This window comes from Protopterus annectens, chromosome 9.part0 (assembly GCF_019279795.1).
Source record: "Protopterus annectens isolate FY-2018-M chromosome 9.part0, PAN1.0, whole genome shotgun sequence".
Taxonomy (NCBI): Eukaryota; Metazoa; Chordata; order Ceratodontiformes; family Protopteridae; genus Protopterus; species Protopterus annectens.
In genome coordinates this window covers 730,894,887-731,039,065 of record NC_056743.1, presented here as the reverse complement: position 1 = coordinate 731,039,065, position 144,179 = coordinate 730,894,887, and positions in this window count along the sequence as shown.

The window sequence follows — 144,179 nt, the reverse complement described above, 5'->3', positions numbered from 1 at the left end:
GGTAAAGCCTGCAGAGATGACTGGAAGTCTCCAAGTGTAATGAGCTTCTTAAAATAATGTAATCCTGTCCTTTATTACAAATACTGTCATATGCATTTCAATACCCAAGGCTTATACATTATCTAGTTAAGTATTCTATACATGGCAACAACAGAAAGGCTTTCAATGTTGGCAGTTCTTTAACAATATGCTTATTAAAGCTTACTTGCATCTTACAATCTCAACCAAGCATACCTGATGGTCATTAAAGTATTGCTACTTAAACACAAAGCAACAGGCACTCTGAGTAATAAGCATAAATCCACAGTACAAAAAAAAATGACAGAAACCAGACCATTCTGCAAAACTCAAGGACAGATGAAAAGCCACTCTAGTACTTGTGTCTACCTTGGATGGGTGGATACCCTGCACATTTACACTGCATAACTACTCCTTGCCTTGCTTCAACACATCCAGAGTCACTACATGGGGGAGTGGGGTGCAACAAGTATGTCACAATTTGAAATGTCTCTGGCTGACTGTGATGACCCTGACACATTAGCCATACCTCTCAACCTCAGAGTAAGAAATCTGGACAAAGCCATACAAAGAAGTGGGACAAAGGCCCAAAATAAGGACAATTTTTAAAATATTGCTCTTATAAACTTAGATAATAGAATAGGTCTTGCATTAGCATGACTTTTCTGAATGGTATGAAACCTGAAACTCAAATGTCTGTCATTATTTTCTAACTTCAGTCTTTAATGATTTGCCAAAAAAACAACCATTTTATTAAAAATGGACCAAAAATGTGATGTAAAAATATAAAATAGCCACACAATACAGCTGGGAACCTGTCAAAGAAGGGACACTTTAATATTAGTACTGCTAACTTGAGCAGCTGACAAAATAAAATAATCTACATGCATTTCTGAAATAAAAGTTATCTATAACTCTAATTATTACAGTTATTTCTAAATTGTAAATCCTCCATGTTTTCTTCCGAAATTGCTATTTTGCGGAGGGATTATTATTTGAGCCAAAATCAGAGACAGTTAAGAGGTTTGGCTATGCCTAATTCGATAAAGCAATTTATTTGCATGTACCTCTCAACCTGTTAATGCAATAAATCTGGACAAGGCCAAATATATTGGGGGAACATATAAACAGTACTAAAAATTGCTCTTGTATAAACTTAGACAGTTGATAGAACAACAGGTCTTACTTTAGTATGCATTTTTCTGAAGGTTATGAAGTCTGAAACTCAGAGTGTCATTATTTAGTGACTTAATTCCAGAATGATTTACCAGAAAGCCACAAATTTTATGAGGAACAAACCAAAAATAAGCAAACATCTATTCATTCTTTGAAAATCTGGACAGTTGGGAGGTATAGTTCAGCTGGGGCTGTCTATGTTTGCTGCCCTTCCCCGTCAAAATCATGGTCAAATGGAGCCTCCCCCTGCAGCCATTCCAATGATCCATTACTTAACTATTTCACTCCATTTACCATAGACACTAATGTGCATACTGATTTACCTCTATGATGATTTGGACTTCATTTGAAAGTTTTATTTTTGCATTTTACAGCACAAACAGTAAGCCATCTGCTAAACAAACTTAGCAGTAAAACTTCTCTGCCCTTGAAACTCACATTCATTGAAACAGCATTGAAACCACATTCAAAGAAAATACATTTTACCAGTGGCAGATAAAGATTAATTCTGGGCTGTTTTCAAATTATAGGCCCCTTGCATATGAAACATACATGTGCTCTTTGATACACCTTCCTATTGTTTTGAACATTTTTCCAGTAAACAATGAAACAAAACACATGCACCAATAATGACAAAACTGCCCAATTCAGAACATTTCCATCATAAAAGTATACTCAAACTTCTGCAGTCCACCATTATCAGTAAATATGCACAATTCTACAGTCCACCATTATCAGTAAATACGCACAATCGCTGAAGTAAAAAAGCCATCTAAATAATTCCACATTAAATAAATCTGTAACTAATGAAGAGGTTGCTGCTAGCAAACACCTTTATATTTCATGGTTTCATCGAAAAATAAAGTGTCTGATGCCCCTGAGGAATAAATTGCGTACATTACATTAAACATGATAAGCTAGTAATGTTGCAATAGGAAATTGATGGCAAACTGATAACAGGCTCATAGTTAGTATCTTAACTTTTTCATTCACCCCTTGTGGGAGTAGAACCAACAACCTTCTGCATCAAAAGCAAGTATACAATTTGGCATAGTGGTATTGTTGACATCATAAGCAGCACTAAACTTCTCTTCACCTGCAGCTCTCAGCTCCTTGTAAAATCTACTCAATACTCAACTGCATCTCAACTTCGCAGCACAAGAAATATGGAAAAAGCCAAATTTATTGGGGGGTGGGTCAAAAGGCCAAAAACCAGGGACACGTTAAACATTGCTTGTATAATCTTGGAAAGTTGCTAGAATAAAATGCTGTGTCAGAGCAACATACAACTATGCCAAATCACCTGCTTTGTGAAAGAAGAATGCTGTGTTAACACCATACATTTTACTGCCAAGGTCCCTGTGCAAAACAGTCAGAGCAACGTACCCCTACACCAAATCAGCTGCATTGTGAAAGAGAGGAAGACTGAAACTTAATTGGCTATCATTTAATGAATTCAATTCATACAAAACACCTGGACAAACCCAGTAATGAGGGAATACAACCCTCAGACATATTTAGTGAATTCAGTTCTTGCCATAGTTGTCAACCTTAGCACAAAGAAACCTGGACAAAGCCAATAATGGGGTAATACAGTCCAAGAAATAAGGACACATTTCAAATATTCATCTTATAAACTTAGAAAATTGCTATTTCTGAAGAATATGAAGTATGAAATTCAAATGCCTGTCAATTTTACTTCTGATGGAATAAAAACAATTTTCAACAGAGGCCCAGGGAGAAATACTGCAGGCATATGTCTTTGTAAAATGACAGGACGCCAGAGCAAATCCACACAAACACAGGGATGAGATGCAGACTCCACACAGAAGGCACACCAGCCAAGAATCAAATCAAAAAACCTATAGCTGTGAGGCAACAATGCTACCACTGCACCATCAAATAAAATATGTAAGGAATTAAACATTCAGAAACCTGAAGTCTGAAATTCAAATGCCTGTCAATTCGATTTAACATTTGTTAATCAGGACAATCTGACTTGGAATAAAAAAACAATTTTCAGCAGAGGCCCAGGAAGAAATAATGCAGACATGTCTTTATAACATGGGAGGACACAAAAGCAAACCCACACAAACACAGAGAGAAGATGCAGACCCCACACAGAAGGCACCCCAGCCAAGAATCAAACCCAAGAACCTGCAGCTGTAAAGTAACAATGCTACCAGTGCACCATCAACTATCAAGCATCATGATATTTAGAAACCACAGATATTATGAGGTACAGATCAGATGAAATATGAGGCAAAAATCTGCAATTGTTTTATTTACAAATGGTGGTGGGTAGGGAATTCAGGTCCTTAACACCTGCATACAAGGTACAGGGTTCAAGCCTGAGCATCTCCACCCACCACCATCTGTTCTCTGGGGCATTAAACACACACAGACATTTTGTATACAGAATAATCTGCATCTTTCACTATCAAAGAACAGTTTGCTTACATGGCATAAGCTGACTTGAAATTTTCTAGTGTAAGAAAACAAACTACATTTCCACACAAAGAGAAACACAGTCAATACACTGTAAAGATATGCTATCTTTTCTCTGTCAATTTATATCCTGCTGTTTTTTTATATAACTGCTGTAACTTCCCAGGAGAAAAAAAGTGAGACTCCAGTGAGGATGTCATTGTTCTAGTCAGTGTCACCATCAGAAAAAACAGCTTTAGCAATTGTTGGGCCCAATTTGGACCATTTTGGTGGGGCCTCCAAACTGATCTCTCACGTACCATCCCAAACTAACACCTAAGCCCTTTCCACCTGCTGTCCTTCAAGATAATTATTTCAAATTGGGTAGCAATAATATATGCTATTATTGTGCACTAAAACAAAACAATATATTCATTAGATCAATATTTTGTCAAAACACATGTTGAAACATAAGTGGACTATTTACTTATTTTGGCAAGATAAGTGTTCCACACACACCACCTTCTTTGCCAGGTGCTGCAGACAACACCAAGCAGACCATCTTACCCTGCAGTAAGCTCATTTAAGACATGAAACCTGGCAAAACCTTCTGACACACACAGTTCTTAACTCTTGCCTCCCATGTTCAGTGTACATGGATGCCAGGAACAGCAGGACAAATGAATAACTGGGGATGGGCTTGATAGTTGCAAGGAAATTAAGAAGCAAAAAGAACACAGACATTTTCTAAATTCTTATTGTATAATCTTGACTTACTACTTTTTCATTTATGGACTTGCAGTCACTTTCTGCACCACTTTTGAATTGTGGGCATCCCTTGCCAAGTTAATTGTCTTACCTTGTTACAATCAACATGTTTCCACAAAACCTCATGCAACTGTTGATCTATCTCAGAATGCTTAAAAGCAATAAAAATAATTGTAGTAATAATGGTAATAATAATCCTCATAATCATCATCAGTGCTGGATGGCATTAGTCTCATACTAATTTGCAACAATTTTTGAAAGTTTATTTTTATTTATGAATTATTTGATGAACTGGGTAGGTGGACTACCATTGCAGCTCATTTATAGCCAAAGCCCAGGACTCAGTTGCAACAGTAAAGACTGCATATAGTAATAATTTAAAATAGCTACTAAGTACCATGTTTTAGGAGGTGAGAGGAAATCTGAATGGCTGTAGGGATAATATGCAAAAAAACATAATTTGATCAGCTTTCTACAATATACAGCTCCCCTCAAAATTCCTTCCTAGTCCAGTCCAACCATTTTCTATCTTTAACTTTTTTTGCCCCCCCCCCCCCATTTGGCAAGTGACTTTGAAACTATGGTACCTTTATGAGAAAAACTGCTTCTGTTTCTCCTCTATTAACCAAAGTGGATCATTTTTGTATTTACATTTGTCTTCCTGCACTGAACACATACAGACACGTGCGCGCGTGCACACACACACACACACACACACACACTATATATGCAAATAATAAGATTACATTTTTTTTAAATATTAAGCACATAATGATGGTACTATGAGATCTGCTCTAGCCTCTAAGTATTTCATGATTGCATGTAATCACACATTAAAACCACCACAAATAAATGAAGTGAACCAAGTAAGAAAGAGTCCCTCATAATTACTTACTTAATTCTGCAGCACCCTGTACTTTCTTCTTCTATCTTCTTCTTCTTTCTTTTGCTACAGGTGCTGTCCACTCCAAACGATAATCCACCCAAATAAAACGATTCCAAATACAAATGGGAAAAAAAAATGCAACTGATTATGATCACAATTCCCAAAAGAGAAAGCTTGATTCCTAACCCTAAATTAAACTGAACTGACTGATTCTCGCTCTCTTCCCAGCACATAAAGCCCGGGAAGAGAGCGACAACCAATCAGCAGCATTTAGGTTTTAACCCAGCAAGCACGTCATGACTGACGTGCCTGCGGACGTCGCAGTCCGAGCCCCTTCCAAGTCAATGCGGTTTAAAACTGCTGCCGCATAGACTTCTGGGCATCATAATGATGCCTTTATTGCTCCTCCGGGCTGCAATGAAAACAAAAAAAAAGCGCTGTTTACAACCGCGGTTAAGGTGCGCAATGCGCATTCGAAGTCGCGGACTCGAAATTTAAACTACAAAAAAAAAAGATTTCTTTTTTTTTTTACATTAAATTAAACATATACACACTACCAAAAACAACTGAGGGGGCTGCAGTCCGGCAGTCCGATGCCACGAGCCGCCCCTGCTGGTACCTCACTGGCTGTATCAGTAGTTTAGAAGAGATTCATAAGTAATGCTGAGGCTAACAACCCAACCATGCCCTTTTATTCTTAGCTGTGTGTCTACCAATGCATTACACAGATTGTATTAGTAGTAATGGAGGATGTACATGTAAATAAACTTGCTAGATTGTGGGGTATTTATTTCTCTTCTAGATGTCACATGTTCATTTGCAGTGTCAAAGGGAGTCTGAGCCTAATCCCTAGGCTCTGAATCCATTTTGGACACAGACTTGCTTACCTAGTCTGCTGTCAGTGTCACAAGCCCTAGTTAGGATCTAGTGATGTGTGCTTGTGCATGTGGTAACAATACATCAGAGATGAGTCATCTGACCCCTCCAAGCCAGGCAGAAATCCCTTTGCATTTGACTGTAGGCCATTCAGTGCAGAGGCATACCTTTCAGCCAATCAGCATCAGACTGGGTTTTCTATTCATGCCCTTAAGTATCCTGGCTAGAAACCTTTGTGATTCTATCAGTTAACAAGTATGTTTAAATGCATGCCAATGGCAGCCAGAGATAAATGAAAATTTTAATCAGAATAGGCCTGCAGTGGACTTAGACATACTATTCCCTAGTAAATGGGAGACGATGATTTTGATCTTCTGTTCATTACATCCTGGCCAAGTGCCACCAATGTTCACAGATCCCTTACAACAGTCTGTTTTTTAGGGATATATTTGCAGATTGACTCGTTCAAAAAGGAAATAAGGTTAATCCTTGCAGTAAGTTTTAGACCACAGACTCCTCTCCAATCATTTGTATTAAACACATTTGCTAGATGTTGGTGACTTGGGTGGCAACCCCAAAGAGCTACTAATTAACATTACTCTGCAAACTTGGTGAGAGAGCCCTTCTGCATTGTCCTTTACATCATTGAGCTGCTTGTCAAACCAGACCTGGTCAAAGCAGAGAACCATTAGATTCTCTGGTGATGGCAGATGTCTCAATACTTACATAGGAACAGGCCCTCTGTGAGACCTAGTCAGCAAACCAATCGTGCTGTGTGATTAGACATAGCTAAGACAGCTTGACAATGCCTGATGCAGGACAGTGTAGTGACTAGACTTGACCAGCTCAACATACATGGTATTCATGTTTTACTATCATCCATTGCCTTGGTGACCCTCTCAAGGAAGAATAACAGCTTTACTAGGCTTGACCTTCAGGTAACACAGACATAAAAGGTAGCATAAACTAAGTAGCCAAGAAAAGTATTTTCAAGGATAATTTGTTCTATCCCTGGTTGTATTACATGTAATGCCAGATGTGTCTGTAGTTCCTTGGTTGAAGTGATGCTCCAGCAGTGCTGGGGGACTGATGACAATTGTGTGTTCTCCACTGACTTGGAATGTAGTCTACCTTGAGTGGTACATGATCTGGGTGCTCAGGTTAATCTCAACCTGAAATGTGACCACCACTTACCCACCATAGTAACGACATCCTACTACATGGGACATCTGTTTTGTACATGCATCACATCTGCATCCAAGGATGTTAATTCCATTATACTCCATCCGCAGCAGACCACTACTTAGCACCTCAACAGCCACCTGTAAGAAATGCAGAGCCACGCAGAGGTTACTCACCACGAGATCACAAAAAACATAGAGTACACATCCACAGTCTGTTGTGGAAGTACTGAAAGTCCCATTACTGTATTCTGTGTAGAAATGTTTGATAAGGGATGACCAGTGCCTGGCTTACAGGGCACACCCTGCTATAATCAATGCACATTCATTATTCAAACACTCACACACTCAAATACTGTTTGCTGGGCAGACTTGGATTTTAATGTATTTTATTTTCATTTGCTTATTCAGAGAGTCTGACTTGGTAAGAGCCCGTTTTCAGCACAGCCCTATGCTGAACGGATGCAAAGTGTGAGGCAGAATTTTAAGAATAGTAATCGGGCACTATTAATCAAAACAGAATTGTAAAAACTTATACATCAAAGTAAAACACTAGGAAGACAAAAGCGAAATGGCAATGAAATACTAGTTAGAAAAATTATCAGCAGTATCCCTACAAATGAATGGTGAGTAGAAACAATAGAGACAGCATGTCAACTATGCAGTGTGATAAAAGGAGGCTTCTGGTACATTTGTAGAGAATGGCTGAGAGAAAGTAAGAGAATGATTGCAAGAGAGAAGATGGAGATGTAAAGCATTAATAGGTAGGTGTTCATCTAGTTCATTCAAGTGCTGCACAATAACTTTTTGTAAGGTCACTTTTGTTAATGTTTGTCACTTGTACTACATTAAAAATTGCCACAGTTCAATGAGTCTATCAAAGCTGAGGCTGGCAGCAATAGCAAAAAACCTCACTGGAATTTGTGCACACATTACAATTCCTGTAATACTGATTTAATATTAAGGAACACAACACAGCCAGGTCCAATTTTTTTTTTATGAAATGAAAGCACTGGTTACCATTTCTACATCAAGGTTTGTTCAAGTACAGTTTGCTATAATGATTGATTGCATTAGAATTAGCTGAAGAGACAATTTTGTGAGGTGAAAGAATTGAGTGATAGTGAAAGTTTTTATCCATGCCATTCCTAGCTTACTGTTAATATGACTGCAGTTTAACATAGGTTCATAAGAGATTCCTTGGCTAACAACACTATCCTGCCTTTATAATCCTTCCCAAGTCTCCGTAATTGCATAGCCCAGACTGGGATAATGTCTGCATTACAGACTGAGCATGTTAACTGGGACCCGCAGACCAATTTTCTTATTTTTCATCTTTACTGCGTCCAACTGCCACATCTTCCCAGTTACCTTAAAAATGCATATATGTTTATGGTCATATTGGCGATTGAGTAATTCACCTGAGTTGAAAGTTTAAAACAGGGTAGTAAAATCAGCACCTCATTACTTAGCATTTTAGGCCATGGCTTTGTCACCAAATAGTTTATATTAAGGCCATTTGTCAGATGGCAATTCAAAAACACTCAAAATTCAGATTTATCAGCAGGGTTGGTGAGCCAGAGGACTTCAGCATTAACCTTAACTACACAGAAGTAGATCACAACTGGAGCAGGCACCAAGCAGTCAGCCATAGGGTACTTTGATGGCATCTGCTGTCTTGTTACAGTAAGTCTCATGGACCTGGAATAAGTGTGTCCTGTGTGTGAGCCAGTCAGCATTCCTCTGACTTGCATAAGGAATTACCCCTGGTTCATACAGCTTGTCAGTAATGGAGTATGTCTGCGTATTGTTTGAATTAACATGCACAACATACTTACTATGAAATGTTTTACTGTCATCCATTGCCTGGTTGTCCCCCTCTAGGAAGTGACAGGTTATCTAGCCATGACCTTGGCACAAGAAAGACATACAAGGATGGTTCAAGGGTCTCTAGGTATCCAAAAAGCTTATTTTTATGAATATTTTGTTCCGTTACTTGGAATACTGTTTTCCATGACCAATGGGTCTGCAGTTCCCTGTTTGACTTGATGGTTCAGCCTTGTGTGGGTGGGTAGATGACAATTGTGCATCCTGCACGGACTTTGGAATAGCCTGCTTTGAGGTTGCAGTTGAGGGCCTCAAGGGCTTGGTTCAGTCAAATTAACTGTTAATGGAGTGAACAGTAAGGTCAGGATGCATAGTTGTAGTATGCTTTGCTTTAGCAAGGGCTGGCAGCCCGCAGTCCCAAGCAATAAATGGTTACAGAATATGATAAAGGAAAAAACATAAGCCAGATAAGTTGTGGTTATGATAGGTTCATAGGAGTGTACTAGGCTAATGGCCCTGGAGTTGACATAACACCCTTTAATGTGGGGATCGAGTGCTTTACCCACTTGAAAAATTACAATTATGGTAGTGCCTGGCAGTTTTGTGCACTTCTATAACCTAGTCTGCTTTTGACAGAAATACATTTCTACTTATTGGTGGAGATGGACCCAGAAGTGAGACAGAACACTGTTTATACTTTAGTCCTTGTACTTCACCTACATTAATTCTACCAATGTTTCTGAGAGTTTGAACAACCACAGTACTGCCCAACACAGCTTTCAAGGGACCTTGTCATCTGCTTTCTCCAAGTATATAGGAATGAGTAATATGGACTCTTTCCTCACGTCTCGCTTCTTCTAGTCTCTCAGCAAGTATCAGGTCAGTTATGCTGCATTTGGCTCTGAACATGAACTGTTAGTCTCCCACCTTACATTCTATGACACTGCGTATCCATTTAATAAACACCATCTCCATAACTTTTATGCAATGTGACAGGAGTTTGATGCAGCTCTCCTTCTCACAGTTGTGGATGTGCAGTTTTTGTCTTGCACATTGGCTGCAGTGTAATTATTGTCTAGTCACCTGTGATATGCCTTTCTTTCCACACTGCTATCAGTACCCTAAGGAGCCATTTCTCACCAATCTTACTCAGCAGCTTTATTATATCTGCTGTAAACCATGCAGCTTTCCCTGACTACTTGTCCGTAGTAATATTCTTACTTCCAGGGTGGTATTCTGTTCATCTCATATTGTTGCCAGGGTGACTACAGCATCTGTGGGTTATTGTCATTCCCAAGGTGTTCAAAATACTCCTTGTGTCGGCCTATGATATCCTGTGGACTAGTGAGCATGTTGCTGCTGGCATATTTATCTGTGTTGCTCTTGCAATCTGATGTAGTTTCTTTGGGCCACCTACTATCATTTTGTGGAGTGCCTCCAATGCCTTTTTGTTCTTCAACTCCTTTCTTATCTTCATGATTAGGTGACCAGTATTCTCTACTAGCCTGATTGGTCTTTTCTATCGCCCACTTTTTTTCTGCCCAGCATGTTTCTTTTGTGTAGTCCCTGGACTACTCAGTCTACCACTCGCTTTCCTTATGTACCTTAACATGCAGTGCTCAGCCCATGCCAGTTATGTGGTCACACATTGCTATTTAGAGTTGCTGCTATTCTTCAACTACACTGATTTCCATCCTCTTCTTGGAGTGCTGGAGCCCTGAGTAATTCCGTGAACTCTATTAGCTTCTCTAGTCAACTTCCAGGTCTTCAGCCTGTTCTCAGTTTACCTTAGTTTCCTCTCTGACCACTGCTTGCAGCTGATTGTGGAAACCAGTGGTTTATGTTGTTGGCTGCCTGTTTGGCTGGGCATGACTTTGCTATCACTCATTACACCCTCGTAGCCTTTCCTTACTAGGGGAAGTTTACTTAAGTTGCATATTGGCCACTACTGTATATCAACTTGAGATTCTTTCTCTTTCTGAACTATATGTTGGCTACTATCAAGCCATTTGCCAGACAGAAGTCTAGAAAGGCCCATCCCTAGTTTCTGGTGCCCACCTATATGGACCCAGGCAGTCCACATATCGTCTGGTATCTGTCCCGATTATATGCATTCAAGTCACCCATTAACAGCAATTCCTGCTGTCCTTGATTTATCAAGTAGGTCCTGCAATTGCTATTTGACTGTACTCTTTCCCCTCAGTATCACAACCTAACTGTGGAGCAAAGGATGAGATTATGAGTACTATCCAGACATTACTCTGGAATTTGATTGCCATGACTATCACTAACTCTGCTGCTATCCCTCACTGCCGAGTGCAACCTCTCTCTCCATGATTCCCACACCATTTCTAGCCTGTCCACCTCCTAAGTAGCAAACGCTGGGTTCCTAACCAAGTGAGTTGGCTGCACTGCCCTTCCATCTTCTCATGGACACATGGGATGTCCTGCCATCCTCCGTACCACCATGCCATCCTTTTCCAAGCTACATCCTATCAGTTAACCTACAGTGAGTAGCAATTCTCAGTTCATGTTTGGCAGGCTCATTGGTCTTGTATACAGCTTTCACTCACAGCTATCGATAGAAACCCAGGCTGGACACCTACACAAGAGCTGGCCAGTAGCTTACTGACCTATGGCTGCAGAACTTTATGGCAGGCATACAGCCAATAGGTGGCACATAGACACTTTATGAAGTATATTCAAACCTAACCATAACCTAGGTTTCTAGTAGTGGACGAAAGGTTAAAGGACTGAGCAGTAGAATTTCTATGCAACTCTAATTTCTTTGTTTCCAGAAAAAAAAAAAAAGAGGAAGCATGACAATATAATGGAAGAATTTTCTTGCAAATGTATGCTGAGTGCACAAGAAGTTGAAAATGTGCAGGGAGTGCTAGACACATGACCAAGTGTCACCTCATTTATCCAGAACATTACTTGGCAAACTGTTGGTAGTGATTAGACATCCTGATGCAAGGTTGATGCACATGAAATTGATGGTCCTACAGTGGTAATGCAGAAGTAATTCCCAGTTGTGCTTCATATGTTGTGAATTATGCATTGCAGGTGATCAGTAAAGCCTTAATACACAGCGGAGGCTTCACTAACATGTTCCATACAAGTCATGTATGTCTGTATTCATAATTCATCTTCAGGAAAATGAATTTCTAAGTGCTCATACCTGGTGGATTACATGGCATTTTAAACTATTGCTGGAACCAGAATGATGATGCTTTGCTGATCTGAAACAGAGTGTGGGGTATTTAGATGACTGCACTATAGTATTATTCACAGTTGTATATGAATACCACAATATGGTGTGAACAGTCAGTGTCACCCATAATGGCTGCCTTCTATTTGGTGACGTGCCTTTCTTTGATGGGACTTGCATAAGCAGGCTAAATGGTACCGATGTAAGCAAACCAGTAATTGATAGCCAGATGGTATAAAGGAATAGTGATTGCACAAATATGGAAGTATAGTTATTTTGAGCTACTTTCTGGTGTCCTGTCCAGACTTAGATGTCCCTGTTTGGTGACACTGGCACCACTCAATTTGTTTAAGTTTAATGACTGGTTTCCTATGTGACACTACTCACACCTTATCTGATGCTATGGTTAAAATTCCTGTGAGAATGCTAAGCCGTTGTCTGTGACTTAGGGTTCCCATGAATATCCATTCACACCTCCTTCACCTTCAGTCAACTGAAGTTGCACCAAGGAGCCGTGATGTCTGCATAATAAATTCATCTCCTCAGCATGATACCCGTTAGCTTAGCTTGGCCCTTCTTGTACTGAAAGCCAGATTCATTGTTATTCATCAGGCCTCACAATGTATGCACTTGTAGCTGCTAAGATACATGAAAGATATTTTATCTGCATAATTGTTTGATCTTTAGATATACAGTAACTCTCAAAATGTGTCTTTATGCTGTGTTGATGCCACATGCTTTTTCCACGATTGCAGGCTTCCTTATACTTGGATGTTACAGCTCAGCAGAGTAAAACCAAATCTTTACACCTTGCACCTTTGTATTTTTATACAGACATAGCCCATCCCTGTTAAACTTAGTTCATAGAAAGTTTGTTCATAGATTAGTACTAGACTAAGTGCCCTTGTGGGCCATTTTAAGCCTAGCCAATTGCCCCATGTGAGAATCAAACCCTGCACCTTGCGTCTGTAAGGTAAACAGCTTAACCATTATGCCAACCTCCCACCCCAATTTGACTGACATACGAGTCAAAGTTTGTTTAATCCCATTAAGTGTGGTCATCCCAATTTCTCTGATGTTCCTGTGCTGAATGGGCTGTGTGTGTGTACAGATATATATAAATATACATATGTATGTGTACATATACATATGCAGGTGTGCATAGGTATCTCTTTATACATGTGTGTGTCGGGGTGGCGTAATTGACCATGCCATGTGTAGATGTGAGCCAGGGCACTATGTCATATATTACTTGAACAATAACATTTCACTGATAATCAGTGTCAGACTAGCAAATAAGGCATCTGTATGCAGTTCTATAATAATTTTGTACAGTTAGTCTGAGATGCAAGTCATGAAAAACATTTAAATTGTGTAAAAGTAAAAAGAATACTCATTGATTACAACAGAATTTCCATATATTTTTTTATTTATTAATCATATATACAGCATCAAAAAGATACAATGAGTTAAACATGTACACACGCTTTACTTATTAGCAAGTATTGTTTCTTAAAAGCTCATATGAAGTAATACATCATAGGCACTTATGTATTAATTTAGACCCACACTATGTGCAACTTCCTTAGGTTTAGACTCATTGGTCCTTGGCTTCAAGGCAGCAGTGCTTAGTTATATAAAAAAACAAAAAAAACCTTTATTTGATGAGATTTACTACAGGGGGCGTACTACACATTTTAGGATTGAGACAATTGGTCGGCACTTTCTCTACCTATGCCCAAATAATGCCATCCATCTAATGGCTAACTACATAAAAATGTTAGCCGTCATTCAATGGCTGGTGTTGCCATGGTATGCACGAGAAAAAATCATGACAAAATCCTCAGATGCCAGCTACTAGGATTTGTGAGTGAGAGGTAAATACAGTTTGTCAGTCCAAATAACATTTGCACAAAGTCAATAAGAAATGGTTTGTTTTTTTTTTTTTTTTTTTAACTGTGTCCTCATTTTGAATGCTAAAGGATATAAAGGGTTTGCCCTGAAATAGATGACAGTCACCTCAAACCTATAGCTATGGAAAATGACAAAACTTGAGTAAGATAACTTCTGGGTAACATGATTTGTAACAAGGAAACTGCACCACTTCCATCTGCATCACCTCATTCTCCAGAAAGGCCATTGTGGGGTCTTTAATACCAATTAGTAATTTTTCTAGTGGTAGTGACTGGCATTTTGGGATGTTCTATAATTTACTTAGAATTACAGAGAAAAGCAGATCCACTTATGGGTGCATTGATGTCCCTGGATGCGAGACAGAACACTGTTTGTACTTGAGTCAGTGGGTCTGATGATTCTGTGGACTTTGAACCACCACCATTCTGCTCAAGGCAGCTTTCTTGGGATCTTATCTGCACTCCCAAAGCATAGGAATGAGGATTAGGACTTTTTCCTCATCTCTAGCTTCTTAGCAACGGTCTCACTGCAAACATCAGGTGAGTTGTGCTGCATCCTGATCTAAATATGAACTGGTCATCACCCTTATTAGTGTACTACCCTGAGTATCCATTTATGAGTCACCCTCTCCATAACTTTTATGTAAGGTGACAGCAGTATGATGCCTCTGTATGGTGCCTTTGTATGGATCACAGTTGTGGAGGTCCCAATTCTTCTTGTTAACTGTCATAGGTTTGATTCTTTGACACTCACCTGGGGTATGCCTTTCTCTCCACGATGCTACAAGTAAGCTTCAGTAGCCAGTTATGCCCTACCTCAGCCAAAATTTGCAAAATATCCACTGTGACCTCTGATGCTTTTCCTATTTCCCTTAGTGAAAGTCTTACTTCTTCTAGGGTGGTATCCTGTTTGTCTCTACTGCAGCTGGTTTCTGGGGAAGTACAGTATGGGTGGGGTTAACGTGACTGTTAAGCTACTGTAAAGTACACCCTCAGTCCGCCTTTTATGCCCTGTGGAATGGTGAGCTTGTTTTTGCCAGCACTTATGAAGTGTGTGCCAGTCTTCTTTATCTGGATATATTGGCTGTGCAGTCTGATGTAGCGTCTTTGTGACAACTACGGTCTCTCTCTGCAGTAGCCGGTAGAGTGCCTACAATGCCCTTTTCTGTGCTAATGCAACTAATTCCTTACCTTGTTAGTCAACCTCCATTCCTTCCAAGACTGGGTGGTCAATCCAATCTCTCACTCTTTCTGCACTCCATTTCTTTGTGGAGATCCTGGAACTGCTGCATTACACCACATGCTTTCCTTATGTACCTTACATGGACAGGCCACAACTGTGTTTGGTAGTCCTGACATATGCTGTTTTAAGGTGCTGCCTTTCTTCCTGTAGACCTATTTCCACCACTTCTTAGGGAGGTGGAGGCATGACTGAATACTTGAACTGTCAAAATTTATGTCAAGTCAACTGCCTGGAAGACCATGCAATATATGTTCATTAACCTGTATCGCTTCCTCACTAGGGGAACATTACCTGAGCTGGATATAGGCCACTCATGTACGTGAACTTGTGACTCTCAATGAATCATGTGTCTGCTACTATCAAGCCATTTGCAATACAGAAGTCTATAATGGCCCCTCCACTATTCCTGTTGCTCCACCCATGTGGAGCCAGGCAGTCCTGATTTCCTTTTCTGTCGCAATATGTGCATTCAAGTCACCCATTATCTAAACTGATTCATGATGTCCGGCTTTATCTAGTAAGTCTTGCAAACTGATGTCTGGCTGCATGCTTTGGCTCGCGGTCACAACTCGCCAGTGGGAAACAGTGCAGTGCCCATAATCTCATCCTATCATTACACTGGAGTCAGATTGGGATAAGTGTCACTTAGTCAAACAGTATCCCTCACTGCATTCTGAACCCTTTCTCTTACCACAATTCACAGAGCATTTCTAGCCTGGTCTACAGAGAAGTAGACTGTGGATCCCAAGCCAAGTGCCTTGGGTGCAGTGCCCTTCCATCTTGTCCCCTAAAAACACTGGATGTCCATCCTCTTCTGTTGCATCATGTTTATCATTTCTAAAATGCTCCCTCAGTGAACCTACAATGAGTAGCAACTGACAGGTCATTATTTGCAGGTTCGATGGTTATGCATCCAGCTGTAGCTCAGCACAGCTGCCAAAGGTAACCGGGAATGGGTAACTACAGACCAGCTGTCCATTACCTTACTGACACAAGGCTGCTGATTTTTATTTTTATTGACGCAGCCAATAGAGGGCACATACATGCTTTATGGAGTGCATTCAAACCTTACCATAATCTTTGTTTTTGGTAGTGGATAACAGGTAACAGGAGTAAGCAGTAAAATTCCTATTTAACACCCATCTTTGTTTGCACCAAAAAAAAAAAGCATGGTGATATCTTAAAAGGAAGAAATATCTTGAAAATATAAACTGAGGGGAGAAGACATTTAAATATGTAGTGAGAACTATACAGATGACCAAGGGTCATTTTTTTCTCCCTGTTACTGCCCAGCTGTCAGTGATTAGAGACAATGATGCCAGGTTGTTGCATGATTTGACGGACCTACAGTGATAGTGCAGAAGAAAGGGGTTTCCAGTGGTACTTCATACAATTTTAAGTAATGCATTATAGGTGGTCAGTGTACAGAAATACACAGCAGCACCTTCACTTCATCTAACATTCCAGATAAGGGGTGCATGTCTATGTATGGATTGTTGGGAAAAAGAATGTCTCACAAAGTGTGCACACCTGCCATTTGACACTGTGCTACAAACTATACCTGAAAGCCACTGTGACACTGCTATGTGGTATGATGCAGAGAGAAGGGGAGTTCTAATGACTGCACTTCAGTATATTGCTCAGTTGTGTAAAAGTGCCACAGTATGGTGTGAACAATGGTTAGTGTCACCCATAAAGTCTGGAATTCATTTGTTGACATGCCTTACTTTGTGATTTTCATAAACAGTATGGTATTCATGTAAGGAAACCAGTAATGTAAAGTCAGATGGTATAGTGGAATAGTAATTTCAGAAATATGACTGTCCATTTAATTGGTGCTACTTTCTAATGAGCTAAAATGCAACTGTTTGGTGACAGAAGAACTAGGTAATTAGTGTGTATTTTTTGTTTAAAAACCTGCTTCCTAAATTACTCTGCTCATACCTCATCTGATGCTGTTAAGATTCCTGTGAATATGCTAATCCACTGTCTGTAGCTTAGGATTCCCATGCATATGCATACAGTACAGTTGTGTACTTACCATAATAGAGTGCATTCACTGTTGCAGTCATTTCAATTGGGTTATCCTGCTGGCAGGCTACCCGCAGTTGGCCTGAAATCCAAAGTCTAGGTCCGGTGTTGGTTGCTGTCGCCTCCTCCCAAACGTCAGTGCGCCAGGGATATAAAAGGTGCAGCCGATGCCATTTTCTTCAGTTTTTCTTGCCCCAGATGTCAGGTGCCCCCAAAAGGGAAGGCTAAAAATGTCAATAAAGCATGCATGCACCAAGGTAAACTTTTCCTTCGTCTACAAATACACCACATAGGTTGTATAGAAAAGAGAAGTACAGATGAGTTCCAGCAAAGATAAGGGGGATGGTGGGAGGGTAACCTGGACTGCAACAGTGAATACCCTCGAAAATCTACATTTATGGTAAGTACACAACTGTACTATGTTAGTGTTTCACTGTTGCAGTCATTACAATTGGGTTGAATCCTAAAGCTAAGGTTGGGAGGCTGGAGCTAAATAGGATTAGGAGCTGCTATGAGGCCCTGCAGAACTGCAGTGGCAAAGCCTGCCCTGGATTTAGAGTAGAGTGGCAAGTGATCGTGCTTTGTAAAAGTGTGCACTGAACTCCAGGTTGCAGCCTCTAAAATATCTTTGGTTGGTACTCCTCTGAGGAAGGCTGCTGAAGTGGCTGCTGCTCTGGTTGAATGTGGCCTAATGCCCTTAGGCACTGATTTGGCATGTTGTGAACAGCAGAAACGAATGCAGTGGCCTATCCACTTTGAAATAGTCTGCTTTGAGATGGCCTTTCCTTGAGATCCTGCAGCATATGCCACTAGTAATTGCTCAGTCTTTCTGAAAGATTTGGTTCTGTCCAAGTAGAAGCGCAGCTGTGTATGTTCAAAGAATGCAGAAGTCTTTCACCCTTATTCTGTGGATTTGGGTAAAAAGTAGGCAAATGAATAGTTTGGTTAAGGGCCATACTGGACACTACCTTAGGCATAAATGTCGAGTTTGTCCTCAGAGAAACCCTATCTGGATGGAAAATGATAAAAGGTTCCACAGCCATGAGTGCCTGTAGCTCTGGGACTTATCTTGCAGAGGTTATTGCTAGGAGCAGAGCTGTTTTCCATGATAAAAATTTTATATCAGCTGAAGAGCTGGCTCAAAAGGAGGTAGGGTGAGTTTTTCCAAGACATAATTGAGGTCCCATGCAGGAATTGGTGATCTCCTTCGAGGCCTTAAGTTTTTGGCTTCTCTGAGGTACTGCCTTAATAAAGGATGAGAAAAAATAGGTGGCTCTGTATTGTAATGAGCTGAAATGGCAGAGGCATGAATCTTAATTGATGAAAAGGATAGGCCTTTGTCCAGCAGCTCAGTTAAATATTGCAAAATCTGAGGAATATTTGGTACAGTCGTGTCAATACCTTGTGCCTGGTTCCAAGCTCAGAATCTCTTCATTTTTCAGCATAAGATTTTCTGGTACTAGGCCTCCTGGTCTCCAAGATAACATCCATCACCGCTTTAGAGAGGGGTCTGTTTTGAATGACTACATTATCCGCCATGCTGCCAGATTTAAGGTCTTGAGTTGGTTGTGCAGGATCTGATTGTTGTGTTGGGACAGTAAGTGAGGAAGTTGAGGTAATGTCCAGGCTGGGTATTGAGACAAGTTCCTTAGGATTGGGTACCAGTGCTGGCGGGGCCAGTCTGGGGCAAATCAGTATCATGTTTGGCTTCTCTTGTCTGACTTTTAGGAGTACCTTGGGGAGGAGAGGCAGTGGAGGAAAGGCATAGACTAAATTTTTCCAGCTGAAAGATAGAGCATCCACTTTCCATGCTTGCTTGTGATAAAAATCCTTGTGCAGAATTTCTTCAGTTGGCAGTTGTGAGGGGAGGCAAATAGATCTATGTCCGGGCATCCCCAGTTCCTTGTTATGCTGAAGACTTGCAGATCCAATTTCCACTCGTGGGGATCCATGAGGTTTCTGCTTAGTTCGTCTGCCAGAGTATTTATCTTTCTTGGCAGGAATTGTGCCTGCAGATGTACTTGGTAAGTCAATGCTGTGTCCCACAAATTCATGGCTAGTCTGCATAAGGGGTAGGAATGAGTGCCTCCCTGCTTATGTACCACATGACTGTAGTCTTGTCCGTCTTTATCAGTAGTTGTCCCAGATGAAGTAGATCCTTGAAGGCTGTCAGGGCATTCTGAACAGCTAGCATCTCTTTTTGGTTGATATGTAGATGCATTTGGTTTGTGGACCATGTGCCCTGAATACATCTTCCTGCCATGTGGGCCCCCCAGGCATAATCTGATGCATCTGTTAATATCTGCCTGGCTGTGGGTAAAGCGAATGGCTGTCCCTTGTTGTGGTGACAGGCCTTTGCCCACCATCGAAACTCCTGTTGCAAGCAGGGAATGAGGGTAATTATTGTTTGCAGGCTGTGGCAATGTTGAGTCCAAACACTTTTTAGATACCATTGAAGCTTCTTCATATGCAGTCTTGCATATGGAATTAGCAAAATTCAGGATGCCATGAAGCCCAAAGCCTGCAGAATTTTTCTTGCAGATAACTGGGTCTTTGTTGCCAACATTTTGAAATAAGTAGTCAGTTGCCTTTGTTTGTCTGGCGTGAGATAAGCCATCTGGGCAGTTGTATTTAAGCTTGCATCCAGGAATATTATCTCTTGAGAGGGTACTAGTTTTGATTTCTTTTCATTTACTGTGTACCCTAGGCATGTTAGTCATTTTTACAAACACCAGATGCTGTAGTAGAATGTCCTTATTCGCTGCTTGAATAAGGCAGTCGTCCAAGTAAGGATATATTTGTATTCCTCTGTCTGCAAAATGCAATTACTGGAGCCAGGCATTTTGTGAAGACCCTGGGTGCAGTAGATAAGCCAAAGGGCAGTGTAGAGAATTGGTAGTGCATTGAACCAGCTATGAATCTGAGGTAACTTCTGCATGATTGTCTGATTGGGACATGCAGGTATGCCTCTTTTAGGTCTAAAGTCACAAGCCAAGCCTTCTTGCCCAGCAGTCTCAACATTTTGAATCTTGGAATATCCAGGTGTGTGTTTAGAAGAGATAAGTCCAGTATTGGTCTCCAGGCTTTGTCCTTTCTGCGCACCAAGAACAGTCTTAAGTAAAATCCTTGTGCCTGCTCTTGCTGTGGTACTTTGCTGAATGGCCCTCATGTCCATGAGGGATGACACTTGCTTTTGTGCCTCTGCCCATTGATTTTTTTAGCAGGTCTGGCAAACCGTTTGCTCTTGGCAGGGTGTGAAAGTGAAACCTGTAGCCTTGTGACACTATATCCAAGGCCCATTTGTCCTGGGTTATTACGTGCCAATTTTGAGAAATAAGTGCTAGTTTTCCCCCTAAAGGTGCTGCCAGAAGGTAAGTGCTTGGCACAGGCAGGGGGAAGTCATTGGGACTGTTTCCTGTATGGCTGTGATTTGTCTTCTCCGCTTTTGGAGGTAGAAGCACCCCATTGTTTAGACCTGTAGGAGCCTTGGGGCTGTGATCTGCCTCTAGGGCGTCTATATCTGCCTCTTTGTGGCCTGACACTGGACAGGACCAATTCTTTGTAGGCCAGTGCCTGCTAAATTTTGGAGCCTGTACCTGTAAGAAATCCTTGACTGTTTGCATAGATTTAGCTTTGTCCTCCATTTTCTTCAACACCTCTTCTGCTTTAACACCAGCAAGGTATCATGCTGTAATGGAGCATCTAATAATTTTGCTTTAACATGATCAGGCAGATTTTGTTCCTTTAACCAAGCATGCCTCTGAATGACAGAACCCGTAACAGCGGCCCTGCAGGAGGCCTCAAGAGAATCAAAACTACATTGCAAAGTATGCTTTCCCACTTGTTCCACTGCATGCAATAAATCCTGCATTTCTTTGTTTTCTGCACATTCAGAATTGATCAACATTTTGTTTAAACAGTGACATAATATATTGCTGATATTTAAGCATATGAAACTGACAATTTAAAGCCCTTATAGCCAAGGTAGCAGAAGTGTAAATCTTTTTTCCCCCATCTGTCTAGTGTCCTAGAATCCCTGTCAGAGGAGGTAGGGTTTTTTGCAGTGGAAGCCTTGACCCCTTTGGGACCTTGAGAGTTTCTGGGTCAGCAGCAGGGTTCTTAAGGAATTTATGTGATTAAGGAACCCTGTAGTATCTGTTTGGCTTAACAGGAGCTGGAGGTAAAGAGTCAGGGGTCAGACTGGACTCTGAAAATACATAGCAAGGGGCCTGTGCCGAGGTAGTAAAAGGAAGTCTCTGAGCCTTTTCTTAGATTCTGAATAATCTTGGCTCTCCCAGTGGAAATGCTCCCTCATGGTATGCAGAGTTCCCCCAAAAGAGTAATCCTCAGGAGAAGCTGAAGGGATAGATTCTTCAGCATCAGAATTCTCATAGAGAGGAAGAGAGTATCCCTGAACAGAAGAGGAATCAGAAGAAATGGAAACCGGATCTGAAGAGTCATATTCTGTCTCTCGCCTAGGCCTCTTTTCAGGAGGGGATGGGGACCCCTGATCAAAGTAATTAGGTCTTCGGCCATTTTGAGCATCTGTTTTTTAGGCATGGAGGCCTGGTCCAAGGGGCTGTTGTACTTGTTTTTTTGTTTTTAGAGATACTTTAGTCTTTGCCTTTGAAGCTGCAGCCGTTTTAGCATACAACTGTGTAGGCCTGAAAACACCCTCAGAAGCCGATGCCTGCTCAGCGGCTCCGGACCCATCTGAGGGAATAGTTTCTGAGGTTCCAATACCTTGAGTTTCCAGCAGCCTAGTCTGCTCCACGGTCTGTTGGCAGAGTACTAGGTGAGATTTATTTTCATTGATGGTGTACCGCAGTGAGGTTAGAAGTTTCTTTACGAATGCCAGTTGTTGTAATAGCAAGTCCTGGCTTTCTGTTTGAATCAGACAATCATCCAAGTATAGGTAAATCTGAATATTTCTCTGCCTGCAAAGTGCAATGGCTGGAGCTAGACACTTTGTGAATACCCTGGGTGCAGTAGATAAGCCAAAGGGAAGTGCAGAGAGCAGAGTGCATGGAGCCTGCCCTGAAGTATAGGTATTTCCTGCAAGATTCCCTTATTGGGACGTGCAGGTAAGCTTCCTTTAAGTTTACGGTTGCCAGCCAGGCATCCTTGGCTAGCATAGGAAGAAGCTGTTGAAGGGGTAACATTTTGAAAGTACCAGAAAGGTGTTGAGAATAGAGAGGTCCAGGATAGGATGCCAGTTGTCTTTTCTGGGTACCAGAAAAAGTCTTGAATAAAACCCTTGTCCCCTTTGTTCTGCTGGGACGGGTTAAATAGCCCTGATACTGAGAACAGAGGACCTGCTGTTGGGCCTCCACCCATTGATTTGGGGGTAGGTCTGGCCAACAATCTGGGGTTGGCAGTGTGTGGAAGTGGAATCTGTATCCTTGGGGAAACTATGTTCAAAACCCATTTGTCCTGGGTAATGAGTTCCCAGTTTTTTGCATGTAGGGCAAGCTTTCCTCCTAAGGGAGCAGGTAGTTGAGCAGGGCTTGGAAGGGTTAAGGTTAAGTCATTGTGCCATTTTTCTGTAGGGGGTGGCTTACTACTCCCTGCTTTGGAAGTTGGAGCCCCCCACTGCTTAGGTCTATGTATAGCCTGAGACTGTAACCTAGGTGGTCTGCTGTTCCTTGGTTTGGACTGAAGGCCTGGAAGGGACTGCAAAGGACCAGTTCTTTGAAGGCCAATGGTTACTGAATTTGGGAGGCTGTACTTGTAGGAAATCTTTAACAGTTTGCAAAGATTTAGCTTTTTCCTCCATCCTTTTCAGGACAACTTCTGCTTTGTTGCCAAAAAGGTAGTCTTAGTTTAAGGGAGCAAACAGTAATTTAGCTTTAACATGATCTGGCAAGTTTTGTTCCTTAAGCCAAGCATGCCTTCTAAGTACAGACCCAGTGAAAGCAGCCCTGCAAGATGCTTCTAAAGCATCAAAACCACATTGCAAAGTATGTTTACCAACTTGTTCTGCAGAATGCATTAAAGGTTGCAATTCTGTGTGTTCAGCACAGTCAGGAATCAACATCATTTTCTGTTTAAGTAGTCCCATAATATGCTGCTGATACTTCAACATACGAAACAGGCAATTTAAAGCCCTAATGGCCAAAGTAGCAGAAGTGTGTACCTTCTAACCCCATCTATCTAAGGCTCCACAATCTCTATCAGAAGGGGTAAGATTTTTTTATCAGCAGTAGCTGTGGATCCGTAGAAGGATTCTTGAAGAGGAACTTGAGACAGGTACTCTAGTACCGGTCAAGTTTTCTGGGAGCTGGAGGTTAAGTGTCTGGGGTAAGGCTAGATTCCAAGAAAGCATTGCTAAAGGCCTGTGTTGAGGCAGGAGTAAGAATTCCCTAAGTCTCTTTTTGGACTCAGAGTAATCCTGGCTTTTCCAGCGGAAATGCTCCCCAAGAGTTTGGAAGGTTTCACTGAAGGAAAGATCTAGAGGGGAAGCAGAGGGAATGGAATCCTCTGCATCGGAATCCTCTGCATCAGAATCCTCATAAGTAGATAAGGGCAAATCCTGGTAATCAGAAGGAGCAGAAATATCAGATTTCTGATCAGAAGAATCAGAAAGAAATTCATTTCAAGGTCTCAGAGGGGTAAGGCTGGCGTCTCCTACTTAAGGTAATAAGGTCTTCAGCCATTCTAAGCATTTGTTTTTGAGGCATATGGGCCTGAGCCTGCGGTTTGATTGCCGGTTTTCTAGGTGTAGTGCGAGTTTCAGGCCTGAAGGATTCGAAACTTCTGGATGGAAATGATGGCGTCGGTTTAATATGAATGTCTGTAGGCCTGAATACACCCTCAGAAGTCAGAGCCTGCACAGTGGCTCCGGACCCATCCAAGGTAGAGACATCCGCAGGTTCCATAGTCAAACTTGCGGCATATACTTGACTCAGAATCGGTCTCAGTAGAGGCCTGCAAATCTGAAGTAGCGGGTATCAGGGACTGCGAAAGCACCTCACTGAGTACCAGCAGACTGGTGACTAGCTTAACGGAAGCATCATTGACAGTTTTGGACCTATGCAGTCTCTCTCTGTCTTTATCCTTACCTTTTCTCGGAAGATCGGTAGTCAGATGGCTTAATGTAGCCATTTCGAAGTACTGAGATTGAGTACGAAAGTAATTGGCAGCAAAAATAGCCCAGCAAATAGTTTGGGGGTTGAATAAGGCACAAAACAGACCCTGAGAGACATCATAGTCTGGGCCTAAACAGGGGATGCAGTAAGAATGAAAATCTCTGAGGTTTTTGCTTTCCACAGGCAAGACAATTGTTAACTTTTACTGACATCGGTTGGAGCAAGAAAAAAAGATCCCCAATTGAAGACTTCTGGTCTGAAACTCGAAAATGAAAATTTCAGGAGACTGCCGACCGGCACATGCGAACTGCTTCTGCTTCAGGCACCGCACGGCAAGAAAGACCGATGCAACTGCGTCGGCTGCATGTTTTATACCCCTGACGTCATGGAAGAAGAGACAGCATCCAATGCAGAAATCCGAAGACACTGGTATTCAGGCCAGCTGAGGGCTACCTGCAGGCAGATAACCCAAATGTGATGACTGCAACAGTGAAACACGAGGAACATCTTAGCAGGAAATGTGAAACTCTTCTAGCTGAGGGTGGGAATATGGAAGGAGTAACTTGAGAAGCGACTGAAGCAGATCAAAGTTGAATGTCTAAAACTTATTTCAGCAATGAGCTGTCAGTTCTGGAAGATTTTTTTCTCAGAATGTGTAACACACCGTAAGGAAACACATTTGTAAAAGGCACTGTGCGACAGTAAATGATACGTTTACGGAGGCCTGTCAAACTTGGCTGCTCTTTCCTCTTCTTCCATTCTAAGTAAATGGAAGTCTTATATGACAGTCCAGCTATGGCACTGTATTCTCAAACAGTGGACTTGCATTGCATCTTGGGGAAGATTTTTCTTTAGAAGACTACAAAATCTCATCAGGATGTCTGACTCCAGGAGGCCAGAGGGGTTACAAACTGAATAAAATTAGTAGCAACTACTTCTGTCTGGTGCATACAGGTTTGCAATGAGCCAAACTTAAGGAAAAGTTAAAAAAAATATATTTTTAAATGTTTTTCTTGTAGTGGTCTTTTAAGCCTGGCTGCTGTAGGTGTGTGGGAAGTCACACATAGGGCCATAAACCAGGGACTATAAATGTGACATCTGCACGTACAGACCTCAGAACTTGAAGCCCAGATAAGTATGTACAAGGAGAAGCTGAAGAGCAAATGTCCCTGCAGGGCTGAACAGAATGAACTTCAGGGAGAGGATACATAGGTGTAGACCAAGCATCCATAAAAAGGAAAAGGGGGCATGGAAGAAAGGAATACTGCAACATGGAAGAGAACAGCTATGGTTATAGTAAGATTTTACACAACTATTCTATGCCCTTCTATTCCTATGTTGCAGTATTCATACTGTGGGAGAGTATCACAGCTTTAGGAAAAGTGATGAGTGGTGGCAGAGGTAGAAGATTGTAAGAATCCCTGCACGATTGCCCTGGCAAATCCTGCTCTGGCCCTGGAGATGTGGTCTAGCTTGTAGTGCTTGGTGAAAGTGGGAACTGTAGACCACGTAGTAGCAGCTTTCATGATGGAGGCTGTGTCCAGTCCTTTGAGAAAGGCTTTAGGGGTAGCCATTCCTCTAGTGGAATGAGCTCTAACCCCTAGGGGTAATGGTTTGCCATGGTGAGAGTAGCAGAAGAGAATGGATTTCCTAATCCAGGAGAAAATGGTTTGTTTGGAGACTGCCTTACCCAGAGCACTGATGAAGAGTTGATCAGACTTTCTGAAAGATTTAGTTTTGTCCAAGTAGAATTCTCATTGTCTGTGCACATCCAGAGAATGAAGGATCTCCTCTGTTATTAGATGAAGAGGGAAAGAATGTAGATGAATAGACTGGTTAAGAGATGGTTCATTCATCACCCTGGGCATGAAGGAAGGGTTAGTGCACAATGTCACCCTGTTCTTGTGGAAGGTGGTGTAAGGGGAACAGGCCATGAAGGCCTGCAATTCAGACACTTCCTGTGGAGGTGATGGCCCCTAAGAGAATGGTTTTCCATGTGCACATTTGCAGGGAAGCTGTACTTGCTGTCTCAAAAGGAGGTAGGGTTAGTTTTTCCAGAGTGAAGTTGAGGTCCCAGGGAGGAATGGGTTTCCTTAGTGGTCCGATATGCAAGATCCCCTCTGGAGAAGTTTTAACATTCAGTCTGGAGAGCAGAGGTAGCTGTAAAGGCAAGCAAGCTGAAATGGCAGAAAGGTGGACTTTCAGAGATGAATATGCTAGTCCTTCCTTAATGAGTTCACATACATAACTAAGGACCAAAGAGGGATCTGCTTGAAAAGGGTCCCTTGTCCTTAAGCACACACCAATTTGTGAATGTATGCCATTTGGACAAATAGTTTATGGTAGATGGTTTTCTGGCCTCCCTCAGGACTGAAAGCATGTCTTTTAAGTACAGTTGTCTGAAAGGGATCAGAAGTTGATCATCCAAAGGGTCAGATACAGTAAAGGCAGTGGAGGGAGAATGAGAGATCGCTTTTGTTGGGTGAGTAGGTCCCTTGTGGGTTAAAGTACAGTTCTGTACCTACCATAAATGTAGATGTTAGAGTGTTCACCCTGCTGCAGTCATCACACTTGGGTTATCCTGCCGTTAGGCGGTCCCGCAGTCGGCCTGAATTCCAAAGTCCGGCGTCGGTTGCTGTCGCTTCTTCCCTGACATCAGTGCGCCAGGGGTATATATAAGAGGCATCCAATGCCATTTTCTTCAGTTTTTCTTGCCCCAGATGTCAGGTGCCCCCAATAGGTAGGCAAAATATATATATATATATATATATATATATATATATATATATATATATATATATATATATATATATACACACACACACACACACACACACACACACACACACACACACACATAAGGCTATATAAAAATCAAACAAAACCCTTAGGCACAAGCAAATACATCACAGAGGTAGTATAGGATAAAGTGGTAGAGAAGTTCAGCTAGGGAGGGTAACCTGGACTGCAGCAGGGTGAACACTCGAACACCTACATTTCTGGTAGGTACAAAACTGTACTATGTTCATTGTGTTACCCTGCTGCAGTCATCACACTTGAGTTGAATCCCAAAGCTAAGGATGGGAGGTGGAGTCAAACAGGGTTAGAAGAAGCTAGCAGGGCCTGCAAAACTGCAGTGGCAAAACCACCTCTAGTCAGAGTATAGAGGTAAGTGATGGTGTTTGGTGAAGGTGTGCACCGCGCGGCAAGAAAGACTGAAGAAAATGGCGTCTGATGCCTCTTATATACCCCTGGCGCACTGACGTCAGGGAAGAAGCGACAGCAACAGACGCCGGACCAAGACTTTGGAATTCGGGCCGACTGCGGGAGCGCCTGACGGCAGGATAACCCAAGTGTGATGACTGCAGCAGGGTAACACGAACATCTTGTGGTTACTGCCCTTGGCTAGGAAGTAAGAGAACCAGTGTTGCCTTGGCCAATAGGAAGTAACCAACAAGATTCTTGGTTGGTCCTTGTTGATCTTCAGTAGGACCTGGTGTATTAGAGGGAAGGGGGGAAAAACGTACAGGAAAGTACAGTTGTGTACACCTACCATAAATGTAGATTTTGAGTGTATTCACTGCTGCAGTCATCACATTTGGGTTATCCCTGCCAGGGTAGTCCTTGGCCGGCCCGAATACCAGATACTTCGAATTTCTGCATCGGTTGCTAGTCCTCGGCCGGCCCGAATACCAGAGACTTAGAATTTTTGCTTCAGTTGCTGTCACTTGAGGACTGACGTCCAGTCATCGGTAATATAAAGTAAGGCAGCCGATGCCATTCCATCAGCTTTTCTTGTCCTAACCTGTCACAGAAGCCCCCACAGGAGGCGGCCAGGTCCTGGTGGAAGAACTCCACCAGTGGAAAATAAATACCAATATGTCCCTTGTAAGGAAAGAACAAGGAAGAATGGTAATAAAAGGAGAAAGAATAAAGGGGGATGGAGGGAGGGAAACCAGGACTGCAAAAGTGAATACACTAACATCTACATTTATGGTAAGTGCATACAACTGTACTATGTTCTTCGTGTTTCACTGTTGCAGTCATCACATTTGGGTAGATTCCCAAAGCTGAGGAAATGGGTGGAGGCAGTCAAGGAAACTAGGGGCTGGCTAGGATGCCCTGCAAGACTGCAGAGGCAAACCCTGCCCTGGATTTGGAGAAGAGGCAGGTGGTAAATGCTTGGTAAAAAAGTGTGAACAGATGTCCAGATGGCAGCCTCTAGGATGTCCCTGGTGGGGACTCCTCCTCAAAGCTGCAGAGGTGGAGGCTGCTCTAGTTGTATGTCCTGACTCCCGGGGGGGGGGGCTTTTCTTGCTGTTTGTAGAAGAAATGGATGCAGTGTATCCATTTGGCAATGGTTTGCTTGGAGATGGCTTTGCCTTCTGCCCCTGTAGTAAAGCTAACCAGCAATTGATCAGACTTTCTGAAGGATTTAGTCCCATCCAGATAGAATCTTTGCTATCTGTGCACATCTAGAGTGAAGAATCATTTCCCCCTTGTTCTGGGGATTAGGAAAGAAGGTGGGCAAATGAATGGATTGGTAGAGAGCCAAACTAGACACCACCTTGGACATGAAGGATGGGTTAGTTCTGAGGGATACCCTGTCTGCATGGAAGATGAAGGGGTTCCAGAGCCATGAGTGCTTGCAGCTCAGAGACTCCTCTGGCTGAAGTGATGGCCAGAAGGAATGCCATCTTCCAGTAGAGAAATTTTAGCTCTGCAGAAGAAGCTTGTTAGAAAGGGGGCAGGGTGAGGTTTTCCAAGACAAAGTTAAGTGGTGTTGGTGCCCTTCTGGGGGCCTCAAGTTGCTAGACCCTCTGAGGAATAGTTTGATCAAAGGCTGTGAGAAAAGGGGCTGCTCAGTGGGAAAATGAGAAGAAATAGCAGAGGCGTGAATTTTATAGAGGAGCGAGAGAGACCACTGTGTAAGTAGGTCAGCTAAGTAATCCGGGATGGAGGGCTGTGCTGTATTGGCTCCCTTAGCCTGGATCCAGGTGCAGAACTTTTTCAATTTATCTGCACAAGCCTTTCTGGTGCTAGGTCTGGCCTCATGGATAACATCCAGAACCTCTTTACTGAGGATGGCATATTGGTTCGGGGTTAAGTAATAGGCCAAGCTGCCAAACTGAGTGTCCGCAATTGAGGATGCATGAATTCCCCCCTTCCCTCTGGGTCAGGAGGCTTGGAATCTGAGGAAGATGCCATGGAGGCAGCGGGGACAGGCTGCACAGCAAGGGGTACCAGTGTTGTCAGGGCCAGTCTGGAGCTATAAGAATGGTCCTTGGTTTTTCCTCCCTTATTTTGAGCAGTACCCTGGGGGTGAGAGGTAGGGGAGGAAAGGCATAGACCAGACACATCAGATAGATATTAAACTAAACTATGAAACCAATAGACTGACCCAGGGGAAGGACAGGGCATCCACTTTTCAAGCCATGCAGTGATGTTCCCTAGTGCAGAATTTGCTGAGCTGATGGTTGGTGTAGGAGGCAAAGAGGTTTACCTTCATGGTTCCCCATTTCTGGGTTATTAGGGTGAAGGTGCTTCTGTTGAGTTGCCACTCGTGTGGGTCCAGAAGGTTTCTGCTTAATTGGTCAGCCAGACAGTTGAGAGAGCCTGGTAGGAATTGTGCTAACAGGTGTAGTTGCATGGAAGAGGCTGCGAGCCAAAGGGTCATGGCCATCCTGTAAAGAGGTTAGCAGCTAGTACCTCCCTGCTTGTTGATGTACCACATCACAGTGGTGGTGTCTGTTTTGATCAGGAGAACCCCTGGAGAGAGAAGGGGTTTGAAAGCCATCTAGGCTTGCTGTACAGCCATCATCTCTGTTTGACTGATGTGCAGAGGAATTTGCTGTGGGCTCCATTGGCCTTGTATGCACCTGCCTTGCAGGTGTGCACCCCAAGCGTAGTCTGATGTGTCTGTGGTGAAGGTCTGGGTGGCAGGGGGGGAAGGGCAGTCCATTATTGTGGGAGCATGCTGTTGCCCACCAAAGAAATTCCATTCCGAGGCAAGGAATTATAGGTAGAAGAGTTTCCAGGTTTTGAGAATGCTGACACCAAAGGCTCTAAGTACCACTGAAGTTTCCTCATATGCAGTCTGGCATATGGAATGAGTAGTATGCAAGATGCCATGAACCCCAGAGCTTGCAGGATCTTCCATGCAGATAGCTGGGGCCTGGTGGCTAACAGAGAAGTAAGGCTGTAAGGAAAATGTGTTTCTCTGGTGTAAGGTATGCCATCTGGGATGCTGTGTCTAAACTTGCCCCCAGGAAGATTATCCTTTTGGGTGGGCACCTGTTTGGATTTCTTTTCATTGATTGTGTACCCTAGGGAGGTTAGTAGGGTCTTTACAAAGGCCAGGTGCTTGAGCAGCTTTTCCTGGCTGTCTGAATAAGGCAGTCGTCTAAGTATGGGGAAATTTGAATATTTGTCTGCAAAAGGCAATGGCCAGAGCCAGCCATTTTGTGAAAAGTCTGGGAGCAGTAGATAAGCCAAAGGGAAGTGCAGAGAACTGAAAGTGTTGAGATCCTGCCCTGAGACAGAGAGATTTTTCCTGCATAATTCCCTGACAGGAATGTGGAGGTAGGCCTCTTTTAGATCTAGGGTGGCTAGCCAAGCATCTATGGAGAGCATTGGTAGCAGCTGCTGGAGGGTGAGCATTTTGAGATCACCAGGAAAGTGTTTTGAATGGATAGATAGATGATGGGGTGCCAGGTGCCCTCTTTTCAGGGCACCAGAAAAATTATGGAGTAGAATCCTTGGCCTATATGTTCTGCAGGAACGTGCTCTACTACTCTCAGACAGCAGGGAAAGGATTTGCTTTTTTGCCTCTGCCCACTGATTTGGTGGTAGATCTGGAAACCCTTTTGGGGTTGGAAGGGTATGGAAGGAAAATACGTATCCCTGAGAATGTTCAGAACCCATTGGTCCTTGGTGGTGGTGGCCCAGGTGCTTGAGTGAAAGAAGAGTTGTCCTCCTAGGGGTAAGTGAAGGTGGGAAGGTGGTGAGTCATTGTGAGTTCTTACCATAAGGGGGTGGCTAAGAACTCCCTGGTTTTGAAGTGGAGGTAGTCCACTGTTTAGGTCTCTGCATTCCCTGGGGCTGCTGTCTAGGGGGGGGGTCTGTTTCCAAGGGGCCTAGGCTGGGCTGCTTTACTTGAAGCAAGAAAGGACCCATTCTTGGAGGGACAATGCCTGCTGAACCTAGGGGGCTGGACCTGTAAGAAATCCTTAACTGTTTGCATAGATTTTACTTTTTCTTCCATCTTTTTTAAGACCTCTTCTGCCTTAGTGCCAAATAACTTATCTTTGTGCAAGGGGGCAGCCAACAATTTAGATTTGACATGGTCTGGGCAGGGGTTGTTCCTTAAGCCATGCATGTCTTCTAATGACAAATCTAGTGACTGCTGCCCTGCAAGAAGCTTCTAGGGCATCAAAACCACAGTGCAAAGTGTGTTTATAGTTACTTGACTTGCAGAATGCATTAAGTCTTGTAAATCTTTAGATTCTGCCCAAGCAGGAAAGGAAGACTTTTGTTTGAGTTCCAAGGTATGTTACTGAAATTTCAGCATATGAAACTGACAATTTAGTGCCCTGACAGCAAGAGTAGCTGAGGTGTATACTTTTTTACCCCATCTGTCCAATGCTCGGGAATCCCTGTCAGAGGAGGTGGGATTCTTAGCAGAGGTTGCTTTAATCCTTTTTGGCCCTTGAGAAATAACCTCAGGGTCAGCTGTTGGATTTTTAAAAAAAAAAATTTGACAGTCAGGAACTCTATAGTACCAGTCTGGTTTTCTGGGAGCAGGAGGTAGGGTATCAGGAGTCTAGCTGAATTCAAGGAAAAATCATCCACAACATCCAGCACTGGGGGGATGGCCAAGGGTCTGTGTTTTGGAAGATCCAGGAATTCCCAGGGTCTCTTTTTAGACTGACAGTAGTTCTGACTCCCCCATTGGAAATGCTCCCTTAAAGTATGCAGGGTTTCCTCAAAGGAAAAATCCTCTGGGGAGAGGCTGAAGGAATGGAGTCCTCTGCATTAGAATCCTCGTAAGTGGAGAGGGGTTGCATGTCTTCATAAGTCAGATGCATCAGATTCATCTGACTCTTGTTCAGACAAAACTACAGGGGACAGATCTTTTTGAGGGGGTAGCTTGGCTTCCCCTGATCAGCATAAGGTCTTCCACCATTTTAAGCATGTTAAGACTGAGGCAAGGTAGCAGGCACCTGAGTGGGTCGTCAGTTTCTTGGGTGTGGTTCGAACCCTGGGCCTAAAACTCTTGTCGTTTTTGAAAAAACTGTAGTCACGAAAGAAGACTGTTTCAAGATTCGGTAGTGTGAAGGACTTCCTCAGAAGCCAGTGCCTGCTCAGTGGCTCCGGACCCTTCCAAGATACGTTTGACCGCAGGATCCTTAGTCTAAGAGTTTTGTGGCATACCGGACCCTGAAAGGGTCTCGGTAGTGGCCTGTGAATCAAATGAAGTGGGCATCAGGGGCTGCGAAAGTGGCTCACTGAGTACCAGAGGACTGACTAGCTTAATGGCAGCGTCATCGGTAGGTTTGGACCTGTGTGGTCTGTCTATATCTTTGTTTTTTCGGAACATCTGCTGTCGGATGGCTTACCAAAGCCATATCAGAATTCGAGGATTGTAAATGAAAATATCTGGCTACAATAAGGGCCAGATGACTGTTCTGGTATTGAACAAAGCACAGTAGTGACAATGGGGGACATCGTGATCTGGGCCTAAACAAGTGACAGTAAGAGTAGAAGTCTCGGTGTGGTATTTGGTTTCCACAGGCGAGACCCATTATTAACTTTTTCTGACATTGGTTAGTGCAAGAAAAAAGGATCCCCAATGGGGTAATTAGCTTTAGAAGATTTCAACTTCAATTTGGAGATGAAAACTCGGGTAGCGGCCAACTGGCACTCATGAGAACTGCTTCGGGCTCCACGGCAAGAAAGACTGGTGTAATGGCGTCAGCTGCCTTACTTTATACTACTTAAACTGACATCAGCCCTCAAGCGACAGCAACAGATGCAGAAATATTAAGTCTCTGGTATTCGGGCCGGCCGAGGGCTCCCTGGCAGGGATAACCCAAATGTGATGACTGCAACAGTGAAATATGAACATAATTCCCTTCCATGGAAAGCTGAAGGCATTCACTCTTCATGCTAGTGGAAGTGATCCCTGGAGAAAAATCTGTTTCTGTTCTGGGGGGAGGCAAACAGATCCACCTGAGGTGTGCCCCACTGGTGGACAATATCTAAGGTGGTTTCCCAGTGCAACATCCATTCATGCTGAGGGGAGGATGTTCTGCTGAGCAAGTCTGCTTGTTTGTTTTCCTGAGATGGAATGTAAGAGGACTGCAGTAAGAGGTTGTGTCTGGTTGCCATTTCCCAGATTTGTAGAGTTATCTGGCATAACTGGTACGCCTTTGTCCCTCCCTTGCTTGTTGCGGTACCACATTTGTGTTGCCTGTCACAATGTGTAGCCGGCCTGGTTGCAAGACTGGAAGGAAAGCCAGTAATACTGCTGTCATTTCCCTGACATTGATGTGTTGCAAATCTGTTGCATCTGTGCACATGGTTTGAGTGATGGTGGGTAGTTGTAATGAAACTTGCTGAATCCACCACTTTAGTTCTGTTATTTGGGCAGGGCAGGAGGGGAATAAGTTTGTCTAATGAATGTTGGCTTTGAGACCATACATTTTTTAAATACCATTACATTTTCTCATGTGCATCCTGGCTAACAGGAGCATGGGAATGGTTGCTGCCATGAGACCTAGGACTTGCAGAAACTGTCTTGCAGAGAAATGGGATTTTGTAAGTAGACCTTGAAAATGGCTGGAAAGTGTGTGCACTTTGTCCAGTGGGAGAAAGGATCTCATCAAGTCTGTTCTTATCCTGCAGCCTAGGAAAACTCTGTCCTGCTGAGGAAGAAGTGAGGACTTCTGGAGGTTGATAGTGAAGCCCAAGTTGTGGAGGACAGTCATTGTGAATTTGAGAGAGTTTTGCAGGGTGGACTCTGATTTTGCCAGAATAAGAACGTCGTCCAGGTAATGGCAGATTTGGAGTCCCCTGGTTCTGCAATAGGCAATGGCTGGGGCCAGGAACTTAGTAAATACTCTGGGAGCATTAGACAAGCCAAAGGGCAAGGCTGTAAACTGAAAGTGTAAAGAATGTCCAGTGAAGCACAGAAACCCCGTGTGAAGGTCTGATAGGGATGTGAAGGTAGGCATCCTTTAGATCCAGAGTGACCATGAAAAGTTTGGGTGGAATGAGGGGTAGCAAAGTTTATAGGGAGAGCATCCTGAAGGACAGAACCTTTAGGAACAGGTTTAAATAAGTCAAGTCCAGGATTGGCCTCCAAGGGCCATCCTTTTTGGAGACTAGGAAAAGGTGGGAATAGAAACCTTTTCCTTCCTGTCCTGAGGGAACTGGTTCTATAGCTCCTAGAGTCAGGAGTTCTTTCAATATGAGGGGGAATAAATGCAGCTGATTTCTTGGAGGGAAGGGAATTCTTTTTGGCGTTGGCTTTTCCTTCCAAGATAGAAAATATCCTTTTTGGATGATGGAAAGCACCCAAGTATCAGAGGCAATTGTTTTCCAGAAGGGGAGGCATCGGGTAAGGCGGGCGGACAAAGGGAGCTGATCCAGGCAGTCACGTTGAAGTGGAACCTCCTCGGGTCAGAAAAAGGCTGCTTGGAAGGTCCCTGGGAATTAGGCAGTTGGGAGCAAGGCAATCTCCTGGACCCTTTACGAGGTCTAGAGGAGAAAGGACAAGATGTAGGCAGAGTTCTTCTTACAAAAGAAGTCTTAGGAGGGTAGCTCCTGTAGTATCTGGGGAAGGGGGACACCAGCAAGTGCTTGATGTCTTGAAGCTCTTTACTTTTTTCTTGTAGTTTTTGAAAAATTTCTGCTGAATTCTTACCAAATAAGAGATCGTGGTGTAGTGGAGCAGCCATTATCTTGGATTTAAAGTCCTGTGGTAGAGGTTGGAGGCATAGCCAGGAATATCTACGCAAGACAGACGCAGCAGACCCGTCTGATGCTTCTGCTGCATCATAACTGCACTTAATCAAGGGTGTGGCTACTTGAGTAGCTAAAGACAGTTTAGTTACAATGTCATTTTTTTTGTGGGACAGTCAGGAGTAGAAGCCAGCAAGGTGAAGGCTTGGGAAACGAGGTCTAAGACATTTTATGTGCGACTGGTAATTTTTATAGCCCTAAAGGCTAAGGTGGAGGAGATTTATACCTTTTTACTCATTCTGTCCATGGTCTTGCTGTCTTTGTGGGCAAAAGGGAAGCAGAGGGCGATTGTCAGAAGACAGCAGTGACTGCAGGGTCAGCCATGGGAGGTTTCACTAGAAAAGTACAGTTGTGTACCTACCCATAAATGTAGATGTTTGAGTGTATTCACTGTTGTAGTCATTACAATTGGGTTATCCTGCTGGCAGACTACCCGCAGTCGGCCTGAATTCCAAAGTCTAGGTCCGGCGTCAGTTGCTGTCGCCTCCTCCCCGACGTCAGTGCGTCAGAAGTATAAAAGATGCAGCCGACGCTATTTTCTTCAGTTTTTCTTGCCCCAGATGTCAGGTGCCCCTAAAATGGTAGGCTAAATTATGCCAATAAGCATGCATGCACAAAAAACAACTTTTCCTTCATCTACAAGCAAATACACCACATAGGTTGTATAGAATAGAGAAGTACAGATAAGTCCCAGCAAAGGAAGAGGGGGATGGTGGGAGGGTAACCTGGACTGCAACAGTGAATACACTTGAACATCTACATTTATGGTAGGTAGACAACTGTACTATGTTCATCATGCTTCACTGTTGCAGTCATTACAATTGGGTTGAATCCCAAAGCTAAGTTTGGGAGGCTGGTGCTAAATAGGATTAGGCGATGTCATCAGGCCCTGCAGAACTGCAGTGGCAAATCCTGCCCTGGATTTAGAGTAGAGAGGAAGGTGATAGTGCTTTGCAAATGTATGCACTGAACTCCAAGTTGCAGCCTCTAAGATGTCTTTGGTTGGTACTAGTCTGAGGAAGGCTGCTGAAGTGGCTGCTGCTCTGGTTGAATGTGGCCTAATGCCCTTAGGCACTGATTTGCCATGCCTGTGAATAGCAGAAACGAATGCAGTGGCCTATCCACTTTGAAATAGTCTGCTTTGAGATAGCCTTTCCTTGTGATCCTGCAGCATATGCCACTAGAAGTTGTTCAGTCTTTCTGAAAGCTTTGGTTCTGTCCAAGTAGAAGCGTAGCTGTCTGTGAATGTCCAAAGAATGCAGAATTCTCTCACCCTTATGTGGATTTGGATAAAAGGTAGGCAAATGAATAGTTTGGTTAAGGGCCACACTGGACACTACCTTAGGCATAAATGTAGGGTTTGTCCACAGAGAAACCCTGTCAGGATGGAAAATAAAAGGCTCCACAGCAATGAGTGCCTGTAACTCGGAGACTAGTCGAGCAGAGGTTATTGCTAGGAGCAGAGCGGTTTTCCAGGATAAGAATTTTATATCAACTGCAGAGGCGGGTTCAAATGGAGGCAATGGGAGTTTTTCCAAGACATAGTTGAGATCCCATGCAGGTATTGATGGTCTCCTTGGAGGTCTTATGTTTTTGGCCCCTCTGAGGTACTGCCTTAGTAATGGATGAGAAAAAATAGGTGGTTCTGTATTGTAATGAGCTGAAATGGGAGAGGCATGAATTTTAATTGATGAAAAGGAAAGGTCTTTACCAAGCATCTCAGTTTATTGTAAAATCTGAGGAATATTTGGAAAAAGCATGTCAAAACCTTGTGCCTGGTTCCAAGCACAGAATCTCTTCCATTTTTCTGCATAAGATTTTCTGGTGCTAGGCCTCCTGGCCTCCAAAATAACATTCATCACTGCTTTAGAGAGAGGTGTGCCTTGGCTGGCTATGTTATCTGCCATGCTGCCAGGGTTAAGGTCCTGAGTTGGCTGTGCAGTATCTGACTGTCTTGTTGGGTCAGTAAGTGAGGAATTTGAGGTAAAGTCCAAGCTGGGCATTGAGACAAGCTCTTTAGGATTGGGTACCAGTGCTGATGGGGCCAGTCTGCAGCAATCAGTATAATTTTCGTTTTCTCTTGTATGACCTTGAGGAGTGCCTTGGGAAGGAGAGGCAGAAGAGGGAGGGCATATACTGTTGGGTCTTTCCAGATGAAAGATAGAGGATACACTTTCCATGCTTGCTTGTGATAAGTCCTTGTGCAGAATTTCTGTAGTTGGTAGTTGTGAGGGGAGGTAAATAGATCCATATCCGGGCATCCCCAGTTCTTTATCATGCTGAAGACTTGCGGATCCAATTTCCACTCGTGGGGATCCATTAGGTTTCTGCTTAGTTCATCTGCCAGAGTATTTGCCCTTCCTGGCAGGAATTGTGCTTGCAGATGTACTTGGCAAGTCAATGCTGTGTTCCACAAGTTCATGGCTAGCCTGCAGAGGGGGTAGGAATGTGTGCCTCCCTGCTTGTTTATGTACCACATGACTGTAGTATTGTCCATCCTTATCAGTAGTTGTCCTGGATGAAGTAGATCCTTGAAGGCTGTCAGGGCATTCTGAACAGCTAGCATCTCTTTTTGATTGATATGTAGATGCATTTGACTTACGGACCATGTGCCCTGAATACATCTTCCTGCCATATGGGCCCCCCCAGGCATAATCTGATGCATCTGTTGTCAATGTCTGCTTGGCTGTGGGTAAAGTGAATGGCTGTGCCGTGTTGTGGTGACAGGCTTTTGCCTACTATCGAAACTCCTGTTGCAGGCAGGGAATGAGGGTAATTATTGTTTCCAGGCTGTGGCAATGCTGAGTCCAAACACTTTTTAGATACCATTGAAGTTCCATCATATGCAGTCTTGCATATGGAATTAGCAGAATGCAGGATGCCATGAAGCCCAAAGCCTGCAGAATTTTTCTTGCAGATAACTGGGTCTTTGTTGCCAACATTTTGAAATAAGTAGTCAGTTGCCTTTGTCTGGCGTGAGATAAGCCATCTGGGCAGTTGTATTTAAGCTTGCACCCAGGAATATTATCTCTTGAGAGGGTACTAGTTCTGATTTCTTTTCGTTTACTGTGTACCCTAGGCATGTTCGTAATCTTTTTACAAACGCCAGATGCTGTAGTTGAATGTCCTTATTCTCTGCTTGAATAAGGCAGTCGTCCAAGTAAGGATAAATTTGTATTCCTCTGTCTGCAAAATGCAATTACTGGTGCCAGGCATTTTGTGAAGACCCTGGGCGCAGTAAATAAGCCAAAGGGCAGTGCAGAGAATTGGTAGTGCATTGAGCCAGCTATAAATCTGAGGTATCTTCTGCATGATTGTCTGATTGGGACATGCAGGTATGCCTCTTTTAGGTCTAAAGTCACAAGCCAAGCCCCCTTGCCCAGCATGGGCAGAAGCTGCTGCAGAGTTAACATTTTGAATTTTGGAATATCCAGAAATGTGTTTAGGACAGACAGGTCCAGTATTGGCCTCCAGGCTTTGTCCTTTCTGGAAACCAAGAATAGCCTTGAGTAGAATCCTAGTCCCTTCTCTTGCTGTGGTACTAACTGAATGGCTCATGTCCATGAGGGAAGAAACTTGTTTTTGTGCCTCTGCCCATTGATTGCTTGGCAGGTCTGGCATACCGTTTGGCCTTGGCAGGGTGTGAAAGTGGAACCTGTAGCCTTGTGATACGATATTTAAGACCCATTGGTCCTGGGTGATCATGTGCCAATTTTGTGAAAAAAGAGCTAGTTTTCCCCCCAAAGGGGCTGCCAGTAGATAAGTGCTTGGTGCTGGCAGGGGAAGTCATTGAGACTGTTTCCTGTATGGCTGTGATTTTTCCTCTCCGCTTTTGGAGGTAGAAACACCCCATTGTTTAGGCCTGTATGAGCCTTGGGGCGGTGATCTGCCTCTGGGGCGTCTGTATCTGCCTCTTTGTGACCTGTCTGACACTGGAAAGGACCAATTCTTTGTAGGCCAATTCCTGCTAAATCTGGGAGGCTGTACCTGCCAGAAACCCTTGACTGCATAGATTTAGCTTTGTCCTCCATTTTCTTCAACACCTCTTCTGCTTTAACACCAAAGTATCATGCTGTAATGGAGCATCTAATAGTTTTGCTTTAACATGATCAGGCAGATTCTGTTCTTTTAACCAAGCATGCCTCCAAATGACAGAACCTGTAACAGCAGCCCTGCAGGAGGCCTCTAGAGAATCAAAACCACATTGCAAAGTATGCTTTCCCACTTGTTCAGCTGCATGCAATAAATCCTGCATTTCTTTAATTTCTGCACATTTTGAATTTGTCAACTTTCTGTTTAAGCAGTGACGTAAGATATTGCTTATATTTAAGCATATGAAGTTGGCAATTTAAAGCTCTTACAGCCAAGGTAGCAGAAGTATAAATCTTTTTCCCCCATCTGTCTAGGGCCCTAGAATCCCCATCAGAGGGGATAGGGTTTTTTGCAGTGGAAGCCTCGACCCCTTTGGGACCCTGAGAGACCGTTTCTGGGTCAGCAGCTGGGTTTTTATAAAGAAATTTGTGTGAATCTGGAACCCATCTGTCTGGCTTAACAGGAGCCAGTGGTAAAGAGTCTGGAGACGGACCGGACTCTGAAAATACGTCATCTACAATGTCTAAAACAGGTGGGATAGCAAGGGGCTAAGGTAATAAAAGGAAGTCTCTGAGCCTTTTCTTGGATTCTGAGTAATCTTGGCTCTCCCAGTGGAAATGCTCCCTCATAGTATGCAGTGTCTCCCCAAAAGAGTAATCCTCAGGAGGAGAGGCTGAAGGGATAGATTCTTCAGCATCTGAATCCTCATAGAGAGGAAAAGAATATTCCTGTTCAGAAGCGGAATCAGAGGAAATGGAAACCTGGTCTGAAGATTCATATTCTATCTCTTGCCTAGGTCTCTTATCAGGAGGGGGATGGGAACCCCTGATCAAAGTAATTAGGTCTTCGGCCATTTTAAGCATCTGTTTTTAGGCATGGTGGCCTGTCCAGGAGAATGCTGTACTTGTTTCTTTGTCTTTAGACCTGCTCTAGTCTTTGCCTTTGAAGCTGAAGTAGGTTTCACATAACTGTGTAGGCCTGAAAACACCCTCAGAAGCCGATGCCTGCTCAGCGGCTCCGGACCCATCTGAGGGAATAGTTTCAGAGTGCCCAATACCTTGAGTTTCCAGTGGCCTAGTCAGCTCCACGTGGGAGTCGGAAGTGGCCTGTGGCTCTGAGGTAGCGGGCATCAGGGGCTGCGAAAGCGCCTCACCGAGAACCGGTGACAGGCCTAGTAGTCAGTTTTGGACCTCGGATGCCTGTTCTTTTCTTTTTCTTTGCGCTTTTTATAAACTCCAGTAGTCTGTTGTTCCGACGGCATTATATAATTGAATCTTCTGCCAAAGTAATGAAATGCAAAATCGTACCGATGCTTAGTAGTGCGTTGGTTAAATCTAGCACAAAACAGACAACTAGCAATGTCATGGTCAGGGCAAGGAATACAGCAAGAATGAAAATCCTTATGAGGTATTTGCTTCCCACAAGAAATACAATTAACTTTTTCTGACATCGGTCTGGAGTAAGAAAAAAGTTTCCCCAACGGGGTACTTGGCTTTAATGAAGACTTCGGATCTGAAATTCGATTCTGAAAATCTCAGGAGTCGGCCGACCGGCACTTATGAACTGCTTTTACTTCGGGCACCGCGCGGTAAGAAAGACTGAAAAAAATGGCGTCGGCTGCATCTTTTATACCCCTGGGGCACTGACGTCAGGGAAGAGGCGACAGCAACCGACGCCGGACCTAGACTTTGGAATTCAGGCAGACTGCGAGTAGCCTGCCAGCAGGATAACCCAATTGTAATGACTACAACAGTGAAACACGAACATCTTCTGTTCATCTGAGACTTTATAAAATCTATCTGGCCTTTTAGAGGCAGGTGGTTGAGTATCTGGATTCCTGGTGAATGAATTAAAGGTGTACAGAAAGGCTGGTAAACTGGGGGAATAGCTGAGGGGGAGGGAGATTCTAACTGCGGAAACTCAAAATATCTTTTCTGGGCATCTGTCATCAAGTCGTTTGAAGTACTCATTTTTGTGACAGTTTCCCCAAAGGAAATATCTTTTGGAGGAGAGTCACCCTCAATATAGTCTTCGTCTAGGGAGTAATAGTCCACAGAAGAAGCAATTTGAGATACAACAGATTCCTCAGAAGAGGAATCGTATTGTTCAGGTTCTTCTCCCTGCTGAGTAGTGATTAAATGGAGGGAAGAAGCAGAGGCTGGCCTAGGGCTCAGCAGTGGAATGTTTGTAGGTGCAGGGCCTGCAGGAAGGAATTGAACATCTGCTAAACTGAAGTAGCTTGAGGCATAGGGCTCTTCTTTGGTTTTTTCCTTAATTGGCATTGGCTTAGGAGTTGGCCTAGAAACAAAGGTCTGGGCTGGAGCAGAATGAGTCCAGGTCGGCCGACCAAGTACTGGTTCCCCCTTGACTTTGGTTGAGGCTGGCGTAGAGGTCAGCTCTGCTTACGTGCTCTCCATAGCTGCAGTAAAGGCCTCTTCCAAAGGATCCGAAGCTGACAGAATAGACTGTCCCTCAGCCCCTAAATCAGTAGTCGGGGGGCCGTCCGATGGCAGAGCGGCAACGGGAGTAGGCCTGAAAACCTTGGCCGGTTGTTCAGATTGGGCGGTAGACTCTGGATCCATCCTGCGAGTATGGCATTTCAAACTGATTATCAAGATACAAATTTAAAGCTGCCAGATGGCTGCGAAGGGTTTTTGGTACGAATGACTGATAAATGGAGCAGACCTTATGGTAGTGATCCTCACCCAAGTAAAACACACACTTTACGTGTGAATCCTTATGCGGTATCAGACGCCTGCAATTACATTTGCTCTTTTTCTGAGACATCAGCTAAATAGCTGAAACACCTACAGCAACCAAGCACAAGTAGTAAGAAAAACAAAAACCCCAACGGGGTACTTATCTTTTTTGAAGTCTAAAGACTAAGAAGCGGAACGGTTGAAGCGTACGTAGTCTGCAGCTGAAAAGTTCCGAGGTTTGTGCATGCAGACATCACATTTAGTCCCTGGTTTATGGCCCGACGTGAGACGTCCCACACAACTAAAGCAGCCAGGCTTAAGTTTTTTTATAGGAGCCATCAGATCGCCTGAGGGCTGGAAATCCCACAGTGTGAATACTGCAACATAGGAATAGGAGGACATCTGATATTTACTGTACTTATTTAATATTTTCATGTTTTCTATTAAATATTTTTATATCTTTTATTGTGGCTGGTCTTTGAAATAATTTGACATCTTGAGGGGTACTTGTGCTTATTCTAGTGATGCCTTGGCCAATCCAAAAAGCCTAGTTACTTGTTACCTTGTACCATTTGTTAACATTGATTTTACTCCGTAAAACTGGATACCCTTGTAAGAGCCTGACAGTGACTGGCTGGTGGCAGCATCGCTACCTTATTGACTGGGCATACAGGGGCACATTTTAGTTTTTAAATCTGTGCCAGCCTTTCCCAGGAGTGTGTGCATGTGAATATCAAATACCCAAGTGTGGGTGTGTCAGTCACTTGGAACTGTTCTTGGGGGAAATTGTGCTTGATGCCGAAAGCTATATTTGAAATACTGCGCACATCCATTCTATTTTAGTGACTCCCTCTCACCGGTGTCAGTGGTGAGGACTGAGGCTCCTTGATTACTGGCCTGGGGTAGAGGGGGGCCCCATCACAAAAGCACTGATGAATGACTTGAAGGGTTCCATAAAAAAATGCACAATTGCATCCAGACAGGTCTGCTTACAATGGTGCCTGAACCATCTGCCTTTGAGGTACCTTCTGCTACATGCAGAAGTTAACCTCATGGACGAATTTGTAATAAGATTGTAGGGTGGCCACTTCTGTTCCTCTGGATATGGACCCTGGGGCAGAATTTGAGTTCCTTTACCAAGTGCCTCTGTCATCTGGTGAAATGTGCCAGGTTCAGAGATCCCACGGTAAATGCTGCTGCTGTATACACTTGCTTCCCAAATATGTCCAAAGCCCTAGACTCAGAGTGATGGACAGTGAAACTTTGTTCAGCAAGTTCATTTTTGGTGGATGTTGCAAATACACGTTATCTACAAGAATCCCTTTAGTCCAATACAGTCTATGAACAGGGGGTGCTTAAGATTGGGAATTTGGGGATAGGTTTCATGAAGTCTGGTTACTTCTAAGCTCTGCAACAGACAAGATCTATAAGCTCATCTGAGGGGGATAAACCCAAGATGTAAATGGGCCAGACCTGAAGGCTTCAAAGAGCACTGACTGCTCCTAGGAAAGGGATTAGGAAGACCAACCATCTTTTTGGAGAAGAATTTCTAAAGTTTTCAAACGCGACATCTTCAGGTGGAGCTCTACGGAACCCCTCCCCCCTTCATCAAAATCGGTGTCTTCTATGAGGGATTCCTGTGGTGAATCCAAGTGCCTCCTCCTGCAAACCCTCTTCAGAAGGACCTCCTCAGTGAGATGTATCGGATGAGACTGGGAGCTCCCTGGTAGGAACTACTTAGAAGCTCATCTGGGCTGGCTGTCACTCGGGTGTAGAATGCGAGGACTCAGAGGATCCAAACAAGGAGTAGGGCATGATTCTGAAGGGAGAGTCTAAAAGTACTGTGTACACTTACAATAAATGTAGATGTTTGAGTGTATTCACTGTTGTAGTCATTACATTTGGGTAATCTGCTGGCAGGTTGCCCTCAGTCAGCCTGAATTCCAAAGTCTTGGGTCCTGCGTCGGTTGCTGTCCCCTCTTCCATGATGTCAGGGGTATAAAACATACAGCCAACGCCATTTTCTTTAATTTTTCTTGCCCCCGATGTCAGGTGCCCCCAAAAAGGTAGCAATATTATTTATATATATATATATATATATATATATATATATATATATATATATGTGTGTGTGTGTGTGTGTGTGTGTGTGTGTATATATATATATATATATATATATATATACACACACACACATCAATATAAACTACCTTCATCTACAAGCACACACACCACATAGGTTGTAGAGGATAGAGAAAAAGATAAACTGTAGAATGACAGGGGGATGGCGGGAGGGTAACCTGGACTGCAACAGTGAATACACTCGTACATCTACATTTATGGTAAGTGTACACAACTGTACTATGCTCGTGTTTCACTGTTGCAGTCCTTACATTTGGGTAGAATCCTAAAGCTATGGTTGGGAGGCTGGAGCTAAACAGCATTAGGTGCGGCTATAAGGCCCTGCAGCACTGCAGTGGCAAAGCCTGCCCTGCACTTAGAGAGGCAAATGGTAATGCTTTGTAAAGGTGTGAACAGAACTCCAAGTAGCAGCCTCTAGAATGTATTTGGTTGGTACTCCTCTGAGAAAGGCTGCCGAAGTAGCTGCAGCTCTGGTGGAATGAGACCTAATGCCCTTGGGCACAGGTTTACCATGGTGTAAGTAGCAGAAACTGATGCAGTGGCTTATCCACTTTGAAATTGTCTGCTTTGAGATGGCCTTTCCTTCTGATCCTGCATGCTTATGACAATAGTAATTGCTCAGTTTTTCTTGGAGTTTCTATCCTGCTCAAGTAGAATCTTAGCTGTCTGTGTACGTCCAAGGAATGCAGAATTCTCTCCCTTTGTTCTGCGGATTTGGATAAAAAGTTGGCAGATGAATTGTTTGGTTAAGAGCCACAATGGAAACCACCTTGGGCATAAAAGTAGGATTTGTCCTCAGAGATACCCTGTCTGGGTAAAACATGAGAAAAGGCTCTCCAGCCATGAGGGCCTGTAGCTCTGAAGCCCTTCTTGCTGAAGTAATTGCTAGTAGCAGAGCTGTCTTCCATAAGAACTTTTTATCAGCGGTAGCGGCTGGTTCAAATGGAGGCAGGGTGAGCTTTTAATTGAGGTCCCATGCAGGTAATGGTGATGATCTAGGAGGCCTTACGTTTTTGGCTCCTCTAAGATAATGTTTTAGTAAAGGCCGAGAAAAGCTTGGTGGCTCTGTATTGTAATGAGCCGAAATGGCAGAGGCATGGATTTTGATTGATGAGAAAGATAGGCCTTTGTCAAGCATCTCAGTTAAGTATTGCAATATCTGAGGAATATGTGGTTCTGCTGTATCAGTTCCTTGTGCTTGATTCCAAGCACAGAATCTCTTCCATTTGTCAGCATAAGATTTTCTAGTACTAGGCCTTCTGGTTTCCAAAATGACATCCATCACAGCTTTACTGAGTGGTGGTGTTCGTACTACATAATTAGCCATGCTGCCAGGTTCAGAGTCTGTAGTTGATTGTGCAGGATCTGATTGCTTTGCTGGGACAGTAGTAGTGGTCTTTGAGGCAAGGTCCAAGCTGGGTATTGAGACAAGTTCCTTAGGATTGGGTACCAGTATTGATGGGGCCAGTTCGGGGCAATTAATATCATCTTTGGTTTCTCTTGTCTGACTTTTAGGAGGACTTTGGGTAGAAGAGGCAGAGGAGGAAAGGCGTAAACTGACAGGTTTTTCCAACTGAAGGAAAGGGCGTCCACTTTCCATGCTTGTCTGATGAGTCCTTGTGCAGAATCTTTTCACTTGATAATTTTGAGGAGAGGCAAATAGCTCTATGTCTGGGTTCCCCCATTTGTCTTATGTTGAATACTTGTGGATTTAGTTTCCACTCGCGAGGATCCATAAGGTTTCTGCTTAAATCATCTGCCAGAGTGTTCTGTTTTCCTGGCAGGAATTGTGCTTGAAGATTTATTTGGTAGGTCAAACCTGTGTCCCACAGTGCCATGGCTAATCTGCAAAGGGGGTATGAGTGTGTGCCCCCTTGCTTGTTTATATACCACATGACTGCGGTGTTGTCTGTCTATCAGTAGTTGTCCTGGATGAAGTAAATCCTTGAAGGCTGTTACGGCTTTTTGAACAGCTAGCATCTCTTTCTGGTTGATATGTAGATGCATTTGATTTGGTGCCCATATGCCCTGAATGCATCTTCCTGCCATGTGGGCCCCCCAGGCATAAACTGATGCGTCTGTTAAGGTTTGGCTGGCAGGGGTAGAGTGAAGGGCTGTCCCATGTTTTGGTGACAGGCCTTTGCCCACCACAGAAACTCCTGTTGCAGGCAGGGGATGCGAGGAATCATTATTTGAAGACTGTATGAATGTTGACTCCATAAACTTTTTAGGTACCATTGAAGTTTCCTCATACGCAGTCTTGCATATGTAATTAGTAGAATGCAGGATGCCATGAAGCCCAGAGCCTGCAAAATTTGTCTTGCAGAAGACTGGGTTTTTGTTGTCAGTCTGAAGTATGTAGTCAGTTGCATTTGTCTGGTGTGAGGTAAGCCATCCAGGCAGTTGTATGCAAGCTTGCTCCCAGGAATGTTATCTTTTGAGAGGGTACCAGTTGTGATTTCTTTTCATTTATTGTATACCCTAGGCATGCTAGAAGCCTTTTCACAAATGCCAGGTGTCATAGAAAAGTGTCCTTGTTCTCTGCTTGAATGAGATGGTCGTCCAGGTAAGGATATATCTGAATACTTCTTGGTCTGAAAAAAGCAATGACTGGTGCCAGGCACTTCGTAAAGAGCCTGGGTGTGGTAGATAAGCCAAAGGGCAGTGCAGAGAATTGGTAATGCATTCAGCCAGCCTTGAATCTGAGGTATTTTCCGCACGACTGTCTTATTGGGACATGCAGGTATGCCTTAAGTCTAAAGTCACCAGCCAAGCATTCTTGCCCAGAAAGGGCAAAAGCTGTTGCAAAGTGAGCATTTTGAATTTTGGAATGTCCAGGTTATGTGTTCAAAATCAAATCCAGTACTGGCCACCAGGCATTGTCCTTTTTGGGTACCAAGAACAGTCGAGTAAAAACCTTGTCCTTTTTCCTTTTCTGGTACTGTCTGAATGGCCCCATATCTATGAGGGACGTAACCTGTTTGTGCCTCTGCCCATTGATTTTTTGGCAGGTCTGGCCAACCATTTGTCATTGGCAGGGTGTGGAAATGGAATCTGTATCCCTGTGATACGATGTTCAGTACCCACTTGTCCTGGGTTAATTGCCAATTTTGAGCAAAAAGTGCTAATTTTCCCCCTGTGGGTGCTGCCAAAAGATAAGTGCTTGGTGTAGGCAGAGGGAAGTCATTGGGATTGCTTTCTGTAGGTTTGCGCTTTATCTCCTCCAGATGTGGAGGTGGATGCGCCCCATTGCTTTGACCTGTATGAGTCTTGAGCCTGGTACCTGGAACCCTTAGGGCATCTGGATTTGCCCCTTTGAGCTCTGTCTGACACAGGAAAGGACCAATTTTTTGTAGGCCAGTGTCTACTGAATCTAGGTGGCTGCACTTGTAAGAAATCTTTCACAGTCTGCATAGACTTAGCTTTGTCTTCCATTTTCTTTAAAACCTCTTCTGCCTTAATACCAAACAGAGAATCATGCTGTAAAGGAACATCTAGCAATTTAGCTTTAACATAAGGCAAATTTTGTTCCTTTAACCAGGCGTGCCTCCTAATCACAGATCCAGTAACTGCAGCCCTGCAGGAGGCTTCTAAAGAATCAAAACCACATTGCAAAGTATGCTTTCCAACTTGTTCAGCTGCATGCAATAATTCCTGCAATTTCTTATTTTTCTGCACATTCTGAAATCAACATAATTTTCTGTTTCAGCAAACCCATAACATGCTGTCGGTACTTAAGCATATGTAATTGACAGTTTAAGGCCCTGATTGCCATGGTTGCAGATGTATAAACCTTTTTTCCCCATCTGTCCAGTGCCCTTGAATCTCTGTAGGAGGGAGAAGGGTTTTTTTTGCTGTTGAGGCCTTAACTCCCTTTGGACCCTGTGAAATAGTTTCAGGATCAGCAGCAGGGTTTCTAAATAAAAACTTGAGAGTCAGGGGACCCTGTAATATTGGTCAGGCTTACTAGGAGCCGGAGGTAGAGTCTCAGGGGTCAGGCTTGACTCCGAAAAAACATCATCCACAATGTCTAACACAGGGGGGATGGCTAAAGGCTTGTGCTGAGGGAGTAGGAGGAAATCCCGGAGCCTCTTTTTTGATTCTGAGAAGTCTTGACTCTCCCAGTGAAAATGCTCCCTCAAAGTGTGCAATATTTCTCCAAATGAATAATCCTCAGGAGGAGATGCAGATGGAATAGACTCCTCAGCATCAGAATCCTCATAGGGAGGTAAAGAATTCCTGATCATAAGAGGAATCAGAAGAAACAGAAACCTGATCTGAAGATTCATTGTCAGTGTCTTGCCTAGGCCTCTTATCTGGAGGGGGATGGGTACCCCTGATCAAGGTAATAAGGTCTTCAGCCATTTTGATCATCTGTTTTTTAGGCATATAGGCCTGTGCACATGGCTCAGGCGTCATTTTTTTTAGTCTTAGGTGTCTTTGCCTTTGGTTTTACAGCTTTCGGTTTGATATAAAAATGTTGAGGTCTGAATACACCCTCAGAAGCTGGTGCCTGCTCAACGGCTCTGGACCCATCCGAGGGAGATACATCCGTCGGTCCAATACCTTGAGTATCTTGCGGCATGCCTGACTTCACATTAGTGTTGGTAGAGGCCTGCGACTCGAAGGTAGCGGGTATCAGGGGCTGCGAAAACGCCTCACTGAGTACTGGCGAATCGGCGTCTGGCTTAGGAGAAGCTTAGTTGTTGGTTTTGGATGTCGACTGCTTTTCTCTGTCCTTTTCTTTGCGTTTTTTATGTACTCCAGTAGTCTGATTGCTATCAGACGACATCTCTTGGTAGTTAAATCAGTTTCCAAAATACTTGGATGCAAAAATATACAGAGGCTTAATAGTGCGTTGGTTAAATGCAGCACAAAACCGACAGCCAGACACGTTGTAGTCAGGGCCTAGGCAAGGAATACAGTATAAATGGAAATCCTTAAGAGGTATTTGCTTCCCACAAGTAATACAATTAACTTTTTCTGACATCGGTAAAAAGCAAGAAAAAAAAGTTTCCCCAACGGGGTACTTAGCTTTATTGAAGACTTTGGTTCTGAAACTCAAACGCGAATATTTCAGTAGTCGGCCGACTGGCACTTGTGAAATGCTTCTGCACTGTGCGGCAAGAAAGACTAAAGAAAATGGCGTCAACTGCATGTTTTATACCCCTGACGACCTGACGTCATGGAAGAGGAGACAGCAGCCGACGCAGGACCCAAGACTTTGGAATTCAGGCTGAGGGCAACCTGCCAGCAGATTGCCCAAATGTAATGACCAACAGTGAAACATGAAGAACATCTTCTCTAGGTCGAGAGAATGCCCTCTCCACCACCTCAAATGCAGAGGGACCTGGAGAAGCAGAGGACAATCCCACCGGAGCACAGGCTCCCAACTGCAGACAACACCCAAGCCCCTCCAACCCTCAAGCTCCAACAGAGGATTCAGAACAGAGCTAACCAGCGCCAAAATCTGAGAGGAAGCAACTGATCAGAAAAATTTGTAATTGAAATTAACCCCTTGGACCAGATGCCGATCCATCACAAAAAAATATTGTGTTCCAACAGTCTTGGAGCTGATCAAGTCAGGGAAGTAGCTGGAGTCAAAGATGAAAACCTTCAGATCTGAGGGTTCGACTCAGATCCAAGGACTCCAAAATGGCCGGTCAGATCAGAGAATGAGCAATTACAGGTTGGAAAGAAGGTTGACAGCTCACAGATCTGTTGGGAGACAGCTTGCAAAACCCATCTGGATCTGTGTTCTGAGGAATTTCCTCATCAACCTATCCACCTCCGACTCAGGCAGTGTGCAGACCTGAAGGAAGAGAATATGGAAGTGGCCTTGACAAATTCTTGGGAGTCTCTTGCAAAAAGGGAGACCTTAACATTGGGGCTACAAGCTCCTGAGAACACACTGGGCCAAGGAGATTAAACAGTAGACTGTCAAATCCAAAAACTTTGAATCCAAGGTCTTAGAAAACTTCTTCGGTGGTTCTAAAGCAGGTGTAGACTGAGGAGACCTAGTAGGAGAGCGTTTACAGTGCTCCTTGGGCTCCTTCAATTTCTGAGACAGGGTTTGAGGCCCTGAGGATAAAGTGCCTGAAGACAGAGCTGAAGCAGAAAGGTGGACTTTCAAAATAAGCTTATTCCTTCTGTCACATACTGCTCTTGCATTTAAGGGTGCACACATATGGAAAAAAGTTATGTACCTACCATATGTTTGTAGTCCATCTCGCCCTTCATTCTTACTCTTGGGATTGGAACCGAACCTCAGCTCAGACTCAGCCATACTCTAGCTCGAAAACTAAACTTCTGGTTGGCTTGCGGCTAGGAGGTATCCCATGATGCATCACTAACAACCCAGATCTTGTTTGCAGCAAGGAGAAACAGAGAAAGAATAAACCAAGGTGAACGGACTAACATATCCAAACAGGAGACACTACCCCCAGGTCCTCAAGGAGGGTGGGTTCGTAAGAATGACGGGCGAGATGGACTACAAACATCGAACGTTATGGTAGGTACCTAAATTCATTATGTTCTGTAGTCCTATCTCGCCATCATTCTTACTCTTGGGACAGTGTCCCTAGCACCTTCATCTTGGGTGGCTAATTGGAAAATGCTCTTGAGTACTATGGAACCAAAGGAAGACCTGATCCTGGAAGCCATATCCAATCTGTAGTGAGTAATGAATGTTGCTGCAGCAAAAATATTGTCTATTGGAATTTTAGCCTGAAAAGCTACCGAGGTAGACACAGACCTGGTAGAATGAGCTTTCATCTTGAAGGGAAGATCTTTGCCACTGGATGAATAGACAAAGGAAATGCAGCTGGAAATCCAGTGAGATGATGCGACTTTAGAAAAAAAACGCAATTGTCTATGGACATCTAGTTGGTGAAATTTGTACTCTCCTTGTTAGAAAAATTAGGGAAGAAATTAGGCAATTCAATGGACTGATTAATATTGGCTTGAGAAGAAAAGTACAGTTGTGTACCTACCATAAATGTAGATGCTAGAGTGCATTCACTGTTGCAGTCATTACACTTGGGTTATCCTGCTGGCAGGCGACCCATAGTCGGCCCAAGTTCCAAAGTCTTGGTCCAGCGTCGGTTGCGGTCGCCTCTTCCCTGACGTCAGTGCGCCAGGAGTATAAAAGTTGCAACCAACGCCATTTTCTTCAGTTTTTCTTGTCCCAGATGTCAGGTGCCCCCAGATATGAAGGCTGTAAAGATAAAAATATGCCAAACAACCATGCATACATCATAAAAATTTTCTTCTAAAAGCAAATACACCACATAGGTTGTATAGAGTTGAGAAGTACAGAATAACCCCAGCAAAGAGGTGGATGGTGGGTGGGTAACCAGGACTGCAACAGTGAATACACTCGAACTACATTTATGGTAGGTACACAACTGTACTATATTCATCGTGTTTCACTGTTGCAGTCATTACACTTGGGTAGAATCCCAAAGCTTAGGCAGGGTGGCTGGGTCTAGATTGGATTTGGTGAGGCTAACAAGCCCTGCAAAACTGCAGTGGCAAAGCCTGCTCTGGATTTGGAGTAGGGAGGTAGGTGGTAGTGCTTGGTAAAAGTGTGCACTGAGCTCCAGGTTGCAGCTTCTAATATGTCTTTGGTTGGTACCCCTCTAAGGAAAGCTGCTGAAGTGGCTGCTGCTCTGGTAGAATGAGGCCTAATGCCCTTAGGCACAGATTTGCCATGTTGTGCATAACAGAAGCAGATGCAGTGTCCTATCCATTTGGAGATTGTCTGCTTTGTAATAGGTTTTCCTTGTGATCCCTGCAGCATATTCTTCAAATAGTTGCTCAGTTTTTCTGAAAGCTTTTGCATTGTCCAAGTAAAATCGTAGCTGCCTGTGAATATCCAAAGAGTGCAGAAGTCTTTCCCCTTTATTCTGGGGATTTGGGTAGAAAGTAGGCAAATGTATAGTTTGGTTTAAGGCCACATTGGAGACCACATTTGGCATGAATGTTGGGTTTCATCCTTAGAGAAACCCAGTCCTGGTGGAAAATGAGGAAAGGTACCACAGCCATCAATGCCTGTAACTCTGAAACTCTTCTTGCTGAAGTTATTGCTAGGAGCAGAGCAGTTTTCCATGACAAGAATTTTAGATCAGCTGTGCTGGCTGGTTCAAAAGGAGGCAGTGTTATTCTAAAACAAAATTGAGGTCCCAAGTAGGTACTGGTGCTCTCCTAGGGGGTCTTATATTCTTTGCCCCTCTGAGGTACTGTCGTAGTACAGGATGTGAAAAAATAGGAGAATCCGTATTGTAATGAGCTGAAATGGCAGAGGCATGGATTTTAATAGAAAAAGATAGGCCTTTGTCCAACATCTCGGTCAGGTATTGTAAAATCTGAGGCATATTAGGGACCAGTGGGTCGAGCCCTTGTGCCTGGTTCCAAGCACAGAATCTCTTCCATTTTTCCACATAAGATTTCCTAGCGCTGGGTCTCCTGGCTTCCAAAATTACATCCATAACAGCTTTAGAGAGAGGTGCAGTCTGAGTGGCTACATTATCTGCCATGCTGCCAGGTTTAAGGCTCTGAGTTGACTGTGCAGAATCTGATTGTTTTGCTGTGTCAGAAGATGAGGGATTTGAGGTAGAGGCCAAGGCGGGCCTTGGGACAAAATATTTAGGATTGGGTACCAGTGCTTGCGTGGCCAGTCTGGTGCAATCAGGATAATTTTTGGGCTCTCTTGTCTGACTTTTAGAAGCAACTTGGTGAGAAGAGGCATCTGAGGGAAGGCATAGACTGTCAGATTTTTCCAGTTGAAAGATAGAGCATCCACTTTCCATGCCTGAGAGTGATAAGTCTTTGTGCAAAATTTCTGTAATTGGCAATTGTGAGGGGAGGCAAATAGATCTATGTCTGGGTGTCCCCATTCCCTTATGTTGAACACTTGAGGATTTGGTTTCAATTCGTGAGGATCCATGAGATTTCTGCTTAGTTCGTCTGCATTTGTATTTTTTGTTCCTGGCAGGAATTGTGCTTGCAGATGTACCTGGTAAGTCAGTGCTGTGTTCCACAAAGTCATGGCTTGTCTGCATAGGGGGTAGAAATGTGTGCCCCCTTGCTTATGTACCACATAACTGTGGTATTGTCAGTCTATTAATAATTGTCCTGGATGTATTCGGTCCTTGAAGGTGGTCAGGGCATTCTGTACAGCTAGCATCTCTTTTTGATTGATGTGAAGATGCAGTTGTTCCATGGGCCACGTGCCCTGAATACATTTTCCTGCCATATGTGCTCCCCAGGCGTAATCCGATGCAACCATTGTTATTGTCTGCCTGGCTGTAGGTAAGGTGAAAGGCTGTCCCTTGTTGTGGTGACAGACCTGTGACCACCATCGAAACTCCTGTTGTAGGCAGGGAATCAAGGTTATGATTGTCTCTAGGCTGTGACAATGCTGAGTCCAAACACTTTTTAGATACCATTGTAGTTTCCTCATATGCAGTTTGGCATGTGGAATTAGTAGAATGCAAGATGCCATGAAACCCAGGGCCTGCAGAATTTTTCTTGCAGGGAGCTGGGTCTTTGTTGCCATCATTTGAAAGTAATGAGTCAGTTGCCTTTGTTCGTCTGGTGTGAGATAAGCCATCTGGGTAGTTGTATTAAAGCTTGCACCCAGGAATATTACCTCGAGAGGGCACTAGTTTTGATTTCTTTTCATTTACTGTGTACCCTAGGCAAATTACTAATCTTTTTACAAACTCCAGGTGTTTTAGAAGAATGTTCTTGCTCTCTGGTTGAATAAGGCAGTCATCCAAGAAGGGATATATTTAAATTCCTTTTTGCCTGCAAAATGCAATTACTGGGCCAGGCATTTTGTGAAGACCCTGGATGCAGTAGATAAGCCAAAGGGCAGTGCAGAGAATTGATAATGCATTGAGCCTGCTATAAATCGGAGGTATCTTCTGCACGATTGTCTGATTGGGACGTGCCAGTATGCCTCCTTGAGATTCTAAGTAACTAGCCAAGCCTCTTTGCCCAGCATGGGCAAGAGTTGTTGTATTGTTACCATTTTGAATTTTGGAAGATCCAGGATAGTATTTAGAATTGACAGATCCAGTATTGGTCTCCATGCTTTGTCCTTTCTGGGTACTAGGAAATGTAGTGAGTAAAATCCTTGGCCCTGTTCTTCTTGTGGGACATTTTGAATAGCTCCCATTATCCATAAGAGCTGCAATCTGTTTTTGTGCCTCTGCCCATTGGTTTTGAGGCAGGTTTGGCATACCTTTTGGTTTTGGAAGCATGTGGAAGTGGAACCTGTACCCTTGAGAAACTATATTCAACACCCATTGGTCTTGGGTGATCATGTGCCAATTTTTTGAAAAAAGTGCTAGCCTTCCCCCTATGGGTGCTGTCAACTGGTAAGTGCTTGGCATTTGCAGAGGGAAGTCATTGTGATTGTTTTCTATAAGGTTGTGATTTGTCTTCTCCTTTGGGGGCTGAAGAACCCCATTGTTTAGGTCTATAGGAGCCTTGGGGCTGAGATCTGCCTCTTGGGCGTCTGTATCTGCCTTTGTGGCCTGTCTGACACTGGAAAGGACCAATTTTATGAAGGCCAGTTCCTGCTAAATCTAGGTGGCTGAACCTGTAAGAAATCTTTCACAGTTTGCATTGACTTTGCTTTATCCTCCATTTTCTTTAAAACCTCTTCTGCCTTAACACCATGCTGTAGTGGAGCATTCAATAATTTCATTTTAACATGGTCAGGTAAACTTTGTTCTTTCAACCAAGCAAGTCTTCGAATAACTGAGCCTGTAACTGCGGCTCTACAAGAAGCCTCTAATGAATCAAAACCACATTGCAGAATATGCTTCCCCACTTCAACTGCATGCAATAAATCTTGCATTTCTTTACAGTCAGGACCTTCTGTATTTGTAGCCATTTTCTGCTTTAACAATGACATGATATACTGCTGATATTTAAGCATGTGAAAATGACAGTTTAAAGCTCTTACAGCTAAAGTACCAGAAGTGTAAACCCCCCCCCCATCTGTCCAGAGCTCTGGAATCCCTATCTGAGGGGACAAGATTTTTGGCGGTGGACGCTTTAACCCCTTTTGGACCCTGAGAAATAGTTTCTGGGTCCACAGCGGGGTTTTTGTAAAGAAATCTATGAGAGTCAGGGACCCTGTAGTACCTGTCGGGCTTTACTGGTGCAGGGGGGGTAAAGAATCTGAAGACAGACTGGATTTGGGAAAAACATCATTGACAATATTCAAGCACAGGGGGGATAGCCAAGGGCCTGTGCTGAGGCAATAGAAGGAAATCTCTGAGCCTTTTCTTGGATTCTGAGTAACCCTGGCTCTCCCAATGGAAGTGTTCCCCTCAGGGTGTGTGTAGGGTTTCCCCAAAAGAGTAATCCTCAGGCGGTGAGGCTGAAGGAATGGACTCTTCAGCATCAAAGTCCTCATAGGGAGGGAGAGAATAGCCCTGGTCAGAGGAAGAATCAGAAGAAATGGAAACTTGATCAGAGGAATCATAATCAGTGTCTTGCCTAGGCCTGTTGTCAGGAGGGGGATGGGAGCCCCTGATTAGAGTAATAAGGTCTTCGGCCATTTTAAGCATCTGTTTCTTAGGCATGGCTTACTGTTCTGGAGAATGCTGCACTTGTTTATTTGTCTTTAATGGTGTTTTTGACTTTGCCTTTGCTGCTGTAGTAGCTTTAATTGTAAGCTGCGAAGGTCTGAAAATACCCTCAGAAGCCGGTGCCTGCTCAGCGGCTCCGGACCCATCTGAGGGTATATTTTCCATAGGCCCAATACCTCGAGTTTCCACAGCCCTTGGTGTCTCCACGCGGCTGTCTATCGCAGCCTGTGGCTCTGAGGTAGCAGGTGTCAGGGGCTGCGAAAGCGCCTCACTGAGAACCGGCAAACCAGCAACTGGCCTAGAAGAGGCTTCGTCATCGGTTTTGGACCTTGGATGCCTGTCTTTCTTTGTGTCTGCGTTTTTTTATACATTCCAGTAGTCGGTTGTTCTGACTGTATTATGTAATTAAATCATCTTCCAAAATAATGTAAAGCAAAATCAAACAGACGTTTAATAGTGCGTTTGTTAAATCTAGCACAAAACCGACAACTAGTGACATCTTGGTCAGGGCCTAGGCAAGGAATGCAGTAAGAGTGGAAGTCCTTATGAGGTATTTGCTTCCCACAAGAAATACAATTAACTTTTACTGACATCAGTCTGGAGCAAGAAAAAGTTTCCCCAACAGGGTACTTAGCTTTATTGAAGACTTCGGTTCTGAAATTCAATTTTGAAAATCTCAGGAGTCGGCCGACCAGCACTTGAACTGCTTATGCTTTGGGCACCGCGTGGGAAGAAAGACTGAAGAAAATGGCGTCTGTTGCAACTTTTATACCCCTGGCACACTGACGTCAGGGAAGAGGCAACAGCAACCGACGCCGGACCAAGACTTTGGAACTCGGGCCAACTCCGGATCGCCTGGCAGCAGGATAACCCAAGTGTAATGACTGCAACAGTGAAACACGATGAACATCCTTAGGAATAAAAGACGGGTTTGTCCATAAGGAGACCCTATCCTGGTGAAACACCAAATAAGGGGGCTTTAATGGAAAGAGTTTGCAGTTCAGAGACCCTTCTTTCAGATGTGATAGCCATTAAAAATATAGTCATCCAAGATAATAACTTAAGGTCACATGTTGCTGAGGGTTTGAAAGGACTTGACGTAAGTCTATGGAGAACAAAGTTCAAATCCCATGGCGCCACAGGATCCATGACTGGGGGGTCTTAACAAGGTGGTCCCTTTAAGGAAAGCTCTACACAGTCTATGAGCCATAACATTATGTTCATTAGCCAAATGAAAAGTGGAAATAGCTGCCAGTTGAACTTTGTGACAGCTGCTGAACCTTGGTGGAACAATTGAGAAAGGAAATCTAAAATGGCAGAAATGGGAGCTGTGTAAGGATAGAGATTTCTCTCACGGGCCCAAAAGGAGAATCTTTTCCATTTACTGGTATAAATCTTTCTGGTAGAAGGTTTGTGAGAGGATGTCAGAATGTGTACAACCTCAGGAGAAAAGTCATGAAGCCTGACTAGGGATGGAATTGGAGCAGCCAAGCTGTCAAACTGAGGGTGTGGAGAGAGGGATGGAACACCACTGACATGTGCGTCAGCAAATCTGGCACTGGGTCCAGAGTCCACGGTTCGTCCATTAGATGATGTCCGAGAAAGGGGAACCAAATCTGTCAAGGCCAGTAAGGAGCAATTAGGATCAATTTGCTTCCCAAGGATATTGCTTTCTTAATTACCTTCGATATGAGGAAGGAAAGCATAGAGAAGTCCCGAGGGCCAATTGTGAATGAGTGCATCTCTGGGTATTTCCCCTTCCGGGTGAACCAGGGTAAAGTAGTTGCTGCATTTGCTATTGAGAGGGGTGGCAAATAGATCGCAAGGCTGACCCCATTTGCAAAAAAATTTGTTCCGCAATGTGTGTTCAGAGACCACTCATGAGGCATCAGAATAGTCCTACTGAGCCTGTCAGCTATAACATTGGATTTCCCCAGGATGTGTGTTGCGACCAGAAAGTGCTGGGAAGACACTGCCCACTCCCACACTCGAAGGGCTAATCTGCAGAGGTGGTAAGATTTGGTGCCGCCTTGCTTATGTACCACACCACCAACATATTGTCAGAGTGGATCGCAATCGTCCCTAGAGGGAGAAAGCTGTGAAGTGCTTATAACGCCAGAAGCACTGCTCATCTCCAAGATGTTGATATGTAAATGAGCCTCGAGTTCCTGCCACATGCCTTGGATTGCTTCTCCCTAGATAATGCCCCCCCCACCTCCCACCCTAAGAGGCATCCGTGGGCATGGTGGCAACAGGGGGGAGGAACAAACTGTCTGCCTGAGTTTAGATTGCTGGTCTGGATCCACCAGCAAAGATCCTGTTTGCACAAATCTGTTATCAGGATGGGGTGAGACAGAGGTAGATATTGCAGTGACCACTGGGCAAAAAGTAACCACTGCAAGACAGTCATGTGCATTCTGGCTAATGGAACTAATGTTATTGTCGAAGCCATTTGTCCAACAACTTTAGCACCATCTTAGCTTTCACTTTTCCTTAGAGGAAGTAAGCTCAAAATTTGTTCCCGAGGTTCTGAATTCTTTCTATGGGGAGGTAAGCACTCATGGAGACTGTATTTCGGCGCCAATAAAATTCACATGCTGAGGGGGCAATAATGCAGATTTTTGCCAATTTACTGTAATCCCTAACTGCAGGCAAGTTGAAATAGTAACGTCCCTGGCCTGTAACAGTAGATACCTGGTGGTGGCAGTCATGAGCCAGTCGTCCAGGTACAGACACACTTGGAATCCTGGACGTTTCAAGTGAGCCTTGACTACTGCCATGCATTTGAACACCCTGGGGGCTGTGGTGAGACCAAAGGGCAGGGCGTGAAACTGATGACTGGCTCCCAGCCAGAAACATAAGCAACTCCTTGATTCCCTGTCCACTTTGATATGGTAGTATGCATCTTGGTGGTCTATGGAGCACATCCAACTGTCTTTCCCTAACAACGGGAGTATCGACTGTAAGGAGACCATTCGGAACTTGGACTTCTGTACAGATTAGTTCAATTTGCTGATATCCAAGATGGGTCTCAAGTCCCCTGTTCTTTATGGCACCAAAAAAAATCTGGAGCAAGTCCCTAATCCTACTTGGTCTGCGGGGATGGGTTTGATGACTCTTTACAAGCAACATTTGGATTTCTAGAGTTGCTGAATCCCTGTGATTGAGTGGCACATCTGGGATTAGTCTAGGGCAGCATCTACCATTATTTCCTCCTCCTCCTCTGCTTCTGGAGAAGGAATCACCTTGTGCGTCCTGAAAAACCTCAGACTTTTTGAACCACACTTTGATGCCCTTCTGCCCTTTGGGATAGGGTCTAGAAGGAATGGAAAAACAGACTCCCACGGCAGACAGGGTTTTTCCATCCTGCTCGCACCTGGTCGGTCTGTCCTTTACCTTGGTTCCAAACAATGAGGATCTGTCAAAAGGGGCATTGGTAAACGTAGACTTAAAGGTCTCTACAAAGTTACACACACGCATCCAGGAGCGTCTCCTAAGAGACTCCTGAACCCGCTGCCCTACTCGCTCCATCAGCTGCGTAAGATATCAGCATCATGGAGGAGTTCACAACAAAATTTAGGATAGACATCTGTGTGCTAACCTTCTGAGATACATCAGCTACGTTATCCTGCAGAGCATCTCTCAGCTCTTTTAGGAGATCTCTCTGGAGCCTTGTGAAATGAGACATAGTTCAGCGATCTAAGTGTAAAAGCTGCTGAAGAAAAGGCACGCTTCCCGTACCTATCCATTGTTCATGACTCCTTGTTCAGTGGATGGACAGTGGAGGAAGTTTTGGCAAGTTCCTTTTTGGTGGCTGCTGCCACCACCATGGCATCTACTAGAACGTCCTTAGTAAGAAAGTCCTTGTCCTGGGGTGCTGACAAATTTATTTGGTCTTCTAGGAACTGGTTCCACAGAATCAGGAGATTCCCACACCTTTCGACTCACTAGATCCAGTATCTCATCAAAAGGTGGAGACACCCAAAGAGACCTGAAAGCCTTCAGATACACTGACTCCTCATCAGAAGGGGCTGTGGTGGGCCAGACGCCTGTTTCAGGATCTCAAGGATATCTGTGAAAGAGATAGAGGACAACTCTGGGGACCCTTCTGACTCCTCGAGGTCAGTATCTGATGTAATAGACTCATCAGGGAGTCCACATGTTTCCTCTTACAAGTTTTCTTCCTAGGTGGCTCCTCAGAAAAGTATTCTGGGGAGACCTCGGACGACTGGGGACCACTCATGGAGGTTTCCTGAGGCTGAGAGTCTCTGCTGTGCTGGGAGAGAGAGGGAGCTGAGACTGAAGGTGCTTTAGGGGGAAGACTGTCGGTACCCGTGGTTGAAACTGAAGACCTGGGCAGCACAATCCTCATCACCTCAAAGGCCGATCCTCCTGGCTCCGAGGATGCCCTCTGCTCTGAAGATGCAGAGGCTGTTTTCAGCGCCAATTAGATGGGCTCCAAGGCAGATGTGGGGTCTAAGCTCACCTGCGCTGAAGCACCGAGAGGTAGGCTCGGAACCGAATTTCGATTCAAAGCATCCCCCTTGGGCCCAACCAGAGAACCGAGGACTCTAGACCCCACAGAGGGCACCGAAAGGTATGGAGCAGACATTGGAACAGAGAGACCAACTGAGGCAGCTGGAACACACCTTTCCACAACCCAAGGCACTGACAACTTTGGCTATGATGGCTCAGAGAAGCTCGGAAGAGGAACATCGACAGGGTGTGAGGGCACATTAGGCTCCAGAGCAGACTGGGACAGAGCCGAAAGTAAATTTGCCAGCGACGAAGTCTGAAGCAGTCTATGCACCACTCTCAACATAATCAGAAAAGCTCCTAGAGGACCTGGAAGATAGAGTGGGGGACCTAGATCACTGGAATATAGATGACCTAAGAGTCGGGGAAACTGGTCTGAGTTCAGCTGACTGGCTCTGAGATGCAGTACCAGTTATCGGCTCCGAAGCTCACTAAGATCCACAATGGAAACCTCTGTTGGCACAGAGACCACTTTGGTAATTTTGTCTGGCTGCTCCGACGACACAGAATGGGTGGGAGACCGCCTTTTTGTAGCTTTTGGTTTGTCTTTCTTAGAAAAGGAAGGAGATTTAGAGCTGGAGAATGAAGATGTCAATTCCTCCTCAAAAGAAAGTTTTAATAGTTCTTTCAAAATACATTTTTTCTTCCTCTCCTGAAGAGCATGGGGACTAAATGCATGACAAAACAGGCAAGACTCTTGGAGGTGAATAGCCCCCAAACAATACACACACAAATTGTGCCCATCCATTAAGGACACTTTCTGGGCACATTTAGTACACTTTTTGAAGCCCGAAGGCTTGTGGTCCTTCGTATCTTTGGACATATTGCAATAACCAGTAAGACCAAGCAAAACTGTAGTCAAGCAGATAGAACAGCACCATACAAATAGGTTAATAGAGGACTAGGTCCTCTAACTTAAACGGGCCTAGCCCAAGGGGAAAGGAAAAGGTAAACAAGCAGCACAAGAAAAGCAATTCAGGGATACAATAGGCCAATGGAAAAACGGCCAATCAATGTACAAACAGTACACACAGTAACGATGCAGCAAAATAGTCAGACACGGGCTGCAAAAAACACACTAAACTACCAAAAAATTGGTTATAACCAGCAATAAACTAGTCAAAGGTATTGAAAATTTTCACTCAGCCACAGCCAAGAAGAGCCACGTCTGAGCTGAACAAGCAGCAAACGAGATCTGGGTTGTGTTAGTGATGCATCATGGGATACCTCCTAGCCACAAGCCAACCAGAAGTTTGAGCTTCTCAGGGGTGGGAGGATGGCATAATGGTTAAGGTGTTTACCTTGTAGACACAAGGGGCAGGGTTTGATTCTCACATGGGGTAATTGGCTAGGCTTAAAATGGCCAACAAGGGTAGTTAGCCTAGTACTAACCTATGAATCTAGGAATCTATGAGCTAGAGTATGGCAGAGTCAGAGCAGAAGTTCAGCTCCGTTCCCAAGAGTAAGAATGAAGGCGAGATAGGACTACAGAACATGTACCATTATGTACACTTACCACAGCTGCAGGTTTTAGAGTGCATTCACTGTTGTAATCCTGACTTGTGGAATTTCCCCACCATGGAAGCCCTTGTCTGGCTCAACTACCAGGGTAAAAATCTTCCCCTCCTACAGCCAGCGGACACCCTTTCATGACGTCAGTACACTGGGGTACAAGTGGAGTCCACCAATGTCATGACTAAATTTCTTGCACCTCTGAGTTTAGAACCCCCCCTAAAGGAGCAAATGGTCAAGGTCAGATGGCTAAGAAAGGGACCCCTAGGTAGGTAAGGGTCAAGAGCAGAAGTCCAAGATAAACATGAAATAGAAGCAACCTACACTGTAGGTTAAGGGGGAAGGAGGGAGGGAAACAGGACTGCAACAATTGATACACTAGAACATCTACATTTATGGTAAGTGTACACAACTGTACTAGGTTTTTCACGTTTCAATGTTGCAGTCCTGACTTGGGGGAGGATTGCCAAAATTGAGAAAAGGGAAGGATGGAAAGTAAGTCTAGAAGAGGAAGTCTGTAGGGTAATACAGGGAAAACCTGCTTTGGATAAGAAGGGTGACAGTAGTAGTGCCTGTTGAAAGTGTGCCCTGAAGACCAGATGGAAAGTACAGTTTTGTACCTACCATTAATGTAGATGTTAGAGTGCTAATACAGCTGCAGTCATAACAGATGGGTTCTCCTGCCGTCAGGTGGGTCCTCGGTCGGCCGAATTCCAAAGTCTAGGTCCGGCGTCGGTTGTCGTCACTTCTTCCCTGACGTCAGCGCGACAGGGGTATAAAAAGAACCAGCCGACGCAATTTTCTTCAGTTTTTCTTGCCCCAGATGTCAGGTGCCCCTAGAAGGAAGGCAATACATAAAATTATGAAGTAATGCAATGCAATATAATCACAAAACAGTAGTTGCAAGCAAATACACCATAAAAGAATACCCCTAGAGGGGAAGGAGGGAGGGAAACCTGGACTGCAGCTGTATTAGCACTCTAACATCTACATTTATGGTAGGTACAAAAAGTACAGTTTTGTACCTACCATAAATGTAGATGTCCGATAGACATGCAACTGCAGTCATAACATGTGGGTTTGTCCTGCCTCAGGCAGCCCTCGGTCAGCCGGATTCCAAAGTCTGGGTCAGACGTCGGCTGATGTCGCATTTCTCTCCGACATCAGAGCGGCTGGAGTACATAAGCATCAGCCAATGCCATTTTCTTCAGTGTTTCTTGCCCCAGATGCCAGGTGCCCTCCAAGGAAGGCTGTAATCAATTTGGAAGAGAAAAACAGGATTCCAAACAAATAAATGAGCAATAAAACAAATACAACATAACAGATATCCCCAGCTAAGAGAAACAGGGATAGGAGTGGACCCTAGGCATAGAGGGGTATGGAGGGAGGGAAAATCCGACTGCAGTTGCATGTCTATCGGACATCTACATTTATGGTAGGTACAAAACTGTACTATGTCCTTCAAGAATGCAACTGCAGTCATAATATGTGGGTAGAATACCATAGCTTAGCTGGGGGAGGAGGAATGCTCTAGGAAAAAGATGGTGTGGCAATCAAACCCTGCAGGACTGCCGAAGCAAAGCCTGCTCTGGATCTGGAGTATAGAGGGAGATTGTAGTGTTTGGAGAATGTATGCATGGAGCTCCATGTAGCAGCTTCTAGAATGTCCTTAGTAGGCACCCCTCTTAAGAATGCTGTAGAGGTGGCTGTAGCTCTGGTGGAATGTGGTCTGACATTGGCTGGAACAGCCTTTCCATGAAAGGAATAACAGAATCTGATGCAATGTCCAATCCATTTTCAAATAGTCTGTTTTGAAATTGCTTTTCCTTGGACTGCAGGGGCGTAAGCTACAAAAAGTTGTTAAGACTTCCTACTGGCCTTGGTTCTGTCCAGGTAGTATCGAAGTTGTCTGTGAATGTCCAAGGTATGCAACAGTCTTTCCCCCTTATTCTCAGGATTGGGGAAGAAAGCAGGCAGATGAATGGCTTGATTTAAAGAAACCCTAGATACCACCTTTGGTATAAAAGTAGGGTTGGTCCTTAATGAAACCCTGTCTCTGTGAAAAATAACGAAGGGTGGTATTGCCATTAGGGCCTGTAGCTCCGAAACCCTTCTTGCTGAGGTAATTGCCAACAGGAAAGCTGTCTTCCATGAGAGAAATTGCAAGTCAACTGAAGCTGCTGGCTCAAATGGAGGTAGAGTCAGTTTTTCTAGGATAAAATTGAGGTCCCAGGCTGGCACTGGGGCCTTTCTTGGTGGCTTAATGTTCTTGATTCCCCTGAGGAATTGCCTTAGTAAAGGGTGTGAAAAAACAGGAGGATCAGTGTTGTATCTAGCTGAAATAGCAGATGCATGTATCTTTATGGAAGAATATGAGAGTCCGTTCTTTAACATATCTGCCAAATATTCCAAGATGAGTGGGATGTTCAACAATGATGCATCATGTCCCTTGCTGGTATTCCAATTGCTGAATCTTTTCCACTTTGCTAAGTAAACCTTTCGGGTGGATGGTCTTCGAGCCTCTGTTAGTATCCACTGAACTTCCTTGGAGAGAGATAGGCTGAAGTTATTTATGGAATCTCCCAGGCTGTTAGCTGCAGTGTCTGAAGATTTGGATGCACTGTTTCGAAATTGTGTTGTCAAAAGTAGAGGCCATTGGGGAAGGGCCCACCTCCTGGTGTGACATATGCTCCGTAGTAGTGGGTACCAGTGTTGTCTTGGCCAGTCCGGAGCTATTATGATTCCCTTGGGTCTCTGCTTTGATCTTTAGTAATACTGAGGTCATCAGTGGCAGAGGTGGGAATGCATAGATTGTTAGGGAGTTCCAGTTGAATGAGAGGGCATCTATTTTCCAAGCTTTTGGATGGTATGTCCTTGTGCAGAATTTTGGTAGAAGATGGTTGAGGTGAGAGGCAAATAGGTCCACTTCTGGCTTGCCCCATGTCGAAGTGAGTTGTGTGAAGGCCTTCGGATGTAACCTCCACTCGTGTGGATCTGTGAAATTCCTGCTTAGGCTGTCCGCCAACACATTGTCTTTTCCTGGAACAAACTGGGATTGTAACTGTATGTTTAGGCTCAGTGATTTCTCCCAATGATGCATTGTCAGTCTGCAAAGGGGGGTAAGAGTGGGTGCCCCCTTGCTTGTTTATGTACCACATCACAGTGGTGTTGTCTGTCCATATCAGTAAATGGCCTTGCTGGAGTTGGTGTTGAAAGGCCTCAATGGCATGCCTTACTGCCAGCATTTCCTTCTGGTTTATATGCAGATGTGTTTCCTTTGGAGACCATTGTCCTTGTATACACCTGCCTTCCATGTGCACCCCCCATCCAAGGTCTGAGGCGTCTGTGGTCATGGTCTGTGTTATCTGTGGTTTTTTGAATGACATACCTGTGTTTGCCTGGCTCACCGAGGCCCACCATAGGAATTCCTTTTGTAGGCATGGAATGAGCGGTATGATTGTCTCCAAGTTGTTGCAGTGTTGAGACCAAATGTTTTTTAGGTACCACTGAAGCTTTCTCATGAGTTTTGCTAAACCTTTGAAGTAATGAGTTAACTTCTCTTGCTTGTCTTCTGTCAGGTAAGCCATCTGCGAGGCTGTGTCTAGTTTGGCTCCTAAGAAGATTATTTTTTATTTTTATTTTTATTTTTACATTTGTTGACCGGGCTAGTCTGGCTGGATACATGTCCATTTTCAGCAGAGGCCCGAGGAGAAAAGCTCCACTATATACTAAGTACATTACATAAAAAAATTTACTACTCTAAGATAAAAGCTAAGATCAGATCTTACAAAAAAGGAAAGATAATTTAAAAGAAACAAGTTTACAATAAGCAGTTCATTAAATATACACAATTGTACAAAAAGTACATACTTAAATCTCATTTTTTATATTTGCTGGGATGACTGCAGTCTTGACTTTTGGAAGTTGACTGTGTATCCCAGAGCTTGAAGTAATCGTATGACATAATCCAGGTTTTTTGTCAACATCAATTTGTCGTCCGCTTGTATGAGGCAGTCGTCCAGGTACGGGTAAATTTGTATCCCCTGGAGCCTGCAATGAGCAATTACTGAAGCCAGGCATTTTGTGAATACTCTGGGCACAGTAGATAAGCCAAATGGTAATGCTGAGGATTGATAATGCTCTGGCCCTGCAAGAAATCCAAGGTATCTTCTGCAGCTGTGTCTGATAGGGACATGCAGGTATGCCTCCTTGAGGTCCAGAGTAATCAGCCAAGACCCCTTGCCCAGCATGGGAAGGAGTTGCTGTAGAGTCAGCATTTTGAACATTGGTACTATGAGAAAGGTGTTTAATGCGGACAAGTCCAGTATTGGTCTCCATTGAGATTCTTTTCTTGGAACAAGGAACAGTCTAGAGTAAAACCCCTGGTCTTGTTCTTGTTGTGGAACTCTTTCTATTGCTTTCATCAGAGTCAGCAGAGTGATTTGCTTGATAGCCCTCTGGCTTTGTGGTAGGTTTGGCATGCCTTGTTTTCTTGGTAAGGTATGAAAATGAAACCTGTACCCTCGGTCTATAATGTCCAAAATCCATTTGTCCTTTGTCAGTCTGTGCCAATTTTCTGCAAACAGAGATAATTTCCCGCCCAAGGGAGCTTCTATTTGTTCCCTGGTAGGCGGTAGTAGAGGAAAGTCATTGAGATTGTGGTTGTGGGGCAGGTGAAACCCCTGCGTCACTTCTTTGGTTTCCTGGCTGCCATTGTCGTCCCCTGTAAGGGCCTCTGTATTGGCCTCTTCCTCGGCCACGTCTGTTCTTACCCCTTTGAAACTTTTCTGGATTAGGAAAGGACCAGTTTTTAGAAGGCCAATTCCTACTGAATCTGGGGGGTTGAACCTTGAGGAAATCTTTCACCGTCTGAACTGATTTTGCTTTTTCATCAATGGTCTTTAACACATCCTTAGCATTCGCACCAAAAAGCTTGTTCTTTTCCAAAGGTGCATCCAGAAGTTTTGCTTTTACATGATCTGGTAGAGGTTGATCTTTTAACCAAGCATGTCTACGAATGACTGCCCCTGTCACAGCTGCCCTACATGAAGCTTCCAGTGCATCATATCCACACTGCAGGAAGTGATTGCTTACTTGCTGAGTGTTATGCACAGCTTCCTGCAAAGTCTTCCTGTCTAAAGGATCAGGAGTGGCTAATGTTTTTTGTAAATCTTCTAACAGGTAATCCTGATATTGTAACATATGAAAAAGGCAATTTAAAGCTCTCATAGATAAGGTAGTGGATGTGTAAACCTTTTTGCCCCATCTCTCTAATAACCTAGCTTCCCTGTTGGAGGGCAATGGATTTTTAGAGGTGGAGGCTGAAACTCCCTTAGGCCCCTGCGAAATAGTTTCCAAATCAGCTGTATGGGCCCTGAATAAATGGGAATGAGTTTCTGGGACCCTGTAATACCTGTCTGGCTTGGCTGGAGCAGGAGGGAGAGAATCAGGGGTAGCACTAGAGTCAGAATATAAATCATCCAGAACATCAAGTACAGGAGGAATAGCTAAGGGCCTGTGCTGGGGCTTCTTAAGGAAAGTCCTAAGGCGTTTCCTAGAATCAGAATATTCCTGACCTTGCCACTTGAAATGTTCCCACAAAGGTCTGGAAGAGCTCTTCCTGGCTATCAGAGTGGACAGAGCCCTCAGAATCTTCATCTGAAGGAATAGGGTCAGAGGGTTCAACCCGGGGCCTTTTATCAGAAGGAGGCTGGGATCCTCTCAGGATGGGCCTGTGAACCTCTAATCATGGAAATTAAATCAGCAGCCATGGACATAATTTGTGTGTCTCGAGTAGGCTGAGGTAAGGATTTAGAAGTAATATGCTTTGTTTTGCTGGCTGCCTTAGCCCTAGTGTAGGCCTTAATAGACATGGCCATAGGAGGCCTGGCAGTTCCACGTGCAGGAGTGACCTTGTCTACAGCAATGGTCTCGGGCATTTCCTCGGTTTCGGTATCCGGAGGAAAATCGATAACTGGCGGAGTGATGTCCGGGATCGGAGTCGTCGGTAATGCGGTGTCTTCGGTTCGGAGCAGTGGAGAGACCATCTGAGGGAACCGAAGCACTCGCGCTAGGTTTTGGCGTGGAGTCGGTGGTAGACGTGGGCCGAGGATGTCGGTCCCGGTCTTTTCGCTTTTTGGGAGTTTGCGATGTCGGAAGATACGACGGCATGGTGTAAGCAAATTTATCGGCAAAAAAATCTTCAGCGAACTCCGCCCGGCGCCTGAGTGCGCTTGTTGAAGCGAGCACAGGCTACACAGGCCGAGACGTCGTGGTCTGGGCCCAGGCAAGGAAGACAGTAAGAGTGGAAATCCTTATGAGGTATTTGTTTACCACAAGAAAGACAATTGTTAACTTTTTCAGTAATTTCTGACATCGGCTGAGGCAAGAAAAGGTCCCCAACGGGGTACTTAGATTTTTTGATGACTTCGGTATCGAAGAATACAGCAGCTGACCGACCGGCACTTGCGAACTGCTTCTGCTTCGGGCACCGCGCGGCAAGAAAGACTGAAGAAAATGGAGTCGGCTGATGCTTATGTACTCCAGCCGCTCTGACGTTGGAGAGAAATGCGACATCAGCCGACGTCGGACCCAGACTTTGGAATCCGGCCGACCGAGGGCTGCCTGAGGCAGGACAACCCACATGTTATGACTGCAGTTGCATTCTTGAAGGACATCTGTACTATGTTCATCGTGCATACAGCTGCAGTCATAACAGATGGGTAGAATCCCAAAGCTAAGAAAGTGGTGGTAGGCACTAGGTGGAACTAGGAGGAGCCAAAATGCCCTGCAAGACTGCAGTGGCAAAGCCTGCTCTAGATTTGGAGTATAATGGTAGGTTGTAGTGTTTGGAGAAGGTATGCACAGAACTCCAAGTGGCTGCTTCCAAGATATCCTTGGTAGGAACTCCTCTGAGGAAGGCTGCAGAGGTGGCTGTGGCCCTGGTGGAATGAGTTCTAATGCCTGTAGGAACAGTTTTGCCATGAAAGGAATAGCAAAAGCGTATGCAGTGGGCTATCCATTTTGAGATTGTTTGCTTGGAAATTGGCTTTCCTGGAGCTCCTACTGCATAAGCCACAAAGAGCTGTTCTGATTTTCTGAAAGGCTTTGTTCTGTCGAAAATAACGCAGTTGCCTGTGGATGTCCAAGGAATGTAGTAATCTCTCCCCTTTGTTTTGAGGATTGAGATAAAAAGTAGGTAAATGTATGGCCTGATTTAAAGCTACCCTGGATATCACTTTAGGCATAAAGGACGGGTTGGTTCGTAATGAAACTCTGTCCTGATGGAAGATGATAAAAGGCTGGACAGCCATGAGGGCCTGTAGTTCTGAAACTCTACGAGCTAAAGTGATAGCCAGAAGGAAAGCTGTTTTCCAGGACAAATATTGCAAATCTGATGAAGCAGCTGGCTCAAAAGGAGGCAAAGTCAGTCTTTCCAGAATGAAATTTGGATCCCAAGCAGGTACTGGTTGTTTCCTTGGAGGTCTTAAATTCTTAGCCCCTCTGAGGAACTGTCAAAAGAGGGTGAGAGAATAAAGGAGGATCAGTGTTGTATTCTGCAGAAATGGCCGAGGCATGGATTTTGATGGAGGAGAACGAAAGTCCACTGCTTAGTAGTTCAGCCAAATATTGTAGTATTTGAGGTAAATTCAGTTTTCCAGGGTTCTGGCCCTTTTTCTCATTCCAAACACAAAAACGTTTCCATTTTGTGGAGTAAGCTTTTCTAGTTGATGGCCTTCTGGCCTCCAAAATGACATCCTGCACCTCCTTGGAGAGTAGGGCCTGCTGTGATGCTAAGGAATCTTCCATGTGGCTAGATTGAGTGTTTTTAGCTGACTGTGAAGAGTTTTGAAGCTGTGCCGAGTCAGAAGAGGCATTAGAGGCAGGGTCCATGGAGGGGAATGAGTCAGGCTCCTCAGGAGTGGGTACCAGTGTTGCCTTGGCCAGTCCGGAGCAATGAGGATCATCTTTGGTCTGTCTGCTCTGGTCTTCAATAGGACTTTAGCCAGCAGAGGAAGAGGTGGGAAGGCAACTGTCATTGATGTCCAGCTGAAAGAGAAAGCGTCCACTCTCCAGGCCTTTGGGTGGAAGGTCCTAGAGCAGAATTTTGTCAATTGATTTTTGTGGGAGGCAAAGAGATCTATGTCTGGCCTTCCCCATTCTTGGATTATTTCTGTAAAAACTTTTGGATGCAACATCCATTCGTGTGGATCTGTCATATTCCTGCTTAGGTTGTCTGCCAGCGTGTTTTCCTTGCCTGGCAAGTACTGTGCTTGTAGTTCCATTTGTAGGTCCATGGCCATGTTCCAAAGTGATATGGCCAGTTTGCATAGGGGATATGAATGTGTTCCTCCCTGCTTGTTTATGTACCACATAACTGTGGTGTTGTCCGTTCTTATCAATAATTGACCTGGTTGTAGAAGGTCCTTGAAAGCTATAATAGCATTTATTACTGCTAGCATTTCTTTTTGATTGATGTTAAGGTGCTTTTCTTTTTGGGACCATTTGGCCTGAATGCACCGGTCTGTCATGTGTGCCCCCCAGGCGTAGTCCGAGGCGTCTGTTGTGATGACTTGATTTGCTTGAGGCTTGCTGAATGGAAGACCTGTGTTTGCTTGACATGCTTGAGCCCACCACAGAAATTCCTTTTGCAGACATGGAAGTAGTGGTATTATTGTTTCCAAACTGTGGCTGTGTTGAGACCATATGTTTTTTAGGTACCATTGTAGTTTTCTCATATGCAGCTTTGCACATGGGATTAGCAAGATGCCATGAACCCCAGAGCCTGCAGGATTTTCCTTGCAGTCAGCCTAGTGCACTTTGCCAGTGTTTTGAAATATTGAATTAGTTGCCCCTGCTTCTCTGGCGTGAGGTAGGCCATCTGGGTGTTTGTGTCCAAATTGGCACCCAGGAAAATTATATTTCGAGAGGGTATTAGCCTTGATTTCTCTGTTGCCTGTGTATCCCAGTACAGTTTTGTACCTACCATAAATGTAGATGTTAAGAGTGCTAATACAGCTGCAGTAATCACAGATGGGTTTTCTGCCATCAGGCGGTCCCTCGGTCGGCCGAATTCCAAAGTCTTGGTCCGGCGTCGGTTGTCGTCGCTTTCTCTTCTGACGTCAGTGAGGCCAGAGTATACAAGACACAGCCGACGCCATGTTCTTCAGTCTTTCTTGCCCCAGATGTCAGGTGCCCCCCAAAAGAAGGCAATACATAAATTATGCTTATATGCGTATACATGTAATGCAATATAATCCAAAAACAGTGGTTGCAAGCAAATAAACCTTAGGATAACCCAGTCAGGCTGTATGAAGAGGTTGTTAGGCCCCATGCCTTTACCAAGTGGGGAAGGAGGGAGGGAAACCTGTACTGCAGCTGTATTAGCACTCAACATCTACATTTATGGTAGGTACAAAACTGTACTATGTTCATCGTGCATACAGCTGCAGTAATCACAGATGGGTAGAATCCCAAAGCTACGCACAGGGTGGTAGGTACTAGGAGTAACTGGGTTGAGCCAGAATGCCCTGCAAAACAGCAGTGGCAAAGCCTGCTCTTGTTCTGGAATATAAGGGCAGGTGGTAGTGTTTTGTGAAGGTATGTACAGAACTCCAAGTGGCTGCCTCCAGAATATCTTTGGTAGGAACTCCTCTGAGGAAGGCTGTAGAGGTAGCTGTGGCCCTGGTGGAGTGTGATCTGATACCTGTAGGAACAGATTTCCCATGATAGGAATAACAAAACCGTATGCAGTGGCCTATCCAATTTGAAATAGTCTGCTTGGAAACTGGCTTCCCTTGAGCCCCTACAGCATAGGACACAAAGAGTTGTTCTGATTTCCTGAAGGACTTTGTTCTGTCCAAATAGTAATGTAGCTGCCTATGGATGCCTAAGGAATGTAGCAGCCTTTCCCCTTTGTTTTGAGGATTGGGGTAAAAGGTAGGAAAGGTGTATGGCTTGATTTAAAGCCACCCTAGATACCACTTTAGGCATAAATGATGGGTTGGTATGAAGGGAGACCCTGTCCTGATGGAAAATGAGAAAGGGCTGCACCGCCATGAGGGCCTGTAATTCCAAAACTCTACGAGCTGAAGTGATAGCTAGAAGGAAGGCAGTTTTCCAGGACAAATATTGCAAATCTGTTGAGGCAGCTGGTTCAAAAGGAGGCAATGTTAATTTTTCTAGTATGTAATTAAGATCCCAGGCTGGTATTGGTTGTTTCCTTGGTGGTCTAATATTCTTAGCCCCTCTGAGGAACTGTCGTAAAAGTGGGTGAGAAAATAAAGGAGGATCCGTGTTGTATTCTGCAGAAATAGCTGAGGCATGGATTTTTATGGAAGAAAATGAAAGTCCACTGTTCCAGCAGCTCAGCTAGATATTGTAATACCCGAGGCAAGTTTAGTTTTCTAGGGTCATGGCCTTTTTTCGCATTCCAAGAACAAAACCGCTTCCATTTTGCGGAGTAAGCTTTTCTAGTTGATGGTCTTCTGGCCTCCAAAATGACATCCTGCACCTCCTTGGAGAGTAGGGTATGTTGTGGTGTCAAGGAATTTTCCATGCAGCGAGATTGTTTTCAGCTGACTGTGGAGAGTTTTGTAACTGTGCTGAGTCAGTAGAAGTGGCATTAGAGGCAGGGACCAGGGAGGAGTATGTGTTAGGCTCCTCAGCAATGGGTACCAGTGTTGCCTTGGCCAATCTGGAGCAATCAGTATCATCTTCGGTCTGTCTGCTCTTGCTTTCAAAAGTACCTTGGGCAGAAGAAGCAGAGGTGGGAATGCGTAAACTGTCCATGCTGTCCAACTGAATGAAAGGGCATCCACTCTCCAGGCCTTTGGATGAAAGGTCCTCGAACAAAACTTTTCCAATTGATGATTCCTGTGGGAGGCAAAAAGATCTATGTCTGGCCTCCCCCACACTTGGGTTATTTCTGCAAACACCTGCGGATGTAACTTCCATTCGTGTGGATCTGTCATATTTCTGCTTAATTTGTCTGCCAGTGTGTTTTCCAATCCTGGCAGGTACTGTGCTTGAAGTTCGATTTGCCATTCCAGAGCCAAGTTCCAAAGGGTCACGGCTAGTCTGCACAAGGGGTATGAATGTGTTCCTCCTTGTTTATGTACCACATTACTGTGGTGTTGTCTGTTCTTATGAGTAATTGTCCTGGATGCAGGAAGTCCTTGAAAGCTGTAATTGCATTAATTACTGCTAGCATTTCTTTTTGATTGATGTGGAGGTGCTTTTCTTTTTGGGACCATTTGCCCTGGATGCACCTGTCCGTCATGTGCGCCCCCCAAGCGTAATCTGAGGCGTCTGTTGTGATAACTTGCTCTGCTTGAGGCTTGCAAAATGGGAGGCCTGTGTTTGCTTGACATGCTTGGGCCCACCATAGAAATTCCTTTTGCAAACATGGGATTATTGGTAGTATTGTTTCCAAACTGTAACTGTGTTGAGACCATAGGTTTTTTAGGTACCATTGAAGTTTCCTCATATGCAGCTTTGCACATGGGATTAAAAGAATGCAAGATGCCATGAATCCCAGAGCCTGCAGGATTTTCCTTGCAGTAAGCCTGGTACTTTTTGCTAGTATTTTGAAGTACTGAGATAGTTGCCCTTGTTTTTCTGGCGTAAGATAGGCCATCTGGGTGTTTGTGTTCAAGTTGGCACCCAGGAAGGTTATTTTCTGAGATGGTGTTAGCCTTGATTTCTCTTTGTTGATTGTGTATCCCAGGGCATGCAATAGCCGTGTCACATATGTCAGATGTTCCAGAAGTATGTGCTTGCTGTCCGCTTGGATCAGGCAGTCATCCAAGGAAGGGTAAATTTGTATCCCTTGAAGTCTGCAGTAGGCAATCACTGATGCCAGGCACTTTGTGAATACTCTGGGCGCAGTAGATAAGCCAAAGGGCAATGCAGAGAATTGATAGTGGATTGAACCTGCAAGAAATCTGAGGTATCTTCTGCAGCTTTGTCTGATTGGGACATGCAGGTATGTCTCCTTGAGGTCCAATGTTACCAGCCAAAACTCCTTGCCCAGCATGGGAAGAAGTTGCTGTAATGTGAGCATCTTGAATTTTGGTACGAGTAGAAATGTGTTTAGGATGGATAAGTCCAAAATGGGTCTCCAGTCGGTTCCTTTCCTTGGTACCAGAAAAAGCCTTGAATAAAAACCTTGACCTTGTTCGTGAGAAGGTACCTCTTGAATAGCTCTCATGTTTAAGAGCTTTGAAATTTGTAGTTGTGCCTCTGCCCTTTGATTCTGTGGCAGGTTTGGCATGCCTCTCATTTTTGGAAGTGTGTGGAAATGAAATTTGTAGCTTCTGTTTATAATGTCCAGGATCCATTTGTCTGTTGTGACAATATGCCAATTGTTTGCAAATAATGCTAGCTTTCCTCCCAAAGGTGCTGCCAGCTGAGACGTGCTTGGCATGGAAATGAGGGAGTTATTGGGTTTGCTTCCTGTATTGTTGTGCAATGTCCTCGCCACCTCTTGGTGCTGGAGTTTGCCATTGTCGTCCTCTATATGATCCTTGTGATTGCCCTCTGCCCCTTGTGCGTCTGTATCTACCTCTTTGGGGCTTGTCAGAGGCTGGAAAGAAAGGCCAATTTCTGCTAAAACGTGGTGGTTGGACCTGGAAAAAGGTTTTGACAGTTTGCATGGATTTGGCTTTTTCTTCCATTTTCCGTAATATCTCCTCACCATTAGTACCAAACAGCACATCCTTTTGGAAAGGAGCATCTAGAAGTATAGCTTTCACATGATCAGGCAAGTTTTGTTCTCTAAGCCAAGCATGTCTGCGAATGACTGATCCCATAGCAGCCGCTCTACTTGAAGCCTCTAGGGCATCATAACCACATTGTAAAGTGTGTTTACCCACTTGCTTTACACTATGCATCATATCCTGTAACTCCTTTAAATCTGATTGTTCAGGTTGAGACATTTTGTTCCTTAATTGTGATAGCAGGAACTGTTGATATTTAAGCATACGAAACTGACAATTTAAGGCCCTCATGACTAGGGTGGCCGAGGTATATACCTTTTTACCCCACCTTTCTAAAGACCTTGATTCCCTTTCTGCAGGAAGTGGATTCTTGGCAGTGGAGGCCTTCAATCCCTTGGGGCCTTGTGAAATGGTTTCAGGGTCAGCATTATGGCTTTTGAAGAGAAATTGGTGAGAGCTGGGTACTCTGTAATACCTATCAGATTTGACTGGTGCAGGAGGCAGAGAATCCGGGTTAAGGCAAGCCTCCGAATAGACATCATCCAGTATGTCCAAAACAGGGGGTACAGCCAGAGGTCTGTGTTGAGGTAACAAAAGAAATTCCCCAAGTCTTTTCTTGGAATCTGAAAAGTCTTGGCCTTCCCAATGGAAGTGTTCCCTCAAGGTGTGCAAGGTTTCCCCAAAGGAAAAATCCTCCGGCGGGGATACAGAAGGAATGGACTGTTCTGCATCTGAATCCTCAAAAGGAGAGCAAGTGTTCCTCTGCATCTGAATGTTCTGATAAAATGGATCCCTGATCAGAAGAGGGAGAATCTTCCTCCACTCTGGGTCTCTTGTCTGGAGGGGGTTGAGAACCTCTGATAAGAGTAATTAAATCCTCAGCCATTTTAAGCATCTGTTTTTTTAGGCATGGGACCTGGAGATGGGCCCTGTGCAACAGGCCTCGTGGGATGCCTGGCTGCTTTGTATTTAGTAAAGGCCTTAATTGAAAAAGAAGATGAGGGCCTAAATACACCATGGGTGGAGGTGGACCTGTCTACATTAGTAGGCTCAACATTAGCAAAGGCTTCGGTTGTAGTCTGGGAAAGGGCCGAGCTCCCAGCGGTCTCGGGTACAGAGGACACAGCCAAAGGAGTGTCGTCGGTAGTCAGGGACTGCAAAGGTGTCTGCTGAGAACAGGACCATGTGTAGCCTGTTTTGGCGTGGTGTCGGCGGGGGCCTCGCGTGTCGGTCCTTTTCCTTGCGTTTTTTGGACAAAACGGTAGTCAGTGTCCGACGACATTTTATAATCAAAAGCTTTACCAAAGTAGTGCTGGGCGAACTCCGCCCGATGCTTAATAGTGCGTTTATTGAAGCTAGCGCAAAAGCGACAGCCCGAGATGTTGTGGTCTGGGCTCAAACAAGGTATGCAGAGGGAATGGAAATCCTTATGCGGTATTTGCTTCCCACAAGAAATACAATTAACTTTTTCTGACATCGGACTGAGGCAAGAAAAGTTTCCCCAACGGGGTACTTAGCTTTAATGAAGACTTCGGTTTCCAAAATATTCGTAATTCAGGAGCTGGCCGACTGGCACTTGCCAACTGCTTCTGCTTCGGGCACCGCGCGGCAAAAAAGACTGAAGAACATGGCGTCGACTGTGTCTTATATACTCTGGCCTCACTGACGTCAGAAGAGAAAGCGACAACCAACGCCGGACCAAGACTTTGGAATTCGGCCGACCGAGGGACCGCCTGACGGCAGAAAACCCATCTGTGATTACTGCAGCTGTATGCACGATGAACATCATTATTACATAAGCCAGATGTTTCAGAAGAATATGCTTGCTGTCCGCTTGGATCAGGCAGTCGTCCAAATAAGGGTATATTTGTATCCCTTGAAGTCTGTAGTAGGCAATAAATGATGCCAGGCATTTCGTGAATACTCTGGGCGCAGTAGATAAGCCAAAGGGCAATGCAGAGAATTGATAATGGAATGAACCTGCAAGAAATCTGAGGTATCTTCTGCAATTTTGTCTGATTGGGACATGGAGGTATGCCTCCTTGAGGTCCAGTGTTACCAGCCAAGACTCCTTGCCCAGCATGGGAAGAAGTTGTGTGTAGAGTGAGCATCTTGAATTTTGGTACGAGTAGGAATGTGTTTAGGATGGAAAGATCCAAAATAGGTCTCCAATCTTTTCCCTTCCTTGGCACCAGAAATAGCCTGGAATAAAAACCTTGACCTTGTTCGTGTGTAGGTACCTCTTGGATAGCTTTCATGTTTATAAGATCTGAAATTTGCTTTTGTGCCTCTGCCCTTTGATTGTGTGGCAGTTTTGGCATGCCTCTCATTTTTGGAAGGGTATGAAAGTGGAATTTGTAGCCTCTGTTTATAATGTCCAGGATCCATTTGTCCTTTGTGACAACATGCCAATTTTTTGAGAATAGTGCCAGCTTTCCTCCTAAGGGGGCTGCCATTTGAGACCTGGTTGGCCTGCAAAGGGGAAAGTCATTGGGTTTGCTTTCTGAAAGATTGTGAGTTGTCCTCACCACCTCTTTGTGTAGGAGCTTGCCATTGTCTGCCTCTGTATGATCCTTGTGGTTGTCCTCTGGCACCTGTATCTGCCTCTTTGGGGTCTGTCCGTGGCAGGAAAGGACCAGTTTTTGGAAGGCCAATTTCTACTAAAACTTGGTGGTTGAACCTGCAGAAATTCTTTCACAGTTTGCATTGATTTAGCTTTTTCCTCCATTTTTCGTAATACTTCCTCAGCATTTGCCCAAAATAGTACATCCTTTTGAAGGGGGGAGTCTAGTAATTTAGCTTTGACATGATCAGGCAAGGTTTGTTCCTTGAGCCAAGCATGCCTGCGTATGACCGAGCCTGTAACAGCAGCTCTACATGAGGCCTCTAGAACATCAAAACCACATTGTAAGGTATGTTTACCCACTTGTTCTGCCCTATGCATCAAATCCTGCAACACCTTCAAGTCTGGTTGTTCAGGTTGTGACATCTTACTTTTCAACTGAGATAACAGAAACTGCTGGTATTTTAGCATATGAAACTGACAGTTTAAGGCCCTCATGGTTAAGGTAGCCGAGGTATATACCTTTTTTCCCCACCTTTCTAAGGATCTTGAATCTCTCTCGGAAGGCAATGGATTTTTGGCAATGGAAGCCTCAACTTCCTTGGGTCCCTGTGAGATGGTTTCTAGGTCAGCAGCATGGCTTTTGTAAAGAAATTGGTGAGTCAGGAACCCTGTAGTACCTGTCAGGCTTAACTGGAGCTGGAGGTAGAGAGTCTGGGCTAAGGCAGGCCTCCGAGTAAACATCATCTAGGATGTCCAAGACAGGAGGTATAGCCAGAGGCCTGTGCTGGGGTAACAAAAGAAATTCCCTGAGCCTTTTCTTGGAATCTGAATAATCCTGGCCTTCTCAGTGGAAGTGTTCCCTTAAGGTGTGCAAAGTTTCCCCAAATGAGAAATCCTCAGGGGGGGATACAGAAGGAATAGACTCCTCTGCATCGGAGTCTTCAAAAGGGGAGTAAGCCTGTTCCTGATAATCAAAGTGGTCTGAAATAATGGATCCCTGATCAGAGGAGGGGGAATCTTCCTCCACTCTGGGCCTTTTGTCCGGAGGTGGCTGAGAACCTCTGATTAGAGTAATTAAAATCCTCAGCCATTTTAAGCATCTGTCTCTTGGGCATGGGGCCTGGAGATGGGCCCTGTGTAACTGGTCTCTTAGGGTGCATGGTTGCTTTAGACTTGGTGAAAGCCTTGATGGAGAAAGAAGAGGAAGGTCTGAAGACACCTTGAGTGGAGGTGGACCTGTCCACATTCTGTGTTTCAACGCCAAGAGTGGCTTCGGTATCTGTAGTCGGGATGTGGGCCGAGGAGCCTGCGACCTCGGGTACAGGAGACACTGCCAAAGATGTGTCGTCGGTAGTCAGGGGCTGCGTAGGCGCCTCACTGAGAACCGGACCACGTGTAGTCTGCTTTGGCGTGGTGTCGGTAGAGGCCACGGATCTAGAGTGTCGGTCCTTGTCTTTGCGTTTTTTAGACAAAACCGGTGTCGGAGAATCCGACGACATGGTATAGTTAAATGCTTTCCCAAAAAAATGTTGGGCGAACTCCGCCCGACGCTTAATAGTGTGTTTGTTGAATGTAGCACAACAGTGACAGACCGAGACGTCGTAGTCTGGGCCTAAACAAGGTATACAGAGGGAATGGAAATCCTTATGCGGTATTTGCTTCCCACAAGAAATACAATTATTAACTTTGTCTGACATTGGTCTGGGGCATGAAAAGTTTCCCCAAGGGGTACTTAGCTTTTAAGAAGACTTCGGTTTTCCAAATTTTTCGTAATCTCAGGAGCTGGCCGACCGGCACTTGCGAACTGCTTCTGCTTTGGGCACCGCACGGCAAGAAAGACTGAAGAAAATGGCGTTGGCTGGTTCTTTTATACCCCTATCGCGCTGACGTCAGGGAAGAACCGACGACAACAGATGCCGGACCTAGACTTTGGAATTCGGCCGACCGAGGACCTGCCTGACGGCAGGAGAACCCATTTGTTATGACTACAGCTGTATGCACGATGAACATCCTCCAACTCCTCTTGGTAGGTTTGCCCTAGTGGAAAGGGTCCTTAAAGCTTCAGGTCTGTTCCCTCCCTGATGATTGTAACAGGTGGTGTTACAGTGAGAAATCTTTTTTTGAAATGGTCTGCCTGCAGACAGGTTATTCTTTGGTGCTGCTAGCAAAGGCTACTGAGTTGGTCAGATATTTTAATGGGTTTCCATAGTGCCCATTTAGAAGGGTAGCTGCTTATGTTATCTGAGAAATGCAGAAATTCCTCCCCCTGTTTTGCGAGTTTGGGGAGATACTTCTTTGTCTAGCAATGCATCTACCTATCAGTCACCAGCTTTTGTCCAAAGGAAGGGTTAATCCTGAGAAAGTGACTGTCAGAAAGGAATATGCAAAGGGTTGGACTGCCTAGAGAGCCTGAAGTTTCTAAAACTGTCTCGGCTGAAGTGAAAGCCAATGAGCAGTTGGTCTTCCATCCCACAAGTTTTAAAACTGAAGGAAAAGCCTTTCGAGGACAAAGATTAGGTGGAAAAGTGGTAAGGAACTGATAGACCAATGGGTAGAAGAAAGCAGGTGTAAAACCTGAATCCTTAAAGATGAGCAAGAAGGGTCATAGGAAGAATTTTCAAATAGGACCAGTTGGTGTTTCTGGCCTTGATGGAAAACTGATTAGGGTTGAGTACATTCAGCTTGAAAACGTATTCCCTTACCTGCCCAGGGCTTACTGGCAATAGGCCTACTGGCTTTCTCCAGAATATCCTGCATCTGCTTATGGAAGGGGAACACAAGCCACATTTGGAGTATCCTTTAAGCTGAAAGAAAAGGGAGAGGGTCCTCCAAGGGGATAAGGTTTTGTAGGTGGGGAAAAACAGTCCCTTCTGAATGAGAAGGTGAAGAGTCTGGAGTAATATCCAAGTTAGTACTGGTCAGACCAAGTAACAAGTGATGCCTTGGGTATGGGTCTGGGCACTCTGAGTTTGACAGTCTTGGGAAGTAGGGTCTTGGGTGGAGAAGCATACATAGGTCTGTCTGTATTGCAGGCTGACGGGGTCTTGCCCCTGAAAATGAAACTTTTAAAAACTTTTTCCTGCTGGTGAAGGAGTGCATCTATGGGGTCCCCCATTCCTGAGCTATGCTGAATGATCTCCTGATGCAGATGCCATAAGTGGGCACCTACAGGCGTCTATTGATTGTCTGCCTGCTGGTACAGCGCAAAGTATCAACCCAACATGGCATACAATGATTTGCATTCCCCATAACTAGGCAATAGGGTAAGGCTGGAATGGGTTTGTTTTTGTCTCACAGATCTGTATCATGATCTATATCCCAGGCTAGCAACCCTGGTTTTAATTTCTCTGAGTGGTAGTAAAGCCCCTTGTGCTGTTCGACGCTCCTAGTTTATGTGCTTCCTGACCACCATTAGGCCTGTAACTGTTTAAAGAGTGCCCCTAAAGCTGTCTCCAAGGCATCCATAATGGAGTTTCTTGCAAAACAGAATTGTAGGCTTCGGATCATGGAGCAGGCCATGGAACATGTAGCAATGCCTTTTAAGCCTGATGTCAGCCTTATTTTGGCTGATGGTGCTTGTGTATACAGGCCCTACACATTTGAGATGGCATTAATTGTCTCATGTGCATCCTGGCCTGGGAAATCATGGCAATGAGGAAGGCCAAGAAACCCAGTGCTGGCAAAAACCTCTGGCTGTTAGAAGATTGCTGTTCAAAGGGTTTTTGAAGGCACTTGGGTCAGGAAGGATACCCTGTCTTTTGAAGAGTAAAAACCAGTAAGACTCCCCCCAACCCAGAACAGTATTCTGGTTCTGAGATGATTTTGGAATTATTGGTATAACCCCGGGAAAGTAAACATGGACTGGATGGACATAGCCCGATGAGTGGTGCTAGGCTTGTGAGGCAAAGAAGGCCTTCCTCCAGGTAGGGGTAAATTTGCAGCCCTTGTTCTTAGCAGAAGGCAATGAGAGAGGATAATCGTTTTGATACTACCCTTGGACCATCTGAGTAGACAAAGGGAAAAGCAAAAAATTGTACGGTTTGGGACTATCAAAAGGCTGAAGAATCCTCAGCATAATGCTACTATGGGAATACGCAAGAATGCATGCTTTAAGGCTGGTGTCACCATGAAAGTCTTAAGGAAAAACATGGACAGGAGTTAGAGAAGGGTCAGCATCCTGAATATGGGGCCTTGCAGGAATAGGCACGAGGCCTTCAGCAGTGTAGACAGAATAGCCCCTTTCTGTTTAGTGTAGAGGGTCTGCTTCCATTGAGACCTGCACACTTAGTGTTATCATATGTGAAGGGCTCTGCTTGAGAAAACCTGGGAAGCCTGGTGCCTTGAGGGTGTACAACTCACAGGTGATGCCCCCCTGGAAAGGATAAGTAAAATTCATTCGTCTAAAGAAATGAAAGGCCATTTTCTCTGAATAGAAGCAATCTTTCTTCATGTCTGGAAATAGGATTGGGAGAGGAGCATGCCATGAAGATCAGAACAGTTCCCTACCACAGACCCGAGTAATGGGAGTCCCTGGTGTTGGGGAGGTGGGGTGTCCTTGCCTAGGTTCCTGTCACTGTGTGGCCCCCTACCCTGCGTGCCTTTCCTTGACCTGCATTGGGTTGGGGAGGAGAGGACCAGAGCTTAGTGGGATAGTTTCTACTGAAATGAGGTGGCTGTACCTGGAAGAAGTCTTTGGCTGTCCAGAAAGACTTAGCTCTGTCCTTTTTTTGGGGACAGCTTGTGCCTTACAGCTAAAGAGAAACTCGCCATCCAAGGAACATCACAAAGTCTGGATTGAACCTGCTTCGGGAGGGCTTGTTCCATTAGCCATTCATTCCTCCTAATGAAAGACAGTGGCGGCAGCCTCCAAGACTGCAAAGCCACAGTGTAATGAATGCTTAACCACTTGCAAAGTGCCGCTGCAAATGTCCAACTCTTTAGATAAACTCATTTTCAATAGCTTTTGTTTCACTTGTTCCAGTAATGTTGCTTGGTGTTTTATTATGTGCGAATGGCAGTGGAGTGCCCTCAGAGTGGCAGATGTATATACCTTTTTGCAAATCTATCAAGGACTCTGGTCTCTCTCACTGGGTAGGGAATTTCTGGATGTGTTGGCTCAGGCACCCTGGGGACAGGAACAAAAAAATATCTGGGTCTGCTGAAAGATTCTTAAAGAGGTGCTTATGCACATTTATAACCCTGCAGAATCTGTCATTTCCTAGGTGCAGGAGGTAGTCTGGTTTCAAAGACTATTCTTGGAAAACATCAACCACTTCCAAAACAGGGGGAAAGAAAAGTTGTGTAAAATCCTACCATAACCATAGATGGCCTTCTCTTCCATGTTGCAGTATTCTGCATATGGGTTCATCTCTTCAGTCATGTATGTATGGCCAGTATCAAAAAGCTTTCAGTCCCTCAGTGGTGCATCAGATATGGATGAAAATACATGGGCCATAAAGGTGACATCGGCATGCACCAGCCCTCGGGAACAGTAGCCCCATTCAAAGCACATCCTGTAATGGCAATGCCATATCATTGCCATCCGGAAAGGGAAGTTACTAGCTAATAAGAGGGAAAGGAGGGTGGGAAGGAATACTGCAACGTGGAAGAGGACATCTATGGTTATTGGTAAGACTTTACACAACTTTTCTATATCCTTCTATTCCCATGTTACAGTATTCTGCACATAGGAGAGTGCCAAAGCTCATCAAGGTTGGGATAGTGGTCTAGAGGCAGATTCCAGGAATCCATGTAGGGTAGCCCAGGCGAATCCTGCCCTGGACCTGGAGATGAGGTCAAGCTTGTAGTGCTTGGTGAAGGTGTGGACTGAAAACCAAGTAGCAGTTTCCAGGATAGAAAAGGTATCCAAACCCTTGAAGAAGGCTCCTGAAGATGCAATTGTCTTTGTGGAATGGGCTTTAACTGTCACTTGTAGGTTCCTACCATGGAACTGATAGCAGAAGGTAATGGCTTTTGAGATCCAAGTAGAAATAATCTGCTTGGTAACAGCCTTTGCCAGAGCTCTGGGGTGAAAAGATACAAACAGTTGGTCAGTCTGTCTGATGGACTTAGTGTTGTGCAGGTAGAATCTGATCTACCTGTGAACAACCAGGGAATGCAACACCCTCTCATTGTCTTGTTGTAGGTTTGGGAAAAAAATGGGTAGCTGGATGGCTTAAGGAACCGATCGTTGACTACCATGGGCATGAAGGACGGATTTGTTGCAAGGGTAACCCTATCTTTGTGGAAAACTAGAAAGGGCAGGGTAGCCATAAGGGCTTGGAGCGTGGACATTCTCCTGGCTGAGGTTGGAGACACTAGGACAGTTTTTCTGATGAGTGCTTTAAAGACACTTTGTTAGCTGGGTCAAAGGGAGGTAGCATAAGCTTCTCCAGCACATAGTGGAGGTCCCAAGAAGGGGGAAATGGGTTTCCTGGGTGGCCTAAGGTGTAGTACCCCTTTGAGGAAGAGTTTTGCAAGGGAGTCTGGATGCTAATGGGGGGTCCAAAGGCAGGCAAGCAGATATAGCAGACAGGTGGTCTTTGATAGATGAATAAGCCAGTTCAGACTGCAGTAGCTCACACAAATAGGACAGCACTAGAGGGGGTTCACTGAGAAGTGGATCCAGCTGTTTATTATGACATCAAATAGTGAATCTTTTCCACTTGGAGAGAGATGATTTTCTGGTATTAGGTTTCCTGGCCTCCTGCAGGACACTGAGCATGTCCTCATTGTAAAGGTGTTTAAATGGGATCAGAATCCTATCAGCCACAGCGTAAGGTGCAGCATCTGCCACAATGGATGGATTAGTGACCCCTTGTGCTGTAAGGTCCACTCTGGGGGTAACTTGTGGTGATTGCCCTTGGACAAAGGGGAAAGTACAGTTGTATACACGTACCATAAATGTAGATGTTAGAGTGTATTCACTGTTGCAGTCATCACATTTGGGTTATCTGCCTGCAGGTAGCCCTCAGCCAGCCTGAATACCAGAGACTTGGATTCCTGCGTCAGATGCTCTCTTCTTCCATGACATCAGGTCGTCAGGGGTATATAACATGCAGCCGATGCCATTACATCAGTTTTTTCTTGCCCCAGATGTCAGGTGCCCCCACAATGGGAAGCAATTATATGTTATGGTACACCTCAATTGTGTCTTTCGGCTTTTCCTGGTTAGGGGTTGCCACAGCGGAACTCCGGTCCGCTAATGATTGGTAGTGGATTTTTACATATTGGGTTACCAGCCCTGATGCACAACCTTCAACAAAGGCACGCCCCATTCACATATGCCTCCACACAGAAGACACTCTAGCTGAGAATTGAATGGGACAATGTCTTGCTATGAGGCGACAACGCTACCTCAGCACCACCACTGCAGTACACCTCAATCAAAAAGCAAATACACCAGAAAGCTTAAATACACCAAACAAGAAGGAAAGGTGGAGTCGAGAGGTCCGGGGGCTGGAGGGAGGGTAACCAGGACTGAAACAATGAATACACTTGAACATCTACATTTATGGTAAGTGTACACAACTGTACTATGTTCTTCGCGTTTCACTGTTGCAATCACATTTGGGTTGATCCCCAAAGCTAAGAAAGGGAGGAGGAAGTTAGAGAGCATTAGGGCCAGCTATTAAGACCTGCAAGACTGCAGTGGCAAAACCAGCTCTGGATTTAGAAAAAATAGGCATGTGGTAATGCTTGGTGAAGGTATGTAGGGAGCTCCAGGTAGCAGCTTCTAGGATGGCCCTGGTAGGGACTCCTCTGAGAAAGGCTGTAGAAGTAGATGCAGCCCTGGTGGAGTGTGATCTTATCCCCTGTGGGGTATGTTTTCCATGGTGCTTGTAGCAGAAATGAATGCAATGGGCTATCCATTTAGAAATGGTTTGCTTTGAAATGGCCTTCCCCTCTGCCCCTGCAGCAAAGCCAACTAGCAGCTGTTCGGAATTTGACAGGCTTAGTCCTGTCCAAATAAAATCTAAATTGTCTGCACACGTCCAAAGAGTGCAGTAGTCATTCTGCTTTGTTTTGTGGATTAGGGAAAAAAGTAGGCAAATTAATTGACTGATTTAGGGCCACACTAAACACCACCTTAGGCATAAAGGAAGGATTGATCCTGAGGGAAACCCTGTCTGCATGGAAAATAATTAAGGGCTTCACTACCATGAGGGCCTGTAATTCAGACACTCTCCTTGCTGAAGTGATGGCTAGAAGGAAGGCTCTTTTCCAAGAAAAGAATTTCAACTCTGCAGTTGCAGCTGGTTCAAATGGCGGGAGAGTGAGCTTTTTCAATACAAAGTTAAGCTCCCAGGCTGGAGTAGGGGCTCTCCTGGGGGGCTTAAATTTTTGGCCCCTCTGAAGAATTGCTTTAAACAGGGAGTGAGAGAAGAGGGGTGGTTCAGTACTACAATGTGCTGAAATGGCAGAGGCATGACTTTTAATTGACAAGAAGGATAGGCCCTTGTGAAGCATTTCTGTTCAGTACTGAAGAATATGAGGTAAGCTGGGCACTGTTGTGCCCATCCCTCGAGTCTGGCTCCAGGAACAGTATCTTTTCCACTTTTCAGCATAGGATTTTCTAGTACTAGGCCTCCTTGCCTCCAGAATGACATCTAGCACCTGCTTACTGAGGGATGCTATTGGAGAGCTCAAGGAATTAGCCAGGCTGCAAGGTTCAGGGTTTGAAGCTGTGTGCGCAGAATCTGGCCAGCCTGCTGGGACAGCTGGAAAGGTGTCTGAGGCAGGTGCCATGGTTCCAGCAGTGTCATACTGCACAAGAGGGTGTACCAGTGCTGGTGTGGCCAGTCTGGTGCAATCAGTTTGTCCTTGGCTTGTTCTGTTTGATCTTTAGCAGAACCTTTGAGAGAAGAGGCAGAGGAGGAAAGGCATAAGCTGAGAGACTTTCCCAGGTAAAGGACAGGGCATACACTTTCCAAGCTTGATTGTGGGAAGTCCTTGTGCAGAATTTGCCCAATTGGAAGTTCTGAGGGGAGGCAAACAGGTCTATCTCTGGCGTCCCCCATTTGTTCCTAAAGAGGTTGAATAATTTTGGTTCCAGTTTCCATTCGTGTGGGTCCATGAGATTTCTGCTTAGGTAGTCTGTCAGTGAATTTAGCTTGCCTGGCAGGAATTGAGCTTGTAGGTGCACTTGGTAGCTCAAGGCTGTGTTCCACAGAGCCATGACTAGTCTGCAGAGAGGGTATGAGTGGGTTCCCCCATGCTTATGTACCACATAACTGTGGTGTTGTCTGTCTTTACCAATAATTATCCTGGAAGAATGTGGTCCTTGAAGGCTGTCCAGGAATTCTGTACAGCTAACATTTCTTTTAGGTTGATATGCAGGTGCATCTGTCTCGGGTTACATTTGCCCTGAATGCACGCCAAGTGAGCCCCCCATGCATAGTCTGATGCATCTGTTAGGGTTTGGGCGGCAGGGGGTAGAGTGAAAGGGAGCCCCTTGTGGTAGCAGGCCTCTGCCCACCAAAGGAACTCTGTCTTTATACAAGGAATTATAGGAATCATTGATACCAGGGTCCTGAGAATGTTGACACCACAGGCTTTTTAGATACAGTACAGTTTTGTACCTACCATAAATGTAGATGTCTGAACAGGATAGCATCTGCAGTCATAACAAATGGGTTGTCCTGTCGTCAGGCAGCCCTTCGGTCAGCCGGATTCCAAAGTCTGGGTCCGGCTTCGGCTGATGTCGCACTTCACCCGACGTCATCTCTGCTGGTCTTCGGGTATAAAGGCATCAGCCGACGCCATTTTCCTCTGTTTCTTGCCCCAGATGCCAGTTGTCCTCTAGGAAGCTAAATTTTGGATAAATGCCAATGTTTCCAAAATAGTAGAAGGCAAACACAAAAAATAAGCATGTATGTACATATATACAAACAAATACACCATAAGAGACTCCCCCCCAGCTAGCTATTAGGAGGGTAAATACCCTAGGAGTACCACAGAGGGAAGGAGGGTGGGTAATCCTGACTGCAGATGCTATCCTGTTCGGACATCTACATTTATGGTAGGTACAAAACTGTACTATGTCCTTCAAGGATGCATCTGCAGTCATAACAAATGGGTAGAATACCATAGCCAAACTAGGGGAGGAGGAAGAAGAATTATGGTGTAGTTAGGATCCCTTGCAATACAGCAGTGGCAAACCCTGCTCGGGATCTAGAGTATAGAGGTAAATTATAATGCTTGGCAAATGTATGCACGGAGGTCCAAGTAGCTGCCTCAATAATGTCCTTGGTTGCCACTCCTCGTAAGAAAGCTGTGGTAGTGGCTGTAGCCCTTGTAGAATGAGGTCTTATGTTCTGTGGAACTGGTTTTCCATGGTAGGAGTAACAGAATCTTATGCAATTTCCTATCCATTTGGAGATTGTCTGTTTGGAAATTGCTTTTCCTTCCCTTCCTGTTGCATAGGCTACTAAAAGCTGGTCAGTTCTGTTACTTTTGGTTCTGTCCAGGTAGTAGCGTAACTGTCTATGTACATCCAAGGTATGCAGCAGCCTTTCCCCCCTGTTCTGTGGATTGGGAAAGAAGGCAGGTAGGTGGATTGCCTGGTTTAAAGACACTCTGGATACCACCTTAGGCATAAATGTAGGATTAGTTCTCATGGACACTCTATCTTGATGGAAGATTAGGAAGGGTTGTACTGCCATTAAGGCCTGTAGTTCCGAAACCCTCCTTGCTGAAGTAATTGCCAGTAGGAAAGCAGTTTTCCATGACAGGTGTTGAAGATCTGCTGTTGCTGCTGGTTCAAATGGAGGGAGTGTCAATTTTTCTAGCACAAAGTTAAAGTCCCATGCTGGTAATGGTGGTTTCCTAGGAGGTTTTACATTCTTGATTCCTCTGAGGAATTGCCTGAGTAGAGGATGCGAAAAGACAGGTGGATCGAAGCTGTATTCTGCGGAAATAGCTGATGCATGTATCTTGATGGAGGAATAGGACAGGCCCGTATGTAGAAGCTCTGCCAAGTACTCCAGGATGTTAGCAATATCTATGTTCGAGACATCTTTTCCTCTTTCAGTACTCCAAATGACAAACCTTTTCCATTTTCCTGCATAGTTCCTTCTTGTTGAAGGTCTGCGGGCTTCAAGGATAATGTCTTTAACCCTTTGGGATAAGTCTGGGTTAGTAGCTGTTATGTGATGTTCCAGGCAGTCAGTTGCAAGGTTTTTAGGTTTGGGTGCATGATGTTGTAGTTGTTCTGAGTTAACATCAAAGGCATCAGGGGTATTGGCCACATTCTCCCCTGAGACATGCTCCTCAGCAAAGGATACCAGTGTTGTCTTGGCCAATTCAGAGCTATCAGAATTATCCTTGGACGTTCCTCTGATTTTCAGTAGTACCTTGTGCATCAAAGGAAGAGGTGGAAATGCATATGCTGTCAGGCCTTTCCAACTAAAGGACAGAGAGTCCACCTTCCATGCTAGTGGGTGGCATGTCCTTGTGCAGAATTTTTTGAGCTGGTGATTGAGTGGGGATGTGAATAGGTCTATTTGTGGCATTCCCCATTTCTTTGTGATGGCCTTGAAGATGTCAGAGTGTAGCATCCATTCGTGAGCATCCGAGGTGGTTCTGCTTAACATGTCTGCTAGGGTGTTTTCTTTTCCCGGCACAAATATTGCATGTAACTGGATGTTGTAGCTCAGAGCCATATTCCAAAGGTCCAGAGTCATTTCTGCATAGGGGGTATGAATGAGTCCCTCCCTGTTTGTTGATGTACCACATGACTGTGGTGTCTGTCCTTATCATTAAATGGCCTTCTTTGAGGAATGGTTTGAATTTCTGGATTGCTAGTTTTACTGCCAGCATTTCTTTTTGGTTTATGTGCAGGTGCAGCTGGTCTGGAGTCCACAATCCTTGTATGCACTTGTCCAACATGTGCGCCCCCCCCCAGCCTAGGTCTGAGGCGTCCGTTGTGATGGTTTGGTTTGCTTGAAAGTTGTGGAAGGGCAAGCCTGGGTTTGACTGGCATGCTTGAGCCCACCATAGGAACTCTTGTTTCAGGCATGGGATTAGTGGGATTTCGGTTTCTAAGCTGTGCCTGTGTGGAGACCATAAATTCTTTAGGTACCACTGTAGTTTTCTCATATGCAGTCTGGCATGGGGGACCAGGATTATGCATGATGCCATGAAGCCCAAGGCCTGCAGTACTTTTCTTGCTGTTAGTTTGTGCTGCTTTGTTAATGCCAAGAAGTAAAGAGGGAGTTGTGCTTGTTTTTCTGCAGTTAAGAATGCCATTTGTTTTACTGTGTCCAATTCCGCACCCAAGAATGTTCTTGTCTGGGATGGTATCAGTCTTGACTTTTTTAAATTGACTGTGTATCCCAGGGCTTGTAGTAAGCAAATGACTCTTTGTAAATCTGTTGTCAGCTTGCTTTTGTTGTCCGCTTGTAACAGGCAGTCGTCCAGGTATGGATAAATTTGGATTCCCTGTAGCCTGCAATGAGCGATTACTGATGCCAGGCATTTTGTGAATACTCTGGGCGCAGTAGATAAGCCAAAGGGCAATGCTGAGAATTGATAATGCTCTGATCCTGCAAGAAATCTGAGGTATCTTCTGCAATTTGGTCGTATGGGGACGTGCAGGTATGCCTCCTTGAGATCTAGAGTTACCAGCCAACACTCCTTGCCCAGCATGGGAAGAAGTTGCTGTAGGGTCAGCATTTTGAATTTTGGTACAATGATGTATGTGTTTAAGGTGGACAGGTCGAGAATAGGTCTCCAACTTTTCTCTTTTCTTGGTACTAGGAAGAGTCTGGAGTAGAATCCTTTGCCCTGTTGTGTTATTGGTACTCCTTCCACAGCTCTCATCTTTGTTAATTGAGCTATCTGCTTTAGAGCTTCTGCTTTTTGATTTGGAGGTAGGTTTGGCATTCCTCTTTTTACTGGTAAGGTGTGGAAGTGGAACCTGTAGCCTTGGTCTATGGTTTGCAAAATCCACTTGTCTTTTGTGATAGTGCCAATTTTTCGAAAATAAGGCTAACTTTCCGCCCAAAGGTGCTGCTATTTGCTCCCTGGTAGGCGGTGTCAGAGTCAAGTCACTGTGATTGTCCTGTTGCAGTGGCAGTAGTTGTGTCTGTGCCTCTCTGGTTATTGCCTTGCCACTGGCGTCCTCTATAGGCACCTCCTCTGGATTGGTTTCTGCCTCTAGAGCGTCTATTCCTGCCTCTGAGATTTTGAGGAGTCTGGAAAGGACCAATTTTTGGCAGGCCAGTTCCTGCTAAACCTTGGGGGCTGAACCTGTAAGAAATCCTTAACTGTTTGTACAGATTTTGCCTTCTCTTCCATTTTCTTCATTACTTGCTGAGCAGGTGTACCAAATAGACTGGCCTTATCCATAGGAGCATCTAACAGCTTTGCTTTAACATGATCCGGCAAAACCTGTTCCTTCAACCATGCATGCCTTCTTATCACTGTGCCAGTCATGGCTGATCTAAATGAAGCCTCCAGTGCATCATAGCCACATTTTAAACAATGGTTACTAACCTGCTGAATGTTATTCACCATTTCTAAAACATATTTCTCATCTAAGGAGTCATCGGAGGACAGCTTCTTAGTTAACTGATCAAGCATAAACTCTTGGTATTGGATCATGTGAAACTGACAGTTTAAAGCTCTAGCTGAGAGAGTAGCAGAGGTGTAAACTTTTTTCCCCCATCTCTCTAAGGACCTGGATTCCCTTTCAGAAGGGAGAGGGTTTTCTGCTGAGGTCGAAGCTACTGCCTTAGGCCCCTGTGATATAGTCTCAGGATCTGCTAGTGGGGCCTTGTATAGGTGGTGATGAGTGTCTGGCACCCTGTAAAATCTATCTGGTTTGGCAGGGGCTGGAGGTAAAGTATCAGGAGTAGTGCAAACATCATTAAATGCATCATCCACAACAGGCAGAACTGGAGGTATAGTTAAGGGCCTATGTTGTGGTAAGTGCAGAAAGGTCCTAAGCCTTTTTCTAGAATCTGAGAAATCTTGTCCCTGCCATTGGAATTGTTCTCTCATGGCATGTAAGGTTTCTCCGAAGGAAAATTCCTCTGGTGGAGAGGCAGATGGAATGGATTCTTCAGCATCGGAATCTTCATAAGTAGAAAAGCCTCTGGCTGATCTGTAATGTCTGAGTCATCCGACGAATCATCAGAGGACACTGGCTCGGGGGGCTCTGCTCTAGGTCTCTTTTCTGGAGGCTGAGAGGCACTGTCTGGGTGAGATTGGGATCCCCTAATTAAGGAGATTAAATCCTCTGCCAGAGTAAGCATTTGTGAACTAGAAGTGGGCCTATGTGAGGGGGTCTTAACAGGCACTGATTTAACAGTTTTGGCTGCTTTAGCCCTGGCAAAGGCCTTTATAGACATGGCTGCAGGAGGCCTAGCAGCACCACGTGCTGGGGTAGAGACATCCAAAGGGATGGTGTCTGATAATTCACTAGGAACCACAGTAGTAGGCAAAACTTCAGAGGCCGATTCAACTAAGGTGGCAGGAGCCTCAGTAGTAGTCATGGATTCGGCTGAAGATTGACCCTGTTTTCTCGGTTTTGGCCGAAACCGAGACACTCGCGGCTTGCTTAACCGTGGTTTCGGCCGAAACCGCGGACCGCGAATGTCGGTCTTTTTCTTTGCGTTTTTTAACAATTTGGGTAGTCGGAGGATCCGACGGCATAATGTCCGCAAAATCTGAGCCGAAAAACTGTTCAGCAAACTCCGACCGACGCCTAAGCGTTCGTCGGTTGAAAGAAGCACAGTCTAAACAGGCTGCTTATCGGCTGAGGCAAGAAAGAGTCCCCAACGGGGTACTTAGCTTTTTAGAAGTCTTCGAAGTAGTATTCGGTAGTAGTAATCTCTGGATCTGACCGACCGGCACTTGCGAACAGCTTCTGCTTCGGGCGCCACGCGGCAAGAAAGACTGAGGAAAATGGCGTCGGCTGATGCCTTTATACCCGAAGACCAGCAGAGATGACGTCGGGTGAAGTGCGACATCAGCCGAAGCCGGACCCAGACTTTGGAATCCGGCCGACCGAAGGGCTGCCTGACGACAGGACAACCCATTTGTTATGACTGCAGATGCATCCTTGAAGGACATCATTGTGGTTTCCTCATATGCAGTCTTGCATATGGAATTAGTAGAATACAACAGGCCATGAACTCCAGGGCTTGAAGAATTTTCCTTGCAGATAGCTGGGTTTTTGCGGCCAGTAGTTTGAAGTAGGCTGTCAAACTTGTTTCTCTGGAGTGAGGAAAGCCATCTGGGAAGTTGAGTTAAAGCTTGCTCCCAGGAATACAATCTGTTGGCAGGGTACTAGGTGAGATTTATTTTTGTTTATGGTACACCCCAGTGAGTTTAGAAGTTTCTTTACGAAGGCCAGATGTTTTAATAGCAATTCCTGGCTTTCTGTCTGAATCAATCGTCCAAGTATGGGTATATTTGAATATTTCTCTGCCTGCAAAATGCAATGGCTGTACCTAGACACTTTGTGAATACCCTGGGTGCAATAGGTAAGCCAAAGGGTAGTGCAGAGAACTGCAAGTGAATGGAGCCTGCCCTGAAGCATAATTTCTGGCAAGATTCCCTTATTGGAATGTGCAGGTAAGCTTCCTTTAAGTCTAAGGTTGCCAACCAGGCATTTTTGCCTAGCATAGGAAGACGCTGTTGGAAGTGTTAGCATCTTGAATTTTGGGATTACCAAAAAAGTGTTTAGAATAGAGAGGTCCAGGACAGGATGCCAAGAGCAACCTTGTCCCCTTTCTTCTGCTGGGACAAGTTGAATAGCCAAGATACTTAGAAGAGAGAGAAAGTACAGTGTTGTACCTACCATAAATGTAGATGTTCAAGTGTATTCACTGCTGCAGTCATTACACTTGGGTTATCCTGCCGTCAGGCGGTCCCGCAGTCGGCCCGAGTTCCAAAGTCTTGGTCCGGCGTCGGTCGCTGTCGCTTCTTCCCTGACGTCAATGCGCCAGGGGTATACAAGATGCAGCAGACGCCATTTTCTTCAGTGTTTCTTGCCCCAGATGTCAGGTGCCCCCAAATAGGTAGGCAATACACATTGCTAATAAAACATACATAAAGAATAAAAACAATACCTTCAGTTACAAGCAAGTACACCACATAGGTTGTATAGGGTAGACAGGTATAGATAAGTCCCAGCTAAGAAAGAGGAGATGGAGGGAGGGTAACCTGGACTGCAGCAGTGAATACACTCTAACATCTACATGTATGGTAGGTACAAAACTGTACTAGGTTCATCGTGTTTCACGGCTGCAGTCATTACAATTGGGTTGAATCCCAAAGCTGAGGTTAGGTGGCTGGGTCTATAAAGGATTTGGGGTGGCTATGAGGCCATGCAGCACTGCAGTGGCAAAGCCAGCTCTGGATTTAAAGTAGAGGCAAGTGGTAATGCTTGGTAAAGGTGTGCACTGAACTCCAATTTGCAGCTTCCAAAATATCCTTGGTAGGTACTCCTCTAAGGTAGGCAGTTGAAGTGGCTGTTGCCCTGGTGGAATTTGGCCTAATGTTGCTAGGTACAGTTTTTCCATGTTGTGTGTAGCAGAAATGGATACGGTGTCCTATCCACTTTGAAATGGTCTGTTTTGAAATAGCTTTTCCCTGTGATCCTGCAGCATATGGAACAAACAATCGCTCAGTTTTCCTGAAAGCTTTTGTTTTGTCCAAGTAGAAGCATAACTACCTGTGTATGTCCAATGAGTGCAGAAGTCTCTCCCCTTTATTCTGGGGATTTGGATAAAATGTTGGCAAGTGAATAGTTTGGTTAAGAGCCACACTGAATACCACACCTTTGGCATAAATGTAGGGTTTGTTCTTAAACCCTGTCCTGATGAAAAATGATGAAAGGTTCCACTGCCATTAGTGCCTATAACTCTGAGACTCTTCGTGCTGAGGTTATTGCCAGAAGCAGAGCAGTTTTCCATGACATTTTAAATGTGCTGTATTGGCTGGCTCAAAAGGTGGTAAAGTTAGTTTTTCCAAGACAAAGTTGAGGTCCCAAGTTGGTGTTGGTGCTCTTCGGGGCAATCTTATGTTTTTAGCCCCTCTGAGGTACTGTTTTAATAACGGATGAGAGAAAATAGGAGGATCCGTGTTCTAATGAGCTGAGATGGCAGAGGCGTGGATCCTAATGGATGAAAAGGATAGGCCTTTGTCCAGCATCTCAGTTAAGTATTGTAATAGCTCAGGAATATTTGGAACAAGAGGGTCAAAGCTTTGAGCCTGGTTCCAGGCGCAGAATCTCTTCCACATTTCTGAATAGAATTTCCTGGTGCTGGGCCTCCTGGCCTCCGAAATAACATCCATAACAGTTTTAGAGAGAGGTGTTGGTTGCTTGGCTAAGTAATCTTCCATACAGCCAGGTTTAAGGTTTTGAGCTGGCTTTGCAGGATCTGATTGTTTTATTGAGTCAGAAGTAAAGGAATTTGAGGTGAAATCCATGCTGGGCCTTGAGCCAAATTCTTTAAGATCGGGTACCAGTGCTGGCGTGGCCAGTCTGGGGCAATCAGGATCATGTTTGGTCTTTCTTGTCTGGCTTTTAGGAGTACCTTTGAAAGGAGAGGCAGCGGTGGGAAGGCATAAACTTTCAGGTTTTTCCAGCTGAACGAAAGAGCATCCACTTTCCATGCTTGTGAGTAAGTCCTTGTGCAGAATTTCTGTAGTTGGCAGTTCAGAGGGGAGGCAAAAAGATCTATGTCTGGGCACTCCCCATTTTTGTGTTATGCTGAATACTTGTGGATTTAATTTCCACTCGTGAAGATCCATGATGTTTCTGCTTAAATCGTCTGCCAGAGTATTTTTCTTTCCTGGCAGGAATTGTGCTTGCAGATTAACTTGATAGGTCAGTGCTGTGTTCCACAAGGTCATGGCTTGTCTGCAGAGGGGACAGGAATAAGTGCCCCCTTGCTTGTTTATCTACCACATAACTGTGGTGTTGTCCGTCTTTAGTAATAGTTGTCCTGGATGCAGAAGGTCCTTGAAAGCTGTTAGGGCATTTTGTACAGCTAGCATCTCTCTGATTGATGTGAAGATGCATTTGGTCTGTGGCCCACTTGCCCTGAATACATTTTCCTGCCGTGTGCTCCCCAGGCGTAATCCGAAGCATCTGTTGTGTCTGCTTGGCTGTGGGTAAAGTGAAAGGATGTCCCTTGTTGTGGTGACATGCCTGTTCCCACCATCGAAACTCCTGTTGTAGGCAGGGAATAAGTGGTATTACTGTTTCCAAACTGTGACAGTGTTGAGTCCAAACATTTTTTAGGTTCCATTGCAAATTCCTCATATGCAGTCTGGCATATGGTATGAGTAGTATGCAGGACGCCATGAACCCCAAGGTCTGCAGAATTTTTCTTGCAGGGAGTTGGGTTTTTGCTGCCATCAATTGAAAGTACTGAGTCAGCTGTCTTTGCTTGTCTGGCGTGAGACAAGTCATCTGGGCCATTGTATTTAAGCTGGCACCCAAGAATATTATCTCTTGTGAGGGCACTAGTTTTGACTTCTTTTCATTTAATGTGTACCCTAGGCAAATTAGCAATCTTTTTACAAACGCCAGATGCTTTAGAAGAATGTCCTTGCTCTCTGCTTGAATAAGACAGTCGTCCAAGTAGGAATATATTTGAATTCCTTTTTGTCTGCAAAATGCAATTACTGGTGCCAGGCATTTTGTGAAGCCCCTGGGTGCAGTAGATAAGCCAAAGGGCAGTGCACAGAATTGGTAATGCATTGAGCCTGCTATAAATCTGAGGTATCTTCTGCAATTTTGTCTGATTGGGACATGCAGGTATGCCTCTGAGGTCCAAGGTAACAAGCCAAGCCTTCTTGCCCAGCATGGGAAGTTGTTGCTGTAGTGTCAACATTCTGAATTTCGGAACATCCAGGTAAGTATTTAGAGTAGATAGGTCCAGTATGGGTCTCCAGGCTTTGTCCTTTCTGGGGACCAAGAAAAGTCTTGAGTAAAATCCTTGTCCTTGTTCCTGTTGTGGCACTTTCTGAATAGCTCTCATGTCCATGAGGGCTGTAATTTGTTTTTGTGCCTCTGCCCATTGATTTTGTGGCAGGTCTGGCATTCCTTTTGGCCTTGGTAGAGTGTGAAAGTGGAACATGTAACCTTGAGACAATATTCAGAACCCATTTGTCTCGGGTGATTATATGCCAATTTTGTAAAAAAAAAAGTGCTAGTTTTCCCCCCAAGGGTGCGGCCAAAAGGTAAGTGCTTGGCATTTGAAAGGGGAAGTCATTGGGACTGTTTCATATAAGGTTGTGACTTTTCTCCCCCTTTTGGGGTTGAAGCACCCCACTGTCGTGGTCTGCAAGAGCCTTGGGGCTGAGATTTGCCTCTTGGGAGTCTATCTGCCTCTTTGTGGCCTGTCTGACACTGGAAAGGACCAATTTTTAGAAGGCCAATTTCTGCTAAATCGAGGTGGCTGTACCTGTAAGAAATCCTTCACTGTTTGCATAGATTTTGCCTTATCCTCCATTTTCTTTAATACCTCTTCTGCCTTAACACCAAACAAGATATCATGCTGTAAAGGAGCATCCAATAATTTTGCCTTAACATGATCAGGTAAACCTTGTTCTTTTAACCAAGCATGCCTTCGAATCACAGATCCTGTAACTGCGGCTCTACAAGAAGCCTCTAAAGAATCAAAACCACATTGCAGAGTATGTTTTCCCACTTGTTCAGCTGCATGCAATAAATCCTGCATTTCCTGATAATCAGGACCTTCTGAGCTTGTAAGCATTTTCTGTTTTAACAGAGACATTAAATATTGTTGGTATTTAAGCATGTGGAACTGGCAATTTAAAGCCCTTACTGCTAAAGTTGCAGAAGTGTAAACTTTCTTCCCCCATCTGTCTAATGCTCTAGAATCCCTGTCAGAAGGAACTGGATTTTTAGCAGTGGAAGCCTTTACCCCTTTGGGACCCTGGGAAATAGTTTCTGGGTCAGCAGCAGGGTTTTTATGAAGAAATTTGTAAGAGTCAGGGACTCTGTAGTACCTATCTGGCTTGACTGGTGCTGGAGGCAAAGAATCGGGGGTTAAACTGGATTCGGAGAACACATCATCCACAATATCCAACACAGGCGGAATTAGCAAGGGGCCTGTGTTGAGGCAATAAAAGAAAATCTGAGCCTTTTCTTGGATTCTGAATAATCCTGGTTCTCCCAATGGAAATGCTCCCTCATGGTATGCAAAGTTTCCCCAAAAGAGTAATCCTGAGGAGGAGAGGCTGAAAGTACAGTTTTGTACCTACCATAAATGTAGATGTCCGATAGGTATGCATCTGCAGTCATCACATATGGGTTGTCCTGCCTCAGGCAGCCCTTCGGTCGGCCGGATTCCAAAGTCTGGGTCTGGCCTCAGCTGATGTCGCTCTTTCCCCGACATCAGAGCGTCTGGGGTATAAAAGCATCAGCCGACGCCATTTTCCTCAGTTTTTCTTGCCCCAGATGCCAGGTGCCCTCTAGGAAGGCTAAATTTGAAGGAATGCAATAAAATTCCAAACATATGCAAAAATATATATATACATATATATACAAACAAATACACCATAATAGATTCCCACAGCTAGCTAATAGAGGGGTACGCACCCTAGGAATACCACAGAGGGGAAGGAGGGAGGGTAAACCTGACTGCAGATGCATACTGATTGGACATCTACATTTATGGTAGGTACAAAACTGTACTATGTCCTTCAAGGATGCATCTGCAGTCATCACATATGGGTAGAATACCATAGCCAATCTGGGGGTGGAGGTCGATTCATAGATTCATAGATTAGTACTAAGCTAACTGCCCTTGTGAGCCATTTTAAGTCTAGCCAATTATCCCTTGAGAGACTCAAACCATGCATCTTGTGTTTGTAAGGTAAACACCTTAACCATTAGGACACCCTCCCAACCCAAGTGAGTACTAAGAAAAGGATGGTGTAGTTAAGATACCCTGCAGGACTGCCGTAGCAAAACCTGCTCTGGATCTGGAGTATAAAGGTAAATTGTAATGCTTGGCAAATGTATGCACGGAGCTCCATGTAGCAGCTTCTAAAATGTCCTTGGTAGCCACCTCTCTTAGGAAGGCTGTGGTGGTGGCTGGGGCTCTTGTGGAATGAGGCCTAATGTTTGCTGGAACAGTCTTTCCATGAAAGGAGTAACAAAAACAAATGCAATTTCCTATCCATTTTGAAATTGTCTTTTTGAAATTGCTTTTCCTTGCGTCCCAGCAGCATATGCTACAAACAATTGGTCAGTCTTTCTGTAACTTTTAGTTCTGTCCAAATAGTAGCGTAATTGTCTGTGTATGTCCAGAGTGTGTAGGAGTTTCTCCCCTCTGTTTTGTGGATTTGGGAAGAATGTAGGCAAGTGAATTGCCTGGTTCAAGGATACCCTGGATATCACCTTTGGCATAAAAGTAGGATTGGTTCTTAATGAAACTTTGTCTTGATGGAAAATAAGAAATGGCTGCACTGCCATTAAAGCTTGTAACTCAGATACTCTTCTTGCTGAAGTTATGGCCAGAAGGAATGCAGTTTTCCAGGACAGAAACTGCATCTCTGCCAATGCTGCTGGTTCAAAGGGAGGAAGTGTTAGCTTTTCCAGCACAAAGTTAAGGTCCCAAGTAGGTAAAGGTGGTTTCCTTGGGGGATTGATGTTTTTGATTCCTTTCAGAAACTGTCTTAAGAGAGGATGAGAGAAAACAGGTGGATTAACATTGTATTCTGCTGAAATTGCTGAGGCATGTATCTTAAAGGAAGAGTAAGATAGGCCATTGTGGAACAATTCTGCCAAGTATTCCAGTATATGTGCCATGCTCATCACTGTCACATCTAGGCCTTTTGTTGTGTTCCAAGTGAGAAATCTTTTCCATTTTGCTGAATATGCCTTCCTTGTGGAAGGCCGGCGAGCTTCCATAATGATGTCCTTCACTCTTCTGAGGAGTCATCATGGTATTCTCCAGGCAGTTAGCTGCAAGGTTTTCAGGTTGGGATGCAGAGTCCTGAAATTGTTCTGAGTCAGTAGAAGTGGCCATAGTGGGAGAGGCCACAGTTTTGTCTGTGACATGCTCTTTAACAGTGGGTACCAGTGCTGCCTTGGCCAGTCTGGAGCTATCAGAATCACTCTTGGCTGCTCCGCCCTGATCTTCAGTAAAACCTTGGCCATTAATGGGAGTGGTGGGAAAGCATAGACTTTTAGAGCTTTCCAGCTGAAAGAGAGAGAGTCCACTTTCCATGCTTGTGGGTGGTATTGTCCTTGAGCAGAATGTCTTCAGTTGATTGTGGGGTGAAGCGAACAGATCTATCTCCGGCCTGCCCCATGATTGTGTTATGAGTAAGATGATGTCTGGGTGCAACATCCATTCGTGTGCATCCATGGTAGTTCTGCTTAAGCTGTCTGCCAGTGTATTGTCTTTCCCTGGCATGAACTGGGACTGCAGTTGTATATTGAGCTTCAAGCAAAGTTCCCATAGATTCATGACCAGTCTGCATAGAGGATAGGAATGTGTGCCTCCTTTGCTTGTTTATGTACCACATAACTGTGGTGTTGTCTGTCCTTATGAGCAGGTGGCCTGGAAGAAGGAAAGGTTTGAAGGCCTCGATCGCGTGTATCACTGCCAGCATTTCCTTTTGGTTTATGTGCATGCGCAGCTCTCCGAGACCATAGCCCTTGGATACATTTGTCCTCCATGTGTGCTCCCCAACCTCTGTCTGAAGCGTCCGTGGTGATGGTTTTGTTTGTTCTTGGTTTGCTGAAAGGCAACCCTCTGCTCGACTGGCAGGCTTGAGCCCACCACAAGAATTCCTTTTGAAAGCAAGGAATGAGTGGGATCAAAGTTTCTAAGCTGTGGCTGTGCTGAGTCCATACACTCCTTAGGTACCATTGCAATTTTCTCATATGCAGCCTGGCTTGTGGAATCAGAAGTATGCAGGATGCCATGTAACCCAGGGCCTGCAGGATTTTCCTTGCAGTCAGCTGAGTTTGTCTTGTCAGATTCTTGAAGTAATCCGGAAGTTGTTTTTGTTTTTCTTCTGTGAGAAAGGCCATTTGGGTGGTTGTGTCTAGATCCGCACCCAAAAAGGTTATTCTTTGGGATGGAACAAGTCTTGATTTTTGGATGTTGACGGTGTATCCCAAGGCCTGTAGAGTAGGTGGATGACATAGTCCAAGTCCTTTAGCAAAATTTTCTTGTTGTCCGCTTGTATAAGGCAGTCGTCCAGATATGGGTAGATTTGAATCCCCTGAAGTCTGCAGTGTGCAATTACTGAAGCCAGGCATTTCGTGAATATTCTGGGCGCAGTAGATAAGCCAAAGGGCAATGCTGAGAATTGATAATGCTCTGATCCTGCAAGAAATCTGAGGTGTCTTCTGCAACTTTGTCGAATGGGGACATGCAGGTATACCTCCTTGAGATCTAGAGTCACCAGCCAAGACTCCTTGCCCAGCATGGGAAGAAGTTGCTGTAGTGTCAGCATTTTGAATTTTGGCACAATGAGGTAAGTATTCAGTGCGGACAAGTCGAGAATAGGCCTCCATTGATTTTCCTTTCTTGGAACAAGGAATAATCTGGAGTAAAATCCTTGTTCTGAGTGAGGTACCTTTTCTATGGCTTTCATTTGTATTAATTTGGTAATTTGCTTCAAGGCCTCTGCCTTCTGATTTGGTGGCAGGTCTGGCATTCCTTTTCTTTTTGGCAAAGTGCGGAAATGGAACCTGTATCCTTTGTCTATTATTTGCAGTGTCCATGAGTCCCTTGTAATGTAATGCCAATTCTTTGAGAATAAAGAAAGCTTTCCGCCCAATGGTGCTTCTAATTGAGCCCTGGTCAGCGGAGTTAAAAGAAAGTCATTGCATCTGTCCTGGGGTAGCAGTTGTTCCTGCACTACCTCTCTGGTTGGGAGGCTGCCACTGACGGCCTCTGTAGGAGCCTCTAGCTTGCCCTCTACCTCTGGCGCGCCTATTCCTGCCTCTCTGGGATCTGTCTGAGTCCGGAAAGGACCAATTCTTAGTAGGCCAATTTCTGCTGAATCTCGGTGGTTGTACTTGCAGAAAGTCCTTGACTGTTTGCACAGATTTTGCCTTTTCTTCAAACTTCTTTAAGACCTCCTGGGCCGTGGAACCAAATAAGTTTTGCTTTTCCATTGGAGCATCCAGAAGCTTAGCTTTAACATGGTCTGGTAAAGATTGTTCCTTCAGCCAGGCATGCCTACGTATAACTGCCCCTGTCATAGCTGACCTACATGAAGCTTTCCAATGCATCATAACCACACTGCAAAAAATGGTTGCTAACCTGCTGTGAGTTATGTACCAGATCCTGAAGTGATTTACGGTCAAGGGGTTCAGAAGAGGACAGCTTCTTATGTAATTCATCTAACAAATACTCTTGGTACTGAATCATATGAAATTGACAATTTAAATCCCTCATGGAAAGAGTTGCAGAAGTATACACTTTCTTACCCCATCTCTCTAAAGCTCTAGACTCCCTTTCAGAGGTAGAGGATTTTTAGCAGTAGCAGCTGCAACCCCTTTTGGGCCCTGGGAAACAGTTTCTGGGTCTGCAGAGTGGGCCTTGTACAGGTGTAGATGAGAATCCGGGACCCTGTAGTACCTATCAGGTTTGACAGGAGCCGGAGGGAGAGAATCAGGGGCTGTACTAGCATCAGAGTACACATCATCAATTACATTCAAAACAGGAGGTATAGCTAAAAGCCTATGCTGAGGTAAATGTAAAAAGGTCCTTAATCTTTTTCTAGAATCAGAGAATTCCTGGCCCTGCCATTGAAAATGTTCTCTCATAGAATGTAGAGTCTCTCCAAATGAAAACTCTTCAGGAGGGGAGGCCGAAGGAATAGATTCTTCAGCATCAGAATCCTCGTAGGCCGAATAAGCCTCCTCCTGGGGGTCTGACAAAACAGAGCCATCCGAGGATTCATCTGAAGAGTGGGGTTCAGAGGGCTCAACCCTGGGCCTTTTGTCTGGTGGTGGTTGAGGGCCCCTGTCCAGGTGAGGTTGAGAGCCTCTAATTAAAGAGATTAAATCCTCTGCTAGGCTGAGAATCTGTGAGCCAGTAGAAGTTCTCTGAGAGGAAACCTTGGGAGGCAAAGCTTTAGTAAGTTAGGCAGCTTTAGCCCTAGAAAAGGCCTTAATGGACATGGATGCAGGGGGTCTGGCTGCACCACGTGCAGGAGTAGACTTGTCTAAAGGAATGGTGTCGGACATTTCCTGGACACTGGTTTCAGTAGGTAATTCAATAACCGACTCGGCCGAGGTAGTCGGTTGAGTGGTTTCGGTAATAGGAAGCACCGAGGATTCTGTTTCAGCCGAAACAGACACTCGCGGTAGGCCTGACCGTGGTTTCAGCTGAAACCGCGGGCCGTGAGTGTCGGTCCTTGTCCTTCAGTTTTTTAACCAAATGCGAAGTCGGAGTCTCCGACGGCATCTTGTACGCAAAACTAGCCCCAAAAAATTCCTCTGCAAACTCCGACCGACGTCTAGGAGTTCGTCAGTTGAAGGAAGCACAGGCTGAGCAGGCCGAGACGTCGTGGTCTGGGCCTAGGCAAGTGAGGCAGTAGAAGTGGAAATCCTTATGAGGTATTTGTTTCCCACAAGTTAAACAATTTACTTTATCTGACATCGGCTGAGGGAAGAAAGAGTCCCCAACGGGGTACTTAGCTTTTTCGAAGTCTTCGGTAGCTGAATCACAGGAGCTGGCCGACCGGCGCTTGCGAACTGCTTCGGGCACCACGCGGCAAGAAAGACTGAGGAAAATGGCGTCGGCTGATGCTTTTATACCCAGACGCTCTGACGTCGGGGAAAGAGCGACATCAGCCGAGGCCAGACCCAGACTTTGGAATCCAGCCGACCGAAGGGCTGCCTGAGGCAGGACAACCCATATGTGAGGACTGCAGATGCATCCTTGAAGGACATCGGATTGATTCTTCAGCATCAGAGTCCTCCATAGGGGGATAAAGAGTATCCCTGGTCTGAAGAGGAATCAGAAGAAATGGAAACCTGGTCAGAGGAATCAGTCTGTATCCTGCCTAGGCCTTTCATCAGGAGGGGGATAGGAACCCCTGGATCAGAGTAATTAGGGGTTCAGCCATTTTAAGCATCTGTTTTTTAGGCATGGAGGCCTGTCCAGGTGAATGCTGTACTTGTTTCTTTGTCTTTAATGGAGTTTCAGACTTAGTTGTTTTGATGGTAATCTGTGAAGGTCTGAAAACACCCTCAGAAGCCGATGCCTGCTCAGCGGCTCCGGACCCATCTGAGGGATTAATTTCCATAGGCCCAATACCTCCATTTTCCAGAGGCCTAGTAATCTCCACGTGGGAGTCAGAGGCAGCCTGTGGCTCTGAGGTAGCGGGCGTCAGGGGCTGCGAAAGCACCTCACTGAGAACCGGCGAGCCGGTGACTGGCCTAGAAGAGGCTTTGTCGGTTTTGGACCTCGGATGCCTTTCCTTATCTTTGTGTTTGCGTTTTTTTGTGTATTCCAGTCGGTTGTTCCGACGGCATGGTATAATTGAACCTTCGGCCAAAATAATGGTGAGCAAAATCAAACAGACGTTTAATAGTGCACTTGTTAAATCTAGCACAAAAACGACAACTAGTGATGTCGTGGTCTGGGTCTAGGCATGGAATACAGTAAGAATGAAAATCCTTACGAGGTATTTGCTTCCCACAAGAAATGCAATTATTAACTTTTACTGACATCGGTCTGAGGCAAGAAAAAGTTTCCCAATGGGGTACTTAGCTTTACTGAAGACTTTGGTTCTGAAATTCGACTTCAAAAATCTCAGGAGTCGGCCGACTGGCACTTGCCAACTGCTTTTGCTTCAGGCACCACGCAGCAAGAAACACTGAAGAAAATGGCGTCAGCTGCATCTTGTATACCCCTGGCGCATTGACGTCAGGGAAGAAGCAACAGCAACCGACGCCGGACCAAGACTTTGGAACTCTGGCCAACTGCGGGACTGCCTGACGGCAGGATAACCCAAATGTAATGACTGCAGCAGTGAAACACTATGAACATCCTCCTGTTGAGCCTCTGTTCACTGATTTGGGGGTAGGCCTGGCCAACTGTTTGGGTTTGGTAGGGTGTGGAAGTGGAATCTTTATCCTTGGGAAACTATATTCAAAACCCATTTGTCCTGGGTAATGAGTTCTCAGTTTTTTGCATGCAGGGCAAGCTTTCTTCCTATGGAGCAGGCAGCTGAGCAGGGCTTGGAAGGGTTAAGGTTAAGTAATTGTGCCATTTTTCCATAGAGGGGTGTCTTACTACTCTGCTTTGGAAGTGGGAGCCCCCCACGGCTTAAGCCTGTGCGTAGCCTGAGACTGTAACCTAGGTGGTCTGCTGTTCTTGGGTTTGGACTGAGAAGGCCTGAAAGAAAAGTATAGTTTTGTACCTACCATAAATGTAGATGTCCGATAGATATGCAACTGCAGTCATAAAATATGGGTTGTCCTGCCTCAGGCAGCCCTCGGTCGGCCGGATTCCAAAGTCTGGGTCCGACGTCGGCTGATGTCTCATTTCTCTCCGACGTCAGAGCGGCTGGAGTATATAAGCATCAGCCGACGCCATCTTCTTGAGTGTTTCTTGCCCCAGATGCCAGGTGCCCTCCAATGAAGGCTGTAATCAAATTGGAAGACAAAAATAGGTTTCCAGACAATAAATAAGCAATAAACAGATACACCATAACAGATATCCCCAGCCAAGGATAATAGGTATAGGAGTGGACCCAAGGCATAGAGGGGAAGGAGGGAGGGAAAACCCGACTGCAGTTGCATATCTATCGGACATCTACATTTATGGTAGGTAAAAAAAGTACAGTTTTGTACCTACCATAAATGTAGATGTTCGAAGATCCACATTGCTGCAGTCATAACTATTGGGTAGTCCGCTGTCCTCGGTCGGCCCGAATACCAAAGTATTAGGCTGGCATCTGTCATGGTCGCTTAGATCTGACGTCAGTACGCCTCGGTACTAAAGCGCATGACCGACGTCATATCCCCAGTCTTTCTTGCCCCAGATGTTAGAAGGCCCTAAAAAGAAAGGCCATAGCCAAAACACATAGAAACAACCAACCACCCATATACCAACAATATTTACAACCCAAAACACACAATCCACCCCAAACTACAGAGGGGAAGGAGGGAGGGTAAATTGGACTGCAGCAATGTGGATCTTCGAACATCTACATTTATGGTAGGTACAAAACTGTACTATGTTCTTCATCTCACATTGCTGCAGTCATAACTATTGGGTAGAATCCCAAAGCAAAGGTAAAGGGAGGATGGCAAAATTATAAAACATTAGGAGCTGCTAACATGCCCTGTAAAACTGCAGTGGCAAACCCATCCCTAGATTTGGAGTAGAGAGGGAGATGGTAATGTTTAGAAAAAGTGTGCACTGAACTCCAAGTAGCTGCCTCCAAAATATCTTTAGTAGCTACACCCCGTAAAAAAGCAGTAGAAGTGGCAGTAGCCCTAGTGGAATGAGGTCTGATTCCAGCCGGAATCTCCTTACCATGATGAGAATAACAAAAAGCAATACAATGGCCAATCCACTTAGAAATAGTTTGTTTAGAAACAGGTTTCCCCTGAGAACTCAAAGCAAATTAAACAAACAACTGTTGAGACTGTCTGAACCCTTTAGTTCTGCTCAAATAATAATGCAACTACCTATGAATATCCAAAGAGTGCAAAATTTTTTCCCCCTTATTTTGGGGATCAGCATAAAAAGTAGGCAAATGAATAGATTGGTTTAAGGCCACATTTGAAACAACTTTAGGCATAAAAGTAGGATTAGTACGAAGGGATACCCTATCCTTATGAAAAATCAGGAAGGGCTCAACTGACATTAGAGCCTGTAATTCAGATACCCTTCTAGCAGAGGTAATGGCCAACAAAAAAGCAGTCTTCCAAGACAAAAACTTCAACTCAGATGTAGCTGCAGGTTCAAACGGAGGTAAGGTGAGTTTTTCCAACACAAAATTGAGATCCCAGGAAGGAGTAGGAGCTCTACGTGGGGGTCTTATGTTCTTTGCCCCTCTAAGAAATTGCTTAAATAAAGGATGAGAGAATAATGGTGGGTCACAATCATAGTGAGCAGAAATGGCTGCAGCATGAACTTTAACAGAGGAGAAAGACAAACCTTTGTCTAGTAATTCTGTAAGATACTGAAGAGAAACACTCAAATTAGGCACCGAAATATCAAAGCTCCTTGTTTGGCTCCAAAGAAAAAATCTCCTCCATTTATCTGCATAAACTTTCCTTGTACTAGGCCGTCTGGCCTCCAAAATAACATCCAAAACTTGTTGAGGAAGTTGCGACCCTCCAGGGTCTAAAACAGAATATGCCAGGCTATCAGATGCAGGGATTGTATCCTGACATTGAGGAAATGATTGCCTGCCTGGGACAAAAGGTGAGGAATCGATGGCAGAGGCCAAGGAGGCTCCCGCACTAAGCTCTTCAGTAGAGGGTACCAGTGCTGACGAGGCCAATCTGGAGCTATTAGAATCATGGAGGGCTTGTCCTGTCTGACCTTCAAGAGCACCTTGGGAAGGAGAGGCAGAGGAGGAAAGGCATAGACGTGAAGATTGTTCCAACTGAATGATAGAGCATCCATTTTCCAAGCCTTTGGATGAAACAGCTTTGTGCTAAACTTTGGCAGCTGGAAATTTAGTGGAGAAGCAAACAGAGCTATGTCTGGAGTCCCCCAAAGCACTGTCAACTGTCGAAATACATGAGGATCCAATTTCCACTCGTGGGGATCCACCATCTGTCTGCTCAAAACATCCACTAAGGAGTTCTGTGCTCCTGGCAGAAACCTTGCCTGAAGAGTGAGGTGTAAACTGAGAGCAGTCTCCCACAAAATCATAGTTTGCCTGCAAAGAGGGTACGAATGGGTTCCCCCTTGCTTGTTGATGTACCACATGACAGTTGTGTTGTCTGTTTGAATCAACACGTGTCCTGGTTGAAGTAGGTCCTTGAAAGCCATCAATGCAAATTGGACTGCTAACATCTCCTTCATGTTGATATGCAAATGTTGAAGTCTGGCAGGCCACGTGTCTTGAACCCATTTTCCATTGAGGTGTGCTCCCCAAGCCTTGTCTGAGGCATCTGTCGTTAGGACCTGACTCGCCTCTGGTCGGGTCACAGAGAGTCCCTTGTTTAGGTGACATTCCTGAGCCCACCACAAAAACTACTTTTGAATGCAAGGTATTATCTGAATGACAGTGTCCAAATCGTGGCAGTGTTGAGTCCATACACTTTTGAGATACCATTGTAGCTTCCTCATATGCAGTTTGGCATTGGGAAGCAACAGAATACAAGATGCCATGAACCCCAAGGCTTGAAGGACTGTCCTTGCAGTCAGCCTGGACAGGAGAGAATTGTTGGAAGTACAGGGTAAGATTTCTTTGTTTGTCCAGGGTTAAAAACGCCATCTGAGAGGCTGTATTCAGTCTCACACCCAGAAAGCACATGTCCTGAGAGGGTACTAGACTGGACTTTATTTCGTTCACAGAATACCCTAGGCACCTTAACACTGCCATAACATACTGAAGATGGTGAAGTAGCTTGTCTTTGTCTTGAGCAAGAATCAGGCAATCGTCCAAATAAGGATAAATTTGTATTCCTCTTAACCTTAAGAAGGCTATCACTGGAGCCAGAACTTTTGTGAACACCCTGGGCGCAGTAGATAAGCCAAAGGGCAATGCAGAAAACTGATAATGTAAAGCCCCAGCCCGAAAACGCAGGAATCTCCTGCAACTGGGCCTGATAGGAATATGAAGATAAGCCTCCTTGAGATCCAGAGTTACCATCCAGTGATCTTTGCCTAGCAGAGGCAGAAGTTGTTGTAAAGTCAACATTTTGAATTTTGGAATGTCCAAGTGTTGAGAATAGACAAATCTAGAATTGGCCTCCACGTGTTTCCTTTCTTTGGTACTAGAAACAGGCGAGAGTAAAATCCTAGGCCCACTTCTGACGGAGGGACCTGCTGGATAGCTCTCATTTGTAGAAGTAAAGAAATCTGGTTGTGAGCCTCCACCTTTTGCTGAGGAGGAACGTCTGGCATGCCTTTGAAAGGGGGCAATGTGTGGAAATAAAATTTGTAACCTCGGTTTATGATGTCCAACACCCATTTGTCCTGGGTGACTAACGCCAATTTTGACTGAAAAGTGCCAACTTTCCTCCCAGAGGAGCTGCTTGATAGGAAGAATCGGGCAGCTGAAGATGCAGGTCATTGAGTCTGTTTACGAAAGGACTGGCCCCTGCCCTCACCTGAAGACTGTGCAGGGGAACTCCACGTCCTAGGCCTAAAAGAACCCTGTGCATGAGCTCTGCCCCTACCACATCTAGATCTACCCCTAGACTGTAAATCAGAAGAAGGGTAAGCCCATCCCTTAGTAGGCCAATTCCTGCTAAACTTAGGGGGCTGCACCTGCAAAAAATCCTTAACAGTCTGCATAGACTTAGCTTTGTCTTCCATTTTCTTCAAGACTGACTCCACAGGAGAACCAAACAAAACTTCAGACTGCAGGGGAGCATCCAAAATACGAGCTTTAACATGCTCTGACAAGTTCTGATCCTTGAGCCAGGCGTGCCTACGAATAACTGATCCAGTGGCAGCCACCCTGGAAGATGCCTGTAAAGCATCAAAACCACACTGTAAAGAATGCTTACCCACCTGATCAGAGGCATGAACCAAATCCTGTAATTCTTTACACTCTATGCCCTCTGCTAAAGCATCTACCTTAGATTTCAACTGACTAAGGAGAAAATTCTGGTATTTCAGCATATGAAACTGGCAATTCAAAGCCCTCATTGCAAGAGTGGAAGAGGTATACACTTTTTTACCCCACCTATCCAAAGCTCTAGAGTCCTTATCCATAGGAACTGGATTCTTCACAACAGAAGCCCTGACACCCTTAGGTCCCTGGCTAATAGTTTCTGGGTCAGCCCTAGGGCTCTTATACAAATATTTTTGAGCCTCTGGCACTCTAATACCCAACTGGCTTAACCGGGGCAGGAGGTAGAGAATCTGGATTAAGTGAAGCCTCAGGGAAAACATCCTGCACAACATCCAAAACAGGAGGTATAGCCAAGGGCCTATGTTGTAGTAAAAATAGGAATTCCCTAAGCATCTTTCGGGAATCTGAGAAATCCTGACCTTCCCATTTAAAATGTTCCCTCATGGAATGCAGGGTTTCTGAAAAAGAAAAATCCTCTGGAGGGGAAGCAGAAGGACTAGAATCCTCTGCGTCTGAATCAGAATAAGGGGGAAAATCCTGAATGTCTTCAGCCGAAGACTCTGAGTAATCTGAAGAGTGTTCCAATCCTTCCACCTCTGGCTCCACCCTAGGCCTTTTATCTGGAGGGGGCATAGAACCTCTGATCAAGGAAATTAAATCTTCTGCCATTTTAAGCATGTGTTTTTTAGGCACAGAACCTGCAGAACTAGGACTGACGCCCGAGGAAGACAAACCAGGCCTGGCTTTGGAAGGTACCTTAGAAACAGAGGGAGAAGGCCTAACCACCTTATGCAAAGAAGGGATTACAGTAACCTGAGAGGCCCCCTCAGCCTGACCAGACTCCTGAGAGGCCACATCCTGCAAAATTAAAGGTTCCCCCTGAGACTCAACTGAAACCTCGGCTGGATCCACAGATTCCACCGTGGTTTCTAAAGAACCGGCGTCTGGAACGGACAACTCATCCTGTTTTGATTTAACCGATTTCTCCTTGCGCTTCTTAGCGGTAGTGGGCGTCGGAGGATCCGACGGCATATTATAATTACACCGCTTACCGAAGACAAGCCTAGCACAATCTAACCTATGTTTAATGGTGCGCTTATTAAATTTAGCACAAAAGCGACACCCGACTACGTCGTGCTCAGGCCCCAAGCAAGGAATACAGAGAGAGTGGTAATCCCTATGAGGTATCTGTTTCCCACAAGAAATACAATTATTCACTTTTTCTGACATCCGGATTTAACTGAGGCAAGAAAAGACAAAAATATTCCCCAACGGGGTACTTAGCCCAACTTGGTATCGGTCTGAAACTCAGAATACGAAAATTTCAGGACGCCGAACGGCACTTGCAAACGCTGCTTCTGCTTCGGACCATGCGGCAAGAAAGACTGGGGATATGACGGTCATGCGCTTTAGTACAGAGGCGTACTGACGTCAGATCTAAGCGACCATGACCGACGCCAGCCTAATACTTTGGTATTCGGGCCGACCGAGGACAGCGGACTACCCAATAGTTATGACTGCAGCAATGTGAGATGAAGAACATCTGTACTATGTCCTTCAAGAATGCAACTGCAGTCATAACATATGGGTTGAATACCATAGCTTAGCTGTGGGAGGTGGTATGCTCTAAGAAAAGGATGGTGTAGCTATCAATCCCTGCAGGACTGCCGAAGCAAAGCCTGCTCTGGATCTGGAATATAAAGGGAGGCTGTAGTGTTTGGAGAATGTATGCACGGAGCTCCATGTAGCAGCTTCTAGAATGTCTTTTGTAGGCACCCCTCTTAAGAATGCTGTAGAGGTGGCTGTAGCTCTGGTGGAGTGTGGTCTGACATTGGCTGGTACACTCTTTCCATGGAAGGAATAACAGAATCTGATGCAATGCCCAATCCATTTTGAAATAGTCTGTTTGGAAATTGCTTTTCCTTGTACTCCAGGGGCGTAAGCTACAAAAAGCTGATCAGACTTCCTACTGGTCTTGGTTCTGTCCAGGTAGTAGCGAAGTTGTCTGAATGTCCAAGGTATGCAACAGTCTTTCCCCTTTGTTCTCAGGATTGGGAAAGAAAGTAGGCAGGTGAACAGCTTGATTTAAAGAAACCCTAGATACCACTTTTGGCAGAAAAGTAGGGTTGGTTCATAAGGAGACCCTGTCTCTGTGAAAGGTTATGAACGGTGGTATTGCCATTAGGGCCTGTAATTCCGAAACCCTTCTTGCTGAGGTAATTGCCAACAGGAAAGCTGTCTTCCATGAGAGAAATTGTAAGTCCACTGAAGCTGCTGGCTCAAAGGGGGGTAGAGTCAGTTTTTCTAAGACAAAGTTGAGGTCCCAAGCTGGTACTGGAGCCTTTCTTGGTGGCTTTATATTCTTGATTCCCCTAAGGAATTGTCTTAACAAAGGATGTGAAAACACAGGTGGATCAGTGTTGTATCTAGCTGAAATAGCTGAAGCATGTATTTTTATGGAAGAATATGAGAGTCCATTCTGTAGCATATCTGCCAAATATTCCAGAATGAGTGGGATGTTCAATAATGATGCATCATGACCCTTGCTGGTATTCCAAATGGTGAATCTCTTCCATTTTGCTGAGTAAACCTTTCTGGTGGATGGTCTTCGGGCTTCTGTTAGTATCCGCTGAACTTCCTTAGAGAGAGATAGATTGAGGTTATTCATGGGATCTCCCAAGCTGTTAGCTGCAGCATCTGAATGTTGGGATGTACTGTCCTGAAGTTGTGTTGTCAAAAGCTGGGGCCATTGGGGAAGGGCCCACTTTTTGCTGTGACATATGCTCCGTAGTAGTGGGTACCAGTGTTGTCTTGGCCAGTCTGGAGCTATTAGGATCCCCTTGGGCTTCTCTGCTTTGATCTTTAGTAATACTGTGGTCATCAGTGGCAGAGGTGGGAATGCATAGATTTTTAGGAAGTTCCAGTTGAATGAGAGAGCATCTATTTTCCATGCTTGTGGATGATATGTCCTTGAACAGAACTTTTGTAGATGATTGAGGTGGGAGGCAAATAGGTCTACTTCTGGCCTGCCCCATGTCGAGGTGAGTCGTATGAAGATTTCTGGATGTAACCTCCACTCATGGGGGTCTAGGAAATTCCTGCTTAGGCTGTCCGCCAGCACATTGTCTTTGCCTGGAACAAACTGGGATTGCAACTGTATGTTTAAGCTCAGTGATTTTTCCCAAAGATTCATTGTCAGTCTGCAAAGGGGGTAAGAATGGGTGCCCCCCTGCTTGTTTATGTACCACATCACAGTGGTGTTGTCTGTCCGTATTAGCAGGTGGCCTTGCTGAAGTTGCTGTCGAAAGGCCTCGATGGCATGCATTACTGCCAGCATTTCTTTTTGGTTGATATGCAGATGTGTTTCCTTTGGAGACCATTGTCCTTGAATACATCTGTCCTCCATGTGCGCCCCCCATCCAAGGTCTGAGGCGTCTGTGGTCATTGTTTGTGTTATTTGAGATTTTTTGAATGACATACCTGTGTTTGCCTGGCTTACCGAAGCCCACCATAGAAATTCCTTTTGTAGGCATGGAATGAGCGGTATGGTTGTCTCTAGGTTGTTGCTGTGTTGAGACCATAAACTTTTTAGGTACCATTGAAGCTTTCTCATGTGTAGTCTTGCTAATGGAACCAGGAGAATGCAGGATGCCATGTGTAACCCAGGGCCTGTAGGAATCTCCTTGCAGTCATCTGGGTGAGCTTTGCCAAACCTTTGAAATAATGAGTTAACTTCTTTTGCTTGTCTTCTGTCAGGTAAGCCATTTGAGAGGCTGTGTCTAGTTTGGCTCCTAAGAAGGTTATTTGCTGGGATGGCTGGAGTCTTGACTTTTGGAAGTTGACTGTGTATCCCAGAGCTTGTAGCAATTGTATGACATAATTCAGGTTTTTTGTCAAAATCAGTTTGTCGTCCGCTTGAATGAGGCAGTCGTCCAGGTACGGGTAAATTTGGATCCCCTGGAGCCTGCAATGAGCAATTACTGAAGCCAGGCATTTTGTGAATACTCTGGGTGCAGTAGATAAGCCAAATGGCAATGCTGAGAATTGATAATGCTCTGGCCCTGCAAGAAATCTGAGGTATCTTCTGCAGCTGTGTCTGATAGGGACATGCAGGTATGCCTCCTTGAGGTCCAGAGTAATCAGTCAAGACCCTTGCCCAGCATGGGAAGGAGTTGCTGTAAGGTCAGCATTTTGAACTTTGGTACTATGAGAAAGGTGTTTAATGCGGACAAATCCAGTATTGGTCTCCATTCAGTTTCTTTTCTTGGAACAAGGAACAGTCTTGAGTAAAACCCCTGGCCTTTTTCTTGTTGTGGAACTTTTTCTATTGCTTTGATCTGAGCAAGCAGAGAAATTTGCTTGATGGCCTCTGCCCTCTGGTTTTGTGGTAGGTTTGGCATGCCTTGTTTCCTTGGTAAGGTATGAAAGTGGAACCTGTAGCCTTGGTCTATAATGTCCAAAATCCATTTGTCCATTGTCAATCTGTGCCAATTGTCTGAAAACAGAGATAATTTTCCTCCCAAGGGAGCTTCTGTTTGCTCCTTGGTCAGCGGAAGTAGAGGAAAGTCATTGGGATTGTCCCTGTGGGGCAGGAGAAGCCCCTGTGTCACTTCTTTGGTTTGCTGGTTGCCATTGTCGTCCCCTGTAGGGACCTCTGTATTGTCCTCTTCCTCGGCCACGCCTGTTTTTGCCCCTTTGAAATCTTTCAGGATTAGGAAAGGACCAGTTTTTTGAAGGCCAATTCCTGCTGAATCTGGGTGGCTGAACCTGGAGGAAATCTTTGACTGTCTGAACTGACTTGGCTTTTTCCTCAATGGACTTTAATACATCTTTAGCATTAGCACCAAAAAGCTTGTTCTTTTCCAAGGGTGCATCAAGAAGTTTTGCCTTAACATGATCTGGTAGAGGTTGTTCTTTTAATCATGCATGTCTACGAATGACTGCCCCTGTCATAGCTGCACTACATGAAGCTTCCAATGCATCATATCCACACTGAAGGAAGTGATTGCTAACTTGCTGAGAGTTATGTACAGCCTCCTGCAAAGACTTCCTATCTAAAGGTTCAGGAGAGGCCAAAGTTTTCTGTAAATCATCTAACAGGTAATCCTGATATTGAAACATATGAGAGAGGCAATTGAGAGCTCTCAAAGTAGTGGAGGTGTAAACCTTCTTCCCCCATCTCTCTAATGACCTAGCTTCCCTGTTGGAAGGCAAAGGATTTTTGGAGGTGGTAGCTGAAACCCCTTTCGGCCCCTGTGAAATAGTTTCTAAATCAACAGCATGGGCCCTAAAGAAATGAGAATGTGTTTCTGGGACCCTATAGTATCTGTCAGGCTTGGCAGGAGCAGGAGGAAGAGTATCAGGGGTAACACTGGAGTCAGAGTATAGATCATCCAAAACATCAAGCACAGGAGGTATAGCTAAGGGCCTGTGTTGGGGCTTTTTAAGGAAGGTTCGAAGGCGTTTTCTGGAATCAGAATATTCCTGGCCTTGCCACTTAAAATGTTCCCTCATGGAATGCAGAACTTCCCCCAAAAGAAATATCCTCAGGAGGGGAGGCCGAGGGGATAGAGTCCTCTGCATCTGAGTCCTCATAGGTCTGGAAAGGCTCTTCCTGGCTATCGGAGTGAACAGAGTCCTCAGAATCTTCATCTGAAGGGAGAGGGTCAGTGGGCTCAACCCTGGGCCTCTTAGGAGGAGGCTAGGATCCTCTCTCAGGATGGGCCTGGGAACCTCTGATCATGGAAATTAAGTCTGCTGCCATAGTCATGATTTGTGTTTCAGGAGTAGGCTGAGGTAAGGCTTTAGCAGTAAGGTGCTTGGTCTTGCTGGCTGCCTTAGCACGTGTGTAGGCCTTGATAGACATGGACATGGGAGGCCTAGCAGCTCCACGTGCAGGAGTGACCTTATCCACAGCAATGGTCTCGGGCATTTCCTCGGTTTCAGTATCCGGAAGAAAATCAATAACTGGCGTCAGTGTGGTCTCCGGTATCGGAGGTGTCGGTAATGCGGCGTCTTCGGTTCGGAGTGGTGAAATAACCGCCTCAGAGGGAACCGGGGTATTCGCGGTAGGTTTTGGCGTGGTGTCGGTGGAAGACGCGGGCCGAGGATGTCGGTCCCGGTCTTTTCGGTTTTTTTTAGGAGTCTGCGATGTCGGTAATTCCGACGGCATTGTATAATCGTATTTTTCGCCGAAAAAGTCTTCAGCGAACTCCGCCCGGTGCCTGAGAGTGCGCTTATTGAAGCGAGCACAGGCGGCACAGGCAGAGACGTCGTGGTCTGGGCCAAGGCAAGGAAGGCAGAAGGAATGGAAATCCTTATGAGGCATTTGTTTACCACAAGACAAACAATTATTTACTTTTTCAGTAATTTCTGTTATCGGCCGAGGCAAGAAAAGGTCCCCAATGGGGTACTTAGCTTTTTTGATGACTTCGGATCGAAGAATACAGGAGCTGACCGATCGGCACTTGCGAACTGCTTCTGCTTCGGGCACCACGCGGCAAGAAAGACTGGAGAAGATGGCGTCGGCTGATGCTTATATACTCCAGCCGCTCTGAAGGAGAGAAATGCGACCTCAGTCGACATCGGACCCAGACTTTGGAATCCGGCCGACCGAGAGCTGCCTGAGGCAGGACAACCCATATGTTATGACTGCAGTTGCATTCTTGAAGGACATCTGGAAAGGACCAATTCTTTGAAGGCCAATGCCTACTAAATCTGGGAAGGCTGTACTTGCAGGAAATCTTTAAATGTTTGCATAGATTTAGCTTTTCTCTCCATCATTTTGAGGACTTCTGCTTTGTTGCCAAAAGTACAGTTTTGTACCTACCATAAATGTAGATGTTAGAGTGCTAATACAGCTGCAGTCATAACAGATGGGTTTTCCTGCCGTCAGGCGGGTCCTCGGTCGGCCGAATTCCAAAGTCTAGGTCCGGTGTCGGATGTTGTCGCTTCTTCCCTGACGTCAGTGCAACAGGGGTATAAAAGAACCAGCAGACGCCATTTTCTTCAGTTTTTCTTGCCCCAGATTGTCAGGTGCCCCCAGAAGGAAGGCAAAACATAAATTTATGTAATAATGCAATGTAATGTAATCAAAAAACAGTAGTTGCAAGCAAATACACCATAAAAGAATACCCCAATCAGGTTGTATGAGGAGGTGTTAGCCATTAGGTCTGTCCCAAGAGGGGAGGGAAACCTGGACTGCAGCTGTATTAGCACTCGAACATCTACATTTATGGTAGGTACAAAACTGTACTATGTTCATCGTGCATACAGCTGCAGTCATAACAGATGGGTAGAATCCCAAAGCTAAAAAAGGGGTGGTAGGCACTAAGTCGAAATAGGAGGAGCCAAAATGCCCTGCAAGACTGCAGTGGCAAAGCCCGCTCTAGATTTGGAGTATAATGGTAGGTGATAGTGCTCGGAGAAAGTATGTACAGAACTCCAAGTGGCTGCTTCCAAAATATCTTTGGTAGGAACCCCCCTGAGGAAAGCTGCAGAGGTAGCTGTGGCCCTTGTGGAGTGAGATCTGATGCCTGTAGGTACAAGTTTACCATGAAGAGAGTAACAAAAGCGTATGCAGTGGAAATAGGCTTCCATTGAGCACCTGTAGCATAGGACACAAAGAGTTGCTCTGATTTTCTGAAAGGCTTTGTTCTGTCCAAATAATAACAGAGCTGTCTGTGAATGTCCAAGGAATGTAGTAGTCTCTCCCCTTTGTTTTGTGGATTAGGGTAAAAGGTAGGTAAGTGGATAGCCTGATTCAAGGCTACCCTGGATACTACCTTTGGCATAAAGGAAGGGTTGGTTCATAAGGAAACTCTGTCCTGATGGAAAATGATGAAAGGCTGCACAGCCATGAGGGCTTGTAGTTCCGAAACCCTGCGTGCTGAGGTGATAGCCAGAAGGAAGGCTGTTTTCCATAACAAATATTGCAGTTCTGTTGAAGCAGCTGGCTCAAAAGGAGGCAGGGTCAGTTTTTCTAGAATTAAATTGAGGTACCAAGCAGGTACTGGTTGCTTCCTTGGGGGTTTTATATTCTTAGCCCCTCAGAGGAACTGTCTTAAGAGAGGGTGAGAGAATAAAGGAGGATTAGTGTTGTATTCTGCAGAAATGGCTGAGGCATGGATTTTGATGGAGGAGAATGAAAGTCCACTGTTTAGCATCTCAGCTAGGTACTGTAATATTTGAGGTAAATTCAGTATTCCAGGATTTTGACCCTTTTTCTGATTCCAGGCACAAAACCGTTTCCATTTTGCAGAGTAGGCTTTTCTAGTAGAAGGCCTTCTGGCCTCCAAAATGACATCCTGCACCTCCTTGGAGAGTAGGGTCTGTTGTGAATTTAAGGAATCCTCCATGCGGCTAGATTGAGTGTTTTCAGCTGACTGTGAAGAGTTTTGAAGTTGTGCTGAATCAGTAGAAGAGGCAGGATCCATGGTGGGGAATGAGTCAGGCTCCTCAGGAGTGGGTACCCAGTGTTGTCTTGGCCAGTCTGGAGCAATGAGAATCATCTTTGGTCTATCTGCTCTGGCTTTTAATAGAACTTTGGGCAGCAGAGGAAGAGGTGGAAAGGCATAAACTGTCATTGTTGTCCAACTGAAAGAGTGTGTCCACTTTCCAGGCCTGTGGATGAAAGGTCCTTGAGCAGAAATTTGTCAATTGGTAATTTCTGTGGGTGGCAAAGAGATCTATGTCTGGCCTTCCCCATGCTTGAATTATCTTTGTAAAAACTTGAGGATGCAACTTCCATTCATGTGGATCTGTCATATTTCTGCTTAGGTTGTCTGCCAACGTGTTTTCCTTGCCTGGCAGGAACTGTGCTAGAAGTTGGATTTGTAATTCCAGAGCCATGTTCCAAAGAGACATGGCTAGCCTGCATAGGGGATATGAATGGGTTCCTCCCTGTTTATGTACCACATCACTGTGGTGTTGTCTGTCCTTATCAATAGCTGGCCTGGATGCAGTAGGTCTTTGAAAGCCATAATAGCATTTATTACTGCTAGCATTTCCTTTTGATTGATGTGTAGGTGCTTTTCTTTTTGGGACCATTTGCCCTGAATGCACCGATCTGTCATGTGCACCCCCCAGGTGTAGTCCGAGGCGTCTGTTGTGATTACTTGATTTGCTTGAGGCTTGCAGAATGGGAGACCTATGTTTCTTTGGCATGCTTGAGCCCACCACAGAAATTCCTTTTGAAGACATGGAATCAGTGGTATAATTGTTTCCAAACTGTGGCTGTGTTGAGACCATAAGTTTTTTAGGTACCATTGAAGTTTCCTCATATGCAGCTTTGCACATGGGATTAGCAGGATACAAGATGCCATGAATCCCAGAGCCTGCAGGATTTTCCTTGCAGTCAGCCTGGTGAAGGTTGCCAGTTTTCTGAAGTATTGAGTTAGTTGCCCTTGTTTCTCTGGCATGAGGTAGGCCACCTGGGTGTTTGTATTCAAGCTGGCACCCAGGAAAATTATTGTTTGAGAGGGTATTAGTCTTGATTTCTTTTTGTTGACTGTGCATCCCAGAGAATTCAACAACATTATTAAAAACGCCAGGTGTTTCGGAAGTGTTTTCTGTCCGCTTGTATCAGGCAGTCGTCCAAATATGGGTATATTTGTATCCCTTGAAGTCTGCAGAAGGCAATTACTGATGGCAGGCATTTTGTGAACACTCTGGGCACAGTAGATAAGCCAAAGGGCAATGCAGAGAATTGATGGGTTGAACCTGCAAGAAATCTGAGGTATCTTCTGCAATCTTGTCTGATTGGGACATGCAGGTATGCCTCCTTGAGGTCCAATGTTACCAGCCAAGACTCCTTGCCCAGCATGGGAAGAAGCTGCTGTAATGTGAGCATCTTGAATTTTGGCACGAGTAAATATGTGTTTAGGATGGATAGGTCCAAAATAGGTCTCCAATCTTTGCCCTTCCTTGGTACCAGGAATAGTCTGGAATAAAAACCTTGACCCTGTTCTTGTGCAGGTACCTCTATGTCCATGAGATCTGAAATTTGCTTTTGTGCCTCTGCCCTTTGATTGTGTGGCAGGTTTGGCATGCCTCTCATTTTTGGAAGGGTGTGAAAGTGGAATCTGTAGCCTCTGTCTATAATGTCCAGGATCCATTTGTCTTTTGTGACAATATGCCAATTTTGAGACTAATGCCAGTTTTCCGCCTAAAGGTACTGCCATTTGAGCCTTGCTTGGCATGCAAAGGGGAAGTCATTGGTTCTGCTTTCTGAATGGCTGTGAACTATCCTCACCACCTCTTGGTGTAGGTGCTTGCCATTGTCTGCCTCTAAATGATCCTTGAGATTGCCCTCTACCCCTCGGGCGCCTGTATCTACCTCTGAGGTCTGTCCATGGCTGGAAAGGACCAATTTTTTGAAGGTCAATTTCTACTGAAACGTTGAGGTTGTACCTGTAGGAAATCTTTCACTGTTTGCATTGATTTTGCCTTTTCCTCCATTTTCTTTAATACCTCCTCAGCTTTAACACCAAACAATACATCTTTTTGAAGAGGTGCATCTAGTAATTTAGATTTGACATGATCTGGTAAGGTTTGCTCTTTGAGCCAAGCATGTCTATATATGACTGATCCTGTAACAGCAGCTCTACATGAGGCCTCTAAAGCATCAAAACCACATTGCAAGGTATGTTTACCCACTTGCTCTGCACTATGCAACAAATCCTGCAACTCCAAGTCTGGTTGTTCAGGTTGTGACATTTTGCTTTTCAACTGAGATAACAAAAACTGTTGATACTTTAACATATGGAACTGGCAGTTTAATGCCCTCATGGTTAAGGTGGCCAAGGTGTATACCTTTTCCCCCACCTTTCTAAAGCTCTGGAATCTCTCTCTGAAGGTAATGGATTTTTGGCAGTGGAGGCCTTAATTCCCTTGGGACCCTGTGAAATAGTTTCTGGGCCAGCCGCATGGCTTTTGTATAGGAATTGGTGTGAATCAGGAACCCGGTAATACCTGTCAGGCTTGACTGGAGCTGGAGGTAAAGAATCTGGGTTAAGGCTGGCCTCTGAATACACATCATCTAGTATGTCTAAGACAGGAGGGATAGCCAGAGGCCTGTGCTGAGGGAGCAAGAGGAAATCCCTGAGCCTTTTCTTGGAGTTGGCCTTCCCAGTGGAAGTGTTCCCTCAAGGTATGCAAGGTTTCACCAAAAGAGTAGTCCTCAGGGGGGGAGAGACAGAGGGAATGGACTCCTCTGCATCAGAATCTTCAAAAGGGGGGTATGAATGTTCCTGTTCATCAGAATGTTCTGAAGTAATGGAGGCCTGGTCCGAGGAAGGGTATTCTTCCTCCACTCTGGGCCTTTTGTCCGAGGGGGGTTGAGAACCCCTGATCAGAGTAATCAAATCCTCAGCCATCTTGAGCATCTGCTTTTTAGGCATGGGCCCTTGAGAGGGGCCCTGTGGAGCTTGTCTTTTAGTATGCATGGCTGCTTTAGATTTAGTGAAAGCCTTAATGGAAAAAGAAGGCCTGAAGACACCTTGAGAGGTGGCAGGCCTGTCTAAACTCTGAGTTTACCCGCCAAGAGTGGCTTCGGTATCTGTAGTCGGGGTGTGGGCCGAAGAGCCTGCGACCTCGGGCACAGAAGACACCGCTAATGAAGTGTCATCGGTAGTCAGGGGCTGCGTAGGCACCTCGCTGAGAACCGGAGCACCTGTAGTCGGCTTTAGCGTGGTGTCAGTAGAAGTCGCGGACCTCGTATGTCGGTCCTTATCTTTGCATCTTTTACTCAAAACTGGAGTCAGAGTATCCGACGACAGTGTAATTAAACTTTTTGCCAAAATAGTGTTGGGCGAACTCCGCCCGACGCTTAATAGTGCGTCTGTTGAATGTAGCAAAAAAACGACAGGCCGTAACGTCGTGGTCTGGGCCTAAGCAAGGAATGCAGAGGGAATGGAAATCCTTATGCGGTATTTGCTTCCCACATGAAATGCAATTATTAACATTGTCTGACATCGGTCTGAGGCAAGAAAAGTTTCCCCAACGGGGTACTTAGCTTTCAAGAAGACTTCGGTTGAAAAATATTCGTAATCTCAGGAGCTGGCCGACCGGCACTTGCGAACTGCTTCTGCTTCGGGCACCGCACGGCAAGAAAGACTGAAAAAAATGGCATCGGCTGGTTCTTTTATACCCCTGTCGCACTGACATCAGGGAAGAAGCGACGACATCCGACGCCAGACCTAGACTTTGGAATTCGGCCGACCGAGGACCCGCCTGACGGCAGGAAAACCCATCTGTTATGACTGCAGCTGTATGCACGATGAACATCAGGCAGATCTTGGTTTAAGGGAGCATCCAGTAATTTAGCTTTAATATGATCTGGCAAGTTTTCCTCCTTAAGCCAAGCATGCCTTCTAAGTATGCCCTGCAAGATGCTTCTAGAGTCAAAACCACACTGCAAAATAGGTTTACCAACTTGTTCTGCAGAATGCATTAAATCCTGTAATTCTGTATTCAGCACAGTCAGGAATCAACATTTTCTGTTTAAGTAATCCCATAATATGCTGCTGGTACTTCAACATATGAAACTGGCAATTTAAAGCTCTAATGGCCAAAGTAGCAGTAGCGTATACCCTTCTTAACCCATCTGTCCAAGGCTCTAGAATCTATCAGAAGGGGTAGGATTTTTGGCAGCAGTAGCCTTAATGCCCTTTGGTCCTTGGGAAATGGTCTCTGGATCCACAGTAGGATTCTTGAAGAGGAAAGTACAGTTGTGTACCTACCATAAATGAAGATGTTAGAGTGTATTCACTGTTGCGGTCATTACTCTTGGGTTATCCTGCTGGCAGGCTACCCTCAGTTGGCCAGAATTCCAAAGTCTAGGTCCGGCGTCTGTTGCTGTCACCTCTTCCCTGATGTCAGTGTGCCAGGGGTATAAAAGATGCAGCCTATGCCATTTTCTTCAGTTTTTCTTGCCCCAGATGTCAGGCGCCCCCAAATTGGTAGGCTGAAGTGATATGCCAATAATGCATGCACAAAAACAACATTTCCTTCATCTACAAGCAAATACACCACATAGGTTGTATAGGATAGAGAAGTGCAGATAAGTGCCAGCAAAGAAAAGGGGGATGGTGGGTGGGTAACCTGGACTGCAACAGTGAATACACCAACATCTACATTTATGGTAGGTACACAACTGTACTATGTTCGTGTTTCACTGTTGCAGTCATTACTCTTGGGTTGAATCCCAAAGCTGAGGATGGGTGGCTGGACTAAATAGGATTAGGAGAGGCTGTGAGGCCCTGCAGAACTGCAGTGGCAAAGCCTGCTCTGGACTTAGAGTAAAGAGGTAAGTGGTAGTGCTTTGTGAAAGTGTGCACTGAACTCCAAGTTGCAGCCTCTAAGATATCTTTGGTTGGTACTCCTCTGAGGAAGGCTGAAGTGGCTGCTGCTCTGGTGGAATGAGGCCTAATGCCCTTAGGCACTGATTTGCCATGCTAGAAATAGCAGAAACGGATGCAATGGCCTATCCATTTAGAAATAGCCTGTTTTGAGAAAGCCTTTCCTTGTGATCCTGCAGCTTATGACACAAAGTTGCTCAGTCTTTCTGAAAGCTTTAGTTCTGTCCAAGTAGAAGTGTAAATGCCTGTGTATGTCCAAAGAATGCAGAATTTTCTAACCCTTGTTCTGTGGATTTGGATAAAAGGTAGGCAAGTGAATGGTTTGGTTGAGGGCCACACTGGACACTACCTTAGGCATAAATGTTGGGTTTATCCTCAGAGAAACCCTGTCTGGATGAAAAATGATATAAGGTTCCACAGCCATGAGTGCTTGTAACTGAGACTCGTCTTGCAGACGTTATTGCTAGGAGCAGAGCTGTTTTCCAGGATAAGAATTTTATATCCGCTGTTGATGCTGGCTTGAAAGGAGGCAGTAAGAGTTTTTCCAAAACATAATTGAGGTCCCAGACCAGAACTGGTGCTCTCCTTGGAGGCCTAATGTTTTTGGCCCCTCTGAGGTACTGCCTTATTAAAGGATGAGAAAAGATAGGTTGTTCCGTATTGTAATGGGCTGGAATGGCAGAGGCATGAATCTTAATTGATAAGAAAGGCCTTTGTTCAGCATCTCAGTTTGGTATTGTAAAATCTGAGGGATATTTGGTACACATGTGTCAATGCCTTGCTCCTGGTTCCAAACACAGAATCTCTTCCATTTTTCTGTATAAGATTTTCTGGTACTGGGCCTCCCGGCATCCAAAACAACCTCCATAACAGCTTTTGAAAGAGGAGTGTTCTGAATGGCTACATTATCCACCATGCCACCAGATTTAAGGCCCTGAGTTGGCTGTGCAGGATCTGATTGTTTTGTTGGGTCAGCAATTGAGAAGTTTGAGGCAATATCCATGCTGGACCTTGAGACAAACTCTTTAGGGATTGGTACCAGTGCTGGCGTGGCCAGTCTGGTGCAATCAGTATAATTTTTGGCTTCTCTTGTCTGATGTTTAGGAGTACCCTGGGAAGGAGAGGCAGTGGAGGAAAGGCATATACTGTTAGATTTTTCCAGCTGAAGGATAGGACGTCCACTTTCCATGCTTACTTGTGATAAATCCCTGTGCAAAATCTCTGCAATTGGCAATTGTGAGGGGAGGCAAATAGATCTATGTCTGGGCATCCCCATTTCCTTGTTATGCTGAAGACTTGTGGATCCAGTTTCCATTCGTGGGGATCCATGAGGTTTCTGCTTAGTTCATCTGCCAGAGTATTTGTTTTTCCTGGCAGGAATTGTGCTTGCAGGTGAACTTGAAAAGTCAATGCTGTGTCCCATAAGGTCATTGCTTGTCTGCAGAGGGGGTAGGAATGTGTACCTCCCTGCTTGTTTATGTACCACATGACCGTAGTATTGTCTGTCTATATCAGTAGCTGTCCTGGATGAAGCAGGTCCTTGAAAGGTGTCAGGGTATTTTGAACAGCTAGCATCTCTTTTTGATTGATGTGAAGATGCATCTGGTTTGCAGGCCATGTGCCCTGAATACATTTTCCTGCCATATGGGCCCCCCAGGCATAATCTGATGCATCTGTTGTCAGTGTCTGTCTGGCTGTGGGTAAACTGAATGGCAGACCCTTGTTGTGGAGACAGGCCTCTGCCCACCATCGAAACTCCTGCTGTAGGCAGGGAATGAGTGCAATTACTGTCTCCAGGCTGTGGCAATGCTGAGTCCAAACACTTTTTAGATACCACTGTAGTTTCCTCATATGCAGTCTGGCATATGGAATTAGTAGAATGCAGGATGCCATGAAACCCAAGGCCTGCAGGATTTTCCTTGCAGATAAGTGGGTTTTTGTTGCCAATTTCTTGAAGTAAGAAGTCAGTTGCTTTTGTTCGTCTGGCGTGAGATAAGACATCTGGGCAGTTGTATTTAAGCTTGCACTCAGGAATATTATCTCTTGAGAGGGCACTAGTTTTGATTTATTTTCGTTTACTGTGTACCCTAGGCCAACTGGTAATCTTTTTACAAATGCCAGGTGCTTTAGAAGAATGTCTTTGTTCTCTGCTTGAATTAGGCAGTCGTCCAAGTAGGGATATATTTGAATTCCTGTCTGCAAAACACAATTACTGGTGCCAGGCATTTTGTAAAGATCCTGGGTGCAGTAGATAAGCCAAAGGGCAGTGCAGAGAATTGGTAGTGCATTGAGCCAGCTATGAATCTGAGGTATCTTCTTCAAGATTGTCTGATTGGGACATGCAGGTATGTTTCTTTTAGGTCCAAAGTTACAAGCCAAGCCTTCTTTCCCAGCATGGGCAGTAGCTGCTGTAGAGTCAACATCTTGAATTTTGGAACTTCCAGAAACTTTAGTATAGACAGGTCCAGTATTGGTCTCCAGGTTTTGTCCTTTCTGGGCACTAGGAAAAGTCTGGAGTAAAATCCTTGCCCCTGCTCTTGTTGTGGTACTTGTTGAATGGCCCTCATGTCCATGAGGTCTGTAATTTGTTTTTGTGTCTCTGCCCATTGATTGTGTGGCATGTCTGGCATACCTTTTGACCTTGGTAGGGTATGAAAATGGAACCTGTAGCCTTGGGACACTAGGTTCAGGACCCACTTGTCTTGGGTAACCATTTGCCAACTTGATGAAAAAGTGCTAGTTTTCCCCCTAAGGGGGCTGTCAAAAGAAAAGTGCTTGGATATGGCAGAGGAAAGTCATTGGGACTGTTTCCTGTAAGGTTGTGATTTGTCTTCTCTGCTTTTGGAGGTAGGAGCACCCCATTGTTTAGGCCTGTATGAGCCTTGGGGCTGAGATCTGCCTCTGGGATGCCTGTAGCTGCCTCTTTGTAGTCTGTCTGACACTGGAAAGGACCAATTTTTAGAAGTCTGCATGGATTTTGCTTTATCCTCCATTGTTTTCAACACCTCTTCTGTTTTAGTACCAAACAAAGTATCATGCTGTAATGGAGCATCTAATAGTTTTGCTTTAACATGATCAGGCAGATTCTGTTCCTTTAACCAAGCATGCCTTCTAATAACAGAACCTGTAACAGCGGCCCTGCAAGAGGCCTCCAGTGAATCATAACCACATTGCAAAGTATGCTTTCCCACTTGTTCAGCTGCATGCAATCCTGCATTTCCTTGTTCTCTGAACATTCAGTATTTGTCAACAATTTCTGTTTAAGCAGTGACATTAAATATTGCTGATATTTAAGCATATGAAACTGACAATTTAAAGCCCTTACAGCCAAGGTAGCAGAAGTGTAAACTTTTTGTCCCTATCTGTCTAGAGCCCTAGAATCCCTATCAGAGGGGACAGTTTTTTTTGCAGTGGAAGCTTTAACCCCTTTGGGACCCTGAGATATAGTTGCTGGGTCAGCAGCAGGATTTTTATATAGGAATTTATGAGAATCCTGGACCCTGCAGTATCTGTCTGGCTTAGCAGGTGCAGGGGGTAGAGAGTCAGGGGACAGGCCGGACTCTGAAAATACATCTACAATGTCTAGAACAGGTGGAATAAGGGGTCTGTGCTGAGGAAGTAGCAGAAAGTCTCTGAGCCTTTTCTTAGATTCAGAATAATCTTGGTTCTCCCAGTGGAAATGCTCCCTCATGGTATGCAGGGTTTCCCAAAAAGAATAATCCTCAGGAGGAGAGGCTGAAGGAATGGATTCTTCAGCATCAGAATCCTCATAGGAAAGCATGGAATGATCCTGTTCAGAAAAGGAATCGGAGGAAATATAAACCTGATCAGAAGAATCAGTCTGTCTCTTGCTTAGGCCTCTTATCAGGAGGGGGATGGGAGCCCCTGATCAAAGTAATTAGGTCTTCGGCCATTTTGAGCATCTGTTTTTTAGGCATGGAAGTCCGAGTAGGAGAATACTGTACTTGTTTCTTTGTCTTTAGAGCTGCTTTAGTCTTTGACGCTGAAGATGGTTTAATATATAGTTGAGTAGGTCTGAAGGCACCCTCAGAAGCCGATGCCTGCTCAGTGGCTCTGGACTCATCTGAGGGAATGATTTCCGAGTGTCCAATACCTTGAGTATCCAGAGGCCCAGTCGGCTCCACGTGGGAGTCGGAAGTGGCCTGTGGCTCTGAGGTAGCAGGCACCAGGGGCTGCGAAAGTGCCTCACTGAGAACCGGTGACTGGCCTAGTGGAGGCCTCGTCATCGGTCTTGGACCTTGGATGCCTATCCTTTTCCTTGCGTTTTTTGTAAACTCTGGTTGTCGGCTGTTCCGATGGTATTATAGAATTAAATCTTCGGCCAAAGTAATGAAATGCAAAATCGAACAGACGCTCAATAGGGTGCTGGTTAAATCTAGCACAAAATTGACAGCTAGCAACGTTGTGATCAGGGCCTGGGCAAGGAATACAGCAAGAGTGAAAATCCTTGAGGTATTTGCTTCCCACAAGAAATACAATTACCTTTTCTGACATTGGTCTGGAGCAAGAAAAAAAGTTTCCCAATGGGGTACTTAGCTTTAATGAAGACGTTGGTTCTGAAATTCGGATTTGAAAATCTCAGGAGTTGGCCAACTGGCACTTGCGAACTGCTTTTGCTTTGGGCACCGCACGGCAAGAAAGACTGAAGAAAATGGCGTTGGCTGCACCTTTTATACCCCTGGCGCACTGACATCAGGGAAGAAGCGACAGCAACAGATACCGGACCTAGACTTTGGAATTCTGGCCAACTTAGGGTAGCCTGCCAGCAGGATAACCCAAGAGTAATGACTGCAACAGTGAAACACGAACATCTTGAGAGAGTCAGGTGCTCTTATACCCATCAGGTTTTCTGGGAGCTGGAGGTAAAGTGTCTGGGGACAGGTTAGACTCCAAGAAAACATCATCTACAATGTCCAGAACAGGAGGAATAGCTAAAGGCCTGTGTTGAGGAAGGAGTAAGAATTGCCCAAGCCTCTTTTTGGAGTCAGAGTAATCCTGGCTTTCCCAGCAGAAATGCTCCCCAAGTGTGTGCAAGGTTTCACCAAAAGAAAAATATTCTAGAGGGGAAGCAGAGAGAATGGAATCCTCTGCATCAGAATCCTCATATGTACAGAAGGGAAAAATCCTGGTAATCAGAAGAAATAGAAATATCAGATTCCTGATCAGAAGAATCAGAAGGAAAATCATTTCTAGGTCTCAGAGGGGGGAAGGCTAGCTTCCCCTAATTAAGGTAATAAGGTCTTCAGCCATTTAAGCATTTTTTAGGCATATGGGCCTGAGGCACACGGTCTGGACGTCTGTTTCCTAGGCGTGGTGCAAGTTTTAGGCCTAGATGAAGAAGATGTAATCTGTTTAAAATGCAAGTCATGTAGGCCTGAATACACCCCTCAAAAGCCAGTGTCTGCACAGCAGCTCCGGACCCATCCAAGGTAGAGACATCCGCAGGTTCCATAGTCGAAGAAGCATTGCGCGGCATACTGGACTCTGAATGGGTCTCAATGGAGGCCTACGAATCTGAAGTAGCGGGTATCAGGGGCTGCGAAAGCGCCTGTGTACCAGCAGACTGGCGGATTAGCTTAACGGAAGTGTCGGCAGTTTTGGACCTATGCGGTCTGTCTTTAACCTTACGTTTTTTCAGAATATCGGTAGTTGGATGGCTTACTGAAGTCATTTTGCAGTACGGATACAGAGTACCAAAATGATTTGCTGCAAATATAGCCAGATGACGAATAGTTTGGGGGTTGAACAAGGCACAAAACCAACAGTGAGGGAAGTCGTGGTCTGGGCCTAAGCAAGGAATGCAGTATGAATGAAAATCTGAGGTATTTGCTTTCCACAAGTAAGACCATTAACTTTTACTGACATCGGTTAGAGCAAGAAAAAGGCTCCCCAATGGGGTTCTTAGCTTTTTTGAAGACTTCGGTTCTGAAACTCAAAAATGAAAATTTCAGCTGTCGGCCGACTGACACTTGCGAACTGCTTCTGCTTCAGGCACCGCATGGCAAGAAAGACTGATGTAATGGTGTTGGCTGCATGTTTTATACCCCTGACGTCATGGAAGAATAAACAGCATCCAACGCAGGGATCCAAGACTCTGGTATTCAGGCCGGCTGAGGGCTACTTGCAGGTAGATAACCCAAATGTGATGACTGCAACAGTGAAACACGAACATCCAGTGTTGTCTGAGCCAGGAGGGAGTCACCAACAAGATTTTTGGGTTGTCCTGCTGAATTTTTAGCAGGACCTTCTGAATGAGTGGGAAGGGGGATGCATATAGATACTTCCCCTTCCATGCAATTGAGAAGGCATCTATTGCCAGTACCTGTGGTTCTGGTAACTTGGCGCAAAAGCGAGGAAGTTGCCTGTTGATGGTGGAGGTGAACTGGTCTATTTGAGGTACACCACCACCTGTGGACCAGATCCAGGAAGACATCTCTGTGCAGTATCCAGTCGTGGTTATTTGTGCTGGTTCTGCTCAAATAATCTGCCTGTTTGTTGTGTACAGAGGGAATGTAGGTCGCCTGCAGGAAGATTCCCTGTGAGGTAGCCAATTCCCATACCAAAAGGGCTAACCTGCAGAGCAGGTAGGACTTGGACCCTCCTTGTCTGTTGATATATCACAGTACAGTCGTGTTGTCTGTGTTTATCAGAAGAGTCCTCTGTAGAATGAAAGGTTGAAATGCCTGGAGGGCTAGAAGAATTGCCCTCATGTCTTGGGCATTGATGTGTTCTGATTTTAGGTGGTTTGGCCATAGGCCCTGCACCTGTGTGTTAGAGGGTGGCTCCCCATCCCAGGTCTTAAGTGTCTGTATGCATGACCAGAGGGTGTTGCGGTGGTTGGAGTGGGAGGCCTGGGTTGCGCTGTACTTGATCCAACCACCATAGTATTTCCTTTTTTAGACAGGGTAGAAGGGGTACAATGTGCTCCATACGCTGGTTGTGTTGTTTCCAGACTGAGTGGCGGTACCACTGTAGTTTTCTCATGTGTAGTCTTGCTAAAGGCAGCATGGGTACCGTGGCTGCCATGTAGCCCAGACGTTTGAGGTACTGTCTTGCAGTCAACTCTGTAGAGTGAAGTACCTGGAGGAAATGTTCTGACAAGGAGCTCACTTTTCAAGGTGGTAGGTATGCCTCCATGAGATCTGAGCGTAATCTGCATCCTATGAACACAATGTCCCGAGTCGGTTGAAGATGGGATTTTGGCAGATTTATCTGAAATCCCACAGACTGCACTAAGGTTACCACAAAGTGGATGTGCCCATGCAGTATTTGTTGGCTAGGAGCCTGGATCAGCATGTCGTCCAGGTAGGGGAATATCTGTATTGCCTTTGTCATGCAGTGAGCCACCACAGGTGCCAAGCATTTGGTAAAGATTCTGGATGTGGTGGAAAGACCAAAGGGCAAGGCAGAGAATTGCCAGCGAGAGTAGCCCACCAAGAACCGTAATTATTTCCTGTGGAAGGGCTTGATTGGGATGTAGAGATAAGCATCTTTTATGTCTAATGTAGCCATGAATCCCTTGTGGGATAATCAGAGGGAAAAGGGCTGGAAGGGTACGCATTTTGAAGGTAGGTACGTTTATGAAGAGATTGAGGTAGGAGAGGTCTAGGATGGGTCTCCATGGTCAGTCTTTCCTGTGGACCAGGAAGAGCCTTGAATTGAAACTTCTTCCTTCTGCAAATGAGGGAACAAATTCTATAGTGCCCTGGTCTAACAGTGTCTGCAGCACTGGTTGCAAGAGGTGCAGCTGCTGTGTAAAAGATTGAGGAATGCCCAAGCATATGGGAGTGGAGAGCCATGAAATGAAGTAGCTGTTTTGGAGGATGGACAGGACCCACTTGTCATTGGTTAGGACGGGCCAAAGAGGGAGACAGTGAGGCGGGAAGTCAAAGGTACAGTAGAAGGTGGGGGAAGGCAAGACTAGCAGGTTGTCAGATGCTACCTGCCCTGTCCTGAAAGGGGGTTCTCTGGCTAGAAGCAGTGGATGCTCTAGGTGGAGGTGGTTTTCTGGTGGACTTATGAGCTCTAGGAGGAGGAGCGAACCGGGAGTGCTTCCTAACAAACTGTTTTGGAAGGGTAGTTCTTGTGAAACTTGGGGATTGGTGAAACCAGTAAATGTTTTAGGTCCTGCATCTCTCTTCTTTCTTTTGCAGAGATTTAAAGAGGTTTCCAACCTTAAGAGCCAAAAAGTGTGGCATTGTTCAGGGGACATCAGTGAGCTTTGCCCTGAAATCATCTAGCAGGGATTGTAGGCGATGCCAGGATTACCTGCAAAAGGCAGATGCTGCTGACCTGGCAGAGGATTCAGCAGCATCGTAGCTACACTTGGGAGTGTCTGGTGACCTGGGATGAGATTGCCAGGAGATGATGTCTGCCAAATGTTTGGTGGCAGATTGAGAGAGATGTGTACTTGGCCATGTGGGTCTGACAGTTTGTGGCTCTGAAAGCCAAGGTAGCACAACTACAAATCTTTCTGCCAAATCTTTCCACTGTCTTGCTGTCCTTGTCAGCTGGGAGAATGGTGGTAGTAGGCAAAAGTTTAGTGGCTTTATCAGTGACAACAGAAATAGTGGCTGGGTACTTTATCAGATGCTCAACAGTCTCAGGTACTTTGTAAAGCCTATCCGGTCTGTGTGGGGCAGGAGGTTGAGAGTCAGGGTTCAGAGAGAGCAAAGAAAACTCATCCTGGAAGGCAGGGAGAATGGGAGGAACAGATGGGCTATAGGTTTCCATTTGAATGAGGTTGTAGTACCTCTTTTGTACCTCAGACATATCTGAGGAATCCCATTTAAAGTGCTCCTTCATCCTGTCTCACTGACTGTCGGGTCTTCCACTGGAGAATCAGGGACCAGTGACTCTTCCTCTGGGGATCTGTATCCCAAGGGTGGAAAGAGTTGGGAATTGTAGGAAAGACATTTCTCAAAGGAATTTGAAAAAAAGACCTCTTCTCTGGGAGTTTGATCTGTAGGCAGGGGCCTAGGACTTAGAAAAGGAGGAAGCAGAAGTAGGTGTAGGCCTCAGTGCCATGAATGCACTGAAAGGACTCTGGCTGAAAGCCTGCCAATCAGACATGCTTTTTGAAGTGGGGGAGTTATGTTTTCTCTTTTCCCTTCATTTTACAGGGGCAATGGATGTCAGCCTGGAAATCGGTGACTGCAAGGGGTCGGAAGGCTCAGACTCCATGAAATGCTGATTCCCCCTGGTGTCTGCTAGCACTGCTGGAATAGCCTAGGCAGACGTGCTCTTGCCTGTGGATGGTATGGTGTCCTTAGAGGTACCCACAACCTCTGAAGTGGTGGATCTGGACCCGGTCTTAAAACCAGGCCTGTCAGCCACTGGCTGGGAGTCAGCAGGAAGAGGCTCAGCAGTAGTCAAAGGCTGTAAGGTCCTGGTCTCCTTTTTTGGCAGTTTGACAGGGATGTCGGAAGATCCTCCATCCTAAGCATGAGAAGTTTCAGACTGTTCTCTAGGTATGTTTAAACCATGCAACACACTCAGTTTTCGGGTTGAATGCCTGGGCAAATAGGGGAGGCCTTATGGTATAGAGATTTTTCTCAAACAGAAAAGGCACTTATCGTGGGCGTCCTTATGAGGAATCTGGCATCCATAGTGACTTACTCTTTCTGGGTGACATTAACGAGCAATAGGCAAAAAAATAGGACTGAAAAAAGAGAGTCCCCAACGGGGTACTTATCTGAACAAAAAACGTCAGCGGTAACAAACACCTGGCATATGACTGGCAGCCGAAATGTTCTGAGGACGTCACTTTTATGGTCCACAAAATTTTGTTCACATCCGATGCACCACAAAGGGACTGAAAGCTTTTGGATACTGGCAATACGTACGAGAGACTGAAGGGATAAATCCATATACAGAATACTGCAACATGGGAATAGAAGAGTTAAGTTCTGGTAAGTGACTAAATTTCCTGAACCTTTTCTTAGCCTGGGGTTAAGTCCCACTCTTCCCACTGAAAATGATCAAAGCCAGTTTAACCAAGTCCTGATGGGCCTGAGGGTGGGAGCTGGTAGGGCTGGAATGTAAAGATGGCTTTCCTAGTAGTAGTTTTTTTCAAGTTTTGGGACATCGGGGCCACAGACCCCTGAAGACCCTGGAGCTGTAGTGGAATTGCTGTGTTTACCGGAAGCAGAGGCCTGCAAAGCAGCCTCAAACTTGACAGAGAAACATCGACGGAAGATGAGGGGACCCGATGGCATATCAGACTTGAAGGGTCTCAATAGAGGCCTTCTCTACCACCTTGGTTGCAGGATGGGACTGAGAAGGTGCCTCAGACTTCAGAGATAATCAGTCTTGAAGGGCTAGAAGATTATAAATGGATGTTGTCAGTAGGCTTGAGCTGTTTGTGCTTAGGATCACAGACATCAAGACGAGAAATAGACGCCATACCACACGACCCGCTAATGAAACTAGCTAAAATGTCTGCCCTTCCGGAACTGAAATGGGCACAGAAACAGGGATGTTGTGGTCTGTGCCCAAACAGTTAACACAAAGGTAGTGGAAGTCTGTGTGGGATTTACTTTCCACAACAGAGACTGCCAAGTTTGTCTGACATTAGACAGTAAAAGGAAAGAAGTCCCCAACGGGATACTTACCTTTCTGAAGATTTCACTCTGGTGCAGACTAACCAATGCATAACACTGATGTCTGCTTCAGGCTCAGATGGCAAGAACTGAAGTAATGATGTCAGCAGACACCATTTATACGCCAACATACTGACGTCAGGAAAGGGGAGTAAGCTGGCCATAGGAGAAGAGAAATTTTTTACTCCAGCAGTTGGCCAAGGAAATCCCACAAGTCAGGACTGCAAAAGTGAAACTAAACATCAAGAGGTGTCCAAGATTTGCGGGGCCCAAACAAATGCAAACGCTGTGGACATCAGAATTGAGGACCTTATGCCCACAGGAAGTGCATTTTTTAAATAGTCGGCTTGTCAGCCATACTGGTAAATACAAAGTTTAAAAAAAAACAAGGACAGGAAAGAAAAGTAACAACTGCCAACTATGGAAATTACCTAAGGGTACAGGAGAACAGTACGAACAATGGTAGTAAAAGTTACTGAAAACTCTGTACAGAAGGTTGATGGTAAAGTAGTTTCCTTAAAAGGAAAAGCTGTAAAAGGTAATAAAACTTTAGCAAACTGGTCACTCACAAAACCCCAGAACGAGTAATTACAATCCCGACCGTCTTGAAGAATGGCGAATGAGATCTGTGGTACTGCAGTCGTTAAGGGGAGAGCTCAAGAGTAAGATCCTAAAATCTTTAGAAGGTGGCAAAGTCAGATCCAAACCCATTCATTGAGAATGAAAATGATATCAGATCTACAGTAATCAGAGGGAGTTAAAAATTGGGAAAAAAGACTGGATACTCAATTCACAAAAATGAGAGCAAATATGTATGGCTCCCAAATATGTAAAAGGCTAGACAACTTAGGTTTTTTGCTTAAAAGTGCTTGCATAGATATTTTTATACCCTAAGCAGACAATTTCCTCAGGTAGATGCAATTGATGCAGGTGACATTGGGGAAGGAGGATGCAACTGGGAACATACATTTTGGGAGTGTAATGAATTGGCAGGCTTTAAAAATTCCTTACAGAGTACTCTAGCAGAAATATTGGGTGAGCTAATGGCTGTAACTAAGGAATTTTTTTTTTTTTTTAGCTAGGATACAAGATATGAATTGCCTTAGACATAGTAAGGCCTTGAGTTTAATTCTGGTGGCTGCAAGAAAAAAAATACATGTAAATCAGTCTAAACCAACTGTATTTGAAGTAGTGAAAACTGTAAGAGAACACAAGTGGAATCTTTAGGAAAAGGTTAAGAAATTACATTAAAAAATAGAAACTGTGGGAACAATGCATGCAGAATTGGTTTGAGGAGTGTTTTTAAATGAATGCAGGAACGGATCCATTTACGTAATGTTGGGCTGATAATTCTTTAAACGTGTATGTGATATACAATATTTATGTGATGTATAATGTTTTCAACTGTGAACATGTCAACATGGCTGTTTTTTGTTTAAACTTACAAGTGTCTCGAGTGATCATTCAACAAAGGTGTTAAAAGATTTTTGCAGGCTAAGTCAATAGTATTCCCAAGAATGGCATAAAAGGAGAGTGCGGCATATCCACTTGTAACATGTTCTCCTTAGAGAAGGAAAATCCATCTATTATTCTGACATTAACTCGTTCTAAACACGGTCTCAGCAAAAGAAATTTCTCTATAGGAGAAACAGAGGAATCACTTCTCAGATTCTGTATCAGGAAAAAGTGAAGAAAAACACAAGGCCAAGCCCTATACTTTGGTATCATGGAACTCTGTTTTTAGTCAGATCTCTGATGTTCTACTGGATTCTAAGCCTGCAAATAAGCTTTTAGCCAAAGTAATTAATCTTTATTTCAAGAAATACTGTTTCTGAAGAACTGTCTAAGCTTATTTCTTACATCCTTTAAGATGTAGACCAACTAAAGAATGGGACTTCAACCCAAGAAACAGGTCTCTTACCTTGGCCACACCAGAAAGAATTTCCTGGTGAAACTCCAAAGCCTGAAGAAAGTGCAGTAACGCAAGTCTTGCTTACCTGTAACAGATGACTTTTGAATTTCACACTGCAGTGACACATGGGTTCTGTACCGACCCACACTGGCAGTGTTCCAGACCTCAGAATCCCCCTCATCTCCGATAGAGGATTAGCCAAGCATCTCCTATCAAGGAAAAAGTACAGTTGTGTACACTTACCATAAATGTAGATGTAATGACTGCAACAGTGAATAACACACTAACATTTGGGTAATCTACTGGCAGGTTGCCCTCAGTCAGCCTGAATAACAAAGTCTTGGGTCCTGTGTTGGTTGTTGTCTCCTCTTCCATGACATCAGGTCGTCAGGGGGTATAAAACATGCAGCAGACGCCATTTTATTCAGTTTTTCTTGCCCCAGATGTCAGGTGCCCCCCCCCCCCAAATGGGGAGCAAAAATATATATAAATTAACAGTAAATATATATAAATGCACTTTTAGAAACAAACTTTACCTTCATCTAAAAGCAAATACACCACAAAGGCTTTTGTGTATAGTGAAGGAAAGAAAAGGTATAGAAAGGGGGATGGCGGATGGGTAACCCGGACTGGAACAGTGAATACACTAACATCAACATTTATGGTAAGTGTACACAACTGCACTATGTTCTTAGTGTTTTCACTGTTGCAGTCATTACATCTGGGTAGAATCCCAAAGCTAAGGATGGGAAGATGGAACTAAACAGCAATAGGAGCGGCTACAAGACCCTGCGGAACTGCAGTGGCAAAGCCTATCCTGGATTTGGAGAAGAGAGGCAAATGATTATGCTTTGAGAAGGTATGAACAGAGCTCCAGGTATCAGCTTCTAGAATGTATTTGGTTGGAACTCCTCTGAGAAAAGCTGCTGAAGTAGAGGCAGCCCTGGTGGACTGTGATCTGATCCCCTTGGACACAGGTTTACCATGATGCAAGTAGCAGAAACAAATGCAGTGGCTTATCCACCTAGAAATAGTTTGCTTTGATATAGCCTTCCCCCCTTCGACGCTGCAGCAAATGCTACCAGTAGTTGCTCAGACTTGTAGAGATCTGGTCCTGTTTAAGTAGAATCTTAGTTGTCTGCGTACATCCAATGAATGTATAATCCGCTCCTCCTTGTTCTACGGATTTGGGTAAAATGTTGGCAGGTGAATGCTCTGGTTAAGAGCCACACTGGATACCACCTTAGGCATGAAAGAAGGATTGGTCCCCCGAGGGACACCCTGTCCGGGTAAAATATAATAAAAGGCTCCACTGCCATGAGAGCCTGTAGTTCTGAAACCCTTCTTGCTGAAGGGACTGCCAAGAGAAAAGTTGTTTTCCAAGATAGAAATTTGATATCCGCAGTAGCTGCTGGTTCAAAAGAAGGCAGGGTGAGTTTTTCCAGCACAAAACTGAGGTCCCATGCAGGAGTTGGTGATCTTCTGGGAGGCCTTACATTTTTGGCCCCTGTAAGACATTGTTTAAGCAGAGGATGAGAAAAGAGTGGAGGGCTCTGTATTGCAATGAGCCGAGCTGGCAGAGGCATGGATTTTTATTGAAGAAAAAGATAGGCCCTTGTCAAGCATCTCAGTCAAATATTGTAAAATCTGAGGAATATTGGGCTTTGCTGTGTCTGTTCCTTGTGCTTGGTTCCAAGCACAGAATCTCTTCCATTTATCAGCATAAGATTTTCTAGTATGAGGCCTTCTGGCTTCCAAAATGACATCCATCACAGATTTACCGAGAGGTATTGTTTGAATAATTAGTTGATCAGCCATGCTGCAAGATTCAGAGTTTGGAGCAGTGTGTGCAGAATTTGATAGTTCTGCTGAGACAGTAGTGGAGGTATTTGAGCCAAGTACCATGGAGGAAGCGGAGACCTATTCCTTAGAAGTGGGTACACCAGTGCTGGTGAGAGGCCAGTCCAGAGCAACTAGGATCATTTTTGGTTTTTCATGTCTGACTTTTAGTAAGACCTTGGAGAGTAGAGGCAGAGGGGGAAAGGCATAGACTGATAGGTTTTTCCAGCTGAAGGATAGGGCATCCATTTTCCATGCTTTTTGTGATGAGTTCTTGTGCAGAATTTGTCCAACTGATAATTTTGGGGAGAGGCAAATAGATCTGTGTGTGGGCTCCCCCATTTCTGTGTTAACATGCTGATGATTTGTGGATTCAGTTTCCATTCATACGGGTCCATAAGATTTCTGCTTAGGTTGTCTGCCAGAGTACTTTGCTTTCCTGGCAGGAATTGAGCTTGAAAATATAAGTCAAGGCTGTGTTCCACAAGGCCATGGCTAGTCTGCAAAGGGGGTAGGGAATGTGTACCCCCCCCCTGCTTGTTTATGTACCACATAACTGTGGTGTTGTCCGTCTATCAGTAGTTGTCCTGGATGAAGTAAGTCCTTGAAGGCTGTCGGAGCATTCTGAACAGCTGGCATCTCTTTCTGGTTGATATGCAGATGCATTTGGTTTGGGCTCCATTTGGCCTGAATGCATCTCCCTGCCAGGCAGGCCCCCCAAGCATAGTCTGATGCGTCTGTAGTTAGGGTTTGGGTGGCAGGGTGTAGAGTGAATGTCAGTCCCTTGTTTTGGTGACATGTCTCTGCCCACCAAAGAAGCTCCTGTTGTAGGTGGGAATGAGAGGAATCTGTTTCCAGACTGTGACAATGTTGACTCCATAAACTTTTTAGGTACCACTGAAGTTTCCTCATATGCAGTCTTGCATATGGAATTAGTGGAATGCAGGATGTCATGAACCCCAAAGCCTGCAGAATTTGTCTTGCAGATAACTGGGTTTTAATTGCCATTTGTTTTGAAGTATGTTGTCAGTTGCCTTTGTCTGGCGTGAGGCAAGCCATCTGGGCAGTTGTATTCAAGCTTACACCCAGGAATGTAATTTGAGAGGGTACTAGTTGTGATTTCTTTTCGTTTATGGTGTACCCTAGGCATGCTAGAAGCCTTTTTACAAATGCCAGATGTTGGAGTGTCCTTGTCCTCTGCTTGAATGAGACAGTCATCCAGATAAGGATAAATTTGAATGCTTCTTTGTCTGCAGAATGCAATTACTGGTGCCAGGCACTTTGTAAAGACCCTGGGCGCAGTAGATAAGCCAAAGGGCAGTGCAGAGAATTGGTAATGCAAAAAACCTGCTTTGAAGCAGAGGTATCTTCTGCATGATTCCCTTATTGGGATATGCAGGTATGCCTCAAGTCTAGAGTTACTAACCAAGCATTCCTGTCTAGCAAAGTCAGCATTTTGAAATTTGGAATGTCCAGGAACGTGTTCAAAAATCGATACATCCAGTATTGGAAGCCATGAATGGTCTATTCTGGGTACCAGGAAGAGTCTTGAATATAAATCTTGTCCTTTTTCCTTTTCTGGTACCGGTTGAATAGCCCCCATATCCATGAGGGACATGACTTGTTTCTGGGCCTCTGCCCACTGGTTGTGGCATATCCGGTCATCCGTTTGGAACTGGCAAAGTATGGAAATGAAATCTGTGCCCCTGGGATACTATGTTTAATACCCACTTGTCCTGGGTAATTATCTGCCAATTTTGAGCATGAAGTGCTAGTTTTCCCCCCAAGGGGGCTGCCAAAAGTAAGTGCTTGATGGTAGAGGAAAGTTATTGAGACTTGTTACTGTAGGGTTGCGCTTTGTTTCCTCCAGATTTGGAGGTGGAGGCACCCCATTGCTTTGACCTGTAAGAACCCTGTGATTGGTATCTGGAGCCTTTTGAGCACCTGGATTTGCCTTGAGTGGCTCTGTTGGACACAGGAAAGGACCAATTTTTAGTAGGCCAGTGTGTACTAAACCTGGGTGGCTGCACTTGCAAGAAATCTTTTACAGTTTGCATAGATTTAGCTTTGTCTTCCATTTTCTATAAAACCTCTTTTGCCTTATTACCAGACTATCATTCTGCAAAGGGGCATCCAAAAATTTAGCTTTAACATGATCAGGCAGACTTTGCTCCTAGAGCCAGGCATGCCTTCTAATCACAGATCCAGTAACGGCGGCCCTACAAGAGGCCTCCAAGGAATCAAAACCACATTGCAAAGTATGCTTTCCAACCTGTTCTGCTGAATGCAATAATTCCAGTAACTTCATTTTCCACACAATCAGAAATCAGCATCATTTTCTGTTTCAGTAAGCCCATAACATGCTGTTGATATTTAAGCATATGAAACTGGCAGTTCAAGGCCCTGATTGCCAAGGTTGCAGATGTATAAACCTTTCCCCATCTAACCAGCGCCCTGGAATCTCTATCAGAGGGGATAGGATTTTTGGATGTAGAGGCCTTTACACCCTTGGGACCCTGAGAAATAGTCTCAAGATCAGCAGCAGGATTTTTGAATAGAAATTTGTGGGAGTCAGGAACCCTGTAATATCTGTCTGGCTTACTAGGAGCTGGAGGGCAGGGAATCAGGAGCCATGCCAGATTCCAAAAACACAATCGACGATGTCTAATACAGGAGGTATTGCCAAAGGCCTATGCTGAGGAAGAAGGAAATCCCTAAGCCTCTTTTGATTCAGAGAAATCCCGACTCCCAGTGAAAATGTTCCCTTAAAATATGCAAAGTCTCTCCAAAAGAGTAATCCTCAGGAGGAGATGCAGATGGGATAGATTCCTCTGCATCAGAATTCTCACAGGGTGGAATAGAAAATTCCTGATCAGAAGAGGAATCAGAAGAAATGGAAACCTGATCTGAAGATTCATAATCAGTGCCTTGCCTAGGCTTCTTAGTGGGGGAGGGGGGTTGGGAACCCCTGATCAAGGTAATTAAATCCTCAGTCATTTTGATAATCTTTTTTAGGCATAGGGGCCTGAGCACATGGCTCAATGCGTCATTTTGTTTAGACATAGATGTTTTTTACCTTGTTTTTGTTGCTGGTATCAGTTTAATATAAACATGTTGAGGCCCAAAAACACCCTCAGAAGCCGGTGCCTGCTCAGCAACTCCGAAACCATCCAAGGAAGAGACATCCGCAAGTTCAATACTCTGAGAATCTCGTGGCATACTGGACACCGAATGGGTCTCAGTAGAGGCCTGTGACTCAAAAGTAGCGGGTATCAGGGGCTGTGAAAGTTCCTGAGTACCTGCGAACCGTCGACTGGCTTAGGAGAAGCTTAGTCGGTTTTGGACCTCGACGGTCTGTCTTTCATTGTGTTTTTTGTGAACTCCGGTAGTCGGATTGCTAACAGACATTTCAGGATAATTAAATCTTGAACCAAAATATTTAGAAACAAAAATATACAGACGCTTAACAGTGCCTTGGTTAAATCTAGCACAAAACCGACAGCAAGGCATGTTGTGATCTGGGCGTAGGCAAGGAATACAGTACAAATGAAAATCCTTATGCTTCCCAAAAGTAATGCATTATTAACTTTTACTGACATCAGTAAGGAGCAAGAAAAAGTTTCCCCAATGGGGTACTTAGCTTTAGTTTGAAGACTTCGGTTCTGAAACTCGAATACGAAAATTTCAGGAGTCGGCCAACCGGCACTTGCAAACTGCTTCTGCTTTGGGCATCGCATGGCAAGAAAGACTGAATAAAATGGCGTCTGCTGCATGTTTTATACCAGACGACCTGACATCATGGAAGAGGAGACAGCAACTGATGCAGGACCCAAGACTTTGTTAATCAGGCAGACTGAGGGCAACCTGCCAGCAGATTACCCAAATGTAATGACTGCAACAGTGAAACACGAAGAACATCGTGCAGCCGACACAATTACATCAGTTTTTCTTGCCCCAGATGTCAGGTGCCCCCCAAATGGGGAGAAAAAAAATCTATATATCTATATATATATATATCTATATATCTATATATATATAAAATTAAACACACAGAAAAATATACCTCAAAACAAAAGCAAATACACCAAAAAGGCATTTAAGCATAGTAAAAGAAAGTAGAGGTATAGTAAAAGAAAAACAGGGGGTTGGAGGGATGGTAACCAGAACTGCAACAGTGAATACACTCGAACATCTACATTTATGGTAAGTGTACACAACTGTACTATGTTCTTCGTGTTTCACTGTTGCAGTCATTACATTTGGGTAGATTCCCAAAGCTATGGTTGGGAGGATGGATTTATACAGCATTAGGACCAGCTATAAGGCCCTGCAGGACAGCAGTGGCAAAGCCAGCTCTGGATTTAAAGAAAGGTAAATGGTAATGTTTGCTGAACGTATGAACTGAGCTCCAGGTAGCTTGTAGAATGTCTCTGGTAGGGACACCTCTGAGAAAGGCTGTAGAAGTAGATGCAGCCCTGGTGGAATGAGATCTGACCCCTGTGGGATAGTTTTACCATGGTGCATATAGCAGAAAAATACAATGGTTTATCCTTTGGAAATGGTCTGCTTTGAAATAGCATTTCCCTCCTGCAGCAAATGATTTTGTCCTGTTTAAGTAAAATCTCAGTTGTCTGTGTACATCCAATGAATGCAGAATCTGCTCCCCCTTGTTCTGTGGATTGGGAAAAAGTTGGCAAATTAATGGTCTGATTAAGAGCCACACTGGATACCACCTTAGGCATGAAGGATGGACTGGTCCTGAGAGACCCTGTCCGCATGAAAAACAATGAAAGGCTCCGTTGCCATATGAGCCTGTAATTCAGAAATCCTTCTAGCTGAAGTGACTGCTAAAAGGAAAGTCATTTTCCAGGACAGAAATTTTAAGTCTGCAGTAGCAGTTGGCTCGAAAGGAGGTAGAGTGAGTTTTTCCAATACAAAATTGAGATGCCTGGCAGGGGTTGGAGCTCTCCTGGGTGGTCTTAAGTTTTTGGCCCCACTGAGATGCTGCTTTAGCAGAGGATGAGAGAAGAGGGAAAAAGTTCTGTGTTGTAATGAGCTGAAATGGCTGAGGCATGGATTTTTATGGAAGAAAAAGACAGGCCCTTGTGAAGCATCTAAGCATTGTAAAATCTGAGGAATATTGGGCACTGCTGTGCTTATTCCTTGTGATTGGTTCCAGGCACAGAATCTTTTCCATTTGCCAGCATAAAATTTTCTAGTACTGGGCCTTCTCGCCTCCAAAATGACATCCATCACAGGTTTGCTGAGGGATACTAAGGGTGAATTTAGGAGATTAGACACGCTGCAAAATTCAAAGTTTGGAGCAGAGTGTGCAGAATTTGGTTGTTCTGCTGTGACAGTAAGGTGTCTGGGGCAGGTGCCACGGTGGAAGGTGCGACATTTTGCAGGAATGGGTACCAGTGTTGGCGAGGCCAGTCTGGAGGAATCAGAATTTTTTTTGTTTGTCCTGTTTGAGTTTTAGTAAAAACTTTGGAGAGCAGAGGGGGAAAAGCATGGACTGATAGGTTTTTCCAGCTGAATGATAGAGCATCCACTTTCCGGGCTTTTTTGTGATGAGTTCTTGTGCAGAATTTGTCCAACTGATAGTTCTGGGGTGAGGTAAAAAGATCTATGTCTGGACTCCCCCATTTGTGTGTCAACATGTTGAAAATCTGTGGTTCCAGTTTCCATTCGTGTGGGTCCATGAGATTTCTGCTTAGTTCGTCTGGCAGAATATTCAGCTTTCCTGGCAGGAATTGAGCTTGTAGTTGTATTTGGTAGGACAAGGCAGTGTTCCACAATACCATGGCTAGTCTGCGGCGGGGGTAGGAGTGTGCACCCCCCTGCTTGTTTATGTACCACATAAAGTACAGTTGTACACCTACCATAAATGTGGATGTTAGAGTGTCTTCACTGTTGCAGTCATTACACTTGGGTTATCCTGCTGGCAGGCGACCCGTAGTCAGCCTGAGTTCCAAAGTCTTGGTCTGGCGTCGGTTGCTGTTGCCTCTTCCTGGATGTCAGAGCGCCAGGGATATAAAAGTTGCAACAGATGCCATTTTCTTCAGTTTTTCTTGCCCCAGATGTCAGGTGCCCCCAGATATGAAGGCTGTAAAGATAAAAATATGCAAAACAACCATGCATATTATCACTAAATATGTTTTCTTCTTCTTAAAGCAAATACACCACATAGGTTGTATAGAGTTTAGAAGTACAGAATAGTCCCAGCTAAGAGGGGGATGGTGGGTAACCAGGACTGCAACAGTGAATACACTCTAACATCTACATTTATGGTAGGAACATAACTGTACTATGTTCATCGTGTTTTACTGTTGCAGTCATTACACTTGGGTAGAATCCCAAAGCTTAGGTAGGGTGGCTGGGTCTAGATTGGATTTGGCAAGGCTAACAAGCCCTGTAGAACTGCAGTGGCAAAGCCTGCTCTGGATTTGGAGTAGAGAGGTAGGTGGTAGTGCTTGGTAAAAGTGTGCACTGAGCTCCAGGTTGCAGCTTCTAAAATGTCATTGGTTGGTACCCCTCTGAGGAAAGCTGCTGAAGTGGCTGCTGCTCTGGTAGAATGAGGCCTAATGCCCTTAGGCACCGATTTGCCATGTTGTGCATAACAGAAGCAGATGCAGTGTCCTATCCATTTGGAGATTGTCTTCTTTGTAATAGATTTTCCTTGTGATCCTGCAGCATTTGCTACAAACAGTTGCTCAGTTTTTCTGAAAGTTTTTGTTTTGTCCAAGTAAAAACGTAGCTGCCTGTGAATACCCAAAGAGTGCAGAAGTCTTTCCCCTTTATTCTGGGGATTTGGGTAGAAAGTAGGCAAATGAATAGTTTGGTTTAAGGCCACATTGGAGACCACTTTTGGCATGAATGTTGGGTTCGTCCCTAGAGAAACCCTGTCCTGGTGAAAAGTGAGGAAAGGTTCCACAGCCATCAATGCCTGTAACTCTTCTTGCTGAAGTTATTGCTAGGACCAGATTGGTTTTCCATAAGAATTTTAGATCAGCTGTGCTGGCTGGCTCAAAAGGAGGCAGGGTTAGTTTTTCTAAAACAAATTTGAGGTCCCAAGTAGGTACTGGTGCTCTCCTAGGGGGTCTTATATTCTTTGCCCTTCTGAGGTACTGTTGTAGTACAGGATGTGAAAAAATACGAGG